Genomic DNA, 142,819 nt, shown 5'->3' on the forward strand with positions numbered 1-142,819 from the left:
TTACAGGCTGCAGTCATGTCTTTGTGATGCTCGTCACCACGGGTGACTGAAGACACTTCAGAAAAACAATTCAGTCTTTTGTAATCGGGTGACGAGACCACAACGTGGTTTGTAGACATCTAAATCTGCATGAGGAAATGCAGCACACCAGATAGATATATTTTCCTAATCTCAGCACTGATGGAAAATCACATTTATCAGACATTTTCCATAGAATATACTCATACGTCCTAAATTATTCAATCCATAAAAGGGAAAAAAGAAATTAGGGGAATAAACACCTACAGCAAAATAAATCAAAAGGTGCCACAACAACTATACCTGGGAGTGACGGAGGAAAAGGGGAGGAGAGGTGGTGGAGGTTCACTGTGGGGAGGTGCACTACAGAAACTGTTTGGGGGAATGGCATGTTCATCCATTGGACAAACTATGTGATGGAGTGAGTCAGAGGGATAAGTCAACATCCCTTTGCTCTCTCTTTCTCTCCTTGTCTGTCCTTCTCTGTAAATAACAACAACGGAAAAACAAACAAACATGCAGGGCATCAAATCAGCATGAAGGGACTTCAAAAAAGGTCTTAAAACATAAGTGTCACTTACTTGTCTGATCGCTGGGATGGCGGTTTACTCTGAAATGAGTAATAGTACATCTTCTAATATTTTCTTTTTCAAGATTTAACAATATTCATCATCGTATATAATATCAGGAAAAAGTGAGAAAACCCCAAGGTGACTGCCGTCAGTCCATACCCAGAGATGTTTTTTGTATATTAGCTTTACAAATGACTATACCAATCATTTGATTATCAAAATATTGTCTGGTTGAATAGATTCATTGACTAATTGGTTCAGCTCTGAAAAACAGAAATGCAGTGATGTAATGTAATTACAACTGCAAATGTTATCCATTAATCAATCAACAGAAAAGAAAAAAGGAGCAAACTATTTTGATAATCGATAAATCCTTACAGGACATTTTCATGGAAAAATGGCAGAAAATGCTGTTTTCAGCCACTCAGAAATCATGTTTTCTGATATTGAATTGATATTCTTAGGGGTTTGAACTGAAAAAACAAGACATTTAAAGACATCAACTCAGGCCTTGAGAAATTGGGATGGACATTTTCACTATTTTCTGACGTTAAACCAAACAATTAATCGATCTTCAAATTAACCGATAATGAAAGTAATCGGTAGTTGTAGCCCAAAACCTATTGTGGCAAAGATTAGGAAGACAAGAGAAAAACGAGACTAAGATTTAGATACACATTTCCACATTAGGGAGACCATTCACGAGGAACTTAATTTACTATAATATAATTATACATGTGGTTGAGAGAGGTATCTTCCATACAGTTAGCTTAATTACAATGTTGACATATCTTGCAAAAGGTTTTACACTTGGATACAAACAATATATAACTTTGTTATATGTAAATGTTTGTTTTAATCTCAGCATTTACGATTGAAACAGTGATGCAAAACCAAAGACGCCCTTTCTAGTCAACATCGTCACAATAATCAGCAGCTCTTTGTCGTTGGCTCTTATTACACATGTTAACCGTAGTGGCGTTTCGCTTACAGTCCGTTATCGAAACGTAGCTGACGTTAAATATAACGTTTTATTAGCGCATAGTCTTGCTCACTAAACTGACTTTAAAAACAGATAGTATCGCTAAAGATAATTAGACAGGAGTGCATCTCAGTGAATGTTTACAATCGAATGGAAGCGGCGGTTTGATTAAAACTGCGCGAGGTCTAAATGCTGGAATGGACACGATTTCATATTCAAACTTTTAACGGTATATGCGAGCGAACTTGTGATAACAAGAGCCAACGCTATTCTTCTGTAAACCAATGGCTATCGTTAAAAAATATCGTCAGGTAAACACATCTGAGCGAAGCTTAATTGTGACTCCGTGAACACTGCGTGGTTGGACTAACGCCGACAGGCACACAGTGTGTAACACAGTGTCTGCACCGGGGAATAGTCGGAGCCGGGAGCTGTCATCTCTCCTCACGTCCAAGTGCCGTCTATGCGGTAACTAGACAAACCCCGGTTTGGCAGTTTGGTTGCAAACGGTTATCACGGCTAAAGCATAGTGACCGGACTTACCAGAAACGTTTAGCTGCACCAGAGGCTGCTATTCCGACCTCAACGTAAACAGGACATGCCGCCCTACAGCGACTCACAAATGTGGCCGTTTTACGAATCCAACAACCAGACAGACGAATGGACCAATCACACTACGAGTTGTTTTCCGCCCGGAAAGTCTTGTTGAAATCTGACCAATCAGAGAAGACTTTGAGACGTCGTAGGTGGAGGTTGGCCAATTGGTGATCGAGGACAAAAGGCTAAATAAATTAAAACAATGATAGTCTTCTTTATGTCCTCGGGTGACCTACTATCTTTAAAGCCCTTGAAGACTCACATTGTTATTAATTTTAGGCGTTGGATTTAATTTGACAATTCTTTTTAAAAGTAAGGGCACCTTAGTCGCAATTAAAGGATGCTGAAGGGGCCTATTGGACACAAGCCCAGGGGTCCCAGAGCCTTTGAAGTGAGTGTGAGCGTTTGTTGTTGGAAAGTAAATGTTTTCTAAATTTAATACATTGCTACAAAGACACACACAACTATTACAACTAGACATAAAATGACTGCACGGTCACCAAACAACCAAACGACTACAAGGAGACACAAGACAGACAAAAAGAGACACAAACAACAACAAAGGGACACAAAACGACCAGAAAGAGACACAGGACCAAGTAGCACAACATGTACAAAACTAGCACAGAGATGCAAAACAACCACAAAGAAACACAAAAAGACTACATAGAGACACAAAAGCACTACAAAGTGACATGAAATATAAATAGAAAGAACAACTGCAATGAGAGACTGATTACTTTCAGTCTGGAGGTCTTGCGTATGTGAATAGACTTGTACATGTGTGTACAGGGGCAGATTGTCTCATCACCCATCTATGATTCAACTACAATTGGCTTGTATCTAGGTTCATTGTAACATTTTTTTAAACAAAATGGAATTGTATCATCTGATATAAAAATATATATACATAGTTTGATACAAATTACAATTATTTAAAGTAAAGAGGAATCTACCCATTGTTTTCTCGGTTTACCATTTGGTTTAAAACTAGAGCACGATGATTATCATCAACAGTCAAACAAAAAATATTCACACAAAAAGAGATTATTATTATTGACACAAAAATGGTCCACACATTGTGTATGCTCACAATATTGAAAGAATATAAATAACTTTATTGGCCTGCTATTTTGGAAGTCATTGGAGGTGACACTGATGTTGTTGTGACTATATGCAAACTAGATATATCATAACTACCAAAGGTATCTAACTGTGAATACTTGAAGCTGTGTTTAACATCTCTGTATTCTATTCACTGATAATATTAATTTATTTGCAGCATAATACAAGCTAGTTGAATACTATCTTTTCCTCTTTTTTTCTCTCATTCAAATGTTTTATTGAAGCAACATATCTTTTCCTCTTAACAGTAGTAAGTACACAAGTGAGAAATACTCCAAAATAATTAAAATAATGATTTACAATGTCAAGTGGAATGACCATTTAAACTTCACTAAATGATCAGAATTCAATTTGTTCTCAATGAGCCATGAAAATGAGCCAATGTGATTTGGTTCTAAGAAATAGAAAACAATAACAAAAAAATATCTAATAGCAACACGACATACATGAGTTATTTATTTAAAAACAATGTACAGAAAACAAAGCCACTGTTCAAATTATAGATTTGACACCAAAGCCACCAAACAATGAAAGCGTTGCATGACCATGATGGTTGTGATTCATTTACTGCTGGACATAAATCATGTGTACAGCTCAAAATCTAGTCTCTTGGAGTTGTAGAACTGAGATCCCTTCTGGTCGATCCTCTTGCAGTAAACAGCCGTGCTGAAATAGCCTTCGTCCACCCAACCCTGGAAAGCAGACAAGAAGAAGATTAAAACCCAACTGGCCAGATTTGAGGCAAAAGCTAGAACCAGCCTGCAGGCCAATGATCTAGTAAACATCATGGGATTTACTAATACAGGTGCATAAGTATGAAGGAGAAAAATAAAAATAATTGTGTGAATGCCAAAATGAAGTTGCTATTGCTGTTGGCACAAGTTATTAGAGGGATAGTTCTGATGTTTTGAAGTGGGAACGTAAGAGTTACTAATCCGTAGTCAGTGTCATTGCTGTCAAACAGCCATTTTCAAATGCAAAACTGAAGGCATCATCAATGCTCTCTTCAAAACAACCAGACTCCTTTGACAAAAACAGTCATTTTACCTGGCAGAAAACAGGAGCTGCTGGTCTACCGCTGCCTCAACCGGTTAGTTGGTTTATGTTGTTGTCTGACTTTACCCTAGCCCTTAAAAACACCAAGGTCACACAATAACACACTTAAAGTGATATTGATTGTGTCGTTGGTGCTTTGCTGCTCCTCTGTTGTTTCTCCAAACTCCATCTATTGTGAATAATGTAATGACTGTGGATAAGTACCTTATACAACCCCACTTCAATATATATTATATCCAGGCTTCCCTTTAGTTTGTGCATTTACTAGATCATACTTTAAAAACACACATACATTTCTAATATGACAATAAGCATAAAAATGCCATTCTAAGAATGTAATCCTTAATGAATGATTTCTGAAGTATAACCCACACTTTCCTATGGAAAAACTACTTTTTGAAGTTACTGTTTTTCTTTCTTTACTTGTCATGTATCCATACTAAATCCATACTAGATATTATTTCCAATAAACAAATTCTGTTTAGAGCAATCATTCCCGGTTGAAAAAATCCCCAAATCAATCATACTCAAAGAATTTACACGTCCTTATTTGCTTCACTTTCGAGTGAGCCATTTTGAACAATATTGTCACACAAGCACATTCTTGGTTTGGTGCATTTGTGGATGTCAAAATCAATCATCATAGCAATCATTCTACGGTGTGGACCAAATTAACTGCACTAAAACCAGCTTAAGTTGGTCTTGGGACATAAACCCAGACTTAACTCTATTAGTCCAGTTACACTAGTTTTTCCACTCCATCATGCTGCTCCCAGCAAGTTTGTTCTGAATATTTTTAACACTTGCTTACAAAACCAGAAAGAAGGTCAGAACAAAAGAGATGAGAAACACTTGAAGTTGATATTGCAATAATAGGAGCCATATTATTGCAATATACAGTGTATTCATGAATCCAAAAGAAAACCATAAATTACCCCTGGTACACACCTAAAAACTCAAGAACAGTAAGATAAATACCTGCATCTGCTGACTGGTAAAAGGGCCGAAAACCTCCGAATCATCCTTGTTTTCCCATTTGTACTCCCACATCACTTCATCACTCACTGAGAAGAAGACAAAACTGGGTTGAACAAAACAACATATTTTGCACTATTGAAGGAAAATGCTTATAAGCAACACTAACCAACCTTTTTCGTCTTCTTCCTCCTCCTCCTCCGCTTTGCCGGTCTGCGTCTCGTCAAATTTATCTGCGAACATATCAAGTTCATCTTCTTCCTCATCACCGCCCTGTATCTTCACAGCTGGCCGCTTGCTGTTCATGCTCTTCATCAAATAGGCCAGTTTTTCATACGTTTGCTGATAGATCTCAAACATCCCAGATCCAACCAATCTGTCAGCTAGTGATGTGAGCTTGTCGAGCTTCTCTGTATCCCTTTTGGTCTCCTCTGTGGGTTTACTCTCTTCCCTCAGCTTCCCCTTCTTCCGTCCTCCAAGGCCTCCTAACCGACGGAGCGCTGTGGCAACTGTCTCCCCAGGTAGCAACAGTTCGATCACAGCTTCAGTGAGCTGGTGCTGAGTGAAGGATGCCAGTGGGTCCTCTGCAGGCTCCATCTCCTCCTCTTCCTCTTCTCCTTCGTCGTTTCCTTTGTCTGCCTGCTTCTCTTCTCTCTGTTTCTCTTCCTCAGCCTCATCCTCATCCCCGGCTCTGCGTTTCCGTTTGGCTCCAAGACCTTTCTTCTTTTGTTTGAAAGGTTGTTCTTTTACTCTCACCTGGAATAAGTACATTATGTTATTGCACATGGCTTGAAACGTTTTCAGACATGACTCAAAAGTCACTCAAATACAATTACCCAATCAATGTTGTCAAGCCAGTTGTCTCTAATCTCTTCTTCCTTTTTGATGAAGTAGTTTCCCTCAGAGTCAAAGTATCCTTCCTGCATCTCCTCGTCCAGGTTGAAAGGTGTAATAGAAACTCCCTCGTCAAAGTCGATTGTCGCTCCCTCTTGGCCTGGAAACAAAGTTAATGTGGTCTCAGGTGACTGATAATCTATAGATTCATGCAAGTAGCAAAAGTGGACAAAACAAAATCTCCTGTGGTAAAGAATTCTGCACCTTTTTGTTAAGAGTTTGCTTCTTTAACACGCAATTCAAATTTGCATGATTGGGAAAAGATTTATACCTGTGAAGATCTTGTAAATACATACTCAAGAGTGTATGTGCATGTTTGTATATTAAATAAGTGTATATTTGAAGTAATATGTCATATTCAAGTAAGCAAGACCACCTCTCGGCCATCTATCACTTCATAGTTACAGTTCAGTTCAAGACATACCTTCCACGTCATCACTGGCCAGAATATCATATTTGTTGGTGCTTTTTGTCTCTTCCGCTTCATCCTCTTCATCGCTATCAAGGGAATGTTTGCCCTTAAACCTGGAGCCTGGTCCAGTCACAGCCTCGCAAGTCTGGTTCAAAGAAGAGAAAATATAAAATGATTTAACATTAAAAGTTATCAAGGCATCCCTTTTCTTGCTTTATTTATTTCCATGTTCTGACAACACTGTCACTGATTTAGGTTTATTGCAGGCGACCTGTCCATGCGCTTATTTAAAAAGACTCACAGTCTGACGGGTTAAAAAGTTTACTTCTGCATGTTTAAGTCGCCAGGGATAGGTGCCCCAAAATAGCCTGCAGAAAGGATAAAACAAGAGAATCCTGCACCCGTCTAAAGCATGCAGCAAGAACAGGCAAACATGATGACAAACTCCTCCTTATAGATCATTTCACTTTCATGGAAGTCAAGCAGAGCTTCAGAAGTCATTACGGCCTCACTGGACCAAAGGCAATCCAGTGGTGCTTGTTAATGTCTTATAAAAAAAAAAAATTTCACCTGTGACCATTTAGTTTCCAAATTGTATTTGCTGTGGTGGCATGCAACTAAGTACATACTGTAGTAAAGTACACATTTGAGGTACCATTGTAATCAACTTTATACTTCTATTCCACTACACGTCAAAGGTAAACATTGTACTTTTTACTCCACTACATTTGGCTGACAGCTTTAGTTACTTTTCATATTAAAGTTGCTAATCCCCTTCCTGTCCAGCAAAAACCATATAATTCCTGATATACTGATATTGAATGTTTGGGATAAATTTATGGATGTGTTCCTTTATGGGTTAAATTATTTAAAAAACCTCTTGGATCAGCTGGAAAAGGTATCATCACAAAGCTGAAACCAAAGCTGTTTTGTCGGAGCCCATGAAAAGTTCACTTTTTAGAGACATGATGCTACAAACATAAAATGATGATATTATAGGATATGATGCATTGGTGTGGATTCAACTACAACAGTATATAAAGTAGTGAAAATGAGCACAAGTTTAAACAGCTGCAGCTAATATAAATATAATAATAGCACACTGACAGGGACAATTCACTGCAAAGTAACTACTTTTTCTACCAATTCTTTAATTACATTTTTATGACAATAACTTAATTCCATGCTTTTACTGAAGTATGGTTTTGAATGCAGGACTTTTACTTGTGGTGGAGTATTTTTCCCAGTATGCTCTTAGTACTTTTACTCAAGTAAAGAGCCTAAATACATCCTCCACCAATGATTGTATGGATAGTTACATGTATGAAGCCCTAACCAGCTAACCAGTGATTTAATTAGATATCTCGTCTGTATTCAGTGATGTGAATGGTGGGACAGAGCTCAAGTTACCTTTTTGCTTGGGACCTCTTCATCCAGCTCCAACTCTCCTTCCCCGTCCTCAAATGTAACTTTCCTCTTCGGCATGGTGCTGCACAAGAGAATACAGGGACTCTGTTATTACTCACACGTAACTAACGTTAGCTTTGTAATGATAGCAAGAGGCTCGATAACACGTTCACTTGACGTCGTGAATATGAGCCGTTACCACAGAGCTCACGTTAGCTTTAGCCAACGGCGGCAGCGCGTGGAAAGCAAATAAGCCATTTATCACAGTCCAAATTAATTATAGCGCTGAAGTTACATTTAGTTAACTACTATAATACAACGTATATATAACGGTGTTGTGAAAACAATGGCAAACAAGGCAAACGCATTGATATTTAGCTGGAAAGTGTTGCAAGACCTGGTCAAAATAATTCAAACGACGTACGCTTTCGTTTCTTCTTCGTCTCCTTGTTTTCTTCTTCTACTATTTTTTAATGTCGGTGCTTGTTAGTAAACAACGATACTGCGCATTACCGCCACCACCTGGTGAGAAGTGTGGATTGGATGTGTACTTCATTGAACTGCATAGTAAGTAAACAAGACCACACTTTTATAATCACAAATACAAATCCTGTATTTAAAAGTTTACTTACGTAGTTGAAAATTATAGCCCAACGACAGCAGAGGCAAGTCTGAGGCTCTATTTTGAATTATGTCACTATATACAACAACTATGGAAGTTCTGCTTAATTACAGTTTTTGTCATTATAACTTATTAATAAATGCAATTCATGTATGTGAAGTATGTTCCTGTTTTTCAGTTCACTTAAGGGTGACACTGACAGCTGCTAACTCTGGGGGAAGAAGAATTGAGGTTACTTAGGTTAAGTAAAAAATCCCTCGCTCTACAAATACTCCATCACAAATACAAATACTGCATTTTGGATTTTACTGAACTTGGTAGTTATAGCTAAAGTTTTACAAGCAGATTGTACTCAAGGTATCAAAAGTAAAAGTACTCAGCAGGATAATCCCAAAACGGTCCTTTCTATTTTATGTTAATTATTATTACTGATGCATTTATGTTTGAGCACCACTTTAACAAGCTGCTTTACACTACTGAGTGGTACAATTGTAGTAAATCATATTTCATGGTTTGAAAAAAATATATATCATGTTTGATATTCAGTCTCTCTCTATTTGTGATTTGTCACAGTTTTGATTGGCTGTAGTGTAAAGTATAGTATGAAAATGTTATTGTCTCAAAATGAGAATGTAATGCTTAATGTCTTTGACTGAAATGTTGAACTGAAATAAATAAATAATCAAAGATAATGATAGTGTGCCGAAATTAAAAACTTAAACCCGTAAACACAGAAAAAGGAAACTCTTGGCATTCAGTCTTTGTATTTAACCTTTGACCTTTAGTTGATTTTGGCCCTTGATTCAGACTGGAGACGTGCTGCATAGTATATAAATCCCTCTAAATCTCTTCACCTTGGACCCGTTTAGATGTTGAATTCCTTGAGGTCCTTCAGGATAAAAAGGATAAGTGTGTGTCAAAAATAGAGACAACAGGCAGAAATGTAGCAGCACATTTTCCAGAGGTCATGTTTCCTCCCTTTTCAAAATAGTGAAAAATAAAGAGAGACAGATTCGGCCATGTCATTGCTTTAAAAGCAGAGACGTTTTTTGTTGTCATAAACAATTATTAATTATATCGGAAAGCAAGCTGCATATCTCCCCAAAGAATCACTTATCTACCAAGGGACTTTTGCTCGGCACACCACAAGGGATTAAAATAAAACTTGTTTTAAACTAACTCAAAATGCAGAAGTGAGAGAGCCGATGCAAACACACCAGACCTCCACTTCAGCATCCAGCATCTCACTTCCAGGTACTTGATGTTAGTGACTGCTCGGTCCGGCTGATCCGCTCGCTCAGGGTCGACTCAAGCGGAGAGGAGAGAGAGAATATTATATGTCAGGATTTTGTTACCAGGAAGTGGGTCGAGTTATTTATATTTCAACACTCGTCCTCTCGTACCCGAGGGAGAACCGGTGGTAGTAACCTGAAACCATTAATGTTCAAACATTGTCTGGTTCTGGATGCATCGAACTTGGAGAGAACAATTGGCTTTATGTTGAGGACCGGTGAGGACCAGGAAGAAGATATCTGTAAATGTGAATAATGTAAAGACAGCGACCCTGTGAGGGATTCAACATTGGCAGAGGTGAGTCTGAGTCTCTGTTTCTATGCTGTCACTGCTGTCTGAGTCACAACAACAACTAGAAGGAAGGAGGATCAGACTTGTTTTATTGGTATTGGCAGACATTATTACTAGTGTGGCCATTAAAACGTCATTGACAGTCATTATTGATGAATGCAACTTGTATTGTTTGACTGTAGTTCTATTAATTAAATGTATTTGGAGTAACAGTATGGTCCTGTTATTAGTTCACTTGGTAACACTGCTTTTAAACCTAAAGCCAGATTAAGAGTAATTTACTCAAAATAGTATCCTACTATTATTAGTAGTAGTATTGTTATTATGATTAATAATTATTATAATAGTACAAATCTACTCAACAGGAGAGTGAAAAAGTTGTGTTAGGTTGCTTGATGATTTCAACCAATGTTTAGCTGAAAAACATCCAGTCTAGCTTTCAGTATATGTAGTTTTAACCTTTTGTAATCTTTTACTCAAGTAAAAGTACCAATGCTTTAATGACAAAAGACTCCTTGAGAAGCAAGAGAGCCGCAGTATTACAAGCAAAATGTGCTTTGACTATCAAAAGTAAAAGTACTTGTTTTGCATGAAAGTGGCCTCTGTTAATTATTATTTGACATGTAACACTCATGTATCAATATGTAAGAAGTGCTTTACTGTTAGCCGATCGCGATGGGCTAATTATTACTCTTCATATACAGTTTCCTCAACCTCGAGGTCAGACTCACTCACTCTCTCACTAATGCACGCAACGATTGCATGAAGTAAAAAAGAAGATTGTGCATAAAGCCAACATATCCAGTAACACACAGTCCTGCAAAAGTAAAAATAGTAGAACAATAAACATGCTGTGCTGAAATACTTACTTATACTTATTATAGTGTATATGAATACCTTCATGGGCCGGCTGCTGCTTTCAAACCTGAAGTGTGAGGAGAATTAGAGGATAAAGTCAAAGATAAACGGCATTGAAATTAATAGAAAAGTGATAAGGGTTTGTCGTTACAGTAAAATTGTATTTCATGCAGTTTTTAGTATTTTGAATTCTGCACATAAAAGCACTTTCTCTTCTTCAGGTGTTGGGATGAAGCTCCATGAGAAGATTTTGACCCATTACCTTTCATGCACCTCTCCGGTAGATAAAGAGGGATATCTCTACAAAAAGGTTTGAATAAACAAAAGACAGACAACATGAAGTAACTGAATATTAAGAGCGGATTTGGTGGCTAATGCAATACTCCTGCTTCACTTTGACACACTCTCCTCATAGAAAGAGAGAAATGCCACCTACCAGCGGCGCTGGTTCGTCCTGAAGGCCAACCTGCTCTTCTACCAGGAGCGTCCAGCTGACCGACACCTGCTGGGTGTCATCGTGCTGGAGGGGTGTGCAGTCCGGCGCTCAGAGTCGGATGTACAGTTTGCCTTTTCCCTGGTGTTTGAAGGGCCGGGACTCAAAACCTACAGGTTTGCAGCAGGGGATGGTCAGACTCAAGAGAGCTGGGTGAAAGCTCTGCTCTCAGCCAGCCACTGTTACCTCTCCCTGCTGGTGAGAGACCTGGGGAGGCAGTATGAAGGTGTGTTCGGTTCATGGGGCCAATATATATTTCATGTTTTGTTTTAGCCTTGTTCATAACTTTTGTCTTAAACTGTTATTTTTCTGGTGGACAATTAGATGATAAGAGCATTGTAATCAGCTACAGCTAGCTGACAGTTAGCTTAGCTTAGCATAAATAATGGGATCACGGGGAAACAACTATCATGGCTCTATCCAACGGAGAGGAAATCTGCCCACCAGCACCATGAAACTGTTTTAAGTTGGTTATGTGCAGGACTGGTTATTGTCTCTAAGCGGTTGCAAGGTGACAAGCAGAGACTTCAGGAAGTTACAGCTCACAGCCAAGATCAAGTCAAGCATAATCCTCTCTAAAAGAACGCAAAATGTTTTTAAACTTTGTTTTTTCTAAAACAATCAAGGTAAGATACCTTTAGTGAGGCTGGTAGACACTTCCCCCCCTGTTGTGCTAAGCTAAGCTAACTGGCCACTGCACCCAAACAAGTGTGATTTTAATCTTCTCATCCAACTCTCTGCCTCTCTTTACCCAAAATGACAAACATTTCCTTTGCAAAAGGTGCTTAATATTAATTTCCTGTTTTCCATCTGCAGAAGCTAAACAGCAACAAGGCTCTGGTGAGTCCTGTCACAGCTCCTTCATCAAACAGTCCAGCTTCTTCTTCCCTGTGCAGGGGTCAACAGCTGAGGTCAGGCAGGGGAGGAGCTCCAGCGCCTGCACCGTTTCACATGCACCGTCAACGCCCACCAAAGTGGTGGCTAAAAAGTCTCCTAAACTGTGGCCCAAGAGAAACGCTCACGTCACGCCCCTCAATGGACCGGCACCTTTGTACGGCGAATGGCCGCTGGTGGGTTTTGATCCACTCGAGGACTTCAGCAAACTACATGACTACTATGGGCAGGAGGTGAAGAAAGCCAGAGAGGAATGGCTGAGGAGTCAACGAGCAGAAGAGGAACACATTGATGGAGATCTCATCGACCTGGGGTGAAAGAACATCTCCCTTCCATTTAAAAGGAAGTGAAACATTGTGTCAAAAAGGAACTGAACCTGAAGGGTTGTGGGTTTAACTGTATATTTAAGAACATAGAGTTTGAGGCCCAGACACCTGTACATGTGCTAAATGTTCCTCCATTTCATATGATGAGGTTAGATCAGTTCTATGTTGTCTGAGTCATACATTTCCATGGGATGCATCAAAGAACAAGCATCTGCACATAAAGTGTTTGAAGTGCAGCTGGTGTCTGCACATCTGCACCTTTTGGTTATAAAGCAGTTTTCACATGGTGCAATTAATATGTTTGTCCGTGGTATAGAGATACCATGAGCAAAGAGTGTTATATAATGTTCATTAACTGAAAACATAAATTACGTCAATCTAGAATAGATCCTAAGAGACAAAAATTACTTTCTAGTTCAGATCATATAAAAGAAAATGTTGCTGGAAGAATCACAAGGAATCATAACACAAGTTGTATAATTTGCATGTCAAGATGTCATCCATGAAAAAGGACTTTTATTGCTTCTGCTACTTGGAACTGGAACACCTGCTACTAATTGCATTGAAGATATTTCTGTACATTTCCCTGCTGAGCAGGTTAGTATTCACATTATGCCATTTAAAAGTTGTACCTATGGCAGAGAAAGGCTGTCTGATGCAGTATAAAAGAGTATTGTACATTTTTAAATGCATGAAAAAAAAAAAATAGTTGACTTAAATGTGTGTTATATGTGATATAAAATAACATACTGATACACAAAATACAAGAAGAAACAACTATTTCAAGTTTCAGTCCAGATTGTGAAGTTTGATAAACGATTAAAACTATTCTGGTGGAACTAAAAGGGAAGCATATGGAACGTAAGCATGAGATGTCATTCAGACAATGAGAACAGACAGCAGCAGTGTATTGCAAAGGTGAACACATAAGCTTACTGGAACGGCCAAAACAGAAGGATATCGAGTCCACAGGTATGCAGGAAATTGCAGGTAAAGGTAACACGGTACCGGCTGCAGGTCCAGCTGACAGGAAAACAAATAACAAAGGTTCAAATGCAATAAAACAAAGCAGCATTGACAATCTGGTAAAAAAAAAAAAAAGGTGCTGGTTTATGAGCTGCAGGGCTGATGAGGGAAAGTGGGATCAGGCGAGCAGGTGGGGGGGATGTCTGAAATGTTTAAAACATATTTCCAATATAAATTACAAGGAAGCATGAAAGCAGACAGACATGATTTGTCTCTTACTGTCATAGAGAAATGGGATCTCATGTTTGAATATTGATCGCAATTCATTTCTCTCAGTTGAATGGCTGCACAATTACTGAGCCTGAGAATCATCAGACGCCAGAGGCGTATGAGAGATGTCAGTGCAGGAGGGTGAGCAGCAGGGGGCGCTGCAGGCACAGCGTGCTGGAGGGAAACACCGGATTTAGGTAAGAATAGCACAGTGATTTATGAAGTAGAGACAAGCGTAATGCAGCTGGTGTTTTGGGAGAAATGAAGGGCCTTAAATTAAGTTATACAATGTTGTTTGACTTTAATTTAAATAGATTAAACAAAAATTATGTACATTTAAGAAGCTTAATAATCAGTATCCTCTAAGTTCAATGCCAGCAGACTGGGGGGAAAAAGCAAATCTGACATCTGACCTAAACATAAAATGGACTGCTTGGTGATTTATGAAGCACAATGGAGTCAAATAACAAAACAAGGCAACCCGAGGCCGGTAGTGCTCAGACACAGCAGAGAATAATATACAACTCTCTGACATCTGACATCTCATAAAGGTTCGCTGAGCTCGTCTTCCTCCATAGCATCAGCTGGGAGCTTCTCCACATTCTTGACCCTACAGACAGACATACCATCCACCTAGAAGGTGATGGACGGCTTCAGGGGAGCGTGGCGACACGCGTCGTTTTACAGCAACGACCGGACAAGTGTTTCCACATCTGGATGGAAAGTCAGTAAAAAGATTGAGATATCACAGCTTTTCCTCATGGTGATAACTGTGACTAATATTGTGGACTAAATCATATTGCAGCAATATATAGGAGTTTATAGAGAGCATATTGTTTCTCAGAAAAGGTTTTCATAGAACGAACTTACCGTTTCTCCTCAAATCTTGTCACTTAAAGAAAAGACGAAACATTGAGTATATGTTATTATATTAATAATTTATCATTATTATTAAATATAATGAATGATATCAAGTGTCAAATGTACAGAATTAAAATGGCTTCAAGAAATAAGTCATTCCCATCAATGTAAATATAATATATACATTCGGATCATATTGATGTATATAATATATCATCTATTTTTCTATCATCATTATCATTATTATCAACATTACAACACCTTATTTTTATCATTATCATTATTTTTCATATTACAATTGTACTCTACCTTGCACCTCATACCATACTAAACTGTACTACATCATTCTATTTTATGTCAATATGTTGTGTCATATCTTACTGCATCAAACACTATACTACATTTTCACTTCTATATTTATTGGTACTTGTTCTGTTTGTGCTGCTGTAACACCTGAATATTAATAATTATGAGATAAGATAATTATCTTATCTCATATCTTAACTTATCTTATCTTATGTTGAATTGCTGAACATAGTGCCTAATATTTCCCTTAATATTTCAGTTATTTCACCCCTGAAAATCACTGCTTTAGTTTTTATTTAGCTTTTTGACTGTTTTAATGTTTTCTTAACTGTTTTAAATCCTGTTTTCTTCAGCATTATGTTTTGATGCTTTTGATGGTTTTATGTGAAGCACTTTGAATCGCCTTGTTGTTGAAATGTGCAATACAAATAAACTTGCCTTGCCTTGCCTTGCTTCCACACACATTCACCTGAATTTTAATATGAAACGTTTAAGGGGAACATGTTTGTTTCATATCGAATGTAAAGCCCAAATCAAAAATATATATCAAGGAGTCGAGCATCTGTCTAAATCTGCAGCTCTTCCTTAAAAATGGAAAATCCGTATTTCATCCCTGCAAGGAGGTGATAAGCGAGTGAACCTGGGGTCAAAGGTCGCCAGCAACACAAGGGGAGGTCTGGATGTCCTGAATACCAAAGACAAACAAACGTCTGTCTGATCCAACTTGCTGCAGCAGTGGAAACCATGAAGACCAACGGGCGTCAGAGTGGAAACACAAACAGTCCCGACCGGAGGGCCGAGGCAGGGGACAGGAATAAAGTCCTCCTATGCAGAAGATTAGCAAAGTTGTTAATTAAATGAAAGCAGATTATCTCTGAGGTAAATTGGGATATAAAACCTGAAAAAACTAATGAAGGAAAGCGTTTGGTTCTCGGGGCCCGGCGCATTGGCAGACTGTCAAGTTTATTTAGCTATTTCGGTCGACCTCAGCTGTCCCTTTTATGCGCTTCTGGGAATGCTGCTGCCATCACCCGGACAAGTAATCCCCGTGTATTTAAGGGGGAGGAATGGCGGGGCAGCTCGAGGGGGGTCGGGAGGACAAACAGGTGGGAAAGTGTTCATGACCAAACACACCTTTGTAGTGATGAGAAAGCAGGACTGCAGCCAAAGGTTAATGGTGCGTTCACTTGACTGTGATTTAACGCTGACGACTAAACTACCCCGACTCAATAAAAACTAAACAAACACAATAAAACCACTTTGACATAAATTACAACTGATAAAGAAAACACTTTGCTTTGACACTTGAATGGCTTTTGTAATCTTTTTTTATCAACTTGTCATGTGTCCATAAAGGCCTTCTCAGCATTGTAGAGGCAAATATTGTAGTTTTTAGGATCTGACAGGTAAACTTTCATGTTGCTTTACCAAGTTAGCTTTTATATAGGAAGCATAAAATACAAATAAATGTATTATAATATAAAGTATATAAAATCACAAGCAAACTTTTTTGGCTTATGATGTTTTCATTATAATCATTTTTGATTTTACTTTAGATCTCCGTACTTCCCTCACTGCCTTTGTCTCTTATAGCACACGGTGAATTGTACTCTATATTTTATATGGAATATCTTATCAATTAGGGCTTTTTTATATTTTCATTCTGCTTTTATTGTTTTTTGTCTCCAGGACTTAAATGTATTTCTTGCTTCACAATCTAAGATAATGATGTTAATGACAAAAATATCAAACATTATGATTCTGAGTGATATTCTCAGTTAATTAACAGAAAGGTCCTTCTTAATTCATTCAGTTCAATCAAAACTTTAAATAGAAACAACTAATTACATACTTTTATAGTTTATTTATTCAATTTGACTTTTTCAAGAAGTGAACAAAATGTATAATTATGTTCTTTCTTTCTTTATAGTTAATTGTCATGATCTAGATAAATACATTCATTATGAGAAATAAGAGGTAAAAAGGTAAAACATAATAACTAAAGATGTGTCCTAGATAAAGTGAAGCCCAGTAAGCATTAAGCATCAGGAAGTTACAGTATGTCATTTATTCTTATACACAAAAACAACTGTGTGAGCATATCCAAAGATAGATGGTCTAATTTGCCCCATCAGTTATTTCAAATAACAACCTGTGCAGTTTTTCAAAGACAAACTCAAAATATTTGTTCTCCCATGTTGTTTGTTGTGTGAAGAGATATTTTAATGAGATGATACAACACATCATAATTAGTTGATACTCTGTGTTACTACAGAGCTCCCCCCGTCATATCAGTGATGGGAAAATCCCAGATTTGACATTGGCATCATTACAACTCGAAATAAGCGAGCCGAGCCGTGCACATACAGGGTCAGAGCTGCTGAGCGTATAGAAAGCTTGGATCGCAGTCCGTAATATAGCAATGGACATCACAAACCAAAAATAAAGTCGGCCAGAGGCGGCGGCGGCTCTCTGCATGCAGATGGAGGTGGACAGAAGGAGGGTGGAGGGACAGTGTCCACTGGTCCAAACAGCATCTATGTCCCGAATGTCCTTATTAGTCCACGTGGGACTGCAGACCAGCAGTATGGTCCCCCAGCTATCAGGTTTACTTGATTCCAAGACTCCTGGGTCTATTTCTGATCTCCTGTAAGGTGATACGCTCCCCCGCCATTCTGTCTCCTTGCCTTTAGCCATCAGTTCATCCTTGACCATCCTCTCTCTCTCCTCCCCCTTCTCTCTCCCCAGCTCACCCTCTCTCTTTTTTATCCCCATCCAAACTTGAGGCTGCGGCTAAAGTTAGACCGGCCTTCGCAGGGGTATATAAGCCCCCGGAGATGTACGTATTACGCGGCTTCACACTGTCTTCTCCTCCTTGATCAGCCAAACCACCACTCTCACCGTCTCAAGATGGTGAGTACCAAGTTTCTCACATCTCTGCACTCTTCTGGTGGAAATATCAAACCAACCCCATGGACTATAACTCTTATCTGCATTTCGTTTTGGTCGAAGCTTGAAATAATTTTAACTTTAAAAAAAGATGGGAGCCTTTGTCATCACTTGATCATTTTTGTCATATTTTTTGTGGACTTTTGGATAATTGCAGTTCTTGGTGATGCTGTTTTAAGGATGCTTGGGTTGTTACATTCTAGTATGCCAAACTCAAACATCTGGAGGATAAAAAAACAGACCACGTTTATCTCATATTCTCAACAGGAGGTTATGGCCTCTTGACATAAATCTGAGAGACCATGACATGATTGATTGGAAGAAAAATATCATTCTGCTTCACAATTTTTACATTTGCCTTTTCATTTTTATAGCGTTACCCTTTTTGGCTTCTAACAATTACTCAAATTAAAGGATGAAAATGAAAGCTGTTCAAAGGAGAAAGTCCCTATTTTTGGTGGACATGTGCACGTCTACATCGTTTAATCTTTAGAGGCCTCAAACCAAAAAGGTTTGGAACTCGGCTTCATTGCTGTGAGTTTTTCTTGAAGTTTTCCCTCATGTGTTTGTCCTCCAGGCACCAAAGAAGGCAAAGAGGAGGCAGGCAGCAGGAGAGGGTGGTTCCTCCAATGTGTTCTCCATGTTTGAGCAGAGCCAGATTCAGGAGTACAAAGAGGTGAGCTTTGTCCGGCCACACAGAGACACTCCATCGCGACAGCCAGCTCCTTATTCTGTATCCTGCATGAGCGTCGGATGAGATAATGGATAGACACAAAGATGGAAAGAGACAGAACCTAAGCCGTTGTAATTTCAGGGACATTTCTTGGACCAAAATTAGAGTTTAGTTATGCAGCTCTTGGATCCATTTCCACAGCAGTTGCTATTCTGCATGCAGCTCCTCTTCTCCCCTGACAATTCAATGAGCACAAGAATGTCATTAGGAGGAGCTCTGAAATATCTGTCACCATCTGAACGCTCCACATTTCATTCCCCTTTAAAATCCCGCCCCCCCTCCCGCCCCCCCCAACTCCCAGCTGTCACTCAAACATCTTCTTAAGGCTGAAACGAGCAGAACAACTGGACCTCTGGTGTGGTGCAGAACAGAGAATGTGTGTTTAATCTCTATTGAACGTTATTCGATGAGCAGAAAGAAAGTGTGAAGACCATGTGTTGTGGTTCACTAAGGTCAGGAAGATTAGGTTTTATAAGGAGCTGCCAAGAGATTGGATAAAGATGGTGTCTGCGTTTTTTAATGTGTTGTCAAGGGATATGTGCTGGCAATATGGAAACACGCCTCCTGCGATAAGTGATACGGCCGTCTTGAGTGCCACTTTGGGAATGTATGACACGATGATTGCGGTGATCTTAGCACGTGGTACAGATGGAAAGAGAGCAGGGATGTGTTTCGTATTCGTCAGAGCGAGGAGAAGTGTGTGTGTGTGAGAGAGAGAGAGAGAGAGAGAGAGAGAGAGAGAGCAAGAAATAGGATGGCAGGGGGAGAGATGACAAGTGAGTTCAGGTTCAAGAGGTTAAGTTTCAGAGTGGATCAGACAGCTGTTCCCTAATGATGCTTTCCCAAATTAACATGTAAGGAAAGACTCGGGGCTACCTTAAGCCATCACCCCACAAGGCCACTACAGTCAGAGGGTGCAGCCTTTTTCTTACACAATATCCTCTAACAACATACTCACCAGCTGAGGACAGGGGAGTCCCTAAAAGAGGACTCTCCCCCGTCAGCTTGAAGTAATCCCTTCGTGTAATAAACAGTCTGCTTCTCCTCTTCGAAGGCTTTCACAATCATTGACCAGAACAGAGACGGCATCATCAGCAAAGATGACTTGAGGGACGTGCTGGCCTCAATGGGTGAGCGGCGGCGGGGATGAATCTGCATGTGTGGCTACTCGTTCCACGGTCTCTTGTACTGATTCAAATGTCTTTTGGGATGCTGTTCAGGCCAGCTGAACACCAAGAATGAGGAGCTGGACGCCATGATCAAGGAGGCCAGCGGCCCCATCAACTTCACCGTCTTCCTCACCATGTTCGGAGAGAAGCTGAAGGGTGGGCGTCTCAAGTTTTACACATTATTTACATCATACTGTAAACAGAAAGTACATTTAGTGGACAGTGGACTCGTCTTAGGTACAATTTTGAGGTACCGGCACTTGAGTATTTCTATTTTCTGCGGCTAAACAACATTTCAGAGGGAAATATGTACTTTTTGCACCACTGTGTTTATTTACAACAATAGTTATTTATAAGATTTGATATACAGAACACATGATTCATTCTTATAGATAAAACTTCCCAACGGAGTCTGAAGAAAATAAGGTCCAATGTGACCAGCTGCACCATTAACTAGATCAATGATAATGAACCAATTATATAGAAATATGCACAATACTTAACATTTTAAATGCAGAAGCTCTGGACCAGGGGCCCCCTATTCAGTTTGGCCCCTGGTCCTGTGCCCAGTATACATCCGTCTCACGTTTGAAATGCTTCTTCCTCTTCTCAGTCGGTGTAAAGATGAACTAACCGCTCTCTCCTCATCAGGTGCTGACCCCGAGGACGTCATTCTGACCGCCTTCAAGGTCCTGGACCCCGAGGGTACCGGAAGCATCAAGAAGGAATTGTGAGCAATCTTTTCAAAAAATGATTTAAAAGTTCACCACACATGTCCAGTTCATTGTTTGACTCCCACAATCTGTCTTGTTCACTCACTCCAGCCTCGAGGAGCTCCTGACCACTCAGTGCGACAGGTTCTCCAAGGAGGAGGTAACATTATCTGCACCATATAGATCTGCAGAGGACCAGTGTCTTAAACAATATTCTTACAAATATCAGTCAGATGATGGCCATGCTGAATATCCATCCCTCATTCTCTCCCCTCAGATCAAGAACATGTGGTCCGCCTTCCCCCCAGATGTTGCCGGCAACGTAGACTACAAGAACATCTGCTACGTCATCACACACGGAGAAGAGAAGGAGGAGTAAAGACAACGCTAGAAGACAAGAAATACAGAAATCCCTTTGCTTTTCTGCCTTCCCCTTCCTCTTCTTTCCTCCTCTTCCTCCTCGCTCCCCTTCTGTGTGAACCCATGTGCTCAGCCGTTCGTGGTCAAACCAAAGACTTGTCCCACTGACACATGAGAGGGTTGATGCCCATGAGGTGTCCATGTTTGCTTATGGGTAATAGGGGTGATTTCCAATAAAAGGATCATGTAGCACCATTTCCATCCGCAAGCTTTTCTCAAAAACCTTTTCTTTCCTTGCAACCATCTTCTGTCTTCTCACCTCTATATCTCTGTCTGCCCGGTCGCGTTCGCCTCTGAGTTGTGTGAATGGACCCTCTGCTTCCCTCAGCATCTGAGGGGAGGACCGGTTTACTACTGGGAGGGGGGGGAGCACACGAGGACCTCATTCCAAATTTTGAAGATGTCCTCTCGGGTGTACAAGGGGAGAGGAGGGAGGGAAGTTGCAGGTCAGAAAGGTAAAAGTTGCCTCCTTAAAGCGACGACAACTTTTCTTCCTTGAAAAGTGGAAAAAGAAAAAAAAAAAAGATTGAAGGAGGGGAGGGAAAGGGCCGAAAGAAAACATTCAAGTCTTCGATTTCTTTCCCTCCGCTCCTTCCTGCAACCATTAAATCATCTTTTGTTTTCCATAAGCTGGACTATTCCTAGCCTTTCCTCTGTAAAAAATAAAAGGGACAAACTGTGAATAAAATCTCTTTCCTTTTGTACAACAGTGTCTCTGTTCAGTGGCTCTGTGGGAATAAAAATCAAAACCCCTCCTGAATATATAGTGACATCTAGTGGAGCTTCTTAACATCTGGTTGTACAAATATTTCAATCAATCAAAATACATCAAGGTTGAGTTCATCGCTATATGCAGACATTTCAAACACCAAGAAAGACAAAAACAACATGATGATTTAATATATTATGGTTTATTACTCATCACAAATGTCATTATCATCATCAATTAAATACATCAGTTGTAGATCTGAAGGAATGAATTCAATTAGTTATATGATTTTATTTCACTTTTGCCAGAGTGACAATGTAAACTTAAAAACACAAAAGATGCAACGGCATGGGGAGAAAAGAACAAAACAGCTGAAACGCTTCCTAAAACGTTTGCATTGGTGGGAAGAAGTCGTCCTCAATCAACTGCAATCGAGAACGACGGTTTCAGGACCGATGCAGAAATGCACAAAGGACCTGATCGAAATGGATTTCTGGATTCGTCCTCAATATTGCAGCGCTGATTCCACAAGCTAAAGCAAGATTATTAGTTTTGATCATCAAGGCATCTCGAGCCCTCTGAAATAAGATAAATTACATTAATCACCCAGACATGAGCTGCGAGGACGTATTGCTCATTAAATATTGTAGTCCACGGGAATGAAAGCGTGCTCAGAAAAAAAGCCTCCTGAAGCACAACATTCATTCTCTCATCACGGCCGGAGGGGAAGTCAGTGCTGCCGTCACCGCACGCCAGCAACGAGCCGTGGAGGAGGCGGGTTTGCATAGATGTGTTCAGGTGATCCTCACTAACGCTACACTAATCTGTGCCTGTGAATGCACCGGCGTCAAAAGAAAGGAGGGAGGGAGCGCGTGGTGTTTTGTTTGTCTAAATAACGGCCGCGTAAAGACCGCAAATAAGTGAAAAACAATGAGAATGCAGGACATATGTTGGCTACAATTACACGAAAGTCCCACTAATCCTTAACTACAAAAACAGTACAGTTAAAGAGCATAATTTTTTTTGCCATCAAATGTTTTATTTTTTACACTAACTACCTGGCACTATTCATCGTATACTGATGGGGTTCAGTGCAGTTTAATGTATGCATAAATATGTTACAGTACAGAACACTGAGTGTAAATAGTTAGGGAGTTAGTCCAGAATCATCTTGAATGTTACGACACAACCTGGTGAGACAGACACTCAAGATCTCCAATTAAAGAACTATTCAAAACTCATAAATCACTTCTTAGTATATTATACAGTACGATTAAGACCTTCAACTCCCAAAAATGCTGTCCGGATCCCTCGTCTCACCGTTTGTTCTGTCTTTCTACTCAAGTCTGTTTAATACTGCCCTTCAGTGAACCGGAGACTCGTGAACCTTTAGCTGACCTAACCAACAGTGACAGTAAACTTAAATAATAGCAAAAAGACATGCGTGGAGTTTGTCGTGTAGAAGCAGAGGACTTGGCGTGCAAAGAAAAAAAACTTAAGATGATCCCCCTGCGACTAGTGTGTGTAGCCGGCCATCGTTCCAGTCAACCAGGCGTCTCTTACTCACATAGAAAAATAGTTGGATGCAAAATAATAATAATAATAATAATTCATAATATACTATATTTGATTAAATTAACCACTTTGTACATAAATACACCAGAGCCCGAAGGTCAAAGATCAGAGGTTAATGCTACATTGGCACACCTGGCACCTCCAGTCAAGTGGCTTCCTATAGGTCCTCGAGGCAGACTCCACACTACTGAGACTCCTCTTCTACGTCCCGACACTAACGGAGTGGTCGACTTCAGTGGTACTTTGTGACCAAATCACAAGTGCAAAAAAAATCTTCCTTCATTCTCTTTTAGATACTTGAAATCACATTCTAATCGGTTAATGAACTCGAGTGCTTACCCATGCTGAAATTTGGCTAAATAAAAATACATACGTAGGGTTTTTTTTGTTCGTCAAAAGCAAAAAATAATATTCATTTTACAGATTTTGGTCTGCAGGACTCGTGCGCAGTCACTGCTGGGCGTTGCACGCAACCAGTTTATCAATTAGGTTGCACCAGCTTTTTTTTTTGTTGCAAAAAGCAACCTCCAGACACAAGAAATTGAAATAAAAACAAGAAAATTCTCCCTGTGTTTTCTTTTGTCAGAGACAAAAAAAAAACACACACACACACATCCACTTCATGGTGCCTGGTTGTATTCTTAATGTTCTCCCTCTTTACGTCCGTGTACGTCGCTCCATTTCCCCCTTTAGATTTATTCCACTGCAAGAAGAATTTGGGGAAAACCACTCAGGGATCTATATATATATATATATGAAAAAAAAAAAGCAGCCAGAGGGAGATTGAAAACAGGGAGGCCACACAGAGAACAGCAACACATCTCACTACACTACTAAGGCACACACTCACTCACAACATTTAACATGACAATAAATACATCCTCAACAACATTACGAGCATTTCTGCGTTCAGTGCCTGTGTTTGAGACGACTTCAAATGGTTTTCTTTTTGTCGCAGGCAACTAGATAACAAGTCCACAGAGGAGAAATGACGGGGCACGTGGAGCGCTAACGGGAGCCTATGTGCTGCAGGTAGACTTCATATTTACATACTCTATGGCACCAAAACTATTTCTGCAAACCTTCAGTTCATCAATGTTTTTTCGAACACTGCCATCCATCTGATTAAAATAATAAAAACAAAAATAATTTGAAAATAAAAAACTAATAGAGATAAAGGCTGTAATCTGTAAATTACAGCCCATGCTCCAGTTTGAAAAAAAGACAAATGTGTCCCATCTTACTAAAACTTGGGGAAAAAGAAAGCATGGAGCGAGGGGCCAAAAAGCTCCTCCGGGTGCTATTAAAACCATGATCCAGTTTTCTCCACCATAGTCATGGGACTACATTATGTTCTTGAAATGATGTGTTAGGAAGCCACCCCTTTTTATTTATATTAATCACTCTGTGTGTGTCGGGGTCTTTCGTTCCCCTGACCTCTTTTTTTGTTCAGCGTCCCTTCTCATTGTCCTGGAATGACGAGTGGAGGAACTAGGCTGAATCTGTTGCTGCTGCAGCTCCATTCTTGTCCTCGGCTTCTCCGCCCCCTTTGTCCTTTTTCTTCCCCCCTCTCTTCTTCTCTTTTTCTAGCCTCTCTTTATCCTTCCTGAGCCTCTCTTTTTCTGCCTTGTCCTTTTCTCTCTTTTCCTTAATTTTTTTCTTCTCGTCGTCCCTTTCCTTCTTCTTGTCTTCTCTGCTCTTCTTCTTCTTCTTCACCTCTTCCTCTCCGGTTGGGACGTTGGCCGCCGGCGCCGCTTCTTTTTTTGAATCTGCAATTGGCGGAAGAGGGGAGTTGTTCGCGGTCGGAGAGGGGATGGTGGGAGTGATTTGCTCAGAGACGATCTTCGGGGACGGGGCTGCTAGAGTGCTGGGCGGCGGTGACGGTGGCGCCGCGCTTTGTGTTGGGGCCGAAGCAGCAGGCGGGCTCTCCTGCGCTGAGGCGTCTTCTGAGGCCGGAGCCGGCCCACATGACGAACCAGATGCACCTCTGACTAAGGGGCTCCGAATGTGGGGTACCGGTGCCCTCTGAACGGCTCCTGGAGGAATAGGTGGTTTATTACTGGGGCCTCGATCCGGGCTCGATGACTGATGCGTCAGACCCTGCATCCCCGAGGGCCCCGAGAAGGAGCCCTTCTTGGTTTGGGAGTGGAAGGGAGCCTTGGACCTGCGGAAGCCAGGGAGTGAGAGGAGGCTGGATGAGGCCCTGAGGGGTCCCGGCGCCGGGACCGAGTTTCCCAGGAACGAGAAGCTGCCGCCGGAGCTGATGGAGGCGGCGCGGCGTTTGTGCTCGAAGATGGCCCTCGTACCGTGGAGGCGGCGGCCCGGCTGGTGCGTCAGCTCCCCTCTGGACTCCCTCCACTTCCTCACCTGGATGTTGCACTCCCTCTCTATGAGCGACTCCGTCACCGGGAGAATGATAATCTGGACGACACATCAGACGAGGACGAGACAGACAGAGGAAGTGATGATTACCAGACTGGGCACTACAGGACAAAGTGACTCAGAACTCGTGTCGCTGAGTAAAAACAGAAGCAGCTTTTGTTTACGAACATGAGACGAGAAGAGAAAGACACCCACCTCCTGTACCAATATTTCCTCTCTGATAGCGTCGGGTGAAATGTTCCTGAGACGCTCCATGGTTTCATACATGCCCTGTAGTTCCCGCAGTTTATCCACAGAGCCGAGCATCTGTTTCAGTAGCACCAGTCCCACACGAAACACTATCTTCACCCCTACAACCAGAGACTTACGTCAGGTTTCTGTCACGCTACGGAGCGGAAATGTTTCTACTTAAGCAAGCATAAATATTGACCGTTAGAATTCATCACTAGAGGTAAATGTGGGTAACCAGTTCAGTTATAAACAAGACAGCAGCTGGCTCATGTGGATATGAATGATACCTTCACAGAAGAACATGTCCCATACACGCAGAACACTGGCCCATGGCAAGGTGCGGGAGAAGATGCACATGAACCACTCAGTCATGTAGAGAATCGGGTCAATCTTGAACTTTTTGAGATGACGGTACGCCATTGGACACGTACGCCGCAACAGGGAGAAGAAGATCTCGCCATCCAGCTGGATCGCCTCCTGAAAAGACAGAAATGATGGTGTCAATAAAGCTGAGAAATCTGACAGGAAGCTCTGACAAAAGAGTTGGATCTTGCACTCACCAGTCCAGCGCTGTAGTAGCCGGGAAGATACTTCTCGCATATTTGGACGAGGCACCAAAAAGCTTGCTGCAAAACCAGAAACCAAATTACAACCGTTAAAGTTATAATTGGACCGATAACTGCGTCAACGCCCAATTTTCTTTCCTGCTCCTTCTTTTATAAATAGAACAATGTTCACATTAATAATTGACTAAATCTTCTCATCCTTCCTTCTTCTGGAGATATATAGTTATGTATGAACAAAAATAATTATATATATCCTTTCTAAATATAAAACAGTGAGAAACCTTCAGAAGATAAAGACACACTAACAACTGTCCAAGTGTCAGTAGAAAATAAAACACTCAGCTACTTCAGTACCACTACATCAGATCAAAACACCCTCACACACACATTTATATCAGGGTCTGAATGAAGTCAGGTTTCAAACTGTCAGATTAGGCATGTCCGTGTGGTCACCTTGCTGTAAACATGTCGACCGAGCAAAGCAACTGTAACTCGAGTCCCGTCTGTAGCACAGACGCTATTTGCAGGACACCCTGCCGATTGTTTCAGTCTGGTCAGTGAAGTTTCAGCAGCATCACCGCTCTGCTGTCTGCTACTATTTTTAATTTAGTGCTTTGTTACGTTTTCTTGCACGCCCACTCTCTCTCTCAATTAATGTGTCCAGCGAAAAAGGGATGAACAGGAAGAGAGATCCCGCTTCAAAACAAAAACATAACGTGATTTCTGATCAAGCCTCGCTACTTCAAAAACAAACTGCACCATGCTGATGTTATCTCGTCTTCCTGAGAGCCCGCTGGTCTGGAATCGAGTTGGAAATTGTCTCGTGTAAAATCATGCAGTGGGTTTTTGACTTACGATACAGTCTTGTGTGATGTGCGTTCGCCTTTTGGGATCAAGTAACACAAAAGTAAACTGTAAGGTCCGTTAATGGCAGCAGAAATTCAACACAACTTAAAATCGGCCTCGTGTATTTGTGACGCTTTGTGAAGTAACCGGACACTTCTGAAACCTTTCCACTTCCCCACTGAGTGAGAACCTGTCCCCTCGATGGCTCAGCCTCTCACCTCAGCCGGCATGTGCATGAGCAGCACTGCAGCCACCGGCGCCTGGGCCTGGCAGTAGCCCTCGTCAGGCCGGTAGATGGTGTAGGCCTTCAGGATCCGGTACAGATCCTGTTGCCTGCAGGAACAAACAATACACTAATTAGGGAGGACCACATCTGAGGCATCAGGCTCGACTTAAACAATGCTTTCCTAACTTTGTAAAAATTAAATGTAATGCATAATACATAGATATAAATTAAATGAATTGCTATTTTTTTTTTTGAGAATAGATTGTACAAAAGCAACTTGGTAAAACATCTTCAAAATTAACAGGAATTATGATTCAAGTGTAAACTTTTTTTTAATGCAGCAACCGTTTAGTCAAATCTTAAAAAAAAAATTCAAATTCCAGTATATAATGTATTTTGTATATAAATAAATTGAATAGATCAGCCCCATTGTCACCGATACCCGATCCAGTTACTTGGTGCAAACTAATATCCGGTGGATACTTGAGCAGGTGATGCACCTCTCGTTGACTCATGAGGGGACAATTATTTATTTTTTTAGGGAACAATGCAAATCAAACCAACAGACATCTGGCTGAAAAAAAAACAAAAGTACCTGAAAATAAAAATTGATTATCCTCTCTAAGAAAGTAAATGTCTTGTGATTTCATACTTTTCATTTATTTTCTCATTTTCAGTATCCTCTATTGGTATAATTTTCTGTAAGTCATTCTCGGATTTTAATTGTAATTATTCAACTATCTTTTATATATTTACTTAATTTACTTCCAATTATAACAATGTTCTCGGTTGTGTCTGCTAGTGCTGACATCATTTTTAAGATTGCAGTCAGTGTGCAGGCAATCATGTGTCAATCATGTGCGTTTAGTCAGACTTTAAATTAATTTTTTACCCGTGGCCACCACGAGCAGCAAACATCTCATGGAAAGGAAACTGTCTGTGGAGATCTTTCTCTATAATGTCCAACCATTTAGCTTCTCCCGGCTCTCTCTCCAGCTCCTGCAGTAAAGGAAAAAATAGACAAGTTTTCAAAACAATTCTCATTAACTCATACAATCAGTTTCTAAATGAGCCATCAAAGTGGATTAGACAGCAAAACCCTGTATGAAAACACATTTGAGTCAGACCACACAAACAATACAAAGCAGACTGCTGGGACCCGGACCCAGCAGAGGCCAGATCCCCCTCCCACGTGGACACAGAGGCCGGGCCGGCAGGATTACCGGTCTTGATAAGAGGCTTACAGCTCGCTAGATCTGCGTCTGCGCCTCTTTGGCACCCCCAAAGCTGAAATTACCCTGCTCAGCCACAACGCCTCATTACAATTGTCCTCACTTTGAGCCAGTGACTCAACCAAATTACTGTAGCTTCTTCAATGTCCTGAAATATTCTCAACCCAGCTACAATCAACTGTATACAAAATAGAGAGAGACAAGTTCAGGGATTAAGAGAGCAGAAGAATAGAAGATCAAACTAAATGTTCATATTTCCATGTAAGTACATTTGTGGAAAACTTGCCACAAAAGCACTTTCAGGACGATGAGAATTTAATGTTAGCTAATAGTGTGAAAATGTGGTAGTGTCAAGTGATAGTTAAGTCCTGAAGATCACCACAGCTGCAAGGAAGAAGAACGCTAACAGCACTTCCTTGGGGCCTCAGCAATACGCCACCAGTGTGAAGTCAATCAAAGTTCATTCATTTTAGTGAGATGCTGGAGGCCTGAATCCATGCATAATGAACTGAACCAGTGCATTTAATGGCAGCGTCTTTGACCTCATGTTTTTTGTTATACCATTCACCCTCTGGGTTAAATTGTAAAATGTTATTAAAAAGAAAACTTTAAAAAAAAGACAACATGGGAGCAGTGATACCTCAAATTTTCCAGGGTTGGCATCCAGGAGCTCTTGGCTGTTTGACAGCAGCTGCCAGGCTTTGGATCTGAGAGAAGATGGAATCCCCTTCCTGCAGCGCAACTTCACCTTTAACGCACAAAAAGACACGCAGGACATCAGCTCTGGCATTACGTCAAGTATAACCAAGTACACATCTGAAAGGCTGATGCGTACCTTCTGGAAGCGATGTTTGATCCATTTATCCCAGTTGTAGAACATGTCAAGCCATTTTACCTCCCTTTGTCTGGCGACTTCAACTCGAACTTCCTTTTCACTGTAATAGTGAGAAATACAAAATGACTCCATCCCTGAACTGGGAAGTACTCTTTTTCTTTTCACAGCTCTACATGTTGCACTCTGATGTGTTTCGACATTTGTAATTCTAATCTAGATGCATAAATGAAATACCTCACTCTCTTACGATGAATTGCTCAGATACAGAACAACATTAACCAGAATGCACTGCCACTAGTGACGGTTAATCAATATTATTTTAATTATTCAACAGAGGAAGAGCAATTAGCTTGTCAGAAAAGTAGAAGCAAATCTGACAGAAAAGAGAGGAAGAGAGCAGATGGGCGTTAGAGGTGATGCCACAGAGACACACAGTCAGTACATATTGAGTCACTAAAACGCTCTCAGCATAATCTGAGTCAGACCAAGGGTAGATAAAGGATGAACAGATATGTTTAGAGCAGCAGAGAAGAAGACAGAGAAGAGAGGACTATGACTGAATGAGATGTTTGGTTAAAGCAAAGTGACCGATTAAAGGAAGATAGGCAGGATTTACATTTATCTGCAATTTCCCCACTGCGGGACTAAAAGGATTATCTTACTTTATCTTAAACCAATTCTGTGGCCATAATCTAATAATATCTCATATTGCAAATAGTGTAATGTATACAGGGAACCTGAAAGCCATACTAAATAGACATCTCTAATTCCAGAATATCTCAGACCTATCTGTGAGACATAATGACTTCACACAGTGATCAATAGTTTGCACATTGGGCGGGGGAGTCATTAGGTAAAGTCATAATACTCACCCTGTTTCACTGAACTGATTCCCACCCAGGAAGCCATATTTATCAGTGCGTCTGACAGACATGCCATTGACCTCTGAGTCTGAGCCCACAGAGCTGCCGTCCTCTCCCAGCCCAGATAGAGACTCCAATGTCCCCGACATCAGGCTGGCTGACTCTAGGTAGCTGAGGGTGTCAGGGGCCGGCCGGGGTTTGGGGCTGGGCAGCGGGAAGACTGGCTCTTGGATCACTGGGACAGTCGGGCTGGGGTATTCGGCTCTTGTGGGGGTGCTGGGCAGTTCTATTTTCATTGCTTCAATGGAAGTGTCAGGCTTGGGGGAGACTGGAGGAGGCTGACTTTGAGGGTTTTGTGCTTGTTGAAGTGGCTGAGGTTTCTCCTCTTCGGCTGTTGCAGATGCTGCCGTTTCAGGGGATTCTGCAGGAGCAGGCGTGGGATTGGAAGCTGCAGCGATTCGGGGTTGGCTCACTGTAAATGGACCATCATCCATGACTGGATTTGGATTGTGTGTGACATGCACATTGGGGTATAGATTAGGACCAGGATTGAGATCAGGAGAGGGGGATGCCTGTTGCACCTCGCTCTGAGCTGATGGCTCACTTGACAGTGCTGGGGTTTCTTTTTCAATATTAAGGAGCTCTGCAGCTTGTGGGTCACAGATCATCGTTTCCTGCTTAATAACATTAGGTCCAGTCTCTGCAACTTTTCCTCCTGAGTCCTCTGTCTGTGGAGCAGCCTTGTGTACCAATAATGTGAGGGGGGTCTCAGCAGTGAGTTTGGGAGGACTCAAGGATGGATGGGGAGTAAAGGGTGAGCCCTCTGACTGTGCTGGAGGAGTGTTTCCAGACAAAGCTTTGTCATTGTAGAGGAAAGACTTGGGCGTGGGCGTCTCTCTGGATGACTCTGGAGCAGGGCTGTTGGTAGCAGGGTGCGCTGATGAGGATGGAGGGATGGATGGAACTGCATGAGGATCACCCAATGCAGGGGGTGATGGGGATAGGGTGAAGAGTTCGGCCATAATTCCACTCTGATCTCTTCTTTACAAATAGAAAGAAAATGATAGACGTAAGTTTTATTTTGCTAGAGAGCAGCAATCAGTTCAGTCAATACATAAAACCTACAGCTTGGATCATAAACAATGTATTTTATTGCAAATCAGCAACAAGTCATGACCCTGGGAACTTTTAACAGTTAGCGCTTGATGCAAAAGAGGACTAAAGTGTTTATGAAAATCTGACTTTGAGTACAGAGTTCCTCTTCTTAAAATTAAATCAGAGAATACAATCGGAGAAGCAGCTGTAGAAGTGGACCATACTTTGAAATCATGACATTTCTTGAGACTGCAGATATTAACACGTCTCATAACTATCCACTTTCAGACATAATTGGGTTTTACTTGCAACTTCAAATGTGATGTTTTTTATATATTATTTCTGCAAATAATTAGGTTTGCAGCAATAAATGTATCAAGTTACAATTCCTCCTTTGCTACACAGAAGCCGAAATCATACAGTCAAATTACTTTACAATAGTTTACATCAGCAACAGTATTTTAGATTAAACACGAAAGCATACAACTTAACGCTCAGCAGACATCACACGCGTCAATTTATAACATCCTGCTTTAACACTATTTCACTTTTTCAGCGGGTTCTTCGTGGTGACAGAAATACATTCTCGATGATGTGTTTCTTCTCCAGATATAACAGTGAACTGACATGTAACGTTATCAACAAAGCACCTCCCGGCAGAACACAGTGCTCCAGTGTTTTGCTGATGAAGCTGGTTAATGGCTCCAGACAGCTAACGTTACTGGTTTCACGCTGGCAGCTAATACCACCATCCACTTTGTTGTCATATCCTCTCGAGAGGCCTTTCTCGAAGCGACTCAACTTCCCGATTCAGCACATAGGAGCAATGTGGTTTACTAATAGCTAATAGTCAACACCCTCCCTCCCTCCCCGACTGCTGCCAGGCCCTGGGCGAACAGCGTCCACGGCCTTGTCCACCCCGCTGCCCCGGTCAACCACAGCTTCGGCTCGGCTGCTCAACTCACCCACAACCGGCGTGTCACTGTGATCCGTCCGCCTGGACGTCCAGGAGGGGGGGGGGGGGGGTCCTATCCGTACGCTCCCCCCGCCACTGCTCCGGTTCCGCAACCTCCTCCTCAGTGAAATTAAGTAACGAGATACAAACAAAAAAGGTGAAGACCACGACAGGAACCCGCTGAATGGGGACGAGGACCTGGAAGCGCAGACGAGCTTGAAATCGGCGAGTTTTGCTGGCTAAGTTACCAGCTAACCTAAGTTAGCTTAGTTAGCTTAATGTACCTATTAGCATTAGCGCCGATAGTGTTCTGTTAGCTAGCTAGCTGCCAGATTGTTTCGGTTGCCTCAGTTAGACATGTTGCTGAGACAATTCCTGACAAATGCAAGGGAGCTTCGAAAGAATAGTTTCCATTCTGAAACAAATTTGACTTTCTTTGTTTAATGTATCCAAGCACAGCGGTCGTGGTACGTCCAACACCAGCAGCCTGCATTTCCTACTGACAGCTACGTGCGTGTTCTCGCCAATGTCCTCGTGCACACGCACGCACCAGCACAGGAGCCACCCTTCCACAGCAGAAATATGCTATTGTATACAAACGATGCATTCAGCATTACACACAGTGGTAGAAGGTAACTAACTACGTTTACTCCAGGACTGTACTTAAGAACACTTTTGAGTTTATTTGTTTAAACTTTATTTTACTTGATTATTTACATTGTATGCCTACCCCACTACATTTCAGATGAAAATGTACTTAACAGTTTGGCATATCTGATAGCTTTATGTATATATATATATATATATATATATATATATATATATATATATATATATATATATATATATATATATATATATATAAACACCCTTGGCATGCCGTCTGTGGTGGCTACAGCTATCTTCAATGGAGTTGTCTGCTGGAGCAGCAGCATCTTGACAGCCGACAGGAAGAGACTAAATAAACTTATCAAGAAGGCCAGCAGTGTGCTAAAATGTCCACTGGATACGGTGGAAGTGGTGGGAGACAGGAGGATGATGGCTAAACTATCATCTCAGATGGACAACACCTCCCACCCCATGCAGGACACACTGGCAGCTCTGTGCAGCTCCTTCACACACCGGCTGCTTCACCCCGGGTGTGTGAAGGAGAGGCACCGCAGGTCCTTCCTTCCTGCTGCTGTCAGGCTGCACAACCAGCTCTGCTCCCAGTAGACCACAAAACACTTGTGCACTATAACTACACTGTGCAATACGTTATTCTGTCCGTTTATATAATATTTCAGTTACTGTGGATTCTTTACTGTTTTTTATTGCTTATTTATAATGCTTGTTTTTTTATCTTGTTTCTATGCCTTGTTTGCACTTTACCCTATGCTGCTATAATCTCATAAATGTCCCCAACGCAGGACTAATAAAAGGATCATCTTATCTTATACTTTTTTTAATAAGAAATGATTAACTAAGGAGTTACTTAAAATAAGAGAAAAACATACAATTTCCTAAATGGAAAAAGGATGGGGAGATAAATAAATGCAATCTAATGGAAAGGCATTACATGATCAGTGTCTTCTTTGTGTACACGGGTATGCTTTTATAGCACCAGTAGATGGCGCAATCCCATTTAATTTCAAGTAACCCTTAAAAAAAAAGGTTCTGAAAAAACATCTGGTAAACATACAAATGCTCAGGCATGCTTACCACCAAACATATTTACCAACGTTAGGCTGTAGGCCTATGTTAGCAGACAAATTAAAGATAATTTCAACGTCAAACTATTTTATTTTGGGAGACCATCATAGTTTCTGTGTGGGGATCGTGAGTAATTACTCTGCTTTCTTTTTCACACTAGCAGGCATGTGATTGTTGTGAGGATTACCATGGTAAAAACCACAAGAATGGGGGACACCAGTAATTGTACAAGGGAACTCCCTATACTTTGACAACCAGCTGAATGGTATTAGATTGTATGAGTAAGACAGAGTCTGACGACAAGTTTCCACAAGCCTATAGAAAGAAAACCGAGCCCTTTGTACTGTGCGTAAACAAAGTTCATGGTCTCCATGGAAATGGCAGAGCAGAGCACTCCCAGTAACCATATGCAATTGGTAAAGAAACTCTCGTTGAAATGAAACCAATGATTTCAGATCACGACTCAGGTCTCCAGACTGTTCAAACTGTTATTATGAATGAGATCAGTTATGGAAATATAAACAAAGCAACCTCTCCCTGTAATGTGAATCAAGTGCAAAATCATAAACAGCAAAGCCATGTGGATTATATTAAATATTTTTATTTTATTCAAAAATTAAACAAAATGAAAGAAACTAAACATGATACATTTCATCATCAATGCAATTATAAAACATTCTTTAAATTATGAAACATTGCCATCAATAATATATTACGGAAATACAGGTTGAACGTCTATATAAAGTCCAGTAAATGTGTGTAAAGTGTTACATTTGTCATAATTACTCATGCCGATGTTAAACAATATCTGATGTGAAAATGTTTAATATCTGAGTAAGCATATTCAGCAATAACAGAAAGCATAGTCCCTGGTCAGTGGTTGTAGCCAGTAAACAAAAATTAACAAAATCAAATACTGAATCATATGTTCTTTAGCCGAACAAATGCTTTAATTATGTTTTCTTCATGAGCATAAGCTGGTTGACTGAACGATGAAATTAAAAACAGTTTGCTTTTATTGCACGTTATTTATTAACGGCGTACTTCTGGAGTCCTGAACGTCTACATGGCAGCTTCTGAAGTGCGTTGTCGTCACATCAGGAGTCTTTGGGGTTATCCAGAGGAAGCGTGTCAATCCATTTCTGTGTGCGGGAGCGACACTGGTCCCAGTCGTACAGAGGGCGGTACTGGAAGAGGCGCTGGGCTTTATCGGAGCTGACGGTAAAGGAGGTAGAAGCCACGGCCAAAGTGTAACTGTTCAGTAACGGCGTGTAGTTGTAAAAGGGGCTCGTTATCCAGCGGACCAAGTCATTCATCATGGCCATGAACCAGAGCACCAGTGAGGGGATGCGCACCCTTCTGAAGTTAAATGTGGAGAGGAACAGCATGTTGAAATCCTCGTAGCTCTTGTAGGGCGAGTCGTCGTAGCAGAAGAAGGCTTCACCGCCGACTGTCTGTGGGCGATCCCTCAAGGCTCGGGCTGCAAGTACGTGCATCCAGGCCACGTTGCCTAGAAACGCAAACAAGTGGGTGAATACCAGAGTGCATGATGGAAGCAGTGTCAAAACACTCGAGTGACAAAAGAATAAAGTAGTCAGTTTGAAGGATGATTCCTCGTTCTCACCACTGGTTGTACACACTTTCACATTTCATTTTGAAATGTTAAAAACAAATCAAACTACTAGCGTTAGCGCAAATACTTCATTCTCAAAATGCAATATATATTCCTCCTCATTGTTTCCTTCTGCCAGGCCCTTTTACATCATATTCATGCCATGAACCAAAGTTGAATAATACAAAATAATCTCCACTTAAGCTAGTGAATAAAATCCAGTGGTGTAAAAGACAAAATCCCTGACGTCAAAGTTGTGTGCAAGTACAACACTTGAGTAAATACGCTGAGTTTACAGCTATGGCAACATTACAGTGACAACAACCTGACGTCAGCAGAGTACAGGCGACAAATTACAAAATATCTGCAGTGTCTGATGTACCAACAGGGAACTTACAACATAAATAGTTACGATGTAGCAACTGGAGCTCCTTCTTGCATTACAGTTCTGTAACATCAGCATCTGTTCAGGTACAATGCATGTTGACTGCTAGTCATGCTCACATGCACTGTTTATGATTACTAACTTAGTCATGATGTCATGATGTTATGACTGAATGACAAAATCTCATCTACACTCACACCAGCATGTTGAAGCTGGTTTAAAAATGTTATCAGCACACCTGGAAGGAGATTTATTTAACGTGTTCATACTGCTGTCAAGATTTGTGTGCCGAGACTATCACATGCTATTGTTATCACAATGGACGGATTGTTCAGTGGGCAAACTGAGCATGCACAGGCCCAACAGGTTAGGGGCCCCTGGTAGGTAAGTCACAGAGAGACCACAAAGAGACCTAATACTACAGGAGAGACACAAAACAACAAGGTTTGTTGTGGTTCTCAGGTTACTTTGTTTTTGTTCTCAGGAAACACTTTGATGTGTCTTTAAAGTTGTGATTTTGACTCACAAAACAGTAATCTTACCTGCGTAGACACGTCCATGTTCAGTGTCCTCTGGGACTCCCCCGACGATCAAGCCTCCCCTTTGTTCAGCCTGCTTGTAGAAATCTTTAATCAGCTGGTGCCCTTCACCATAGATCCCCGTCGGCCTCAGAGAGCATGTGTATAAACACTTTCCACCCTTCACCTGGAGAGGAGACAAAACCAAGATTCAGTGTTGGAAAATCAGACAGAAGACTCACAGAAGAAAAATAAACAAAGGGTAGATTTCTTTGGAATTTCATTGTAAAAGCAGGAGTTACACCACAGCAAAACCACAAGGGGATGATGCAGCATTTTGTCTCACTTAAAAAAAAAAAAATCATAACTACTAAATATTCATTCAGTTTCAGAATTTTAACCTTTTAAATGTCAGTATATTTTCATAATGTCACCGTTCTTTTCTTTTTTTATTAAAAGAAGAATGTCATTATTTTGTGAATAATGAAATGCAAGGGGATTTCTTCTCAGTCTGAGATATGTCAATGACACTGCAGCGCTCCAATACAGCAGCGATGCCCCTAGTCGAAAACAGTTGAAATAGCATGCATCTGCCCCACAGGCAAACATAAGATAATGGCATTCGAATGGAAAATAGTTAAAGTAACTTTGAAGCCATTGCTCAAAACTTGTCTTTGAGGACATTTTTGGCTTCTTAATTTTTTGACCATTGACACCATTAGAGGGTCACACACATTAAACTATGATGTAATATATATTATATAATCTATAAGATGATAGTACTCCGTAATAAACATGATTACACAATCTGGATGGCATTCTGCATCATTATGGTTTAATGATATTTATGTCAACACTGTGTGTCTTTAACATTTATTGGTAAAATGTGCTTTTAATAAATGCGGCTCAATAAAAACACCCCAAACCATAACACTGTTAAACTTAAAGTACCTTGGTGCCATTAGCTTCAAGCACGAGTTTCTCTGCCTTTGCCTTGCTCCGAGGATAGGCCATCGCGTGTTTCACTTTGTAAGGTGTGTCTTCATTGCCCCTGCAGAGAAAGAGTTAAACAGTCAGGGGAGACAGCAGAAGGCAAGAAGTGTTTTCTTAACCTTCCCAGAAGAATGGAATGTTTGTATCTGACGCCTCACAGACAGAGGAACAGAGCGAAGGACACAGAGCGGAACGAGTGGCAGAGCAACAAAAGACCAAGGTTCATTCTTTCACATTGATATAATTAATGTTATTCAGAAGTACACACACACACACACACACACAAACGCACAAAATGTGCACAGATACAAACACACACACACACACACACACACACACACACCATCTCGAGGAATGTCATGACCGACGCTCAAAGCAGGTGGATGCTGGACGGTTGCCACCAAAAATGTATTTGTTTCCTTTCTTCCGCATCTTTTACTCTCCATACTGTTGTACATTTTATTCCAATTACTAATGATCATGTATTTACCATACCGTTCTCATCTTTCAAAGAATTCCTTGGTGTTTTAACCTCTTTTTCCTCACTCCTTCCCTTCAGTAAATATACAGTGCCTGAAGACAGAATGATGCAATCCGTCAGCTCTGACTCACACAATCAGGGTTGTTTCAGAAAGCAGGTATAGTGAATACTCTGAGTTTGTTTATCCTAAAAAAGGTAAAGGGAAACTGGTCCAGCAAGAGAAGACGTGAACTCTGGCTCAGTTACCGTGGTTTTCTTCATTTCTCTATTACAGAGCCAGACATGCCGTTATCTCCTCTTTGCTTCAGTATTGGAGGTTTACTGTGTGTCAGACTCTTAATCCTGGTTGGATATTTATTAGTTTGTTAATTAGGATTATCTGAAGTTACTGCTTTGATGTCAATCCTTTCTTTCAACGGCGGTTTTTGCCTTCACATTCAAATATCACACAGCATCAAGCTCAGCTCAGAATAAAACCTCTGTGTCCTTCTGTCATAACACAAGTCTGTTCAGAAGCTTCACTAAAATGTGTATTTTACTTTATGTATACAAAGAATCTCTAATATTTCAGAGGTAGTAGGATGGTGGGGCAACTTTTTGTGTTTAATTGGCTGCATATAGCCTGAATGCGTTTTAATATTAGTTCAGTGACTGTTTCAAATTACTACATTTGTTTAAGTAGCTGAAATAAAGTCACAGAATGCTGTTAAGCCCTGATCCAAATACATGTTTCAAATTTAAATGAACTGCATTTTAACCTTTAAGTCACCTGAAACATTACGACTCGATCAGAATTTGTCTTTGATCAACATATTTTTTTAAATATTCAACTCAGTCAACTCAAGTCAGATTCCACTAGTTTATCATGAATTGAAGAAATAGACTTCCTCTGAGACAGGAACCTTTTCTTACATAATAGCATGAAAACTGCTCAAGCGTGTATAAAATTGAGGTTGCAGACATCTTACTGGCAGCGTTTAGTAACACATGTCTGACATACCAGATGGTCTAATCTAAAACGTTACAGAGGAACAGTGAGATAGTGAGCGAGGCTTTGAAAGCCTCTTGATTATACAACGAGGGAGCTGGACACTGTGTACTTTTGTCTCCACCTGATCATATCTATTCGCAACAGGCCTTCGGGTTTTCCACGATGGTGCATTCATTAGAAGAAGAAAAAATGAGAACGACTACAAGATAGTGACCACAGAAACTGCAAGAGTCAAAGTCTTTCCGAGTGTAATCATGTGTGCTCGGTGAGGAGAACACAACTGAGACAAGTAAAACCAGAATGACATTAGTTTGAGCTTCACCTGAGGAAGGTGTCTCCGTCGACGTTGGGACCGATCACCTCCATGCTGCTGGTGTAGACCAGGCACTGGATGCCACACTCCACACAGGCGTTGATCACGTTCTCCGTTCCTGAGCAAAGAGAAAACATTTCAGTCATCTAAGAGATGGAGGTGACCGAGGTTGGACAGAGCACTAAATAACAAAAGCCACAGGACTGACTTTGACACAGTTGGATGTTTTCAGCGCGCCTGCAAACATCGAAATATAAGATTTAAATCACCCAAAACAGGATGAAATTATAATTGGACCCATAAGGAGAAGGTCAACAGGAAATGAATGCAAAGGAGAGAGCTACACGTGTTCTGTTTAGCCGGTATAAGACGAAAACATGTTTTTCTCAAACCTGGACTCAATTATGGAAAAGTGGACCGGTGGTGGAAAGAAATACGGCCATTGCAAAGTGGAGGAAATACTGTGACGGTCTTTCCAGCTTTCCACAAAAATACTTTTGAAACTTTGAGTGACCTGAAGTTTAACATGGGACATAATAATAACTTTATTTGAAAAGCACTTGTCATGCAAGGATGCAGCCTATAAAGTGCTTCATAAAAAACAGGAGAATAAGGATTAATGACAATAGTGAGAGAAAAACAATCAGTGTCCAGCCATTAAACAGAACGCAGCCTCACAACAGGATAAAGTGATGAAATCATGGACAGACAAGGATATAATCTGAAACTTGATTGGTTGGTGAAGGCGGTATCTCTAGTTTGTGTATTGTCAAAACTCTGAATTAACTGTAATTTTAGATTTAAATAATTTAGGATGAAAAGAGGTTTTAGAGAGATGAGTAAAAAGAGAGTTGCAAATCTCCAAGCCATAATATATAATTCACTGAAAGTTACCTTTAGATAATACTAATGAGGCATTATCTAAATGGTAACCGTCTGTGAATTTAGGATCTACACACACAAATAGATAAAGTAGTACAATAATCACCTAAATGTGTATTCTGAAGGTTTTCTGTCCACTGATCAGAAACAAGAGTAACAAATAAGAGAAAGAGTCTACGCCGTGCTCGCAGCCCTTTGATCTTACCACTAAACACAATGTACAAATATACGTTCCACCATAAGCAGTCACCTGCTAAGTAGAAGTGAATACATACATTCAAGGTACTGCAACCATCTGTTTTGGGGGTTCTGTCTTTAAAGACCGGAGGCCAGACTCTGGTTTACAGCAGGGTTCAAATCTCCGGTATGTACTAAAGGTTAAGGCCAGAAATCACAGAGTCTTTAATGTCAACAGTAAAATAAATTCTGACTGGAAAGTCTAGATACTGTTCAATGTTCTGAACTCTTGTACTGAGTCAAGTATCCTGCACCTGCAATTCCTACTAATTCTGGGAGGAAGAGTGAGTTTATGTTTGTGAGGCTGAAGAAGAGGGAGTTAACATGAAACCAACCCAGGGGAAAATATGAAATTCTTGTAATATTTCTAAGCCTAAGGAATCTAGAGCGTACCACCCTCAGAATGAAACCACTTCCTCTGCTTTACACAGACGGACAACACTTGCATTCTGTAGAGGTTTGATGACATTAGCACAACATTAAAGCTTACTGAGGAAGTGCTAGCAGTTCAAAACATGAACAACTTCCAGACAGACAGACGTGAGTAATTTATACAGCTGTGTATTTTGGGAGAGACTATATACTTTCAACAAACAGATGACAAAAGTGTGCTTTATCCATCTGCTGAATCACCGCAGACTTTAAGGACAGACACAGACTTTAGCCTCGACCCACGAACATAATCCCCGACACTATGTAAACTGTTTTCATCATCGGCTCCATTAACGTGACCAGTCTGGATCGGTCGTAAACCTCCGGGTCAGAAAATTGAAGTCAATGCCGAGGTGCCATAAACCTGCATTCTCTCTAATGGCCATCAGGGGGCGACTACTCTGGTTGCAAAAAGAAGGTGGATTGTATAGAAGCCTATGAGAACATTACTCTACTTCTCCCTTGTAAACACTAGTTTACGGTCTCAATCATAATAAATTATGGTCCCATTTTGAATAAAATGGAGCATAAAGTAGGGTATGCTTATAGGGCAGGGCTACCTTGTGACAGACAGGTCTCTACCACTACCCTTTTTTTTTTAATGGGATTTAGTGACAATGAGAAAAATACATATAGATATTACATCAGCAGCCTTATCCTTTAATACATTACGATTAATTCCAATAGCCATAAACGAAACAATCTAAATGCAGTGACACCAATCTTGCTGCATTCAGCTCCCGAACAGCCCCCGATTCCACACAAGTGACACACTCATCTCGCAGGCATCTTCAAGATGCCACTCACAACAAGTTTAAGTCGTAGACCATTAATGGAAGCACTATTATAACCATGTTCCCCAAAAGAGGAAGCTAAAAGCTGCTCATGGATTATATAGGATTTATTTTCTGTATTTAAGAGAGTTGAATTCCTGTCGGGCTGAAAGAATCCCCTCAAAAATCTGTAAGGGCCTGAAGGGAACGGTAGTGTCTGGCGTCTACATTCCAGCCAGAAGGCTCCACCCACTCCTCATCAGGAGAGCATTGAGATCAGGTGTGGGGCGACACACCTGATCCTGATCTCATCAGGGAGGTGGACAAAAGGCAAGGAGGGGGGAATGGAGCAGGAGAGAGGCTTCGCCTCTTCATAACGGAGATTAAGCCGGTAAATCGGCTAGCGGCCCAGCTGATATAGTTTAGTAAAGCTCTGGACAGAGCTAACTTTTCAGTACTTTTGTGTTTGTTTAATTAAAAACCTGCAGAATTGACCTGTGATTGCTGCGCTGCCCTAACTTCTGTGTCCTCCATGCCGTCCTGTTATACAGCATTTATACAATCATGTGACACTTAAACTCCCATATAACTTGCACTAATAGGGTTAACCAGATAGGACCTGGATTGTTCAATGCACATAAATTAGATAACAGACTTGGTTAGAGTATCTGTCACTCCAGAAATGGGCAACACCAAGATCAATGTTTTCTCAGTATTCACCAACTTAATTATGTCAAACATGATTTTACACTTGGGGGAAGTCACGTCCTTGAAAATCCTTCAACACAGGAGAAGGCGTGGGTTTCCTCCGTTTTCTGGTTTCCGTTTTAAGAATGTAAAGAATTCATAAATCGGAATCACTCGTTTCACATTTCCTCCCTTTGTCGTCACTCCCTTGAAGTCTCACCTGTGACATTGACAGAGACGATGAGGGTTTCAGGGACCTTGTGCCAAACGTCCACCAAGCTGGCCGTGTGGATGACGACGTCGGCCCCGCGGGAGGCCTCCAACACGCTGCTGTAGTCCGCGATGTCCCCCTGGATGACCACGACCTTCGTCCGCTCTGAGGGAGGAACAGGAAGACATTACGTCAAAACCCGGGTGTGGCGCATCTGACCCTGGATCAGGGACGTTTTCCTAAGAGCTCGACAAAGTCTGGGAAGAATGAACTCACTTCATTTGTTGGAAAAACACAAAACTCATTTGAACATTGTCTTTTCACGATGTTGATCAACAAGCGTTTGTGTCACTTTAAACGCTCTCGATGGTGCACGAGTTGAAATTCCTCAGTATTTGAGGAGACATCTGGAATTTCCTCAAGTGCCTGAGGTGAAACGATCTCTGTGTTGCGTTTGTACCGCTGAGTCAATTGATGCTTTCAAAACCCACCGATTAAAATCTCCTTTTGATCTGTTCATCATGTAATAATCAATGTAACGTCATTCTCTTTATACTGATATGTTATCAGTAGTAGTTTTTTCCTCTATTGGCTTTGCCTTTATTGTGTATAAGATCTCTAGTATATAAACATAGATTGAAGTTAATAGTTCGGCCTTATTGTTGCCGATACCCGATCCAGCTAGCCGCATCAGTATCAGACCGAAACCGGTAGATTCTTACCACTGATAGTTCCCTCCCTGCTTCTTAAGTAACTATCACCTTGAATATCATCACGTTAAACTTGACCTCACTTCCCTGTGAAAGGTTCTTTTTGTGGCTAGTTTTTCCTGTTCCGATGCGAGGGCCCTGTCCCAGGGCCCCCGGACACCCTGTCCCAGGGCCCTCGCATCGGAACAGGAAAAACCACCTCCAAAAAACTACGTGTATAGATTATAAAGCCCAGCGAGGCAAATTGGTGATTTTGGGCTATACAACAATTGAACTCGAGATGTATTCTTTGAGGGAATTCATAATGTTTTTCATTCAGGCAGCAATGTACTGTAAAACTTGTGATTTGTGTTAATTAATATCTACTAAATAAATAATACTAACCTTCACCTAATAAAAAAGGCTATGTACAGTTTTAAATCACATTGAGTTGAATTCAAGAAATGTTCTTTATTGATTACATTTTACTTACTTAATTTTGTTTGAATAAAATCAGCTGAGTAGACTTTAAATATATTTTATCAGGAAAGTCAAAGATGCAGGAAATTGATGAATTTAACTCATTTGGAGGTCTTTGTTTTTAATCAACTCATAGTCTCCTTATCATCTATGAAGGTCACGTGTGGTTTACCTTGGCTTCCTGTCCTTGAAATACTGACAGATAACGAGTAAAGTCCTGTAGCTCTCTGAAGTCGACATGGACTTTTGAACACAGAGTCAGAGATAATGTTGTAACCTAGACACTCATTCTGGAGAGCGCATCTGTAATTTTACTAATAACAGTCTTTACATTACAGACTCTCTCACCGATACAAATCAGCTCAGATTTCAACCCAAAACACAATTATACATCTTGTTTCCTGCACCCTGCAATGAGTGTCACTGTTGGTCAAAGGTGGCGACAGTGACAGTAAACAGAAATAGGTCAGCAAGGAGAGGCGTCACAGACAAGTTATTTAACGTCATTACCCTGGAACAGGAAGTGCTCACAGTCAGGAGGGCAGCTCTGCAGTTTGACCCAGTGACCACACAGCACGCGAGGGAAATTATGTGACTGTGGTTTCCATGCAGAGACGCAGAATATGGATGTGAATGCCCCGAGAGGAGCCTCTCATGTTACTGAAAAGTGATGGAAACCGAACGCTCATGGACGGATAAGGAGACAATGGGCCCCTGGACCCTGGGACGTACAAGGGCCCCACCCCTCCTACATAAGAAGAGCCAGGTGGCACATTTTTAATGGCAATTTTGCTTCTTTTTGTTGTATTTTTTGTTGTTTGTGTCTCTTTGAGGCTCAGGGAACCCCTAACCTGTTTGGCCCCTGAGCCTGTGCCCTGTTGTCCCCCTTCAATAATCCGTTCATGACTTCAAGTCGAGGTTAATCAGTATCTCAGTGAATTGGATTAAAATAACCCTTGCAACCACTTTTGTTGTTTGTTAGTCACTGTACATACAAGTTATATTCCCTTCATATACACTGCATATACTTTGCATTTCCTTTATTGTTTAATTTCCTAAATTAATACACTCTGCTAATTTGCTATATATATATATATATATATATATATATATATATATATATATATATATATATATATATATATATACATATATATATATACATTATATTAATGTATATAGAGTATACATTGTATGTAACCTTGCTTGCTACTGTGACAAACACATTTCCCCCTGGGGATGATTACAGTGCACATCTATCTAGGATCTATATATATAAAACATGCAGATGAACACGAAAGAAAAACCATTTGAATCACAACACAAACATGCAATTGGAGAAAAGTTGCGTCACGCACATCGACTGCCAGGAACCAGGTTTTTTTTTTTTAAAAAGATGACAGAATCGTCTATGAATTTGAGACAATCTTCAGGCAGAAACAGTCTACGATACGCTGTGAACCAGCAGCTGCAGAGCCTGACATTAAATGGACTACAGTAGACTACAGTTTTACACTTTGAAACTATGAGCTCCAACGTGAAAGGACGTCTTACCTGTTCCGAGTGCATTTAAACTCAAGTCGACGTGCTTGTCAAACACCCGGACCTCCGCCAGGCTGTCCTCCTTCTCCAGTAAAACCCTCAGCAGATGCCGGCCGAGGAAGCCGCAACCTCCGGTGAGCAGATACACGGGACCCGACATGACAGCTGCAGTCTGCACTCTGAGCTGCAGGATGCAACCAGCAGCGCTTTATCCACAGAGAGGAGTTCCCTTTTTCTTTTTTCTTTTTCTTTTTGGGTCAACCTTTATTGACACGTAGTTTCACCGACACACGCGTCTGCTCATGACAACGCGTTACGTATGGGAAAAGATGATGTTTTGGGTTTCATGTAAACTAAAACTATTTATAGTACATTCCTACAGTGGTGGGAAGTAAATGTACTCAAGTAACTGTACAAGTATTTCCATTTTCATTCAAAGTGATTCGTACTTTTTACCGAATTACATTTATACGACAGCTTTAATAGTATACTATTATATTATTATATTATTTGGCTATAGGTACACCCAGTAGGTTGTGTATATATATGTGTGTATATATATATATATATGTATATATATATATATATATATAGTATTTAAAAGTAGCCCCATCTTTATCAGCTGATGAACACATTCATAATTATAGGAATATAATATATATATTATGCTTTTAACGGAGTATTAGAAATACACATATTTAATTTAAGAAATTACAAGTATTAGAAATACACATATTTAATTTAATATATTAGATCTGAGTACTTCTTCCACACCTAGCAACTTTAGGGACATTATAATACATAGAGTAAATAATAGAATAAGTTAGTTATGATACAACATTATAGTGATTATTGGATGGACTACTTAAGTCTTACTTTATAAAAGTAGTAAAATGGACTAATAATAGATTCTCATGGATTTCTCACTTTCCAATAAGCCACTAAGTGTGGAGTTATGCTTAATACATTTATAATTAATAAAGGCTGTTCATGATTAAGTTTTAGTTAGTTTAGTGGTCACACAACCCAAACGTTCTTACCTGTCACTGATCTAGTTCAAACTTGTGTTAGTTGAAAGTGCATGCGAAAATGGAGCAGCTGTAGAATGATTTATTAATACATCCACTGGGGTAAGGACATATAATAGTGAGTGTGCACATGAGGTTGGTATGCACTAAACTGCATTTGCAGTGTTTCAGCTGAGCCCACTCCAACGGACCAAACACACAAAGCACTTGAAGTCCCACTAAATTACCTTTTTGAGAAAAAAACATTCTGATTCATCTCCATATATGAGTTGCCTTTAGTCTGTCAAAGGCCATTACACCCCACCAGGTCACACATTAACCCAGGACGATCAAAGTACATTTGAACTTACTTTGTTTTCTTATTCAGCTCATCAGACTTTGAGTCGTTCCCTCTGGAGCAACAGAAGGACTGTAATAAACAATTTCACATACGCATGCAATTCTCCCTCAGATCTGGAAACAAACTTCATGTTTAAAATCTGTTAAAAATGTAACACTTTCTATGATGAGTCTTGTTCCGTATTATAATGCATTATAATCACGGTTATAGATCATGATAATGTGATTATTAGTCAACACACAAGAGGTTGTAAAATACATTTTCACTTCACTTGTAAGTAAAGATGTGAACACGTTTATTTCTTTTCATGAACAACTATATATATATATATATATATATATATATATATATATATATATATATATATATATATATATATATCTCTTATCCAAATGTAAATGTCTACTTACGAGTATAACATCATATTTATATCTAATGTTAGGTTTGTTAAAACCTCCTTTTACTCAGAATGTTAAGTTATTGGGTATTTTTGTTAATTTGTTCCGTTTAATGAAGAAAGAAAAGCCAATAAATGAAACATGGAACAAACAAGTGGCGTGCTTATTTCCAGGTCAGCTCAGTTCAGCTCAGTTCTGGTAAAACACCTTGAAAATACAAGTCACAGCTCATTTACAGAGAAGAAAGGGCAAATGATTATCAGCCAGATGGAGCAATCTTATTTTAAACTGTCACACCTGCGCTGCAAGCTTAGACAGATCGGCCTTTCTTTGCTTCATCTAGAGACTTGAGACATTTCGTCGGCCAAATTTCAGCAGTTCCTCAACATGTTTTCTCTAAACAGGAACTATCAAAGTTGCAGGTGCATAAGGAGCTGATTTCAACTCTTTCAAAGAGGAAATGCCAGCAACTTCCTGCATTTTAATCAGCAAGTAATGTACGTGTCTCCTATCTTGAGTGTAAAACACTTGACAGACAAAATCCTCTGACCTCAGAACAGTAGTAAGACACAGTTACAGAAAAACATGACGTTTTCATTTATTTAAAAAATATTTTAATGCACCATTAATAAAGGGTCCAACGCATTAATACAAGAGAAATATTGCAAATAATATTAAAATAATCATCAAATTAAAAGGAAAAAACAATAAAAAATAAATGAATGGAAGGTATGTACATGTTTCCTCCTCATCGAGAGAGGAAAAGGAACGACATATTTACAGCTTGAAGTCGGTGTGTTTCTACGAGAAACAAACACCTCTACAATATTTACATGTACTTCTTTGATTTTTTTTCCTTTCATCTTCTTATCCTGTAGTAAAGAGGGTTGCTTTGTACTGAAAGGCTTTCATTGCAACAAGAATTATCTTACACAGGCTCCTGTTTGGGAGGGAACAAAAGAAAAAAAAAGTCTTCTGGTTACAAGTTCAAAATTAAAGTTAAACTTTGGACGGCCATAGCCAGTTGAAAAACAGAGACACAACACAAGGGCCATTTACATCCTGCGGTCTGCAGCGCATCCATGACCACCTTCCACCAGCTACACTGCAAACAGGTCGTGAGCAGGACTTTTTGTTTGCATTCAGCGGATCCGTTTCTGAGGGTGAGGGATGTTTTGTTAGGGGGCGAATGACGCCACACTGTCAAATAAAATAATGCATTCTGAAAAGGCCCACAAAACAGAGTAAAAAAAAAAACGTTGCAAAACTAAACCTTTGAAAAGACCTGACCAACTCAAATAAATGTGCTTTTTAAAAACACGTGTCGCACACAGACTGACTAAGTTAAACACTGACCACACATTTTTTTTACTAGGATCTGCATGAGTTTGGTGGTAAAAGCTTTTAAAAGCTGAAGGAAGATGAAGCCAACTGTTGAAATAGGAAACGTCAACATTTGCTCCCGTGAAACGAAAACACAAACAGGCGGAGAGATCCTAACAAACACTTAACGGGTTCTCGGCACAAGACTTTTTGTTAACGCAGCTTTAACTGAGGGGGGGGACAAAAACCACACAGGCCAATTCTCTGTTGTGCTGATCCTGCAGACAAAAATTCAGGAACCATGTAAAAATAAAAACACACTTGTAGCTACAACCTAACTGACTTATTTTCACAGTGGGTTAAAAACAACAGTTCAAAAAGGACTTTGCTCTCATCCAGACGGGTCGAGGCAGATGAGTAACGCACAGCGGAGAAATTATAGTTTTACGGGGCGGTGGATACACTGAAGCTCATTTCACTGTAAGATACTTACAGCTAATGCAACTAAATAACAATACCGTTAACAACAGCAATAGTAATATTATATAACACTATGAAATGAAATTTGAAAAAAGCTCCAAAACTACCTTTACACTTCGAAATCTTGCATAACCAAAGACCAAATTGATTGAAGTTGTCATTTTAAAAGTGCGCCCTTGACAAGCGCTTTTAAAAACCCTGAATTCGTCAAATATTCCTGTGCGTCTGTGTGTGGATCTGGCTGGGTGGCTGGATGAGCGGGTGCAGGGTGGGATTTGACACCGGAAGAGTGAACGAGGCTGTACGCTTATGTGAGGTGACGTAGAAGTACAATACTGGCGTTCTGTTCTGGGGTCTTCCTTCAAACGGGCGTTGGCATGGGAATATAAAGACCTTTCATGCCCCGGCTGCACGGAGCCTCCTGGTTGGAACAGATCTCCCGATGGATACAATACTGCCACAGAAGAGCTAATGCTGAAGCAGAGGCCCCCCTCAATAAACCTCTCACACACCGGCTTGTGAAAAGGCCAAGTGAATGAAAAGTGTGCATGAAAAGTGCAAGAGTGTGTGTGTGTCTCTGTTTCCTGGGTATTGTGAGGACGGGGAGGTGGGGGAGGAATCAGAGGGTGGCTTTGTTTCGAGGTACGCTCTAAGGAGGGTGGACCGGGCGGACGTCCGGGTCCAGCTGACTCGTTGGCGAGTGAGGAAGAGAAGTGCGTCGGCTAGTTCAGTGTCCCGCGGCAGTTCTCTGTTCCACACAAGCAAGGAATCTTGTTGTCCTCCAGAGGGAATTTGTAGTCGTAGGTGATCTCTTCGTTGACGGCGATGGCCTGCTTCGAGTAGATCACAATCTTTTTCTGGGACTCGATGGTGATCACCTTGGCGTAGCAGCTCGGCTGGAGGAACAAAGCAACGAGAGACCGATGAGCTCCAGGAAAACATGACATTAATTATAATATGTCATATGGCATAGCCTGTAAGCGAGGGCTGGGTATCAAGATGACGGTCCTACCAGCCATCCTAAAACATGCCAAATTCTGGTGCTTGACTGCTTTACACACAGTGTGTGTTTTCAAACCGGAGAATATTCAGTTAAAACAAACTGGCGATGCCGTTTCACCCTCATTGTTCTCCTTTCAGTTGCTAGAAGTGATGCAATGCATCCCTGATGCGTTTTATGTGCAGACCTTTCAATGCTACATTGTACGTCAGCAACCAGCTTTAAATGTTATTTATTTTCTGTTAAAATAAGTGCTTTGGGATGGATTGTAATCCATGTCGAAGAGAAAAAGTGGTCCAAAAAAGTGACTGATAAATGTTTGGACAAGTCATGGACAGATATTAAAGTGTTTAATTTGAGAACAGAATTTAGTGGTCGGTCGTAGAATGAGTCTTTAATTGGGTTATTTTCTTTTGATAAACTAAAATAAACTGCAATAAACTAAAATATTTGATCCCTTTTGGCATTCACAATGACAGACCGTTTACATAATACCATTTGTTACTTATAGCAGAGAAATGAGCTGCAGTCGTTTATAGAAACACAGTTGGTCTAATTAGGCAATGAGCTTTTCATTCACACAAAAGCATCAAAGCAAAGTAGACTTTGTAACGGCTACTTGTTGGACAGGTGTTGACGGCGGATGTTCAGACTCACAGTGCAGCAGTGGTTGATGAATCGTGCCAGGTTGCCACACTTGGTGGCATCTATAATTGTGTCGTGGTCCACTCGGAACAAGTAGCTGCTCCCGATGCCCTGCTGCGCGTACCGCTTCTCCCGATTGTCGGCCACCATCTGAAAACACACAAACATGTGTTCACCGGTTCGATGTCAAACCAACAGCGAGAACTCTTAAAAGGTGCGTTTTGAATCAATAAAGCAGCAATAGTGGACACAACTGTTAATAAACGGTTGGACAATATACTGAGTGCATGGGATGTATAGTAAGTTGTGTGTGTGTGTGTGTGTGTGTGTGTGTGTGTGTGTGTGTTGAGGCAGTACCTGTCTGATGTTTTGACCCACGTACTCGATGACCATCTCGTCAGCAGCAATGGGCTCCATGGCGAACAGGCCCCACTCGTGGATCCTGCTGCGGCCGAAGCGAAGCTTCTTCTTGCGGTACTGCAGAAGGACAAAAAAGACTCACTGTAAGGTCTCGGTAAAAACAATGAACAACAAATAAAACAGATACAAATGTTTGGGGATTTCATGAAACTCTTGCTTTTTTTTTAATGCGTCAGAGAGTAGATTCTGACTTGTTCTAGAGAAAAATGGCCACCACCCTAAAATATGACCGCCGCCCTTGTTTAGGCTGTTGCTGGTGACGAGACCAGTTCCTGTCTGTGTGTTCGACACAGGGTGAGCTCTGTGACATGTGAAGGAGAAGCAGGCACCTGCGTTGAAGGATTAACGCCTTCCTAGCGAACGAGCTCATGACTGATGACATCCACGACTAAAAAGTGCACAGTCGGCAACTTCACTTTAAATACAGCGCCTCTGAAAAGGCACCTGGGTCCAGCTTTTGTTGGTTGATAAATAGCTCTAATGTTGTGATTAAACTACATGTGTCATATACACACATGTGTCATGTACCTCATATAATCACACTTCATTACACACGCAACAAAGTGTAATCGTAACGTGACTGAGGCACATGAGATCGTCTTCACCTTGAGCTGGTTGAGTTTAAGCAGGTCGGAGTCCATAACGGCCGTGGTGCCGATGGCGGTGAGGAGGCGGCGCTGCTCTGAACGTCTCTCCGATAGGACCCGGTTGGCTCCCTGCCGGGAAACAGACAGAATAGAGCTTTACAGAGGGGCCAATGACACAGTCTCACTTTGTAGCAGGGCCTTGAACCGAAATACTGAACCAGAGAAATACTTTGACCTTAATTCGCAACAGTGCAACCATGTTAGTGTGGGTGAGGTTTATTTGAAGGCAGATAAGTCTGTGAGGAAATGTTTTGAGGAAGTTTCTCTACTATAAGCGACACTAAATTTAGACCCAACCACTTCATCGCTGCTTACAGTCTAGTGTGACACAATAAACAACCAACAAATACAGATGTGACGTTTACGTTGTTATTTTATAGTTTTCCTTACCAATTCCGGAAAAATGCCAAAATCAATGAAATTATCCCAATAACAAGTACTGACCTGTTACAGCTCATGCTTTAATGTTAGTAATAATAATAAAAAAAGGTCCCTATGTACTTAATAACTCAATATTGCAGATGAAAGTCTAGAAACTCACAGAAGACTCACATTAATGTGCCGCTGTGGCATTTGTTTTTGTTGCTTTTGTGTGTATTGGAATAGCGGAGGCAGCTTTACGGATGAATGCCAAGTGTTTGAACAATAACCTGACTGCCGGAAGAGGAGGGTGGCATTCAAAGTAAAAAAAAAAAACAGTCAACCTGAACAGCTGTATTACATATTATCTGTACCCGAAAGAAGAAAACTGCAGTCGGTGCCTTGATAACATTTAACTCTTCCAGGAAGAATAAACCACATCACAGAGTACCGAGACAGCTGCTGTGCTGCTTTGATCAGGACATCACAAGCTGACTGCTGTCCAATTACTTAGCTTTTCTTACTTTGAGTCAGTTTTACTGTACAAAGGTTACATCAAAACAATACGCCACGGATAACAAAAAAAAACGGCGCGGTCCGAAACCTCTTTGAGCCAGAGCTCGAGGCCAGAATGGAAAACCCATTACTGTGGAATCCAAGCGTTGCATAGTAACGTAACACAACTATATGAGGGGTTTCCCTCGAAAACACCAAACTATCAGCAGCTGCTTGCAAATGACAAATAAGCAAACTATACTACTTTTACAAACAATAAGATGGTGTCATATGGAGGGTGTAACCCAATTAACTAGGATTTCTTGAGAAAACAGAAGAACCAAATGCTGAAAATAACAACAATTATGAAGGTGTGTTTGAGTGTGTGAGTGTGTGAGTGAGAGAGAGCGACAAGGCACTTAAAAAGGCACCTGGCATACATATGCGTACATGGCAATGGGTTTGAGGTTTCAGGGCGACTGAACGACATTCTTTACATTAAAAGTGTATATTGAGGTTTTTGAATGTCTGCTTCCATATTATAAACTCATTAACCCCCAACATTGTATTTTTGTTTTGTTATTGTAGTGGATTACTGCTATACTGCCCCGTGAAGACAGATGCTGGGCTCTATTTGATATGATGAAGACTACTTGACTACATTGTGCTTCGTGGTGATATTTGGAAAATACACATCACTGTTCCACAAATCAATAAACATCCCTCTCCTTTGGAAACGCACTTATTACCCCCAAACTTCCAGGTATTCTGAGCCAAACCGCTGTGGGCAGATTGCAGTTACTTGAATTCCTGATGGGTATCAAGCGTCATATAAACCACCAGTATAATAATAGTATCACATTAAGCAACTTCTAAACCTCCTGAAGTGTGTGTACGGAGCCAGCACTGAGAGGCACAACATCATTCCTTCCGCAGTGTGGTCATCTGGACCCACGCTTGGATTTTCCTCCCGTGAATTTCGACACAAGCAAACTCCTCTTTCTTTCGAAGCTACAGTCAAAAAATCGTATCGTATGTCCACCTATCAAGGTCAGGTATGCAGTGTAAAAATGGCTGCAACATGCAGTTATTACTGATGATCTGTGTCTCTGGGACACAGCTGCAACATCTTTAGTTTTTCCTCAGCAGTGACGAATAATGTACTCGGCGTGAGGAAAAGTTACAGAGCGCTAAAGTGAGGAGCGACGTCACTCAAACACGCCTTCCTTCTTGTTGTTTGTGTTATGTTTCCAACAGCGAGAATGACAAACGAGTGCAGAGAATGTGATGGACCAGGATGTTTACTTAGTGTCTGTTGGCATTGGCATCTGAATCATTCAGCTTTGGCAGTTTTTGTTAGATGCTGTTGCCAACAACAACAACCAAGACAGAGATTTCCTTCTTTGATGTTTTGCGAGTTCAGTGGAGCAAAAATGCCGTTTGAGCGCAATGCAACCTGGTACAAGTAGGCACAGCGAGCATGGACCCCACAGCAGGAAAGATCAGCTTTCTCAGTCCCATACTCAACATAGCAGCTGAAAAATTGTGCAAAACATAACTGACTTGGTGTGTAGGATTACTGTCCATCAGGAGCAATATCTAGGTTATTTTTTAGGAAAACAAAATTGCGTTATAACAGTTTGCAAGAGTGCGAGTATCGACACGAAGATGCTGTAAAGGCGGACTAGTGAGTAGATGACGAGGAAACCGGAAATGTGCTTTCTGGGTTTTGGGACTCATTCTGCAGCACTCTACACTCGGAAATGGGAGAACGCTTACCGAGCTGTCGACGTTCTCCACCTCCCGTATGACCTGCTCGGGCAGGTCCAGGTCCAGGTAGACGTCCTTCTCCTTGCGGCTGATGGCGTAGTAGCCCTCACTCCTGGCACAACCGGTCACATGCTCACGAAGCTGTCCTCCTGCGTTCTTCTTCTTCCGCCGAGGGTTTGGCAAATTGGTAAGTGCAGCTCAAAAGGTCAAGGACAATAGCAGGAAACCACACAGTGATATGAACACACACACACACACACACACACACACACACACACACACACACACACACACACACACACACACACACACACACACACACACACACAAAAAGCATTGATTGAAAACAGATAGCGGTTGTTTGGACATTGGGAACTGAGCGGTTCATTTCCAAAGGTAATTTGAAAAGGATATCAGTGTGGGTGACCCAGTGAGTATCATTGAGCCAGTCAGAGCTGTGGTTGTCCGTTAGCAGCTTCTCGTACGTCTTCCTCAGCAAAGTCAAGTCTTCGCCGTCCAGACCGGAGTTCCAGATGTCGTACAGGATGGTCATCTGCTCAAACTCGCTGCGGTTGTCGTACTTCTTGGCTGGTAGCTCGGGTGCGGCCGGGACGGGTTTCGGCCAGCGCTGGGATGACGTCACCCCCGCCTCCTGCAGAAAGAGGCGCTCACTCTTCCTCAAGTCATCAGCCAGCTCGTCCTCTGTGTCGGAGCTGGACAGCTCGCCTGACTCAAGCTCCTCCACGTCCACCTCTTCCTCAGAGTCCTGCACAGAGGAAGAGGAATGTTACTGCCAATGAACTGTGATTGAACACATTTATGGACAAGCACTGAGGCTGTGTTGACACATGCAGATACATTTTAATCATCCATTGTTGCCTCTTAGTTTCTAGTTTATTTCACGTCTTGTTCACATGAAAGCCAGGGTTACGGTGTCTATTCAGGTATCTGTGAAATGATTGGACGGGCTACCAGCCTGTCTGAGCACATTGCTCGTCACCAGCCTCCACAAGCTGCTCGTCTGACAGCTGTGAGTAATAATAGTAGTTTGTTGTTTACGTTCATAATGATCATTTTAGGGCGTGTGGCTTTAGAGGGCGACTTTCTTCAGCAGGTGAAACTTAATGATCAGTCCTAAACGTTGGTTTTGCAATTTTTTTACATAAAACACTGACGCTTCGTCAGCAGCTCTGTAAAGACTCAGTGTTATTGTTATCGAGAGGACAACAACTCTACCTGCTCCATTAAAAACTTCCTCTGGCCACAATCCAAAATGAATACAATAGCCGCAGAACAAAGTTTTTTTTGGTTTTGTTTTTACTTCCAATTATATTGTAGTTCTGCAACGTGTTGATTTTCTCATTGACTAGAAGCCCAACATCATAATTACATATAGCTGGGAGATGTTGGGCATGTATGAGACACTCTCCTGGGGGAAATTGTGACGACATTACCAAAAGATAACGTGCCATTATAACAAAGCTGAACCTGGACCGACAGATGATTCACATCTCTGACGTGTCACACGCATTGTGACAAATTGTTTACGGTTAAGACTCCACAAACATTTACAGGAACTAAACAGAAGTCTCACGCACCTCTAGTTTCCGCTTCCTTTGTTTCTTGCCCGGCTGCTCCTTTGCTTTTTGTGCGAGATGAACATCGAGGTTCTCTTTGTCTTTTCTTCTCCTCTTTTTGCTGTTGTCCTTTTCAAGTTCGAAACCTTTGCCGACCACCGTCTTTTTCTTGGACGATGGAGGTAGCGATGCAGCCTGGCCCGCATCCTCAGCCTCACAAAGCACCCCCATTGTAGACAAGTATTCTCCTGTATCTCCTCTGGCAGGTAGCGCCTCACCGATGACCTCCTCTGGCGCTTCAAGAACTCCAGAAATAGTGTTGAGGTCTGCTGGGAGTAAGACGGAAGAGTCCTGTTTGGAGGAAGTCCTTTTGGTACCAGATGGTACTGGGAGAACAGGGTGTTTGCAGTAGTTGTGCTCCATGCGTACAATGACACCCTCTGGGCTCATAACCAGGGCCAGTGACTCTGGAGAGAAGAGAGCATCCTCCATCTTCTGCTCCTCTGCCTCATCAGACGTCTCCGTCTCCTCCGAGTCCCCAGCGTCAGGGTCCATTTTCAGGGCTATGTCCGCCAACACAGACAGGTCGGCGGTTGAGGCGGAGGCCAGCTGCAGGAGGCACTTCACCCCCAGCTGCTCTCTGAGTCTCAACCTCTGCTCTCTTTCTTCCTCATCCTCGTCTTCCTCTCTGAGGGAGTGGCAGGACGACGCAGACAAGCTGGTCGTCCGAGGCCTGCCTCTGGACCGTTTGTTGACGGGAGGTGGAGGAGGGGCCTCCTCGAAGGCCATCCTGCACATAGAAGCGTGGTCCAACGGAAGGTTCTGCACGGTGCGGCACACCATGACAGGAGGGACGGGAGATTTGGGCGAGTCTTTGCTTGCGCTCCGTTTTCCAGGGGATTTGACCGGGGATATCTGAGGAGAAACAAGAAGTCCCCTTTTGGACTCATCCAAATCTGGGATTCGTCCAGATGGGGGCACGATGAGGGCATTGCCTTCCCCTGGCTTGGAGGCAAAGGGGAGCAGTTGGATGCCCTGAGCGGGACGAGCCGAGGGGGACGGGGAAGAAGCAACGGGGGAGTCTGGAGGCCTGCAAGGGGAGAGGAGGGGCGATTCCCCCGCCAGTTGAGAGGGAGAGGGAGATAACGGCGCCGTCGGCAGCTGCGTTCTGCTGTCGATCTCGCCTGTTGAGAATGAGACGGTCTTCCTGCGTTTCTTGAGCGGCGGAACCAGAACAACAGGGGACGAAGGGCGCGGGAACGGGGGCGATGGAGGACGCTTGCTAGGTGCTGCTGTTGTATCGGCCTTGTTGTCCTTGGCTTCATCTGAGAGAAAATAGGAAAGTTTTAAAACACCGAAACAAACTTAGCAAAGCAGCTTTTTAGATAAAGACAAGATCTTCCTTTAATGTTTAGTCTTTGTGGTTCATTTTTGCATTTAATAATGATGTTGATGAGGACTAACCGGTTTTGACCTCTGCCTTTGAAACAGCAGCTGCACTATTTTCCCTGAGAAAAACAGAAGAAGACATTGAAGTCAGCAATAATGATGACACAAAGAAAAGTTGACTTAGTTACTAATTTATGAGCAAAGACATTAGCCAACACCCCAACACGTCATACCTGGCATCTTTCTCGTTTGTGCTGTCCACGGTCGATTCATCCATGGTGTCTGGCCCTTCACTCCCAGCCCTCTCTCGTTCCTCTTCATCCTCATCTTCAGAGGAAGACGAAGACGAGGATGCTGAGGAGGAAGAGCCCTCAGAGGACGAAGAGAGGCTCTCATCATCACTATCAACACTAAGGGCATCATCTAAAAAAAAAGAGGAAAACATATTTGGTATCATTACTGCTTTACTCAGAGTAAACCTAATAAATACAGACGTAGTAATAAGATTATGGGTTGAGATTTACCATCAGACTCCTTTTCACTTTCATCCTCCTACAAATAAAAAAGGTCGTAGTTAAAATACTAACAGATCACAGTGAAATGCTGCCATCTAGCCATCAATATGAGCAAGAACACAATTCTGAGCAAACACAAAACAAATGAAATATCCAACTGTTTACATTAATGCGCACCAAAACCTTCATATTTATATGAATGTTACGATTTTAATAAATACATTTGATATAAATTGGTTTTCCAAAGGACTCATTTATGCACATAACTTGTGTGAGTTGCTCTTAACTTTATGTTGTATTTTGTTGTTTGCTCTCAAATTCAAAGTCTATAAAACAACAACACAAACGCACCTTTTCAGTCGAGGAGCCCTCTGATGTTTCCTCTCCTTCACTGCCGAGCTCCCATGGCTTACGATTTCTTGGCTTCTTTTTCCTCCTCTTGTTTTCCCTTTCAGCTCCATGTCTGTTGGCCTCTGGCATTCTGCCCTCAGCAGCTGGAAACAAGACACCAAGTTTAAGAGTTATACACAGCAGGCCTATAAATGCAACCGCTCTGTTAAAACCATCAACATCAGCAAACCTTCGTCATCCTCGTCTGGTGGGGTTGAAGGTCGCGGCCGTTTCATGTCTCCCTCTTCAAGCTCCTGAGGTTCTTTCCTCTTCACCTGGACAAGCGGAGACCAACACAATGTTTTAGAAATCAATGACACACAGCCAAGGATGGACTTTAACTTGTATGGTTCTGGTACTTTGTGACAGCTACAATAAGCTTTTCCATATTTTTGTACAAAAATCAGCATGTGTACGTTTATATTAGAGATGCACTATATGCAATCGCCTTGGCCCATTCCGATGTTTTAATGAATGTTCTTAATCGTTTTGAAATCTTGTTTTTTTGCCTTGTTGTTGAAATGTGCTATAGAAATAAACCTTACCTTCTAAGAACTATAAACTGACAGCATACACAACCTTTTCTTTCAAGAAAAACTGAAATTGTCTATGTTCATAATAAAACACTGACAATTAAATAACTAAGGACCGTATCTCCCTCAGACAAATGTGGATTGAACGCGGTCGATCGTTCGCTGATTAACTGTTCGTATGTAGTCTGAGATGCAGATGTCGGTCTTGTAATTTATCCAATCACAGTGTGAGCTGTTGAACATGGAGATACAGTCCAAGACCTGCGGCAGTGTGGTGCTTTTACCTTGAAGGAAGGCAGTCGTAGCGCTCCTCGAAGAGACAGTCCCTCCATTCCACCGCTCTTTGCCCAATCCACGAGAGCCGTGAGAGGCTCCCGAGGACGGCTGACCTTGTCCTCTTTTTTCTCATCGTCCCGTAAGGCAGACACCCCTCTGACCATGGTCTGGAAAGGCTGGAGGAGAAAAACATTTGTATTCATTCCTTTTTTCAGTATAACACAGTTTCCTGATCAATGTGGTAAGCAGCATTGTCTTGCTACTGAGAATGAGGAAGACAAATTCAAACTTATCAAATGGTTATGGTAATGGCAGCTTTGGAAAGCAACACATCCTCTTGCTCGTTGAAAGGCAGCGAGTTCCTGAAGGATTAGCTTTTTAATTGTGGCAACAATGCCTTTAAGGTAAAGTAAAAATATTGATGGAATGTTTTTATTCTGAACATAGAATCAGCTTTAAGCAAAGGACTTTAGTCAGAGTTTAATGAAACAACCGTTTAACTAGAATTAACGCCTTGCGGGTGTTTGCCTTCGCCAACCAGCCATGCTGCAATTTACATATCCTTCCAAAATGTAATCACTTCATCCTATTAAACATTTGCGTGAAATTGTCATAATAAACATAAATTCCTGCGTTATGGCCAAAAAACAAATTCTAGTCACATCATCCCAGTCTTAATGCACGTTTGTGCCAAATTTGAGGAGATTGCCTCCAGACGAGGGCTGAGACAAGAATGAACCGGACGGAGGGACAACCAGAATACATTGTGCCTCTGGCGACGTGTGTCGCCGACGTGAAGGGGGAAAAAATGTTGAAAGAATTGGCTGATGCAGTATTTCTTACAGTCACACAAAAAACAAAAGCTGCGAGTTTAAAAGCTTTACCCGCACCAGCCTTGTTGCGATTCGTCTCCCTTACCTTGGCCTTAGTCTCTTTCCTCTCCCACCACTCATCAAAAGTCGCAAAGGCAACGTTCTCCACCATTTTGCGGTTCAGGTCCCTTTGCATGATGTTCTTCATTTCCTGGATCAGAGTGCCCAGGACCATCTGAACCGTGGCTTCATGCGGATTCTCAGCCAACATTGGCATCTCCTCCCCTGGAGCCCTGTACTCGTCTCCCTCCCCAGGCAGCATGGTGTCGTAGCCAGGTGGGGGCATGTAAGCGGGGTAGTGTGGCTGTATGACATGTGGCGGCCAGCCAGTGTGAGGAGGCGGGATGCCATGGTGTGGTAGGGGTGGTATCTGAGTGCTGTGCGGGTCAGGGTAGGCGTAGGACATGTGGTGTGGCATGTAGCAGTGGTCCTGGTCGTAGGGCGCACCCGCCCCGCTCCCCTCTTGGTCCATGTAGGGGTGGTGTGTGTGGGGTGGGGGCATTGAGTGGAGATGGTAGGCGGAGTAGTCTGCGGTGGCTGCCTCGCCAGGACCTGGGCTGTCGTTGGCTGACGACAAGCGCAGCTGGTGGAGGCGACTTAGCATGTGGGTCTGCATTTGGAAAGACATGGGAGCTCCACCGCTGTACTGGGTCATCAGCTCCATGGACGTGGCATAGTCATACATGTGGTGGGGCATGGGAGGATACTCGGGGTGCAGCTCCATGTGGGGCAGAGGAGGGATCCCAGGGGGAGGCGGGGGCTGGAGGGAGTAGCCGGGAGGAGGAGGCAAATGAGGAGGGTAGGAAGGTATGGGAGGGTGCATGGAGGTGCCAAAGTGCTGTGCAGAGTCAGAGATGGGTGGGGACGAAGATGAGGGGTCCGTTGTTTGCGAAGGCATGGCAGCCTGGGATGAAGAGGGCGAGGAACCTGAGGTGAGCGATGGCTGGTGGGTGGTCACCGTCGTTATGGTTGTCTCCTCATCATCCTCGTCTGAGATCTCCATGTCTTCCCCTGAGGAGTGAGGGGAGGACTGAAAGAAGAGTTTATCGCGTTAAGTTGGCAAAGTGTTTCACCACCATTAACAGTGATGAGAGAGGCTGCAAAGACAACTCAAAAGGCCACAGACTCAGGAAATGTACTGTGAACATATGAATCCGGTAACCACAAAAACAAACAGTCAAATGTGTTTGTGCTCAGGAGGTTAACCATATTTTGTTTTTTCTGTGTAATGAAGTTATTTCTTCTATCCTTCAGGCTTTCTCTATAATCAGTGTTTGGTTTGTCTGTTCTGGGCTCCTGTAGAAACATGACGGTGCAACATGGAGTCTGAAGAGGACCTGCTCCCTATGTAGATATGAAGGGCTCATTCTAAAACTAGCAAAAACACAATGATTCTTAGTTTCAGGTGAAAACATAGTGATAACTAATAAATGATATTTCTGCTAATAGTTCCCCCCAAATGCTGCACCCTTGCCATTTAATATACATTAAACATGTTACCACTACAAGCTGCCCACCATATCTAATGTTACAACCCCCTTACAAAAAAAGAATAAGACGCCTTGATGCTACATCAACATCAGCATTGTTCAGCACCACTTTATAACCAATTGAGAACTATGAGCGTACACACGTCAGAACAAAATGCAACAGTCTGAGCCTTTCGGCTTCATTCCGTGCTGCTGATCTTACCTGACTCTGTCCATTGTACGGTGGTGTGTGCGCTCCTGTCCTGCTCTGTGCATCAGCAGATCCAGCTTGTGAAGATTGCTCCTGCAAAGCTCCAGTCCCAGCAACAACCTGGGACTGGGGTTCCTTTGGGGAAAGATTGTGGGACGAGTAGGAGGAAGAGGATGGTATGGTCGCTGTATGTACAGTGGGACTCTTCCTTCCATCTCCCCCCTTTCCCCGTTTCCTTCCTCTGTGGGCATCTCTGTCTCCTTTCCTTCTGTAGTCCTTCTCCCCATTGTCTCCCACCTGACTACCACTCGTGTGCTCCCCTGTCGTGTCACCTGACCCGCCTCTTCGCTCTCCTCCATCCCCACGTACGCCCCTCTGCTTCTCCTCCTTCCCATCTTCCTCGTCTTCCTCATCAGAGGCAAGGAAAGAGAACTTAGCCTTTTGTTCCTTTAGGAGCATCTCAATACGAGAGTCGAGGCTGCTGCTGTGGTAGACGAACGGTAAACTCTCATTTGTGGAATCGGGCTCTGGGGAAGACGAGTCTCGTTGAGGGGGCGGTGGGGAGCTGGAGGAGGAGGGAAGATGGTGGGGGAGGGAGGTAGAGGAAGGGGAGTTAGAGGAGGAAGCGATGGAAGGGAGGGGCGGGGAGGAAGGCGGGGGCGTCTTTGGCGGCACGGGTGGGGTGCTGGGACGACGCTTGGGCTTTGTCCACTGCTCTTCGCGGGCCGGACTATCCTGGTTGAAGTCCAGTGTTCCAAGAGTCTCAGCTACAGCCGCTGCGATGACTGAGGCTGGCGGTAGGGGGGGAGGCGGTGGGGGAGGTGGAGGCAGGGCACTGTGGTGACCGGCGTGGTAGTCTTTGTCAGCACCTACCGGAGGCAGAGAACCCCGCTCTGCGAGACTTGTGCCCCCTAGATGAGCGGAAGCGTCTAATCCCTGAGGGGGGGCTTGGGCCGGCTCTTTGGAGGAGGAAAATGCGGGGTAAGATGAGGGGGGAGGAGACATGCTGTTCGAGGACGAGCGGTAGGAGTTAGAATTGTATCTGGGGTCAGAGCTGTTGGAGTAGTCACTGTCTCTGTCCCTGTCTCTATCTCGGTCTCGATCTCTGTCTGGGTCGTGGCTGCTCCTCCTGCGGCTGCTGCCGTGGTGGTTGTGAGAATGGTGGTGGTTGCGGTGTCTCTGGTGGCCGTGGTCCCCCGATCGGGCGCCCAGGCTGTCTCGCCGGTACCCCCTCTCCTCCCTGCGATCTGAGTGGTGATGGGAGTGGTGGGAATGGTACTTTGTGGAAGAGTTTGTGTCTTGCTGGTGGTGGTACGATGACCTTCTGGAGCCAATCCCTGCCGCCCCGTAGCGCCCCCCTGAGTCTCTGTCGCGGTTGCGGTCCCTCTCTGACATTGGGGGCGGGTCATATTGGGCGGCAAGAGGGGGCGGAGGCATCGCGGAGTGGTGCGCCATGTGTGGCCCGGGCCCTCCAACATTGGGATAAGGGGGGTAGCAGGGCGGCTCGTTGGGACGGAAGGTTGTATTCGGGGGGTACATGGGGCGACCACGCTGATACACCGAAGGTTCCTGTGCATCCTCCGAGTAGCGAGACACTTTGTATCCTCCGACAGTAGAAGAGACTGCTGAGGACGAGGAAGAGGAAGGTAGCATGTCCTGGGGAGGGTAGCCGCTGCCCAAAGTGCCAGTGTTGTAGCCAGTATTCCTGCAAGACACAAATGAAGCATTTTAAAACGTGTGTACCTAATCATGGCTGATATTCACAAACTCTGTGACTGTCACTCTTCCAGCGATGCCAGTTGTGCTGACTGATCAAAAGCACACATTTAATCATCTAATATTACTTTAGAAATGTATGTTCACCCAGCAGTGATTCTGTATGTTGTACCAGTACGTTAAAATACTCATTATGAAATGGTGGCTAACATTAGTGAAAGCGATTCCTCTTGCTGTGAGAGTTGAGATAAACTCTATTCAAATACAACAAATGGATGATGAGCGGTGTACAAATTTGCAGATAAGGTATAAAGAACAATGACGAATAAATAAATGATTTGTGAAATTCTCATAAACTACGATTTGATATTGAACGGATAAATATGTTGAGTGTCTCCGCCTTGACTGAGGGAGGTATAGGACAATGACATCCCCAAAGCAGAGGTAAAATGTTTACGTAAACTGTCAAATAGTGACAACCGACCTGCCGCCAGTGAAGCCCGGGTCTTGTGAGAAAGCAGTCCCAGATCTGGAGCTGTAAGGAGTTCCACCACCTCCCTGAGAGGAAGCAGAGGAGCCTGGCGTGAAGGGGCCTGCAATGGCGGAGGGGGGCGTGTCCAGACGCTGATCACTGAAACCAGTATCCCCAGAGCAAGGGGTGGTGCCTCCAGATGTGAGGGCCTGGACCCCTGCAGCCAAAACCGCAATATCACTGGAGAGCCTCCGTCTGGTTTCTGTTGACTGTGCAGAAAAAGGAAACATACATTTGATCAAGTCATCAACCTTAGATTGTCATTAAGTAAGTGAAGTGACAATGTTACTGGATCAATACCGTGTCAGGCTGTGGTTGTGGCTGTGTTGGGGCCGGAGGCGGGAGCCTTTCTGTCAACGCCTTGCCTCCCAGGGGCACAGTCTGAGGAGTGTAGGACCCGTTTACTATCAGGTCATAATACTTCTGCCTCTGCTGGCCTGGATAGATAAACAAAAGCCACAGAAAAACAAACAAAGAGCAGTTAAATGAGCTCACCAGAGACATACATTGAATCCACTTTGGACATGGTCTTCATGGAAAAACTCCATTAGGTTTAACTAGCTCCACCAAGCAGCGAATGTATGTTTTGGGTTATTTAGCAGGACATCCCAAACGCTGCTCGACAGATTTGTACTAATGCTTGTGGAAAGTTTGGACAAAGAAGAAGTGATTGAGAATGTGCATTACCATGTAAATACATTACCATGTAAATACATATCAAGGTACACAGTAAAACATTCCTAACCTTGTCAATCATAAAAAATGACAAACTTAGAAGGTTGTGCAGCTTTGGGGAGATTTGCACCTTGTGGTTCAATGTGCACGACATAAATTGTTGTTCTTTTTTTCACTGGCTGCGTGTGTGTCAATGTGCGTGTGTGTCAATGTGTTTTGATGGACACACACGGTTTTAAACAAAAATCTCTGCATGACATGTTTATTATTCGTCACAATTATTTGTTATAAATTGTCTGAATCATCACAGTAATAACTAACAACCAGCCCATACTTTAAAGACGCCTCAGGCTTACCTTTTATATCGAGCTGAGCTTGAATGATGTTTCCCATGACAGAAGTGTTGTGCAGTTGCTTGACTGTGTCCTTGGCTCCTCTGGTGCTGGTAAACAACACCTTGGCCAGGCCCAAGTGCTTCCTGGTCTTGGGGTGAAACAAGATCTCCATCTCCTCCACCTCACCAAACTTGGCACACATTTCTGCCAAGAAGGGCTCCTTGATATTGTCATTTAGTCTGGCAAAGGTCACCTCCTTCAGTGGTATGGGACCCACATAGAACTCATCAAGCTGTGAAGAAAATAACACAAAATCAGGGGAAAGAACCTGCAAAAGCTGCAAGGATGTGAAAAATGAATATCAACCAGCTATTCTCACCTTCAACTTCGGCACTGGCAGGGACAGTTCTGCATACCTGGACCACAGTCTCCGAGGTCTAGGGTCCCGCAATTCACCCACGGGAGGAAATCCAGAGTCCTGGCAAAATTAAGATTAGATGTATTCCCGTGGCAAACTTTACAACGTCTACCTCACACCGAAAGACGGAGAGCAGAGACCCCAAGTTTGGGTTGCACCATCAACCTGTTTATCATTTCAGAACCCTCGCCGTTAACTTTGTGGCACATTTATATATCGAATTGCACCTTTCTGTTATATTCACAACACATACTGAATATAGACTGTTTACATTTCTGGCATTGTGTACTTTTGTTTTTTGTACCTTAATTGATGCTTTCTGTCGTTTATTTGCACTCAATATATTTAAACGCTTTACCCCTTTGTATTTACATTGCTGCACAAGGATTAATAGAGTTGTATTATATCTTGAATCACACAAGTTGCAATTCAAATATATGATGTAAGGCACACACCCATTACAGAGAATACAAACATGGCAATGAACTCACTGGCACACTGAAATGCACTCCATCGTATCTGTAGATCTTCTGTGCAACCCTCCGTGTGGCTGGGTCCTGGACGAGTTTGTAGCTTTCCCACTGCAGACTGACAGCTTTTTGTGAATCTGCCCCACCGTCTGGATCCATCCTACAGCTGAGTGTCAGAGGACAGCCATGAGTTCACACAATGCAGCAGCTACTGTATTTTTTTTTTTTGGGGGGGGGGGGCGGGTCACGTCAAGACCACCACCACCACAATGACGAGCTGATGAGAAATGCTGCAGTAATTACAGCTAAAGTATGTTAGTCCGTTGGCAGCGGGTTCACTGTCACAGAGCGCGCAGCTGCGTCACATCAGTTAGCACAACACCAACTTTTTCTGACCACTGTCTGCTTAATAGCGATATTCTAGCCGGAGCACATAAAGAAACAGACAACGCGGGTTAATAATCAGGACTAAGATGCTGCGCGCTGTCAAAACAATGACCCGCGTTACGTCACTGACCAGTTAGTTCAGTTAGCAACACGCTAGCTGCACCGACAAAATGCAAAGAAACTATGTTTTCCGACGTCGGAGCGGAGTTCGCGTTGAACACACAATACATCGGGTGACGAACTTTTCCCCGCGATCAACATAATCGGCAGCTCCCGCGTTAGATCACGTTCCCCAATGTTAAATGACTTGTGCCTTCTCGCTTTAGCAAGTTAACGCAGCCGTTGGCTAATGCTAACTAGCAAGAACACCAAGTTAGGAGGCAAACTCTGCTCGTGTTGCCCCTCATCCGCCCTCAACGGTAACATTTAATCTGTGGAAATCTAGTCATGCACCGGTTTTAGAGGCTCTACTGACTTGTTTTGAACTCCGGTCAGCCTAAATTCAGACCCCACCTCTTCGGAAGCTACTGCCCGCTCATCCGAAAGTAGCAGCCCGCCGCTACAGAGTAGGCAGCTACATCCAGGCCCGGGAGACGAACAAGAAAAACACTGAGACCCGAACAGAAAAGGGACGTCTCCGATTCGGCGCGAAAGCAAAACCGACGAGCTAAAACGATGCCGCTATCATTCCGGTACTTAGTCCAAACAACAAAACGCATTTCCGACCGGAGAAGCCATTGTTTTCGCTCTAAAATCCCTATATTGTGGAGAGAGCGGCCATCGCGTAACCAACCTGAAAGCCTCGCCTGTTCTCCATCAGTGTATGCGAATGCAGCCTACGATTCCTGACCAGCACTTTCGGCAACCGCGATTAGTAGATACAAAAAAATAAATAAAAACAAAGTCACAACATGGAGGTACAGTATGCAAATTATTAACATCATAAATATGTTGTATTAATAAACTTCTTTATTTTATGAATGGACTTTTTTTTACAGTTAGAAAAATATATTTGAATATGCGCATACCAACCCAAGTCCAGGGAAGTGACCAACGCGCCCCCTATCGGTCGACTAGTGGCATTAGTGACAACTCAGCAAACGCAAACTAATTTGAGTAGTGGTACACAGTTCTAAGCATTATCAACACAATCTACTTTAAGTATCAACATTAAAATTACTCATTAAGCAGCTAAATTTCTCCCAGTGTTTTATTACATATGTAATTATTAGTGATGCATTGAGGTGTAAGTAGCATTTAAAAGGTTATAGCTAGTTAAGGGTTGGCAGGGTACATTCACTGAAGTAGCATACTGTACCTAAGTATTCATTTGTGGTACTTGTACCTTACTTGAGTCTTTTCTTGTCATGCCTTTCTACTTCTATTCAGAGGGGAATGTGCTTTTTACTTCACTGCACTTATCTGACAGCTTTAGTTTGACAAATTAAGATGATTACAGTAATACAGGGCAGTTTGGTAGGGCTAATTTGAACTATTTTAGTTTGGCAATTTAATCTCAAAGATTCCTCATTTTATATGCTGATCACAGGTTTTGTATTTCAAATATTCTAAATATATTGAACTGCAGCTGTCAAATAATTAAAATAATAATAATAATACATTCATTTTATATAGCGCTTTTCAAAATGCTCAAAGACGCTTTACATGGGACAGAGACAAACAGAACAAAAAAAATACAACTATTGTATAATTTTACTTTAGTGCAGGTTCTGAATAAATGTACAGTTACATTCCGGCGTTGCATACTGAAGATTGTTGGTTGATTACTGTCTGTTGGAGTCAGCAACTGGCCCAAAATAATCTTTTTTTTAATATCCTTTAGAGATAGTGTTACAATGTTTGCCATGTGTGAAGTGGCCAATATTGTACACCATAATAATAAACAATATATATGGTGTAGATTCATTGAGTTAGCAAATTTGAATGAAACTGATCAAGACATTTTAGAAAATAGGTAAAGAAAAATGAAATTCTAAAATGTCACATTTGACTAGAACAACTGGTTTCCACAAAAGAGCACCATCAAATTGTGCTCAGACATAACATTGCAGTATATTCTGCAGCCAATGTACAGTAAGCCTGATCCCTTGTTACATTATCTCCCAAAAATCATGAACAAGTCAGATAAAACTTGAGTGAACGCAGAAACGAGGACAGAATTTAGCAAGTCATGCCATTTAAACTTAATCCCATTCAGCACCCTGCGTATTTAAGTTTTATTAAGAGTGTTACATCTGGCTAAACGCAGTCATTGTATCCATTTTAGTTCATCAACCACGCTGATGTAACCAAATCTAGTTGGGTTTGCTGACGCAAACTCAAAGTTAAATTTAGCATGAAGCCTCACCCATTCTGGTCCCCGTTACAGACCTTCACTCTATTAACAGAAGTTCTGTGAATCAGTTTCTATGGAACGAGTTTCATCAATGGCCTTGTAAATCATATCCAACACAGAAAAACAGAGACAGTTTTCCAACAGACTCCAGTGCATTTTATTATGTTTGCTCAGATAATCATTAGAAACAGCCTGCAAGCAACCAGCCTCAGATATAAATTAAAATTGGATACTATCTTTCAAGATTATATTAATGCGAATACATTTCCAATGAAACCACGGTGATGCATTTTAAAAATGTGTCTTAAAAACCACCAAATAGTGTGTTCTTTCTCAGCAGATGAAGCTTAAATAGCTCACCGAGATACACAGCTTTCAAACAGAGCGCCAAATAATTTGGAGAGAATAGATGGACAGAAAAACAATAAAAAAATGTGGTGATATGGTGGAAAAAGGTCCCTCCCACTTGACAGTTCACTCTCTCGTCATTTGGGTTTGGCCACACCAAATGGAGCAGGCGGGGACAGAAACAGCAGAGATTGACACACCGGGAGGCACAGGATGTCTGTTTGCGAGCGACTGTGAGCCAGAGCTTGGACTGCGGCGAGCTGAGCACCTCCTTCATGTGTGCTTGTACCCTCTGTGGTGGTCGCTCACATGGCTTTCACTTTGATCTGCTTCATCTTCATCTGCTTCTTCTCGATCTTCTTCTGATCACGTCGCTGGGCCGCCTCCTGAAAAAAGAAAGACATTTTTGAAAGGTTATTTGTGTGCTTCCATTTAATAGAATTGATTGATTTCAATTAAATTGCTTTCAAGCTGAAAGTTAGATGAGAAGATTGATTGTCACGTATGTACAGTACATGTGTAGCTCCAGCTGGTTTAGCTTAGCTTAAAGACTTGAAATAGTGGAAAACCACTAACTATCAAAAATTCCCCTACCAGAACCTCTAAAGCTCAATTAACAAGCGCTTTATATTTGTTTAATCTGAACAAAAAAAAGGTCATAGCTTTGGTTTCTATATAGATTCTCTTTAAAACAAGCACTTTAATTTATATTTTAAAACTGTTCTTACAAGTGGATTTTGTTACTTTTGACTGAGCCAGTCTAACTGTTTACCCCCAGGTTACAGTCTAAATGCTAAGCTACATATATTGTCACAAAGATGCGTTTTATTTACATTACAAAGATCTTAGCTGATGCTTTTATTAAAAGCGACTTGCAGTATTCAACAAAAAGTGCAAGAATCATAAAAGTACATTAACTTCAGCAAATTAACATAAAAGGTTGCATTTAGAAACACAGAAAGCTGTCATCAATCAGCTCGTTTAACTCTCAGCAAGAAAGAGAATAAGAAGATTTCCCAAAAGGTCAAACTGTTCCTGAAACAGTAGTTTTGTTCGGGGCATTTCTGACCTCCAGACGACGTTGTCTCTCAGGGTCCTCCTCACTCATGATCCTCTCCTTCTCGGCTCTCTTCTTCTCCTCCCGGCGCGTCTGTGCTGCCTCCTGCCGCTGAGCGTGAGTCTGCTTCAGGAAGTTCTCCTCCACACGGGCCCGGTTTCTGTCCGCTTTCATTTTGCCCTGTGTATGTCGGGAGGATAAAAGGTACATCAAATAAGTGCGTGGTCATTTGGCTGCAATATGAGGAACCCAAAGCGCTAGAATCCTGCTGACCTCTCGGTTGAGACGGAGTTTCTTGACTTTATCGATGCTGTAGATCACCATGTTCATTAGGGGGAGCAGAGAGTCCATGTCTTTGGGAGAAGTGTTGCCCATGCCAGGCACTACCCACACAAAAAAACAAAAAAAGTACATTAAACATCAACATTAAATGATGGGGCTATGAGCGACAGTGAAGACAGTGAAGATAGGAGAGACTAAATGCTCACCATTAAATGTAAACAACAGCGTCTTCTTGGTCTCAGGCAGCTTTAAGGGCTGACCATCCCTGAAAATAACCACATGGGAACTTTAAGTATCACAAAGAAAATATCTAAAAGCTAAATAACTTCAATGTCAGACACTCAAAAGAGAAAAAGATTACATAAATACTTACTCTTGCATAACTTTTGGACCAGAAAATTGGTCCGAGAAATGGATGGACTCGATCTTTTCAGCATGATTGGTGATATAATGCACCATCTTAAAAAGACCCAAAACAGATGCAGACACCCTGTTATAATAACCCTGTTGAACTCTGAAACCTAACATTGTGTGTGAGAAGGGCGTAGAGAGACATTACCTTGTTGTCCATCACCCCGTCTGTGACTTCGCCCATCTCACTTAGAATAGAGAGAGAGTCAGGGAGCCCAAACTTGGCTCCGGACTTAGGCTTGTCACCGCAGAACTCACTCTGTGGAGAAAGACCATTGTTTTTAAATGGGTAACATTGTGAACACGAACTACAAATAAACCAGTTGTATGTAGTAACAATAGTACTGTATAATAAGCACAGCTTTATAGTCGCATTTTTTAATTTGCAGAAGTTGTGGAGTATATTTACCAAGTCCTGCATCTCCTTCTGGAGCTTGGCCATCGCCTTCTTGGTGCCAACAGCAAACACAAAAGTGTCCATGTCGTCTTCATTTAGAGTCACTTTTATTTGCTACAAACAGAGAGACGCTGTTAGTGAGCCAATGACTATGAGGCTACTTGTAGAAGCAGTCCCGTGCATCTAGATTTTGTGTTTCACTTTACAGGCGTGTATTGAGTCGCTATCTGACAGACACATACCACTTGATCACAGACAGGCCTCATCATCCTGGCCAGAACGTTGAGCAGGTCCTGCCTCTTCAGAAACTGGATTTGACCACAAGAAAAGGGCATTACATGATGGTATATTTAACACAAATCTGTCATATACATAAAATCCACTTCTCATACCTTGAGTTGGATCAGCATGCCTTCACAGCACACACGTCCAGAGCACCACAGGTTGTAGATGTGCTCATTTTCCTGATTCAGCTTCCCAGTGCTCACCGCGTCTTTATTGGTGCCGTCATCACCTGCACATAGCAATTAACACAAGCTCTGCTTTGTAACGACTGTCCCCATGTCATCCGTTGCTTTCACACACTGCGGTGTTGTATACTGAAGACAACTTACCCACTAGTGAAAAGTTGCTCTCTAGAAGCTCCCTGTGTGAGTTGAACCAGGTCTGAGCTAGGCGACTGTTCTTGTTCTTGCCAATGAGGTAGTTCATGATGTAGGCCAACAGGCCAGTGACCATCAAGATTTCCATGTAGTAACTCTCCCAGCTGTTCTGCAGATGTGCAGGAACCTGCAGAGAAACAAGCGTTGATCGTTTTGAATCTTATCATCAGAACTGCACTAAGACCCCAAGACGCAGTGAGGTCAGCTGTAAAGCTCACAGTGGGAGCCGTGAGCATCTTCACCGCTTTCCAAGACGACCTACTGCCGGCGGTTGCAGTGCCTCACAGAAGATCCCCTCACAAAACGTACCTGGCAGGTATGAAGTTTTGCCAAAAGTTAAAGGATCAAATGGACATACCAGATTTAGTCAATGCTCTTTTTAATATGCATTATTGATTAAATATTTGTCTATCGCACAGACGGGCATAAAGAGTGAACAATAGCATTAATTTATGAAAAAAATAATGGAGATACAAGATTTTCGTCCAACAAGAACTTTAGTAGCTTAAGTGAAACAAAGAATATTTAGAAAAAGTAATATTGAGATTAAAAAGAGCAATGCTTTCAAAATTAAATTAATTTAGCACTAACCGGTCTAGCACTGATCAGTATCAATGTACTTGAATGAAAGAATGGTGATTTAGTCTTAAGGCCAGTTAAGTTTCCTTGACAAAAGTTTATGTAAATTGCACAATAAGTATGACAACATATGCTTTGCAGGCAGAAGGAACCATGTGCACTTTCAGAGCCTCAGCAGATGACAATAAGATAAAGACAGCGTGTGAAACTGGTCTCTGAGAAGATTTTAGCAATAAGCCCAGCTTACTGTGTGGATTATGAGAGGGTCCTTCATGGAGTGGCCCGTCTTCTCCATGTCTCCAATCCCCTCAAACTCCTCCTGGTCATATTTACTGTACATGTCTTGATCCTAAAGGAAACATTGAGTTCAATTAGCTACAGCATAAATTAATAAAATACCATAAATAGTACATTATTATTTATTTTGAAAAATATGCTCAAACTGTGTGCTGTAATCAGTAATACAAAGCAATGCACCTGAGTCTCGGAGTCCTCAAAGCCATCCAGGCCATCCTCCAGCTCCACGGTGGCTTCATCTTCATCTTCATCCTCTTCCGGCTGCGAGGCCGGTGAGGCACGAGGCGGAGGAGCAGTTTCTGCCTCAGCTGCTGGATCTTCGTTCATGTCCTCAAACTCAGCGAAGTCATTGTCATCAAAGTCTGCAAGGTCCTCGCCATCATCAAAGTCATCGTTGTAGCGTCCCCTGGAGACGGGAAAGGCTAGGAAGAGCAACAGTGCTGGAATCAAGAAGAGATGCGGACTACGCATGGTGGGACCTGCACCAAAGTGGAAAAGCAGAGAGAAAGAGTTGATGCAACAGGCAGGAAAACATGACAATAAGAGTGTTGGAAGAAGAGACAGGGAAGGTGAAATGGAAATGTTTAACATGCATGTCTGATACAAATACTAAACAATAGGCAAGACAATCTCAGTTCAGAAATCGGTCACCTACTCCATTCTGAAAGCTGCTTGTGTGTAAATGAGGCTACTTGGAAACATTGCATGCCATAAATGAAGTGAGCAGATAGTGTCAACCTGCCAGGCCAGAGATATTTAACACAATAGCCCAAACTGAGGCCTCTGGCAATAAGTTACCACCGTGACAAGAGTCCAGGGTTAAACCTGAGAAACCAAGCCAACCTCTGCTCGCACAACGAGCATGCATGCTCCCTTCGGACCGAGACTGACGAGAAAACGACGACCAAGAAAGAGTTGATTTAGTCCCCGATTAACGTTAAGTCACTTAGCCGTAGCGATGAGTATGAAGCTATAATACATCGTTGTGTCAAGATTAAATATTATTCATGACACACTGAGGCACAACGTCAAGGCACAGCCAGGTCAGACGTGAGGAGTTGGGGGTTGAATCCGTCGCCAGCCAGCGAACTTTAGCCAGAAACCCATCGTCAGCTTTGCTAACAGGCTAAAGTAAAGTGATGTGTGTGACTTTTTTTGGAGACGTTTAAGTCAATATGAACGTTGTGACCTAATCCAGCGTTAGTGACACATAAAATGATGACACAAACCGTAAATCAAACCCGCCCCATCCCCCAAGCTCTCACTCACTCTATCATTAGCGGTTAGCAAATCTGGCATTAGCATGCTAACGGGGGGGGGGCTAACTAGCATGACAGCTTGTTGCTAGCGACCAACTGAACGTAAAGCAGTCTTGTTCTCTTTAACGCAACTCGAGAAATTGTTCTCACTTTAACAAAACCAGTGAACAAAACCACCGAAAAAAACGTACCTGGAGAATTACTGAGACAATAAACGCAGAGCTGGCTCGAGTAGCTAGAACTGTCCTTGTAGTTGTTTCCCGTCACGCCTGAAGCTGGAGAGTACTCGACATAGGACCAACCTTTCAAAGCAAAAGTATCGCGGTAGCATATATCAATTACCCCCTTCAACACCATGGAAATCACGTGACAGCCTCGCATGTGTAGTATTCTGATTTTATTTTGAAATATTCCTACCGGAAGTTGTCATAAGCTGTTGAACGCTCGCGTTTTTATTACTTCAGCGCCCTACACAACTGTGTTTGTTTCAGAAGTGGTACCCGTTTGTATTACAGTTTATAGTACTACTTCATATATATATATATATATATATACTACTTCATATATATATATATATATATATATATATATATATATATATATATATATATATATATATATATATATATAGAGAGAGAGAGAGAGTGAAGTAGCCTACAAAACATGTTCTTACGCTCTGGATTCTCCTTCTGTATGAATTCATGACCCAGTAATGAACATCACTAACTTTTACATGGATCGTGGTTTTATCTGGACCTGGTCCTGCCCGACACCTACTGATATTATTATTATTATTATTATTATTATTATTATTATTATTATTATTATTAATAGTAGTAGTACTAGTAGTAGTAGTTGCATTGAATGTGTTATAACTCTGTTATGTTGTTTGTGTACACATGACCTCTATTGTACTTCTGTTCATCCGGGGAGAGGGATCCTCCCAAGTTTTTTGGGGGTGAGTTTTTCCTGAATCCATGAGGTCCCGGGACAGAGGATGTCGTATGTTTACAGATTTGAAAGCCTTCTGAGGCAAATTTGTGATTTTGGACCAAAAAAATTGTATTGAATTGAATTGGATTCATGCACTATAACATCCAACACCTTACATAACAGGATAGATTATATTTTTTACAGTTAAAATGAATATCGTTATTTACACGTGCAAACTATTATTCTGCTGTATGACAATGAATGTATACATGCATATACAGTACATATCCACCCATGCTATATTTATTTATGTTCACTATTTATATTTCTATATATATGTATTTCTATTATTGTGAATAGTTTACAGTTTATATTAATAAAAACCTTTTCAAGTTTATCATTAAAGTGTTAAAGTGAGTTTAACTAACTTACCCATTATATCATTGTTACACGTTTACTCAATTTGTTGTCGCTTTATTAAGATCATTAAAAACCGGATTCTGTATTAATTAGCGTAACTACGCACTTCTACACAGTTAACGTTTTTTGTTGTTGCAGACGCTGGATGCGGATCCCTTTTCCTCGGAACTCAATAAACGCCAAGACATTTCCGCCAAACGGAACCATTAGTGTGTGACACACGGCGGTGGAAGCATGTGGAACGTGTTGCGTTGGCTTCGTCGTTAAAACGTCGTTCGGTAAAACTGTAGCTAGTTGTCCACATTTAACGGTCATAATGAACGTAATTTTTATTGAAAGCTAAAAGATAGTGAAGTAACAGTCAACGTTGTGATTGTTGACTAGCTTTACCTGCTCTACAGTTCGCTGAATAATGGGGAAATCGAAGGTAAGTGAGGCCTGTGCGAGCAAGTTAGCCTCAAGTGAAGCGTTAGCCTGACGTGAGCGTAACAGACTCTATTAACGGTAGTCGTTTTTTTTAATGACTTTGTAAACTATGTATAATTATAAACTCAGTTACTGCAGGGAACGGGTGTTGGACGTGTGCCTGTCAGAGTGGGTTTATCCTGCATGTTAGCTTGTATTTTAGCCTACTGTTAAATCAACTTCGTTAAATCAGCCTTTATCGTAATTAAAATCAAAACCACACAAGAATCAGTCGCATGTCAATTTCCTTTTTATTTTCATGATAACCAATATATTGATATTTTGCTTTTAGACTAAGAACCAGAAGAAGTCCCGAGCCACAGCTAACCATGTGGCAGAGGAGACCTACTCCGCTGTGCCCCACTCCTTCGTGTTTAATCGGGGTCAGATTGGGAAGAACGTGGGCCAGCTCATCGTGGACGTGCGAAGAGTCATGGAGCCGTTCACTGCCGAATCTTTGAAGGTTTGTCCAACTTTTAACACCTCAGCACAGACGCGACTGTTCACACTGCTGCACGAGGCCATGTGCTTTCGGTCGCTCATTCCGTCGCTTTAAATGACATCACAAGTGTAGATGTGAGACTTATTTGAACATTTGAGTGAAAGTGTGTAGGTTTTCCTGAGATATTTTAAATTGTAAGCTTAATTGTCACATTCACTGTTTTGACCCGTTTGTGCTTTTTTGTAACTAGGTTAGGAAGAAGAATGTCCTGAAGGACTTTGTCGCTATCGCAGGACCACTAGGAGTGACACACTTCATGATGTTCAGCAAGACTCCTAGCTCCGTCAGCATGGTAAGATCACTTCACACGATGGGAAAACAGCTCTTGGGTACTAAAGGACTTTACAGGTTTGCCGTGTAAAGTCTGTACCACCATTCAACAACCCATTTATTGTGCTTTCAGAGACTTGCCAGACTTCCCAAAGGTCCCACACTTCATTTCCGATTGCTCAAGGTAAATATATGAACGCATGGTTAAAACGCAAGTATATAGATGGGCTCAGATGATGATGACATTTTAATACTTGACTGTTGGTGATGTTTTCAAAGTAAACGCACTGATGTGCCCAAGCTGTCAGTCATTTTTCAACTCTTAATTTCTTTCTCACTCCTTTTAAAGACTTTTTAACTTTTTTTATTTTCAGTATACTCTTGTCAAAGATGTGGTTTCATCTCTGAAGAAGCACCGGATGCATGATCAGCAGTTCACACAACATCCGCTACTCATCCTCAATAACTTTGGATCTGATGGCATGCATGTCAAACTCATGGCCACCATGTTTCAGAACATGTTTCCTTCCATTAATGTGCACAAGGTATGTTCTTCTTGCAAACCTATTGCATCGTTGTCACGTTGGTTGACTTGAGATTTAAAGCCTTGTTGACATGATGAGAGTATAGTCTTCTGAGATTCCCTTTGAAGATGCCTTAAAAGTAAACGCTTTCTGATTTCTGAGTCTTAAGTCTTTCAGCGTGATAAACTTTTTACCCTGAATTCTAGCAACAAAAAAACGGATGCTGTTGTTTTCCAGATAAGCCTCAATAACATCAGGAGGTGTGTGCTGCTGAATTACAACCCAGAGACCCAGGAAATTGAATTCCGTCACTAGTAAGTAATATTGTCATATACATTCAGGAAGTCATTGTTTTCTCAGTCCTGTTGAAAGCAAAAATATTGACTTTGTGGACAAAGCACTGAAGAGATTGGCTCCGATGATGACAGATTTCGACTTGACTGTTCAGTGATGTATGTTCAAAGTAAACGCACTGATGGGCCTCCACACAATTACCACATGACTTGTATTTTATTGAGTAAACGTCCCACTGACGCATGATCGTGTTGCCAACCTGCAGCAGCATGAAGGTCGTCCCTGTGGGCATGAGCCGTGGAGTCAAGAAGCTGATGCAGGAGAGGTTCCCAAACATGAGCAAGTTTGAGGACATCAGTGAGCTGATGATGAAGTAAGGTTCTCGTGGTGGTACAATTGTTTTAGTCTTGCGGTCAAAAGGCGCGTAGTTTGATGATCTGCAACTATTTTTTTGCTCCGTCGTCTCTCAGGGGGGCGAACCTCTCAGAAAGTGAAGCAGAGCAAGACGGGGAGCACAACATAACCGAACTACCACAGGTCTACTCCGGCCGAGGCAACATGGCGTCCCAGCAGAGTGCCGTCCGTTTGACCGAGGTGAGAGGGCTGAGGGAGTGAAGCCGTTAAACAATGTGAAAATGCTCGGATGGCATCTGAATTGTTACCCTGTGTTGTCCTCAGATTGGTCCTCGCATGACTCTGCAACTGTCGAAGATTGAGGAAGGCATGGGAGAGGGGAACATTCTTTATCATACCACGAGTAAGTTCACTCCTGTCCTTTCTTTTATCTTGTTTAGTACGTTCTTATGTACATGATGACAAAAATCATTATGAATTCTATGACTGTCTATTCAAAACTAAACTAATTCATCGAAAGACGACCTGATAAAAATGTGTCTTCTAATTAGAAGTTGTTTTCCACTTTGTTTAAAAGTCTCCAAGACGGAGGAGGAAATCCAGGAGATCCTGAACAGGAAGGAGGCCCAGCTGAAAGAGAAGGCCGGTCGCCGGAAAAATCAGGAACTGAATGTTGCTCAGAAGAAGGAAAAACGAGATGCAAACAAGTAATATGGCCGTGTACATAATGTGACCTTTCTGCTGTAGCCATTTTTTAAATTGTTTCAGTGTAACACTTAATGTTTTCCCTCCTAACAGGAAAAGGAGCCTGGCTGGCATAAAGAAGAAACAGGCGGAGGCTGAAGAGGACAGTGAGGTGGAGGATCCCGGACTGCCGGACAATCAGGTTGCTGATGTTGAATCTGATGATGAGGTGGAGTACTACAGACAGGCTGTAGGACAGGAGCCAGATGAAGGTGAATATAACATGCTTTTGATCATTAGCTCTTCAGGGTTGTTTTGAATGTATTTATTGACCAAAACTATGTTTTCTGTGCAGACATGTTCCCCACTAAAAAGAGGAGGTATGGCTCCGAGAGGACTCAGGGACCTGCCAAGAAGAGGAAGATGTCACCGGGTAAACCATTTAGAAAAGACGGAGACACAAGATCACCAAAGAGAAGCGGTCCAGGAGGATACGGAGACACAAGATCACCCAAGGGAAGTGGTCCAGGAGGATACAGAGACAAAAGATCACCCAAGGGAAACGGTCCAGGAGGACACAGAGACACAAGATCACCCAAGAGAAACGGTCCAGGAGGATACAGAGACAAAACAGGAAAGGGATGGAAGAAATCTGGAGACGGGGATAAACCATTTGAAAGGAAAATGAATCCTGGCGGAAAGGCTTTCGGAGCAAAGAGGCCTGGCGACAGGGATAACAAATTTGGCGGGAAGAAGAATTTTGAAGGGAACAAAACATTTGGTGGAAATAAAAATAAGGACAAATCCTTCAAATCTAAAGGCACGAAAGGCAAGCCGGCCTTCAAGAAGCATGGCTCTAAACAGAGGAAGGGAAAAGGCTGAACTCCTCTTCTCTCGGGACTTGAATGACTTTGAATGTGTTTCTATGCTCGGCCTCCAGGTGGCAGCAAACACCCAGTGAGGGATGTTTGTTTGTGACAATTTGTAATTTCTTGCTGAAAATCTGCAGAAGGAGAGAGGAGAACAAAAGTTATATATTTTCCACACTGTATAATAATTGTACTTGTTCAATAAATGATCTTACCAACTTATAGTTGATTTTAGTCTTGTCAGAGTTATTAGTTCAGGGCACTGAAGGCTGTTTATCACAATTGGTCTCCCATATTCACTGCCATCATAGTTTTACTTTGAGTTGCGTAATTGCAGAGGGCAAGAGGAAGTGGTTTTCTGACTTCTACAAGCCCTCCACCTCCCACTTGCATGTCTCAGCTTGGTTGAAGCTCTTCATGCTTCTTTTACCGTTATCACACAGGAAATCAACTCTCAGTCATAAGTCACAGCGCGGTGCTCTGCAAAGCTGCCTCGTGGTAAGTAGAGGTTAGCGTTTACATTTCTGAATTATATTTTTTTTATACGGGTTAAATTGATTGTTTGCATTTAAAATGTATAATTTTCTAACATTTAGTGTAATACAGTATGTGTTACCTCAAAAGAAAGCATCCTAACTTCCTGGACGGATTACTGAACGATCGGACTGGATACGAGGTTTCTGAGTAAAGTTGTGCAACTACCACAAATTACCACAGATTTGGGGCGGAAAATAACCCCAAAAGGGAAATAATTCAACCCCAAAGAGACTTAGAATATCTACGATTACGACGAAAGAGACAAATCTACGAAGCGGATGTCTCTTTGAATCTGCGGGGTCTTTTACATATCTGTGCCCATTGTCTCAAAATAGGTATCTGCCTAACTTCGCAAACATGAACTGCACTTAACATAAGACTTTTATATAAATATATTAATCAACATACTTAAATTTACAGGTTTTGAACTGTAAAACTGGGAGTAACACAAATGTCTGCTGAAATCGAGATGCAGCATAATTTCTCGTGTGAGCAGTTCCAGAAGGACCTGCTGCCCTCCGTGTACGGCGTGGAGTTCCTCGTGGCCCTGACCGGAAACCTGTTCGCCCTGTGGCTGCTGGTGGTCCGCGAGAGACGCAACTGGCACACCGGGGTCGTCCTGGCCTGCAACCTGGCCGTCAGTGACCTCCTGTACGTCCTCACCCTGCCTCTGCTCATCGTCTACTACGCGTGGGACAAGCACTGGGTGTTTGGCGACGCCGTGTGCAGAATCGAGAGGTTCCTCTTCACCTGCAACCTGTATGTGAGCATCTTCTTCATCATGGCGATCAGCGTGAACCGCTGCGTGGCCCTGCGGTTCCCCTTCTTCACCCGATCCCACGTCGAGCCCAGCCACGCCAAGGCCGCCAGTGTCCTCATCTGGATCCTCGTGGGAGTCATCTCCTGCCCCGTGCTGCACTTCGCCTCCGTTTGCCCCAATGCGCACAACAACAACGACAACACTCTGTGTGTGTCCTTCTGTCACCAGAAGCCCGGTGATGAAGGCCCTCACTTCGCTTACAGGACCTTCCTGGCTGTGTTTGGCTGTCTGGTTCCCTTCCTGGTTACTTTCTCTTGTTACTGTGTGGTGATTTCGGTGGTGTGGAAGAACGCCAACATCACCACACTGGAGAAGCGTAAGGTCGCCCTGCTGGTCTCATCGGTGCTTGTGCTTTATGCCATTTCCTTTGTGCCCTACCACGTCTTCCAGCTCTATCACATGCACAGGAAGATGCGTGGTCGCCACACCTCTGACTGTTGGGTGTATGACTCGTACCAGGTGTCCAAGGGACTGGCCACTCTGAACATGTGCATCCATCCCATCCTGTACATGGCTCTGTTCGACAGTATGCGAGTGGCTTGTTGTGGGAAGAGCCCAGAGGACGAGGACCACAGGGGGGTGAGGAGGAAGTAGAGAGCTTCACAGCTTTTCTGAGAAGTTCATCTTGTTTTCATGCTGTAGTCCTCTGTAATAAATATGTATTTATTGCTTTAATGTGCTTCGTTTTAATTCTGCTTCAGTTTGTCTAGACTACAATTCTGCACAATTGATTTGCATTTTTGCATTTTGCTTCATTACAGAATAATTGTCTTTGAGAAAGTGTTTTAATGAAGCAATGTTCTCAACCCAGTTCATGTGTTTATGAATTCTAGGTTTTCTTTCCATTTTTCTTTGAAAGTTGAATAATGAACATTCATACTCAACAAAACAAAATGGCAGAAAAGCAACAAAAAAATGCGCAGCTGTCACAGCCTGGCTCGAAAATAGTGACAAAAACCTGAATACTTACCAAATAAAGCAATAAAGCAAAGAGAAAGTAAGTCAATATAATTAAAACAAATTGATGGCACTGTGGGTGTGCCTGTGTGAATTTGAGTGTTTTGCAGTAAAAACAAAGAAAAGAAACCAAAAGTTTTAAAAAACAGTTGTAGGCTGAGAAGTGATCTGCCAATAACGACTTCTGCTACTTCTAGCTCTGCTACTTCTAGCTCTTGCATGTGTGAACCAAACAGAGGGTCCATCACAGCTGCAGAAATGTTATTCTGGTAGACACAAATAACTGTTTGTGGTCTTATGTATGGACACAACCACCACCTCTGTCACTTTTCCCCTCTGTCCTATATCAAGCATTGTCCTCATATGATATCATATATTATAATATAATATAAAGCGAGATTCATACATGACTACATATTGGTTTCACACTCCCACCAGTAGAAGTTAGTTTGAAACCAACGGTTAAGAAACGAGGCTCTTATTGTGAAGCTAAAACGTGGTGCTTTTATTGCGAAGTTTAAATCCCGGAAGTGCGTGTTGGGGGCTACACTCGGCTCTCGGTGCTCCGCTCTTTACGGCCCGGAAGCTAAGCTAGCTGAGAAAATGCCGTCGATGGAATACGACGAGTGAGTGGTTTTATGTACAGAACAAAATATTCAACATATAATGGAGATATCTTATCGATCTAATATGTACTTTTAATATCTCTCCTCCAGCTCCAAGCCCAGCTGGGCCGACCAAGTCGAAGAGGAAGTAGATGAAGGTAAAGTAGTAACGTCCGCTAGCTAAAGCTACATCTCTGGTGTCCGCTGGAGGAGGCCGGAGAGGCGGCTTCCTCCGGCACGTGGTGGTCGGGCGTATTACTCGAGATAAAATACATGCGTACCAGTGATGTGTTGGTTATCTAATGTTTAAAAGGTTTGATTTATACGTTTGATAGAATTACGTAAATGCCACATTTATTGAAGAAACCTGTAGCTAGCTAACCGACATATGTGACGTAGGCGGCGTCATTCACCGGGAACGTTATAGTGCTAAACGTTAGCAAGCTATCTGTGTTACTGGCACTAGAAATGTGTGTGTGTATATATATATATGTGTGTATATATATATATATATATATATATATATATGTGTATATATATATATATATATATATATGTGTATATATATATATATATATATATATATATATATGTGTGTATATATATATATGTGTGTATATATATATATGTGTGTGTATATATATATATGTGTGTATATATATATATGTGTGTATATATATATATGTGTGTGTGTGTGTGTGTAGCTGTCTGTGTTACTGGCTTTAGAAATGTGTATATATGTAGCTGTCTGTGTTACTGGCTTTAGAAATGTGTATATATGTGTACACACACACACACACGTATATATATATGTGTGTATATGTATGTCCTTGGTTAATTAATGATATATGATCAAGAGATGACACCTGATGTCTGTTTATTTTATATCTGACAAACACACTCTAAAGTCTTTAGCAAGAGAGCAAGTAAAACTGTTTGTTTTTAATTTCTCTGACTCTAAGTTGACTTATTATTTATTTTGTCAGGCACACTACCACCCCTCAAGGAAATCATCAAAGGAAATATAAAAACTATCACGGAATATAAAATAGATGAGGATGGAAAGAAGACCAAGGTAAGCTACGTTTGACTAAGATGTGTTAAGCTATTGTTTTGCATGTGTGCAGCTTTGAACGGGTTTAGAAGAGATCTTGTTCTTAGTGGATGTAGTTTGGTGAAGAGGCGTTTCTTTGTTCTTCTATCAAACCTCAGAACTGGGCAAGTAAAGCTCACTAGACGTATAGTTTTTTCCTTTTTTGATGGAAGAAACGTTAACCCTTTTTACATTTAGCTTGTAACACAAACACCAATAGAGGTCGTCATACGTTGGTCTGCATATCATAGGTTCTCTGTCATTCATTTTCATTGATGACAGTAACAACAGAAAAAAATCCTTGAAGTTGACGACGGCACCACAGTAGTTTGTAAATTTCAAATATTTGGGCATTTTTGCCTTCGTGAAATGAAAATGAAATGCGTATTTTCTGCCCGTTTGTCCTCTAGATCATACGGACCTTCAAGATTGAAACAAGGAAAGCCTCAAAAGCTGTTGCCAGGAGAAAGGTTCGCTTTGAAACTGAATTGAGTTTTATTCACTTTGAAATTAAGACTTTGGGTAAAGTCGAGCATCATGGATTATATTTTTCTCACATTTCAGAACTGGAAGAAATTTGGCAACTCTGAGTTTGATGCAGCTGGTCCTAATGTTGCCACCACCACAGTCAGTGACGACGTCTTCATGACTTTCATCTCCAGCAAGGAGGTGAGCATCCATTTGGGCCGTTTAAATGGTTATTTCTGCATAATACATGCAGAAACGGTCCATACTTGACTGTTTAGCTTGTGACTAAACGCCTCATCTGACCTCTTGCAGGACTTGAACGCCACAGACCAGGATGAAGATCCCATGAACAAACTGAAAGGACAGAAGATTGTGTCTTGCCGTATTTGCAAAGGCGACCATTGGACCACCCGTTGTCCGTACAAGGACACCCTGGGACCGATGCAGAAGGAGCTGGCTGAACAGCTTGGGCTTACCACCGGAGACACTGTCAAGCCCGCTGGCTCAGGTACCATCAGCTCACCATGCACATGGTCAAGATTTAGATTTGTTAGACTCGATGGGCTTAAGTTCTGACAAATATGGCTTGTTCTGCTTCTCTTTGATCAGCAGAGGCAGAGCCTGCACAGCCTGCAGCGAGCAAGACTGGGAAGTATGTTCCCCCGAGCTTGAGGGATGGAAGCACGCGGAGAGGGGAGTCCATGCAGCCCAACCGGAGAGGTGGCTGTAAGTTGATCCTCCTTTTCATCCTACGCACCCATTCTTCAATTGATTCATTATCCAGTAGCAAGAGCATTGCTCAGAATAACCAGCACGTGTGCACATTTGACAGCGGATGACAACGCCACTATTCGTGTGACCAATCTGTCGGAGGACACCCGCGAGACCGACTTGCAGGAGCTCTTCAGACCATTTGGCTCCATCTCCAGGATTTATCTGGCCAAGGACAAGAATACTGGACAGTCAAAGGTCAGTGTTCATCTGAAGAATAGAAAAACCTGCACATGTATATATTTTTTTAAAGGCATAAATACAACTCCATGGAGGAGGAAAGGGGAAATGTTAAAGCAGGCGTTCTTTCACGAGTTTATAGATTGTAGACATCATTTGTAATTTGTACACAAGTGCAACACGGTGAAGATGGTATGTTGACTGGTTTATTGGTATCTAGTAAACAAAAGTATCATGTAGATTTGTGTTTAAAAACTAGCTGGACCTGCCAACAACTGACGGATCAGAAACACAGCATGGAACAGTTGTTAAACTACTTTATGTCCCGCAGGGTTTCGCCTTTATCAGTTTCCACCGTCGGGAGGATGCATCCAGAGCCATCGCAGGAGTTTCAGGATTCGGATATGATCATCTTATTCTCAATGTTGAATGGGCTAAGTAAGTTATTGTCAGTTAATTGTTGAAGTCTATTTTCATTCTTGTTCTTGCTGCCAACCATATTTATTTTATTTCTCTGCAGGCCGTCAAACAACTGAGGAATCCATCAGAATCCATTCGATGATGATGCCAGATTTTATTGTTGTGGTAAAACGTGGCTGTTACCTAAATAAAAAGAATCACATGGTCACAATCTCCTTATCATTTTCATTCTAGTTTGTGTAGCTTTAAAATTAAAGGGCATATTTTATTCTGACTTAACCGTCACTTCTTAAAACGGTTTTGAAGCTTCACTCATTGGCTTGAAACTAGAAACCTGGTCAGATCCCAGTTCTGAGATCGGTGTACGCGGAGCGCTTCATACCGATGCATTGAATGCTTATGTCTAAAAGCCACATTTGAACATCTGTGCTGGTTTTCATGGGTGGAAAGAGCAATTTATGAATAAAGTTAATGGGATACTATAACTATTGGTACATTTTTATGGATAGAGATTCAGAAACTGGATTAACAAATAAAGATGTAACAGATACAGAAATACCGATACTGACAGACTGCAAAATTGCCAGTCATTTAAATAAAAGGCCCAGTTGAGATTTCATAAGGCTGCTACCATGTTCTTATATGCTATGATTTTCACTCGGCTGAAGAGTTTAACACAAAGGCCAACCGGTTTTCTGAAACGGATAACAAACCCTGCCCATAAACAAGTTGGGGTGGTCTAATCGTTTAAAGCTCAAGAACCAAATGATAGATGTATACTTTAATCATCCCAAGGGGAAATGTGTTTGTCACATAATGAAAATACTCTATGCAACAAATTTGAGTATAGGAAATTAAACTAGTGTAAAAGTATATGCAGTGTATATAAGTATAGAAGCTCTAACCGTAACCTATTTAAGACTTAGAGCTACTAGGTGGGCGAATGAGAGAACATGTTCGGACACGTGTTCTTGCCACAAACAAATCCAATGTCCAGGGCACTGTCTCTTTGATCCATTTATTCTCTGCTGACACCATAGCACACATCTGCCATGTCCAATACACTTGAATTAAGTTATGGCTTACATGATGCAGCACAACACTTAATCTTGGCTGAAAACGCACGAGAAGCTGACTCGACTGGTCAAAAACTATTGTGCTTCCTGTTCATTAGCAGGCACTCGCCTATATGCCCTTTGAGCTGAATGTGCCCCCATGTGTTCAAATAAAGGAACTACATGTCCCCATTCACTGTTTCCCTCAAACAAAACCCCATTTTGGCTCCAACAATATGTACAGTGACTTGATGTTGAATCAATAGACAGGATCTGTCCAGAGGTGATTTGCTGTAAGTCTAATGGCAGTGGACAGGAATGGTCTCCTGTACCGGTCCTTGTGACAGCAGCGCTGGATGAGTCAATTGGAGAAAAAGTGCTCAGCTGTCCCTGCAGTAGTCTGTGGAGAGGGTGGTGCATTAGCTAATGGACAATGCAGCATAAAAGCAATACTTTAAGATTGCTGTGGTAACGCGGCCTGAGGTTCAAGAGTGAAACAATCGAAACAAACATCTCAGAATCCAATTAAAAATCTAAACATCTGCACTTTTTGCTACCATCTATAGTATATCACTTCTGCTTTTCACTGTCCTTTTAGAATCTTAGAGTGTTGCATTTTAGGAAGCAAGTGTGTAAATAAACTCAAACTAAATATCCCTAGTTTGTTATACATCACACCAGATAAACTGCAACGTTTCCCAAATCGATTTAGGTAGTCTGGATTAGATTCTAGGTGTGAACATAGCTAAAAACAAATATTTAACCTTTAATACCGGCTTTATTAACGTCACTTCCTTAACGGCTTAAAGTAAATTTTAATACAAAGTTCAAATGAATTTCATAAGAGCTTTATTTGAAATATTACACATATAAAAACTACATACAATTTATTCCACATGATGATTAAAAGCAGTTAAAACAAAAAACATTGAATGGCACGGCACAGAATTCAGTCCATGGTGGTCACACTGACCCCATTAAAAACCAGCTTGTTAAAAGAAACGTTGCCAACATTTGTGGAACCGATTCTTGCTGGAAGAGAAGCAGGAACTAGTCGGAGAGCTCCATCTTCTCTTGTTTAACGGTCTCTGTGAAGGAGAGAGAAATGCTTTAGGAAATCTGCATATTCATGTCACACGTCAATCAGGAACATAGAGCCGAGTCAGATGAGTCACCTGACGCTTGTTCCTCCTTAATTCTCTCCATGACGCACTTCTTCAGCTCCAGGCCGATGGCTCTGGAGAGAGGGGGGGGCACGGCATTTCCAACCTGCAGAAACGGGAAGAACCAATTACACAATCTGACAGTTTCAAAGGTCAGAATCAGAACCATGTCTGGAGGTTTGCTGAAAACGACAAAGAGAAACAGGCAAAGTACGGCAAGAGTAAAATAAAACTATTACAATATATTAAAGAAATTACACAAAATATGAATATCTATTCAATGTTCAAATGGATTCAGCATTTTTTTTTTAATGGAATGGCCATGTGAAGAGTCTTTCACATTAGTCTTCAGATTAAATGTTTTGAAAATATTTTTATTTAACAGTTGGTTATCCCTTAAACAGAGATCCTCCCAAAACACAGCAACTAGTTCGCACGGTGGATTTCTGGACCAAAAAAAGAAAAGCTTTCCGTCGGGATCTTTACCTGTCTGTGTTTGTCCAAGATGTTTCCAAAGAAGCGGTACGTGTCGGGGAATCCCTGAGAGCGCGCACACTCCCTCACGCTGACCACTCTGTGCTGCTCAGGATGCAGAACACGACCCTGAAGTAAAAATGCTCAGATGTAGATTCAAAAAGGCCCAAAATCGGTTACAGGTATCAATTCAAGCTGTCATATTAACATGTTTTCCTTAAAAAAAAAATATATATATAAGTCTGATGAGGAACGCTGCCTTACAACCTCCTAGAAAAAGTATGATAGTACTCAGATGGTAAGATGAGGGCGAATCCATGTCCACGTCATGAAAAGTCGTCGTCTGACGCACTTTAAATAAATGTTTAATCGTCAAGCAAAAATGCAACACACATTTGCCTGCATTTACATATTATACACAGTTACAAAATCAATTTCTGAAAGTTATCTTCTCTACACAAAAGGTATCAGGAAAATGTTATAAAAACATCTGGAGATGATACGTTGGAAAATCCCCACCTCCGAGTTGTCTGAAACGCAGCATCCAAGGACATTTGTGCCAGTTCAGCAATATTTTGGCTGAAATGAGTTTTTCCTCAAACTCATTCATGAACAAGTTGCTGTACCTGCTTGCCCATGGGTTCAGGGTTGGTAACAGTAGTGCTGAAGAAGCCGTCCCACTCCAGCCTGCCGTAGAGTCCGGCCCAGTGATTGTGGCGGTTCCCAGTGTGCGGCAGACACCAGGGGATCAGGGTGTTAAACTGTCGGTCTGCAGGGTCGCACGGACTCCCTAAAATGGCGGCAACATAATCAGAGATGCCTCAAAAACAAAAAAAGTAAGCTCTGGCATTGTTCCAAGTAGAAAACTAGACATACGTACCGGCTGAACAAGCGCAGATTCCTCGGAGAGCACCGGTGCTGCTGCGGCCGTTCTTCTTATCGGCGTGCGAGAAGCGCACTTTCTTGGTCATGGTGCCGTCCTTCAGCCGAACCTCGAGGTTGGGCAGATCCCTCCAGTCGGAGCCTGGAGCCAAGGGGATGTGACGCATGCGCCCTTCAACCAGAGCACTCATGTCCTGAGGACACACAAGGGCTTGGGTTAGAAACTTAAAGGGATCCCAATCCAACATTACCAGAACACATTTACTTCATGTTAATAACTAAATAGAGTTCTGCAGGAGCGAGTCCTAAGACACAGAAACGAGTCGGCACAGTTACACTTCCATCCCCCGTCAAAGTCAATGTTGTTATTGTTTTTAGTCAGATGCCTGAAATAAGATCTGTGGTTAACAAACTGAAGGGATTTTAAAGTTTCTTTAGCTTTTACAAGACGACAGGATTTGTCAGGGACATTAAACGTCGTCATGCCGACTTGTCCTCCTTTACGGCCTTGTTGGTTTATACGCGAACATTAGACTTCTTACTTCTGGTCTAGTCAAAAATCCTAAACGTGTTTATAGTATCATAAACTTATTTGCCACAGTTTTTTTCTGCAATAATAATAATAATAATACAAAATAAATACAATCTTTTGCTGAAGGAACCAGTGCAAGGTCAACTTCTGGGCTGGGCCAAAATAAACCCCACCACATATCAAAGTGCGAGACGGCTCACCTTGCAGATGTGATCCCTGAGGATTGGCTGGTACTGGGTTCCTCTGATCTGCCTCTGGAACCAAGACTGAGGTTCTCCGTTGTAGGAGATCTCCAGCCCAGCGGCTCCATTACGGATCTCTGGCAGGTCAGACATTGTGTCTCTGACAGTGATGGTTCTGTAGATTCCTCCGTTACCTCTGTTGAAGACAGACAGTTTAGTATACAGTCACGTAAAATACTTGGTTATGATCCAGTTGAGCTGAAAAAGCCTGTGATCTAGGATTATAGGCCCTTAAGGTACTAGATGTTCACATTACCGTGTGACATTACTGACGTATTTCCTTTCGTCCACCACCACGTTCAGAGAACAAGCTCTGGGAGCGAACACATGCAGCGGCTCAGGATAACGAGGCAGCTTCTCTCCAGGAGCAGCAGCCAGGATGATGGCCCTGCGGCGGGTCTGGGCAACACCGTACTGACCGGCCTGAAGAGGGCGGCATCGAGCACGTTAGTGGACCAGTAAAGCAGACAAATATTGGCATATTTGACTATTTTTTCCCTCAATCTGGGAGGGGAAAAGTGAAGTTTAAACTTTGTTATGAGCAAAGCGGTCGTTCCCATCCTGGGGTCCAAGGAAGTTGTTAAAATAACATTTGCACATGTTTAACTAAATACCATAACAATTTACACACAAAAAACACATTTAAAAAAGAGATTTTCTTTGTTCCCACTACAGGCTACATTTGGTTAAAAGACAGTATTTGTGCACAGAGAGCTAATGATCAGGCTCCACCATGATCATTTGCATCGTGCCATTTATAGAAGTAGATTCCAGGACAGCTTTGTTAAACGGCATTAGATCAAAATACAATTCAAGTCTACAGGACACAACTTAAATGTGAAAACTAATAGCGATTAATTGCAGCATGGCTCCCTCTCGTGGAATGTCAGGTCAATTTCTGTGGTTCAATGTCAAGAGACTTGATGGAAATTCCTGCAGTCTCGTTTTTGTGATAGTTGTATAGCTAAATATATAAAGAAAAAGATAAATAAAATTGCCGGTTTTAAAATAGTTTTTTCTTAAAGGATGTTTTTATTTACTTAATATATTTCACTGCTTATTTTTGTTTTAAGTCACGATAAAAACCTGTAGTCTGACCCACCTGAAGGACGCCAAAGGTACACTGGTAGCCCATGCGCACAAGACAGCGTAGAGTCAGCTTCAGGACCATCGAGCTTTTGAATGAGACGAAGTTCCTCACATTCTCCAGCAGGAAGAACTTGGGTCTGTAGTAGTCACAATAACTGCAAGAGGGGAAAACATTTTAAATGTGAACTCATGATGACGCAGGTTCTCTGCAGTAGGGGTCAAACGTTTACAATAAATCTCAGAGGGTCAAGATGACAGACACCAACCTGAGATAAGAGACCACGAGTGAGTTCTTGAATTTGGAGTAGGTGCGAGAGTTGAAGCGGTTCATCCCACTGAACCCTTGGCAGGGCGGTCCTCCACACAGCATCTCCACGTCACCCTTCTGAGGCAGCTTCTGGCCGAGAGAGTTCGTCTTCTCCCCAGACATGACCAACTTGAGCAGGACGTTGCAGTCCTCCGTGAACACTGTGGTGCCAGGGTTGTTGAGCCTGAAGGCCTGTGCTGCAGGCTCCCACATCTCTATGGCCCACAGAGTCTCTGTCATACCTAAAGGAAACCAACAGTCACGTTTTCAGCATCAGATTGGAAAAATTAAAACGGCAGCTGCCAAAAAACAAAAACATGCGAAACATATTTCACGAGGGACACGGAACAAGCATTTACCAGCCTGGTGGAAGCCTTCAGAGAGTCCACCGCAGCCAGAAAACACATCCAGGGTGCGATATTTGGGCACTTTAAGAGCCTCTTGTTCATTCTGAGAGTCCTGTGCTTCCTGTGCAGCGGCAGCCTTTCCTTTGCCTTTACCTTGTAGAGAACAATGAGATCATTGGTTAGGATTTCAGTGAGCATAAAACCAATTTCAAAGTAAGAAAATGTGTGTAGTTTTACCTTTTCCTTTGCCCTTTCCTTTGCGGACAACAGAGCGAGCATGATTTGGAGGATCTTCAAAGCTCTTTGATTTTGCATTATAGGCCTGCGATAGAGGAATATGTACAAGAACACACTGCATTAAAATACATGTACAAATATGAGCATTATATTACCTTACTTTCAACAATCTTTCCAATTTAGCGCATATAATTTTTTAATACTGTTTTCATATTCGACATTTAGCAAAGACGTAATGCATATTTTTGATTAAGTCTGATGTAAAAGGGTATATGCAACTCATCTGCACAGCAATTATGTTTTCCCTTTTGTCATTTATCAAATCTGAAATAATGCAGATAAATTAAAAACTGTACCTCCAGGAAATAGAAGCGGTCAGATCCACCACTGGAATAGTCCAGGACTGATTCATTCAGGTCTTCTGCATATTCTACTTGGCAGCGGCCGAGCAACTCGGTCATGCTGACGGTCACCTCTTCATCGCTCCAGTACAGCTGATTGATGTCCGTGTGGTAACTGGCTTTGACGCCTTTGTGAGTGTTCTCGGGCCTAGGAGAGGAGACAAAAGCCGGTTCAGTCTAATTCTGAACAATAATTAGTTACAGACCAAACTCCCAGTTGTGATGTATTTTACCTGTAGAACTTGTAGAGTCGCAGTTTGACTTCTGAGCTGTCGGCTTTCCCGTTGCTACGCTTCTGACAGAAGATCTCCTTGATGCGCCCGATGCGGAAGGGCTCTGGAGCGTCCTGGTTTGACCCCTTGATGTAGTCTGAGGACTTCCTGTAATATTCTGGATACAAGTCCTCATCCACATCCTCTTTCCTATGAGAGCGCTTCACTGGACTCGCCGGCTTCACACTGATGGCCAGAAAAGGAGGCAGTGAGTCTCGTTTAGATTTTCCTCATTGTATTCGTTAAGAGTTAAACATTTTGAGTCCCTTCACTCACGCGAAATCAAACGCGTCAGGATGCAGATAGACACTGTCTCCCACTTTAAACTGCGTCCCTTTGAAGCAGGCCAGAGCATACAGAGCCTTGGAGTCATGGTCTTTGTCCGTTAGTGGTTCAAATGCACGAGCCCTTTCCCGTTCTTCTTTCTCTTTTGTCCTAACGCAGCTGCAACAGAACCTGAGAGCAAAAGGGAACATATCCACAAGGTAAAGGGAGAACACCCAAGCTACAATCACAGGTACTGCACAGATACACGTGTGGATGGTGCTTACGTGAACTTGCAGTCTTCTGATGACGTGGTCTTGGGAGGAGTTTCAAAGCGGGCGTAGTCCGTGTCGTACCAGAACTGATAGAAGAAACTCTTCCCGTCATCCTCAATCACCTTGATTTCCAAATCCATGCCACCCTGAAATACAAACGCAACCATGAGATCAAGAAAACGGTTTCACAAAATGCAAATAAACCCGCAGACAAGTTAACTTACCGCCATAAACCAGTCGTCAGACGGGGCCTTGTACATGACGTTAACTTTGCCCTGCACATAATTGAGCAGCATGTCTTCACACTCATCCACCATGACGAGCTCCAGCGGGTCAGAAGAGTCTCCCAGCACCGTTTGAGTCCCACGATGGAACCAGTGGGCATGAAACATCTTCCCATTGTTGTCCTCCCACAGAGATGAGATTCTGAGAATGAATACGTCATTAGATTTATACAAGACAGGTACAACTTGTTTCATAGTAGTAAATAAAAAATAAGTCCTACCTTGACAGATACAGAGGCATTGTTGGATCCTCTGATGAAACTGAGACGCAGTCGCCCAACTCCAACACCTCGTCATTCACACAGACCTTCTTGTAGTACTGCTTCTTCCCCTCAGTCTGAAGGAGACCAATTAATTTATACACTGCTGGATCCTCATACACGACAGAAAAAAAACCTTTAACAACCAAGTAGGGAGGCGACAAACACCTGAACAGGCTCTCCGATCCAAGACAGTTTGCACTGGGTCTGCTTCTTCCTCTTAGCATGAATAACCTTCTTCGCCTTCTCCACTGGAACATCCTCTACAACAATCTCATCATCTTCAGCCTCCTTTACTGCGAGGTTTGGGCATCTAAACAAATAGATGCATGTCAGCAAAACAGTAATTAAGGAATAAAGGGTAACAGGTCCATGTCAAAGTACAAGAAGGAATCATTCCTTAACATTTAAAAAAAAAGAAAGAAAATTGTACATTTCAATTTTGTTGTTGATTAAACAGCAAGCAAAAAAAGTGAGAAACTAGTCAAAGAAAGTTTGTAAACATATCGAGAAGGCAGCAGCTTTATGTCATTTATAGAATAAACTGATCAGAAGACACGCTTACCGTCTCTGCTTACAAGCCTGTTTGCTTTTGCCACCTCCCCCAAATTTGATCATGTCCTTGCAAGCGGGACACTTGCCACAATCAGCAGCTTGGCAAACCTGAAGACCAAACAAAAAGTTTGTATTTCAACTGTTCTGTATTATAAAGGACACAAATGTTCCGATATCAATATTATCAGAGCATCTGATACAGTCTGAAAAGCTTGATCTGGTATCAGAGAGTACAAGTGCTGATCTGACACTGATGTCATTCATCAGCCGATTCACAATAAACAGTCGTTTGAAGGAAATGTTTTCACAGCAATATGATATCATATCAGAAACTGAAATTGTCGTTTTAACAATGCGGCTTCACTTTCATAATCACTTACCTCACAGACGCCACAGCGCTGTCTTTTGGCCGCAGCACTGTCTTTATCATTCTGCTCTATCTCGTCAGAGAAGAAGGTATCAAAGATCTTGTACACCAGCGTGGTCGTGGTCGCTTTCGTCGGCCCCTTGTCCTTCTCGATCTTTGTTGGGTGACGAATGGACTGTCTTCTGGCAGCTCTCCTGTCAACAGAAGAAAACTTGTGTTCAGAGGAATCTGGTCTATTTGTCTCGACAAACACCTGATGGTATGTGGAGGGATGGCATCATGAAGCCCCTGGTTGTCCAATCACCACAGCATCAGGCCATGCAACATCAGAAACAAGCAAACAAAACCAAACGGGCACAGTAAAGATGTTCAACGCAGAGTTCCCCTTAGACTCAACTGGCCAATAAAGTTTTGATAAAACACTAACAGTGTTCCGACTGATGGTTTATAGTGTTTTGATCTCATCTGGCAAAAGGACATTATATAAATAAACTTTGCCGTCTGAGGATTCTTCTTGTAAATGTCACAAAGATGAAACTTGAGCTGCTTTTCTCACTAAATTCACTGATATGAACTATAGTTTACTGAAAGCCCAGGTACAACTCAACTTTGTTTTATATTAATACAAGTAAAAAATATCAAACTCAAAAGTTAAGGGCCGTTTTCATATGTACAGGCCACATGTACAGACAGTTTGCTTGACTGCAATATGGAGCAGGAAAGCATTTGGCATATTTGAGCAAAACTGAATTTTATGTTTATTGGAGTCAGTTTATTTGATTTACAGGCACTTGGCTAATGGCCAGAATTAAAATATGCTAGATGAATTTAAATAAACCACAATGTAAAACCCCAAAAATAAAACAGATTCTAGCGTGAACTCTGGTATAATGCTCTTTTGGTCCATTTAGCTTCTTTCACACCAACACACCACCATACAAGCTGAGGATGCATTCACAAGGCCGACCTACCAGTACAGCAGCATGCTGCGTTAGGAAATGTCAAAGGAATGTTAGACATTAGGGATAACAAGGAGCAGAAATACAAGCAACAAAAAAAGTGGATAACTTCCTGAAGCATTTGTGTTGCAACGGTGCTTCTGCCAGAAAAACTTGACTGAAGCCTCATTTTCAGCTTCACCAAGTTAAATGTTGTTTTCACTTTGACCATAAGTAGCTCTGGAAAGCTTCCTTGGTACAATAGAAAAAACAAATCAGAATCATCTTTCAGCATTACCTCTTTCCGAGAGTGACTCCTGCCAGCTTGATGAGGTCTCTCATGCAGGGAGTAACAATGATGGGCTGCTCATCAGGGTCGCCGGCCTCATCGTAGCTCTCCACCTGCTCCACCACAAACTGGGCGTGGCGCAGCAGCGTGTCCTCCGTGAAGCAGTTGAAGTTCAGCCCTGCAGGAGGGACGGTTGTCTGAGGGCCAGAGAAACAGAAGTTGATTGGACAGGCTTATTACAGACCTGCGACAGCCACCTGGTTAACCGAATACATAAACTTGGCAGGAAACCCGTTAACCACAAATCTTCACCTCAATCTTGTTGAGAAGGTCCTCATAAGAAGCATCGGGATTCTTCTGGAGGAATTCCACCACGATCTTGCTCATGTAGATCTTCTCTTGCATCACAGCAAAAATGGGAGCGTACTCGTCACTGGAGTGCATCAGGATGTAATCAGCAAAAGCTGGATAATGAAGAGATAACTGTTAGAACATCATAAAGACAAAACCATGAGAATTTGGAGAAGGAAACTTTTCCACCTGTAGTGAAACCAATTAAAGCCTTTTCGCCACCATCAAAACCAGTGATCCACCAAGCATTGATGGGTCCAAGCTTCTTGGCAGGAACACCACCTGGGAAAAAGAAAAAAAAGAAAAAATCCCACATGTTAACATCTGCTTAAATTGTAAAAAAAATAAAATAAGACTATTTATAAGAAAACTTTTCCATTCTTGAAATGTGGGATTTCTTACCATCCAAGCACGGGTTGTCATCATAAATGGGTTTGACAACACAGCTGAAGTAGAGCTCCACGTTCTTCTCAATCAGTCCAGCGTCAAATGGACAAAGATGGCCACGCTTGTCATACACGCTGCAAGACATACGAGATAACACCACAACCAAGTCAGGTGTTTTAACGCAACAAGCTTGTAGCCGTAGGAGTCCAGCAAGCCGAGTGTCACTTAAAACGCTCAAGTCTGAGAATAATAACTTACCTGAAGTTTGTAATCTTATGCTGTGGCAGATCGTCATAGCTCTCAAATCCATCCTCATTGGAGTCAAACAGGGAGAGACGCTCGTCTGTTAACATCTCTGGTTCATCCAGCTGAAGAGAGCAGAACTGTTTTAGTTTCAAAGTCCTCTGCTCAATTCACATTATTTGTGTATCAATAGAGATTGTTTTGGTGAGCGTGGCCGAGTTTTCAAGATGTCAACCTACTCTCGAATACCATTGGATTATATGGCACTTGACTTCTGTTCAAAAGGACAACAGAAAACTAATAGAGTTTTTTTTTTTTTTTAATGCCATAAATATATTGCAGAAAAGGCACATCTAAGGCTGATATCTCAAACTAAATCAACTGAAAAAAAGCACTACATGCAAGAGGAAAATATGCATTTTATTATTTTGGGGTGCCCCTAAAAGCTACGAAATTTCAAAAACAAAACTTCAATGTTAAAACTAAATGCAACATATACACACAATTAACACTATAAATGGTTTCATGTGACAAACTACATGCAAAAGACAAGTGAGGACTTGAATAATAAAATAATCACCGCAGTATCAGGATCTCCTTGAAAGAACTTGAGATCAGAGTCATCCAAGTATTGTCTGCAGTCTGTACATTTTGGGGGTGGTGTCTGGGAAAAAAAATGAATAAAAAGATAGTATAAGCATAGTAGGCAAACATCAATGCAAGTACTACACATTTGGTCTAAGACAGTTTTAGGTAGAAAGTTTTCTTTGAGTTAGATATCCAGGTTCTGCTGTAATATATTATTATATTATCGATTACACCCACACAGGTGTTTTCAGTTAATCTGGTTGATTAGACAGCTTCTCTTCACCTTCAACCTACACAGGACAGCCAGATTAAGTGGAAACACCCATGTGGGTGTTCAGAGGCTTTGAGGACCTGCAGACACCTCATTTACAGCTACGACACTGAGATCAATAACACAAGTCATTACCTTTGCAGCAGAAACCGGTTTAGTAATCTCACTCTCTGATTTTTCTGGCACAGCCCTGCATAAAGAAAACGATTAGTAGGTTCACTTGTGTAAACGCCATCACTAATGTTAAGGGAGAAAATTACTTACTTGTCATCGGATTCCACTTTAAGGCGCTTCTCCTGCTGAGACTACAACAGATTAAAAAAATATATGTTTTTTTTAAAAGGGTTGTCAGTGTTATTATATCCCAGACATTTACAAATTACAGCCCTTAATGTTTAAACATCACTGGTACAAAAAAAATGCTTCACCTCCTCAACATCATCTTCGTCCTTCTCTTTCTTCACTTCATTTTCTCCATTAGCAGCTTCTCCATTTAAGTCATCAGATTTTCGCTTCTGACTGCAAGACAGATTTTCTTTTAAAAAAAACAATAAAGACTTGTACATGTAAAATGTGTGCATTTTTTTTGTTTTTGCTGAATGAGTATAAATTACAAGATAAAATGTACGCACACTTTAGAGAACATTGACATGATGGATGGCTGTTTTCCAGCATTTCTTGTAACCCTGGTACTGGCTGGAGACTCTGCAATGAAGAAAAGATTAAATTAATCCTAAACCCTTGTTTTAAATTACTTAATTTGTGCTTTGTTTCCATCTGGAAATGCAGTTTCATGCCAAACTCAAACTTACTTTTAGTGTCAGAATTTGTTTTGCTCTTGCGTCCACCTTTCCCTTTGGAAGCCGTTGGCGACTTGACCGCCTCCTCTTCCTCCTGTACGTCCATGGTTGCATCTTCACTTACTTTATCTTTGTGAGAACCATTTGTGAGAACATTTGTCTTTCCATTCTGCTCCACGTCGTCACCATGAGAGCCATTTTCGAGACAAAGCTCTTTTCCCAGCAAGGTCTTTACTTTAGAGATGTAGACCTCCTGAGGAAAGTACATGACATGCGTCACAGCAGAAATAACCAGAGGTGACATTTCAGGATTAGTTATGATTAAAATCTCTTTAAGGTGTCACCAACCATTGAGATCTCTGAACTTTTCATTTTTTCCTCCAGGCTGGTCAGCTGGTCCTGAGCATCTACATGCAAATAGCTCTGCACCAACTTGAGCTTCTCCTTCACATGATCCTGGAAAGGCATTTTAGGGAAAAAGATCTGGTTAGAAAAGCTCCATTTTAAAAAGACAGTTTCATAGGCAGTGAAGTTAAAAATACTACCATATAATACATGTTGTGATTTAAGTGTGACTAATACTATAGTCCTAAAATGCATTGCGTAACATAATCAAAGCAATGCATTGTTACCAATAGCCTTAGCGCTGCATATTTTGATTATATTTCAAAAGCTTTAACATCCGACAGCATATGCTTTACAAAAACACTCAACTTCAGGTTGACGCCATCAAGCGCTTAACTGAACGGACACTGGAGAGTGATAGAGTTTGAGATATTACATCTATATCAATTTATTGACATGCAGGGCATCCATGGTGCATCCATTTGATTTGCATCTTGATGGCATCATGTGAACAGTTAATTTCTTTAAGCACATCTAGACACTCATTCAAATTAATACATTATAATTAAGAGACAATATTGCAGAATTGAGTGAAAAGAAAATCAGGGGCAGTGCTTGTTGACGAGACACTGGACCTACAATCACGTCCAATGAGCTTTAGAAACCCAAACTTAACTGTCAATATCAAGAGCAGTTAGTGAGCAGCAGAGGAACGTGAACCCTTAAATACGTCCAAGAGGAACAAACAGACACAGAACCCACCTCGTCTGAAGAGCCATCCTCATCCAGCACCTGCAGCCTGTGAACGTCAAAACAAACGCCACGTTAAATTACCACGCGCACGTTTCCCCAACACGTCTGTAGCGATAACTCTAGTGTTGACAGCGAGAAGCAGAATAAAAAAAAAGGTAACAAAACTTCCTGAGTGGCGCCAAATCTCCCACGCTGCTCCATCCATTGACAGGCTAAGATGCTAAGCGGCTAACGATAACGGGGCTCGAGCGGTACCTTAATGCAGCATCAAACCCGACTGTCAAGTGACAACAAGCTAACGCTAGCCGTGGCTGCTAATAAAAGCTAAAAGGGTAAAAAGGGGGACAGCGATGCTCATGACAGCCAGGACAGGACCAGAGTAGCTGGTGACACGGGGTTTCATTTACGTTGTTGTGCCTTTGTGACCAAGACGTCAAAGAACACGACATCAGGACAATATTAGCATTCAGGTTAGAGACGTTAACGTACCTTTTCCTGACATCCTCTGGCAGAGACGGGGAAGTCTTGGACGGCATAGCGAACAGCGAGCTCAACGAGTGAGATTAAAACGATAAAATTGCGTTAAAATCAGCTAAAACTGGCCGCTGGCTCCCAGAGTGTTTGCCCGTCGTCGCTTGCAACGATACTATAAGCAATTCGGGCGCGCGGGCCGTCTTTTCGCGCGGAAACCCGGGTGTTGTGGACTGTACCACTTCAGTGGTGTGGGGGTAAAACACTTTCAATATACTGTGTAATATTTCCCTCCTGATTACATCGTCTGAATGTGAAACCCATTTTCGTATTATAAATATCTTATCAAAACACAAAGTATGATGGGCATGTGATTGTATTTGGGAAAAATATAATTTTCTTTAAATTGACAACTAACTCGATTTACCCCTACTGTTTTCTAGATGCTTTGGACGACTGACCAGGCGGAAGCAATCTGAATGCGGTTTACTAATGAGCTATAATGTCAATAACTGTCTGCATTTGAGATAAGTATGTTTAGGTAGCTTATCTGTACTTTTGAATGAACCATAATAATAGATGCCATTGTGCTTGCAGTGAACAATCTAGTAGTTGTGTTAGTGCATGGTAACAGCTCCAGATGACTCGAGACTGCTGTAATATAAGGTTATGTTTATGGTTCCGATCTAGAATGGGGCTCTATTTGTCTCTCTCTTTTCCAAGTACATACAGATGTACATTTGAGCGATTTCTAAGATTTTTTTTGGTGGACCTATAGTTACATACTTTTTAGGAGAAAATGTCATTCAAATTTGACGATACGCCCATTCAACCACAAGGCGGCACTATATCATTGATAATCCGCAAATATAGGTTGTCAATCAAATCATGATTAAGATTCCTCTCCGTCATATTTTATACATACAAATCAAACCTGACCACAATTACCGCCAGTTCCAATTAGATAAATTCAATCTATAGACCTATAGACTATTAATCAAGCAGTGATCAATTTTAGTTTCCAGGTAACTTGTGTATTATATTTACATAATCTAATAGAGATGATAAATACGTGTGTTGTGTTTTCTCCATGTCTATTTTTTGTGTTCTTTTTGCAGGGACAAACCCACATTGTGTGTGCTGACTTGAAATGTTTTTTGTATATACAACTTCACCTACAGGTTTCTGAGTCTGATGTCATATCCTGCAGGGCGCTGGAAAGACTTGGCAGACATCCCAGCAGCGCAGCCTCCTGGGGCTGATTCAGCCAATGTTCCCACCCAGGAATCCTGGATGTCTGACAGGAAACAAGCCCAACTCTCCCAAGGCCACTATAAGTCAGTCTCTCCCCTCTCCCCTCACCCCGAAAACCTCTCCCGGGGCCTTTCTTTATGCTTCTCTCAGACAAACTATCTTACAAATAGACATTCTTCTTCACCACACCCCATTTCTAGCCTCCCTGATTTCTGCCCAGCTTCCCACCATAGCCCTGTTTTGCATTAGCCTTTAAGCAATTGAACAATTTGATTAGGTAAGAGAGCCATGATTAATGGCCAAGCAGCATTTACATGTACACTTCCAGGCTTTCATGTTGAAGCTAGTGTTTTTCTGACCATGTCAGAGCATGTTTGGATTAAAGCTCCATTTGGAATACTTCTCAGATGCAGGCACAATAGAGAGGCGTCTCAGGACCTGCAGAGAAGTCACAGCTACAATTAAGTTGCTTGCAGATCAGACTTAAACTCAAACGCACAAAACGATTTCTTTCAGTATTTCATTTATTTTATAAAAAAGGGAATGCAATTAACAAAACGTTTATGTACCTACATTAGTGTTTCAGATTGTACCGATTTAACACAGGCAGCGTGCTATTGGACACAAAAGGCTATTGCACACAAGACATTTCATACAACACAAATCATACATACTGTACAAAAATACATACATACTTACATACATACATAGTTATTCATGTATTTATTAGAAAACATCACAGAGTCAAGCAACACAATGAAGGGACAGGTACATAGTTTAAAATACCTCTCCATTGGAAAAAAAAAACTGGGAAAGCAAACATCACTGAAGCTGCCAAAGTGCTTTTCACCATTTCTACTTGGTCATCTAAAATGTAAATGTCAATATCAAAACCACTGAGGGAGAGAAGAGTTTCAAATGTGTGTCCACAGGAAAACGGTTAGTGTAACCCTGAACAACAGGATCCGGACAATGAAAAACAGGACTTCCTGTGGCTGGAGGAAGTGACATGTTGTAGGAAGTCAGAGATGAGGATGAAGGTGACCTCCCAGGTGGGCAGATCCCCCCTCCCTCTGTGCACTTGGAACCGGATCTTCTCGTATTTTGTTGGGGAGGAGAGGGGTCTTTGGAAAGATGAGACGTGTTTACATCTTTAGCTGCACAAGGCATATGGCCAGCAAATTAAACCAGGATGTTCACAACATAGTTTTTTTGTTCATGGTGCTATTTAAGACTTCACAGTGAGAGTGACCTACCCTGTTCATCCCACTCTCTGCTCGTCAATGACTTGGTAATTCAAAAAGGGTGATCAATAATACTGTCAACAATGGAGCGCCTGCCCCAAACACTTCATACATACATTCAGCCTAATTTCCCCAAGAGGAAGGCACAAACAGAAACAACACATTGTTGCTATGTTGCTACAACACTGTCAGGACCTCGGCCCCATTAGTCAAAGCTGCTGGACAGCTGACATTGAATGAAACGCATCAGTGCCAACTCACTTCAGGAAATGTGCTTTCTGATTAGGCCTTCCTCGACGGAAACTGTTAAGATACAAAAGACAACAGTAAAAGCAAGAGGGACAGATTTATGAGACCAGATGAGGGAAGGGTAGTTAGTGATGGGAGCTGGAGTATATCATACATACATTAGCACTTACAAATAAGTTAATTTCATGCATTAAATGTAAGCAGATTATGTCATTTCTTTGTAGTTAATCAAATGGTTTAAGCAAGGTTATATGGGGAATATATAGCCCTGGTTTTAGTTGAGGGAGCACTCGTGGTAACTTGGCTTCAGTGGAGTTTGGCAGTGAAGCTGATCACCGTCTCCAGCTCCACCGTCTGGATCTGTGAGCCTGATGTTTACACATATCAGTACAGGAGAGTAATGTGGTTCCACCTTACAAAGGACAACAATCTTTGAAGTAATCTACAGGTGTAACTTTGCAAGCTTTACATAGCTGCAGTTCCTGAAAGGACCAAAACAACTCACCATAACTACGATATTATGCACGTTACATTTCTAATTTTGGCTCTTAATAGGGGTTTATATGTTTAGAACGAAAAACAAGACGACAGGTATACATATATATAGATATAGATATATATATCTATATCTATATATATATAGATATAGATATATCTATATATATATATACACACACACACACGACGATGGTTTGCAACTCCATATTAATAAATGAGAGTACCCATGGAAAAAGCTATTTTCACATTTCTGACAGTTCCCTTCTGCTGAATTGGTTCCCTCTTGAAACTTTGCAATCGATTGAATGCTGATTGTGAATTCACACAATTTTGATTGTAATAAGAAAAAGGCCGCGTTGTCGCCCTGCCAGGCATCTCAGTCCAGAGTGTCTTTTTTAACATCTCTCCATCACAGCACGGCCTTTCTTCTTTATCTCTCACACACACACACACACACACAAACACACTCTCACACACACACACACACACACACACAAACACTCTGATGTGTTTGCACCGTATCAGACACAGGTGGTACAGTCCTGCATGATTGGTGTGGTCTGGTGTTCATGTTTGATGGTGCAGTGTTCCAGAGAGCTGGAGCTCTTTAGAGGGACCAGACAACGGTCGGATGGCCGCCCGCTGTGCAGCACCCCCCAGCAGCACAACACACGCAGAAACTCCTTCCTCATGTCCTTGCTGCGCAGCGTGTAGATCACGGGGTTAAGCGCCGAGTTCAGAGTGGCGAAGCCAAAAAAGATTTCTGCGTTGGAGAGGATAGGGCAGAACTGTATCGTGCACAATGAATCCAGGAGGAGGATGGTGAAAGCGGGCAGCCAGCACATGATGAAGACCCCCAGCACTATTGTGACCGTTTTCAAAAGGGCATAGGCCGGCGAGTTGGCCGCCTCCTGGTGGCTGGAGCGTACAATCAAATAGATCCTCACATAGAGGATGACAATAGAGAGTAGTATGAGGCTGTAAATGGTAAAAACGAAAAGGATGTATTTCTTAGAATAGAGCGGCAATACGGCTGAGCATTCAGGCAGGTTGTTGATGCAGTTCCAGCCGATGATGGGAAGTCCTCCGAGCAGGATGGAGGTGACCCAACAGGCTCCTATCAGGAGGAACATGCGGCACGTTTTGGTGGAGCCGTACACCTTGACCTTGGTGATGGCAATATAGCGCTCCGTAGCTATCGCCAGCAAGCTGAAGACTGAAGCGGCCAGAGCGATGAACGCCGTGCCCTCCCGGATGAACCACTGCACGGGCATCAGGTCAAAGGTCCTCGACCCCGACAGGAAAATGTTGGCTATGTAAGCCGAGCCTGCCAGCAGGTCAGAGAACGCCAAGTTGCCGATGAAGAAAAACATGGCGGAGTGGAACTTCTTGTTGCGGCAGACGGCGATGAGGACCAGCAGGTTCTCCAGGATGATGATGGTGCAGAGGATCACGATGACGATGTTGAGGCCGGTGAAATGTTTCTTGTTCTCGCCGCGTTTAAGCAGCTCCTGGGTGGTCATGTTCTTAGCGAAGGCATAGTAGGAGTTGATCAGGCTCTTGTTGTAGTATTGGGAGTACTTGCTGTTCATGGTGACAGGGTGGCAGAGCACAGCAGCTTTACGGTGAAGATTCATCCACACAGTGGAGTCGTACAGAGCGCCAGGAAGGGAGACGGCCCGGCCTGGGAGGGAGACGGCCGGTCTCACAGTCACGTCTGAGGAGCTCTATGTGGGTCACCTGCAGACACACGGAAAGGAAGAGAAGGCCCGGGTTACCGACAGGGGAAATTCACTTGCACTCATGAAATAAAGTGTGACAAAGCAAGCGTATATTTTTAGCAGAGCGATGGACCTCGCCAAAGTCCAAACCACGTAACCAGGCAACAACCTGTTCCTCGGTCTGCACAGTGGAAACTAAACACTTCAAGTCAAGAGAACCAGCCATAGACAAGAGCTCCTAAAATGATCCCCACATTAAATCAAACGTCCCCGAGGTGATCGAACAGGTAAACAGATTCAAAATGAAGAGCTGGCATTCACATTTAAAGTAAAAGTCAGAGAACGCAGTAAATCCCAAACCGAACACCCACGCAGGAAACAGTTGCAGCTTGTTGCGGTCTAAAAGGAATGGAAAGTAATAACCCGGTGGTGAAGTGAGTTGTTTGTTGGAAAAGAAATGACTTTGTGGGGAAACTTAGATTCACTCTGAGGATATCAATCATGAAAAGATCTTCCCTTTTGTTGGTGAACGGTGCAGACTGAGATCAACTTCAGGTAGAAGAATAAATACTCTGTGAGTGCGGGGGCTCAGACAAAAGGGACATTCCACGAACCCTGTCCGAGCACTCGGCTGTCAACACATGGCATTGTTGTGGGGAGCGAACCTTTCCACTCCACTGAGCTACCTCTTGAAATTTCAGCATAGCTTTTGGACCCGCCAGACCTCCTCATCTCACCCCGACCCCTCCGACCAGTTCACACAAGAGAACAGCAAATCAAACAGAAGCCAGAGAGGAAAAGGTGGAATCCTTGACTCCTTAAAGTAATATTTTATGCAGAAATGGCAGAAAATGCCGTTTTCAGCCTCTCAGATATGAGGTTTTATGTTATATTAAGCAGAAAATATTTGGTGTTTGGACTGAAAAAAAAAAAGACATTTAAAGATATCACCGGAGACTTTGAGAAACTGGGATGGACATTTCTGAATGTTTTCTGTAGGGCTGCACAATTTATCATATTTTATCATCATCAAGACTTCAACTTTTGTGCTAAACACATCATTAAAGACTCAGGGATGTATTGAGTTGGTTGAAAGATCTATTAGTACAAAATTGTACTTTAAAATGTAACTATCATTCAATGTATTCCTTTAAAGAAGATTTTCCTTCCATTTTTATTTATTTTTTTGATTCAAAAAGCAAGTTGCTGTATTTTAGCAGAAGACTGAAGGCAGCAGAAAGGCTCTGAGGACACGCTGACATTGGTTTGCCATGTTTTCCTTAATTTGTGATTTCTGACATTTTAAAGATGAATTGATTAAGCTAGAAAATAATTGGCAGATAAATCGATAATGAAAACAATCGTTAGCAGCCTTCATTTTCAATACTCAATACAGTAAATATTTTCCACATTGTGTGTTATTACAAACTTATTTTTGTCCATTTGTTATTATAATATAGTCTAGCTAAGTAGTGTGAAACCAATGCAGAAAGCCTTATGGCCTGATCTGAGTGTTTATAATGATGCAGCGAAACAAATTGACCAAAATCTTGTGAACCACAAATGACTCAGAGAGCTCTCTCCAGGAGAAACCCACAACAAAACAAAACAAAAGAAAGTTGGAGGCTCTGGAAATCTAATTAGAGGTGGAGCTGGTGTCTTCAACCTGTCAAAAGCAACAGGATCCCTCTGCAGGCCAGCTCCAGAGGAAATCCAACACCGTTCATCCTCTGCAGTTCGCTCTCAACTGGAAACCTTTAGTGGAAACTGGGGCTTGAACCTCGTCTCTGTTCGGCTGGGCTTCGACTCAAAACCCAGAGAGACTGAAAGATGGCGAGGGAACGAGACAAAGCCGGACGGAGAGCATGCATGTGGAACGGCATCTGGACACAAAGGCTGGAATCTGAGACATCACCGTGACGTCCACAAACTCATCCATGTGACGAGTTGTGCCGCGCGGGACTTTACTCTGCTCGTGCACACACACACGCACACACACACACACACACACACACACACACACACACACACACACACACACACACACACAACTGTGACAGACATGGAGTAGTTCAGCACAGCATTCCCCCAGGTTCGAAACACAGCCAGCAATAACCAGCACACTGTTTCCTCAAGCAGGAACAAAGAACAATAGTCCCCTTCAGTGTGGATAGCGTTGCCCTTCAGCCTTAATAATGGGACGGCGCACTTCCATTTGGCTGCTGCAGCTGTATCATAGCAGAAATGTATTTAGAGTCGAGCACTCCCTTATCAGAACTGCTGTATCAGGGCAGCCTCCCTCCCACCTCCCCATCCTTTTCAGCGCCATTAATAGACACTATCAGGCGGCTAGAGGCGGAGCACGTGTGCCAGCTGCACCGGCGTAATTACATCAGGTTACATTATTGCAGCGCATAATGATTTTATTCGTGGAAAAGTCTGCCAGCTCCATATCTCCACAGTCTCCAGTTTGCTGAGAGCAAAAGGCCCCGGCGCTTTTCTCCATCATTCTCTCGGCGCTCGTGTGGGTTGAGCAGACTGGAGGTCGTCCCGTCAACTCCAGTCTTGTCATCACAGGGATTTCACTGTGTGCGTTTGTGTGTGTGTGGTTGTGTGTGTGTTTGTGTGTGTTTGGAACCTGCCGGGCTGGTTTGCCGACAGCACCGTTTTGCCTCAGCCTCGCTCCGCCCCTCTACCTGCCGCCCGTGTGCCATTCAGGTGTTTCCATGGGGATTGGTCGACCGAAGTGCAGACTTCCTGCAACCCCTCCCTCCCGACCCGCCCGTTAACAAAGTTGCGCCCTGTGTTCGACACAGACATCCCTGTCACACTTCCACAGTAGACACAACAGTGTCACTCCATGTGGCTCCTTACTTCCCTCACAACAATGTGACGCTACAAACCCCCAAAAACTACAAACTTTAGTACGGAATAGTTCAAAATGAAACAATAATTATACTAGTAAGGTGTTTAGGTATGCAGTGTAGTATTCTATACGCTGATATTTTAGTAAAATGTAAAAAGTATATTCAAATATTCAAATCTTAATTAAAGTTAGTACAATTATGTTACTGCTCTACAGTTCAAATACTTCAATTGTGCATCAGGTGTTGTGTAGTATTACCTGCATACACTTCCAATCAATTCAACGGAATACACATTTGCAATTAAAGCACTTATGCTTGAAAGATATATTTAACTTAAATATAATTTGTCTATATTTAGGTTTCATCATTTTTAAGAGTAGACCTGAGTAAACTATTAATGCTACTGCTATAGTATTTAAAAGTGATACTTTAGGACAGCATATCCATGTACTTCATACATTATAACTTAAAATGATGTCAATAGTATGTAGATGTTGTGCATCTCAAATATTTTTAAATAGTTTTTTCAGAGATGATGGAACATTGTGGTTTCATGAACAACTGTGAGGTGAAGGTGTCGAGAGGCTGCCAGTGAGAGACGAATAGTAGAATATCCTGTCTGGATTTCACAGCGAAGCTCAGAAAATGTCAGACAAGATGAGAAAAGAGACAACTGTGGCGCCTCAGAGACCAAGAACGCTGAAAAAGAGGCAGACACCTTAGACAGGATATCCTATCAGAAAGATGTGTAAAACTCATCATCACCAACGCTGCTCAGTTCTAGTACTAGTTCTAGGTTCTAGAGAAATGATGCAGAGATGCACCTGTGTGCTGCACGTTCACATGAACTGGTTTTCACTGCGACGCTTGGTTTTCACGACCACATACCGTTGCAAACGTGCTTTAAAAATCCACCAAGGAGCAGAGATCGTCCACAAGATGGTTCAGAATGGCGCTGCTGAAAGCCGACTCTTGTTTTCTCCTAATCCTCCACCAGAGACAGAGTCCACCTCTCCATCATGGGACTGACAGCTAAACAAAAGCCTCAGGTGGTTTCCCCCCAGAAACACCTGATAAGCCCCAATTAGCACAGCGTCTGCTCACTAAAAACCAAGGCCACGCCGCCCCATTACATCACCTGCTACCTGTCACACTCTTGCTCTACTTTCTCTGGGAGAAAGACCATAAAACAAAAACAGAGCTCCTAACCCTCCACACGGCCATGCTTGTGTGTGTGTGTGTGTGCAAATACACACACACACACCTCCCACGCACATTTTGGTTGAGATAAGAACGGCTAACATCTGTGGTTTATCTTTGTTTGCATTGAAATGTGTTTAATCATTGTTTACCTACAGGAATCACCCGAGCAGTTTGGGGTCTGTTACATTCGGTAACTTCATCTTCCTCCATCTGTCCTTCACACTCTCTGCTCACAAGCCGCTGTAGTGACAACACAGCACCAATCCAGCCTGTTTTTTCTTTTCCCTCACAGCACTGAATATTCTCGAAAAAAAGAAGCCAGCAGCATGAGACTATAAAAAGATCTTCCTTGTTTGGATTCAAATATGACAATGTTAATCATGTACATTTTCCATTTTAGGGAGGTTTAGTGACTTCCTGCACCCTCTTCGAGACCCCAGGCTTTTCTTCTGGAGTAGAATTAATCTCAGCCACGAGGTAATCCGTCATGGAGACCCAGAACGCGTCTGCTGCTGATTTGTTCTTTCCTGCTCAGTTTCACAGCCGTTATTGGAGGTATCGGTGTGTATAATGTATCTCTGGGTGGGCCTTTCTATAACTGGACACTTTTCTTCTCCTCTCTGCTGCATGTGTCCAGCATCTTATAAATAATGTCAGGGTTCGCCAGATGGTTGTGGAGAATAAAATGAAAAACATATTTTAGACGAGAGGATGGTTTTTACATGACGTCGCCTGTACCAGTGATATCATTTGCCTCAGAATACATTTTATGGAGAGAGAGAGAGAGAGAGAGAGAGAGAGAGAGAGAGAGAGAGAGAGAGAGAGAGAGAGAGAGAGAGAGAGAGAGAAAAAGGTCAGTGAACGCATCAAAACTCTGCAGAGCCTGTAGCCCACTGGACAACAACTTGGTGCTCGCTGTTTAAACTAAACTAAACTAGGCGCTTGTGAACACCAATCTGGTTATTATGGGGGGTCGCATCTAGAAAAAGTTGAAAACTGACGTACAGACTAAAGGATAGTGGGACGCCCAGCACTCAGAGTTTGAAATATACATATTTCAGGGTGGCACAGGAGTGATGGAGGTTGTGAGCTCAACATCAAAAATCTTGTTTTAAGGTAAAAAACCTCTGAGTCTTTAAACTCAAACAGGACATTGGTGACTTTCTGAGTATTTTGAATGAAACACAAAAGGTGAGAATGTGATGAATAGAGTCGGGGTCCAGCAGGAGAGCTGTGGCCTCACGCAGGAAAATTGCAAAAGCACAACAATGCGGTCACATGCAGACGTTTCCCCGCCAAGTGTTGACATGCCACACGGAAGAAAACACAACTATTAACCGCCACAAAATGTCAAGACTACCACTACTTCTCAGGAAATGACTAAACTGAAAGTTGCACAACCACAGTCCTCTCTACACTTTTCTGTTTCTTACAGCAATGGCATGTCTTTATACCACCAGCTTCTTTACTTTTTTTAAATGCTCTCCGATGAATACAAAATGAATTTAAAAAGAAAGAGAAAACCCAGCGATGGACTGTGTCCGCTGGCAGGCGGCTGCAGCATCTCTCTGCCGCTCTGTCCATCGCTGAGCCCCGAGTGTGAAATCTTTTCACATCAGCACAGCAAAACTATTGATTTTCCACAGTCAATTTCCAGGAAGAAAAAAAAGAAGCGTTAATGTTTCCAGTATCATCGTTATCTGGCACGGAGAGCATTCAATGTTGCAAGCTGTGACATGACTGGTCCTTCAAATGACAGCGGTCACAGCTCACACACAGGTCAAAATAAACCCAGAACGGTTCTCACAGCCATGACGGCCTGATCTTATCTGAAGCGGTTACAGTTATCCCCGTTATACACCACGCTGCCGACAAGCGCGCTGATAACGCAGATGCCCAAAACAGTCATGTGAAGATGCACAGCTGGGAACATACTGTACCTCTCATCAGCTACTGTCACAACAGTAAGTCACCCAAAGTAGAAATGTATTCACTTCAAGACCTCAGGAGAAATTCCACTGCAAGTGGTTTTTCTTTAGCAATCCACAGTCAATATTTAGTCTCAGAGTGATGAGCATGCACTCACATGTATTGTTTCTTATGTTTTTAGTATAGAAATTGTCAGATTTTTACGGGTATTTCCTAAACGTCAGAAATCAGTGTGGTAAAACCCTGCGAGATAGAGAGTCTGACACATTCTGGCAGTGATTTCACACACCGTGGAAGGAGGAGTGAAATACGGGGAAATACGTCGTCATGATCGGACTAGTGGTTTATGAAATCACAAGACAAACGAGAAATTAAGGGGAAGTAAAAACTAAAAAGAAGAGCGCCACATTGTCGCGCTGTAACTTGCACGGTCTAGAGGAAGAACAGACTGAGAGATATGAGATCGGGGCCTGCAGTATCTCACAGTTTAACGGGGAGAGGAACTCAACTGAGGGAACAACACATGTAACACAAGCTGTGCCAGGCCAGGCCTTGTTACATCCTTATTTAGGACTAAAAATAAAAATAGAGAAGCATTACAAGCCTGCATCAGAGAATATCTGCATCATGACATTAGGTAAGGGCAAAAAACTAAACGGTTCCTTTTTTAGTGAAATGAAAAAGGTTGCCTCTTGTTTTTTTTTCCCTCTGTTTAATTTCAGCTCCAAAAGCAAACCATCCTCTCTCTTTGTCCGTTATTATGCTGACACCGTTCATTAAAACTGCGTATAAGCTGCTAGATATTAAGGGAGTGGGTGTCCTCAATACGTGGGGTTTCATCGTTTAATTAGGGATTACCCTTTCGCTCGTCAAACAGTTTGACAGTTTGGGCACAGCCTCTTCTGAGGGGTCCAGTCGCTCAGCACAGTTGAGTCGGTTGTTTTTCGTCTTTCAAAGTGACTTGTTTTCTTGTTCCAGTTCATCTCTTGAAACGTTGCTTTATTTATGGCAGCTGTTCATGTGGCTCTTAGAGTGGCAGTGAGAGGAGCCAGAGACAAAGAGCTGCGTAAAAAAAAAAAAAAAAAAAAGGGCATCATACAGCCTGAGGAGCCATAACCCGCATGACCGGCAGAAACCCCCCACCAACCCCCATGTCTGGTCCATTGGGGGGGTTGGGGAGCTCCAAGGGTGGCGCCTGAAAGGCAATTACTGTAATACCTTCACCCTCGGACCATTCCTGTCAACTTAAGTCACTGTCTTACAAATTATTCACGTTTTCATATCTTCTATTTTGCATATCCCCCTTCCGTGCTACTCCCTGATCTGCAGAGCAGCATCGTCCTCATGATACTCTGCTCGTATATTTTAAACTTCACCACAGAGATCAAAAGACTCGGCCACAAAGAGGTGATTAAATGCACATCAAGAAGGATTTATTTAGCACACATCTGGGGCAGACATGTTCTTATAGTTCCCTATTAAAGACTTCATTACAGCACAAACGGTGCAATCAGCACTCGGCTCAGGAATCTCTATAGAGTTTCTTAGAACGGTGTCCAAAATCCTCTTGTCAGTGCAAAAAATGTGTGTGATGTTCCATGGAGCTTTACTGATAATACCACTTAATAAAACAGCATCATTATCACTAAACCGTGATAACAAATGTATGGTTTTCTCCAGCATGCATGTGCATAGTGTAATAAAAGTAATAGACTATTCTCAGAATTCAAGCTGCAAATGGAATAGCAGTACACCACACCACACATGAAAATGCTGTCAGGTTTGTACATGCATGCATGAAGGTTAGTGTTAACCACATGGCTTCCTTCAAACAGACAAGTGTACTCTGGCTGTTGTGAGGAAGCAAAAAGTCAGATGAAGTCTGAAACCCCAGGTCTGAATGCTGAGGCAAGCTTGATTCAAGTTTCAGCCGCTCGGCCCCTCTCACACCTCCCCATACTTGTCTTTACAATGAGCTCTCCCTTAATGAATGGCTTTGAACCCTCCTTTAGGTCTCTTTTGTCCGGGCTCCCTGCTCCTATTCTACTCCGTTGCTACACCTTGAACTCCACCCCATCTCAAGTTCTGCTGCTTCGTTGGGAAACTGCACGGTTGCCGTGAGAGAGTTCGTGGTCATTTGTTGCATTGTGTGCCAACAAACAGGGGACATGACAATGTATATTCATGCCATGAATGCATGTGTGGAGGGTTTGCTGTGAATTCGATCCCCATGTTTGTTCCACTGATGTTTCAGGGAGCATCATCACAGACAGTCATGGTCCAAATCAGTGGAGGAGGGAGGGGGGGAAGGCGCTGGCGGCAAAGCAAAGCACTGCACAATGGGAAATGATTCCATCTACACAAGCTGACAACCGGGGGCACACAGCCGCCCTGATTGCTCGATAAGATGATGAATTGATGGAGGCCCTCCATCTCTCCTCGTGGTCCAGCAAAGGAAAACAACTCCAGACTCCTCTGGCAAACACACATCCATTAAACACACTGGTTGCCTGGAGAGGGAACATTGTTGTGTCCACACAGTCCACAGTTGTTCTTCCATATTTTATACAATTTAAGAATTTCTTGCTTCAAAAGAGAAAATGTATTTCTTGAAGAATTAACATAAATCTGCATCTCTGGCATGAGGACTATGCATTTTAAACTGTAAAAGCATTTTTGCATGGCCAATACAACCTGCTTTTAAAGAATGTGCATGGAAAGAGACCCGAGGGTATTCAACCTTCCCGAGTTTTGGAGGGATACTGTGTCTGTTTTATTTCTTGGCAACGGTACCCGAGAAAAACATTTTTGAGAGAAAAGGCCCCGCCGTAAATTACTTGGCTTTTTAACGCAGCTTTGGTTTGTGCCGAGGGACATTTTTCAAAACTAACAAACGGGTCAGAAAGTGTTTCTGTGGCGTAGCTCTTCAGAGGGTACGAGACAACAGCTACTTGGCTTTGACCTCGATAACACTCATCTTAAAATGGACATGTTTGAGCGGTTGTCACTGATTTTGAGTAAACGGATTCCTCTTCCACTCAATCTGTCTCTCGCAATGGAGCAGTCTGACCTTTGTCGTGACCCGGCTTGTGTTTGGCTGGAGCTTAATTCCATCGTGTCTTTCAGCCTGGAAAGACTGAAGCTGAGGCCTTCACAGGATAAACAACCTTAATAGCTCTTTCTAACTAAACAGTTGGCTATTTGGCCTTATTTTTAAAGCCTGCCAGTGATTAGAGAAATCTGACAGAGCTCATTGGGAAGCAATCAAGCTAACTTTCAGTTCCAGGCTAAATTAACCGGCTGCATGGGGCAATTCAAAATCCAAGGGAACTGTCCCTAGCTTACTTCTGGATCTGGGGCGGTGGGGTGCCGAAGTAATCCTGCTGAGTTCTCCAGCTGCACAAACAAAGCTGACTGGATAATAAAGGCTTCCAAGAGAGAAGAAGAAGAAGGAAGAGGAGTACTCAAAAACCACAGCATCTGCATGCGTACCGGCTCCTAGATGGCTCTAGAGTGAGCGCTGAGAATGACCAGAAATCCGGAAACCACAATATGACCACACTGATTAAGCCTGCCGTGATGGATCAGACAGCACCAGGTTGTTCCCGTCCACTTCATAAATCACGCTGCACGAACCTAAGGAGAAACTGCAAAGTGCTGCCGACCCCGTCCAAAAGCCGCAGCACGAACCAGAAACCTTGTCTTAAATCTACTTGTCATTGTCTGTGAGAAATGCATAAGGCTCCTGACTGTGGAGCGCTAAAAAATGCCTGTCAACGCTAAAAAATAAACCATTTGCAGCATCGCTACCAACTGGCAGCCGATTGGAACAAGGGGGCCGGTCCGAGCTTGAAATAATGACAGAAGAAGAAGAACAGCCCAGAAAGCGTCAGGAGATCCTGGCATGCTGCTACAGGCATCAGCGCCCGGTCATGGGGGGTCTCGTAGTTTGCCCAAGTCTTCAAGTGGAAATGGAATGTAACAGGAGACTTTAAAGCTGATGGATTCTGTCGTTTGGGTAAAACGCCTAATAGTCTCCAGCAAATATCAGCTTATGTAAATGTTTAGAAGATAATCAGAGCAGCACTGACAGCAGCTGAGGGGAGTTGTTTTGAAAAGGAGTGAAAGATAGTGCATGTGTATTTCTCTACCTGCAGGCAAACAGTCTTCAGTTGACCTTTAGTGACACAACTAAATCTCATTTGTGTTTGCAACGCTGAGCAAAAAGCAGAGGACGCCATATTTACTCCTCTGATCGGAGACACTCCCAGCTCTTGGCCGTGAAAGCTGCTACATGCTGTCAGCTGTGTGTTGTGACTTGCGCTTCGGCAGCTTGCGAACAGAAGGCTTTTATTTTGCTCCAGCTGCCACACCCAAGGAAAGTGTTTTTCAGCTCAAGGGGGAGTACCAGCAAGAACTCTGCAGAACGCTGCTACTATTATTAGAGAAAAGCCCAAATGTATGGACACATGCATTGTCTCCTGTGATCGGCCACGGCTCCTGTTCTTCTTTAAAAGTTACGTATTGACCTGACAGGTTTCATTTAACCAGGTGAAAGCCAGGGCGCCTCTGGCAGGCCGCTCCTCTGATCTCACAGTGCCGTCGCCCCTCCTACCTGGCTGAATAAAGTGCTGAGTAGAGGCAACAAAAGAGAAGCGGGTCTCCCAAAGGAAAACCCTTCTTGATGCTTCCTCTGAGCAGACCGCTCTCAAGCCTGAGCTGAAACCCGAGCATCCTTCAGGAGGTCGACACCACCCACCCGCCACCCGCCCCCCACCTTCAACCCCCCCTTCCTCCCTAGTGACCTGTTTCGTTCAAGTCCCGCAAATCCAGTTCCCACAGCTGAATTACCAGTCATTTATTTATTCGACCATGCACTTTTACCTCTATTTATTTATTCAACCCCATCTATTTGTCCTCATTTCTCATGCAGACCCTGGAAGTCCCCGCTGAGAGGGGTTCGATTACAGCGTCTGCCTCGTAGAGGAAAGCAGGGCCACTGAGCGCAGTGAGCTGGGTCAGCAGCACACACACCCTCATGATGTCATGGGCGGCTGGACGGAGCAAGTCTGCCTGCGCTAAAGATGTTAAAGTCCCTCTATAAAGACTAATAGCATGTCTGTGAATGGCGACGTGTGCCGGGAGCTGTGGCCCCCTGGGGTTCCTGCTGCTCAGGCCAAGGACAGTAAAGAGTGTGAGGAAGCCTGGCAAGCGATCAGGTCCGGCGGGGTGGCGGGTTTTCTTCTGGTGCAATGAGCCATGTGGTCACATTGGCCGAAAGGCAGACGGGCCGGCCGGCTGGCTGCACCGTGCCCCGTCTTCAGCCTCTTCAGTGCATGCTGGGAGAAGCATCTGAGTCCAAAGGTGGCCGTGCACCCCCAAAACAAACCAAAACCTGCTCTCTCACAACACCAGCATCAATGAGGCTGCTGACAGGGCCTTCAACACTTGACGGGTCCTCACCTCATGCTGCAGAGCATGCTTCCTCTTCCAGCCCTACTCCTGATGTTATCACGGTGAGATTTGTTTGCTAGTCTTGACTCAACAGGCTTTGCAGTATCTGCGTGCGTTTGAGACTTTAGTTTCTCGCCCCGCAACCACGGCTGGGGCTTGACTGAGAGCCACCACAGATTTCAGACCGACCGCTTAAGAGCACAGCAGCGTGCAGACTGAACCAGAGCATCTACCGGATAGAGGATGATGGATGGTGGCTTTTATCTGGGCAATAAACATTAGTTCCTCCTCCTTATCACCTTATCTCGTTGTGATTTGAGGACTCTCCCACAACAGGATGCCTCATGGCTTGACTGCTGACACCTATATATCCCTCTCTGCAGGGTTTACTCTTCCAGACACAAGAAGCAACCTGCTGTTTGGTCAGTCCGGCCTTATAGTGGTGATAAGGGAATGTCACACATGGCTGACAAAAGACTGAAATGTTCCAATATAAACGTGTCTGTAATGCACAATATTGTTCCCACGGCGTATTTAAGATTGCTCTACTAATATTTGCTCTCTCTAAATCTTTGACAACAAGGTGTTTCAGTGTGTTTTGTGCTGCCTGCCTTCTTCAGCCCCATGAGATTAACTCCGGTACATGGGGATAATGGGGCTTTTGTCTTATTAATACATCCTTTCAATACAATGCCTTCTTTAGAGTGACGGATGAACAAGCCCCAACAACATCGGAGGGGTCATGGGGGGTAGGGGATAGGGAGGAGGAGGGAGAGGAGGGAGGACAGCAGGCTGCGCAAAGGCTCCAAGGAAATGTTTGTGTGGAAGCCCCTGCGAGGACGCGCCCGGGGTGCGTGCAGCTCATCCCAGCCCTCCAACAACAGCTCCACAGACATGTGATGCAGCAAACTGTATTGAGCCTCCACCCCCCGGATCACCCACAGATGTAAACCTGCGTGTTAATATTTAACACCACACACTGTTATTCATTAAAACACACACTCCTGCAGGCTGCAGCAGGGTTTCGTTTCTGAGCACAAGTTGCTTAATGTTGGCCATTCTGCTGTCATCGGTGCCCCTGAGTCAATGACACATTTCGAGACCTTGAACGTCAACAGAGAGTTTCAGTTCGTCATTAACGCACGCGAGTGTTCGGGGGTGTTTATGGAGAAACCCGCGCGCTGCTGGATGAGTGAAATGGACTAATTTCACGTAAACGTGCGTTAGGCAACATCCGATCCTTTTGTTAGGCTGCTGCAGCACATGCAGACTGTCAGAGCAACTCTGTTCAACTCACCCCATGAGAGATGTAGTAGAGAGCAGCGAAAAGACGCTCCGACAAATATATTTGTCTCCAAACGTCCTCACATGTGGTCTCCACTTTCCCGCAAACGCTGCGTCAAAGTTGGGCGCCTTTCCCTGTGCTCCGGGGTCGAGAGGCAGCGGTGACAATCAAAACTTTGGTGGAGGACTAGACGGCGTGTCTCGTCTAGTCTCTGGTAAATCCATACCGCTCTGTGCGCCGCCGCGGAAACCGTTTCAGGATCAGCCGAAAGAGCGATGATTGGGGAAAAAAGGAAGAAAAAAAAATAAGAAAACCGAGGAGCGATGAGCGCCAAAGAAGACTTTTTATTTGGAGACAGCACTTTCTCTTTTGTCGCTCTAATCCAGCAGTCCGTCTGATTGTCCTCCTGGCTGCTCTCTGGGAACAACAGCTCCACGGGGCTGTGAGCCGAGCGTCAGGGAGGCGCGCGCACAATACGCGCTCACAGACACACACACATACACACACACACCCCCACGCGAAAGACTGAGCGTATGGAAACGTCACATGCCCATAAAGAGTCGCGAGTCTCAGTGTAAAAATATAACGATGAATCTGGTTTGTGTGGACAGCAATTAATATGGAAACTACAAAAAAAAAACTATTTCTGGACCTTTTCTCCAGCACACAAATGAAGTCCAGATGTTCCACCTCTTCACTTCCTTTCTCCTAGCAGATCCCAGCGTGAACCAGAGTTACTTTACAACTCATCCTGGCCCGGTTTCCCCTGAGAGCAGTGGCCATGCATATCTAAAGCCCTGCAGCATGACAATACATTCTCCAGTGTTATGATAAATACATAAGCATTTAACCTGCTTCTGTGACTCTATTTAGTTTGTTGTTGGTGAGTCAGCACCCTGATTTTCACATGTTTCCCTCAGGTCTGAGTTTAGGTGTAACGAGGAGGGTGAGGTGAAGGTAAGTCAGGGCGTGTTAGTCATCAGGGCTGTGCCTAGACGTCCCAGTGAAAGAACCTCCAAGAGGAGGGAATACTGTCTCCACAGTCATTGTGCTGAAAGCCAAAGTCGGCCATGATGTCATGTGTCTAGAGTGATAAGAGGAGGGAGCTTCATGCTTGTCATGGTTTTATGAGGAGCTTCTGTGCAGACATTTCAGCACCATTAAGTCTGGTTTACACCAACAAGGCTTAATTTGATCTAAGATGAGTACTAGTCCGAGTTTAGTAAAAGTAGTTTTAAATTAGTAAATTCAGATTTTTATTTTTTTTATTTTTTTTATTTTTTTTTACAAGTTTGAACAAAATAGTTTAATCAATATAGAGAGGCTTGCTTACCCAAATTAAAATAAACCCATTTGCATGCCTTTGAGGCCTAAGTAGAGTATAAGATATCTGTTTGAATAACGTGACTCATTGATGGCGCAGCAGGAACGGTCTAATTTCTCTATCTATGGTAAAATAATCCAAGCTAAAACAACGAACAGCAGAAAAATCTTTCACAGAAGGGGAAAACAATTGGTCCAATCTTTCTACTCCAGAAGAGTTTCCTGGCTGAAGATGTATCTCAAGAGTAATTCAGCGGTAGCATTATAAAACCCAACTGGGTTGACTCGGCCCCTTGACTTTCTTCAGGGAACTTTATTAATTGGACCAAACCATCTGAAAAAACGTCCATTTTGAAAGTTAAACCACCTTAGGTGTAAGTTTGAAGTTAAAGCTGCGAAATTCAATATTGTTTCGAAAGATGTAGTGAAGTAATGTCTAGCTGAGAGTAAAGTCCCTCTTGCTGTGTTTGTGTTGTTATCCGAGCTTCACTGTTGTTTGTTGACAGAGCTGCCGGCCGCGCGTGCTTTTAGTTCATGTTTGTGCACGTGAGCGTGTCGCCGAAGGTCTGGACGCGGAAGTGAATACCACCCTCCGGTTCCCACTCAGGTAAACACTGTTGGCACTGTTGCCCTTGTTAGCACTGTTAGCACTGTTAGCTTCGAGCTGCCAGCTCAGCCGTTGCCATGTTGAGAGCTGTTTAGAGGCAATGGAAATGCTCCCAATCTCAAATAAAGCACTTTTAATTCTCAAACACATAATATACATTAAAAGTGTTGGTGCCATACATTTACATTTAATCAAGGTTTAGAGTAAAAACTAAACTTCTAAAGAGGGTTAAATCTAATCACTCTTAATTTTAAGTGGGGTTTCAAAGCTGGGTGCAACATGATTGAACATTAAACTATGATTTTATCAGGTTTAAAAAGTAATCCTTGTTAGTATAACTCAGCCTGAGGGTTTTTCAGAAATTCACTGCTTGAAGGAAAAGATGCAAATGAAAAATTAAGACTTTGGTTGAGATGAAAGCGTCTTTGGGTACTTAGAAAAGCACTATTTATAAGATTGAAGTATTATTATTATTTTTAGAAATCCCTGATGAGTCAGAGCTTAAATTTAAGATATGTTCCCTCAGTTCAAAGACCAGGAAGCAGGTGGTACTTCTTCAGACTCACGCAATGCAGCCCAACCTGGTGGAATGACATCAGGGAAAGCACCTCACAGCTCACCACAAACATTCTACAGACAGGGCTGAAAGCAACATGCCCACTAGAGAAAAACGTCAGCAAATGAGTCTTGGTCTGGTCCCCAGTTTCAACCAGTTTGACTCATGTCAGGTCTGCTGATGGTTTACTAGGGGAGAAAGGATCAAGATTGTGCAATCCACTCTCACCACACTCATCCCTGCCGCCCCCGCTGCAGCTGGTATGTGGAAAGTAGTCACTGTAAAGAGAGAAGAAGAGGAACTTTGCAAAACTTCTGTTGGCCATGGAGACAATTTAACGGTTTACGGGTTGCTGTTCGCTGTCTGTATTCTCAGATGAAGTGGCAGGTTGAATGAGCATGTGTGGGTGTTGTAGAAAAGCTTTATGGACTCTGACTGTCGGCGGGTTTATGATGGGACACTTTTAAAAGCTGCCCCACTGCTGTGTCTCTCAGTAAGCTTTTAGGGGAGGGGTCAAGAGCCCTGACCTCACTTCCTGTTGGGGCTCCTCACAAGCATTCCATTGTCTGTGAGAATGTGCACGGGCTCGGGGGACTCTGCACATCTGGCAGCTGTTATTAGCAACCTCCTGTACACCCCCCCTCCCCTCACAGCCCCTGAGGAAGATTACTTCATGTGCTTGTGGATGTGCTCCCCAAAATGCACCTCAAAATAAACTCTCTGGGAGAATGTTGTTTCATGAGTCACTGCTGTGTTTGTCACATCAGGCAGAAAGTTTGGTTTTATTACACATTTAGTGATCCTCCCCCCTGCTGATTTGCTTTATTACAGAGAGTTATTATCACACATTATATCTCATTTGTTTGTTCTGCACAAACATGTGCTAACACCAAGCTATTACCTAGTTATTACTTTGATAGTTACCTGGTATTACTGAATTATTAACTCTGTATTATCACACAATTAAAATCACTATTATTATATCACTGAGCCTTAATGTCAAGTGCAACCTAAACAATATATATAACATGTTAGTTAACAAGTTTTAGAGGTTCTGGTTGGACGGAGACAGGCTGTTTCTAGTCTTTGTGCTACGCTACGCTAATCAACTGCTTAATTTATACAAAGAGCGGCATATCCTCTCATCTAAAAGGTCTAACCTTTCCTTGATGTTATCATCGCTTTACAATAGACACTGTAAAACATCCTCTTTGACAAGGAGCATTCAGAGACGGTGTGGTCACGTAACCCAGGTTTGAACTTACCAGAAGTTGAACAGGTTTTAAGTCAGAGACGTAGATGATGCCGCAATAGAAAGTAGATCAAACCAACAAAGAGAAGACTTTGCATCGCTTAGTACTCATCTCTGTAGACCTTTTTTCAAAGAACTCAGCATGACCCAAAAAAGGCCACGCTGTGTTAGAAGAGAGGCTATATATTCTGCGCTCCTACTTTTAGATGCAGGATTACACTGGGGATGTCATTAAGAGTAAACTGTTCTCAGGCTCTGTGTTGTGTGTGATGGGGGACTTTCCATGCCTTGTTTATCTTATTTCTATAGCACATAAAGCCAATATGCAATGTATGAAATAAGGACAGCCACAATGGGCCCCAACACGCCTCTGTGTGCCCCTCCTTTTTCCCATGTAATGAGTAATTTATTAAGAATCCAAATCAATCCAGATAAACACGTCTGACAATAACAAATTGTTGTGATTTCAAACAGAAACTACACATAGAAAGCGAGTGGTTAGGGAACGATCGCTTCCTCTTCAAAAAGAAAAAAGCCTCTGACATCAAGTCTCTATGGAAACCTTCCTCTTTTCTGCACAGATGCTCTTACCAAAGTTGGATCTATATTTTTAGTGCCGCGAACGTCCCGCAGGTCATGTGCATCAAAGCCCGAGTCTGTAAGGAGTGTTGTGATTTTTTTACAACATGACTTTTACGTGAAAGGGGAAGGAAATGTGCACAGTTTGCATAGTGACAGACGGTTGGCGTCTCTAGTTTGTGCAACGTGACCGGATGTATTCTGGTGACAGATTTTCTTCACACCTCGATTAAACAGACTCACGCCATTTTTACACCAGGTGTAGACGGCTTTACTGGCTATATTTATGGTCAGATGTTAAAATGAAAGATTACATCTCCGGTCATATTGTGCACCTATTTTACAATATATATGAAACAAATAAATAATAATCCATGTCCTCATATTTAAAAAAAAGTATAATCTTTTCTTCCTTTATTGTAAAACTAAACAATGATATGTGCTTACTAAGTATCAGCTGATTTCAACCTCATGACATCCATCCATGAATCTGCAACTTTTAGTGAAGATATGTGGTTCTCTGCAGCTCCGTATCGCACTACATGCTTTGTCTGTCAACTTTTAAGAGCCCTAAATGTCCAATCAATTGTTTAGGATTTTATTTAAATCCCTCTTGTAACTGTAAACTGCTCAAATCACTGGGGAATACATCACACAACAGAACAATTGTGCTTTTAAAGGGACAGTGTGTAGGATTTAGTGATAGCTAGCCGTGCAACCAACTGAACATTGCTCCTCTCACTCTTTCCTTTTCAAAACAGCGGTAACGTGAGTTGCCGAGTTAACAACTGTGGTAATGCTGTCGTGTTTTTCAAGACCTTCTAATGCAGCAGGAGATCTACAGTGGCCTTCAGGTAACGTAAAAATGCTAAAGACTGTCTTGAGTCAGAGTTTGGTTTGTCCGTTCTGGGCTACTGTAGAAACATGGCGGTGCAACATGGTGGAGTCTGAAGAGGACCCGCTTATATGAAGGACTCATTTCAAACTAATGAAAACACAGTGGTTCTTTGTTTTAGGTGATTAAACACTATTGAAAACATAGTTATGCCATCAGATCCACCTAAATCCTACACACTGTACCTTTCAAGTAGCATCTAAGTTATGATCATAAGCATATCAATAACAGAGAAGCAGTTTTTGGCAGCAACAAAAACATTGTTTCCCAGTTTCTCTTCTGTTCACTACTGTCTCCCACGTCCACATTTGTGTCTCTGTGTGTGTGTGAGTCTTCTGTCCTGCCGTCAACTCTGGGCTCAGTCTACCTGCACACCTGCCACCAATCAGCTCGTCACCTCCCTGCTCTGCACACACCTGTCAGCAATCTACTCATCAACTCCATAGTGTATCAGCTCTGGCTTTCCTCCCTGGGCTGGCCTGATTGTTGTCTCAGTTAGCCTGCCGCCGCTCACCAGTCGGTTTGCCACCATCTGCCCTCAGCAGCGTCAAGGTCATGGCAGGTTGAGAAATAGTCACAAAATGCAATCTATTGGTTTCTTGTGCATGGACATGACTTGTCTGTCTGTGTGGGTCACTTAACATGTGTGGTGGACACAGACAATAAAAGCACGTGATGTGGTATTTAATAACTGTGTTTGACACTGTGTTGTGGTTTTATGGTTGAGGTTTTGTTGCCTAAACCTAGCATTCGATTTGTTGCTCAAACCTAACTGTCCGTAGTTATTTTAAGCCCAACCAAGATGGCTTTTCAAAACCTAACTGAGGGTTTTGTTGCCTAATCCTAACTTTCAGTTTTTAACGTAACATCGCCTCTAAAAGAAAAAAGTCATTCAGAGCGACACAAAAAGAATACAGACAATAAAAGAAACTCAAAATAAAATGTAGAACTAAGACATAAAATAGTTCAGAAGGATAAACATTACACATTTATTCCGTCTAAATACAGTTATTGCTAAATTATCTGTAAGGTAAATAATGTAGTAAATGCATATGTGTAATAATTAAATATATCTATATCACATCAGGTGTCAAACAGTAAGTAAAAGGGGTTCATAAACAGGACCTGCACGCGTTGTTCGACTCATTACGAGTATAATCTGGGGTTCTGTGCATACTGTTAATTGACTCAGATAGCGCTTGTGGTAATAAAGGTTTGGGTTCCCCTCTTGACAGCGAACAGTACAAGTGCCGCCTGGAGTCAGAGAGGCTTATCTCTCCCTGCACTCCAAACAGTGGGCTTAAGTGCTGGCTGTGCCACATGTCTCTGCTGTTCACAGGTTTAGAAGAAATCCGTCCAGCCTGCATTCACTCCCCCGAGACTTGCAGTGTTATCTTACTTCTTATCTCTGGAGCATCTCGCAGCTTCTTTTTTTTGTTTCCTACACAAAAGAAACTCAACTTCTTTTTACAATTTGATCTGCCTACTGTTCAGGGATAAAGTCTGAATCCCTGTCCACATTTAGGTCACATTATCGACTCACACACGCACGCACACACACACACACAAAGGAAATAAAGCCCTCATCATGTGAGAGTCATATATTTGTGATTTCACTTTAATTGTTTGTGTTTCATCCTCGGTGTCTGCAAAACCAAACATATATGTGAGAATTTTCTTGACCATTTGCCTTGTGCTTTTACAATTTTTCATCGCTCCACCCCACTCTACTGTGGCATCTCACAGGAGTATAGAGTTACCTTATTTTTACAGTCAGGCCCTGAAAAGACTGTTCCCATGCTCCACTTCTGCACCGGTCTGTGTACTGGTTACCATGCTTGAGTATTAGTGTTGGGTGTTGCGTTCACTGTCCTCCGCGGAGACGGGTGAGCGTGGCTAGTAAAGTGAGGGGGCCCACATGGTCATGACATTTGTGGCTTCCTGCAGATTAGTGCAGTGTTTATAGAGCCTTGCTGAAGTATCCTTAGCAAAACCCATTCAAATCCACACATCCATTATTATATTTTTATAGTCTTTCTCAGTCGGGAGCTGTGTTTTTATGTTGCGGTGCAACTCCTGTCAGTTCTGTGGTCCTTTGGTGGTTGGAGAGGTGTTTTTTTCCGAGGCCGAGCCACAGATAGGATCTCTGTCATTTAATCTTCAGAGGCATTAAAAAGGGCACAGCTAAAAAGCAGTTGTTTTGACCTGAAACCATATGGCAGCCATCAGAGGCTCCTCTTGCATTGGCAAAAGAAACCCAACCCTAACATCTCTTACTAATTCATTGACCAGAAAGTAAGTTCAAAAGGTTAGTCGTAGGTTTGCATGTGCACGTGTGTCTGTGTATCTGTGTGTGTGTGTGTGTGTGTGTGTGTGTGTGTGTGTGTGTGTGTGTGTGTGTGTGTGTGTGTGATAGTAGTACAAGGCAAGACTGCAAGAACCAAAATGTAACTTATTAGCAAGGATCTGTTATGTTTTCTCAGTTTACTTTAAGGCAGAAGTGGCCATGAGACGTGTTTGCCCTTCTGTCACATCTGCAATAGCTATCTAACATCTGCTCTCATTCTTTGACCTCAATGCTGCTGAGTTTCAGAGTGCAACGGTTAAGAGAGAGAACTAGTGCAAAAAAAAACCTGCCCTTCTCTTTCCTGCTCAGGCAAATGTTTCTGACGATTTTACAGAGAAAAGAGTCTACAGAGCAGTGTGCTGAAGGAGTTAAAATAAAGGAAATAGAAAAGGGATGGATGAGTGTAAGTAGACGGGGGAAGGAAGTGAAGTAAAGTTGGTCAATAGAGGGTAAAATAAGCTTTCAGTAACCAGGTCAAGCGTGCACCTATTGGAATCTTGCCCGGAGAAGCTCGCATGTTGTTCGGCTGAGATGGGGAGGTTGATCTTTGTGTATTTTTGCTTGAGGCAGAACGTCTATTTGTTTGTAAAACTGTGTCTACAAAAGAGTGTTTGTGCTAACACATGCGTTAAAAGGTGCACATTTCTCTCCTCCAGCAGAACTTATCTCCTGTTTCCCAGAGGGAAGTTGGCACTTGACTGCTGGGGGTCAAAGCTGGGGGTCATCAGATAAGAAGGATCAGGGTTAGGCCATTGCTTTAATCCAGCCTCTCTCATGACCCGCACTCCTCCATATGCCCTCAGTAAAAGTTGACTGTTCACAGAACCAAGTTATGTCGTCAAAGTGGTAAAGTGTATAGTAAAAATAAGAAGACAAAGAGTGTGAAGAGCGATGGCAGGAGGGCAGCAGGGGTCTAAATCTCACACTATCCTGATACAGCCTGAAGCACTTCAGTCTGTTAAAGCTGATCACACACACACTCACACACACTGAGCGTGACCCAGACCTGGCCTGGATGAGGCCCAGACGGTCACATGGACATGGATTGTGATGTATGTCATTTTATCTGTTGCCAGAATGACAAAAAACAATTGACCCTTTGCTAAGTTCTGCCCTTGAAAGCAGACCGGCCAATCACAGCGAAGCATCATCGCCCAGCTTTGACAGGGTCGGACTTCATGGACTCAGTTTCAGACTTTCTTTTACTTTTCAGGCTGGTTTTGTGGATTTGGAGCTAGTTATGGTTTAACGTTGTGTAATAGTGATACTCGTACAACAATTACGAGTGCTTAGCTTAGTTTTTATTTGCCGGTGCAACGTGGGCCCTCCAGAAATGGACATAATCATTTTTGTCATTTGGTCGTGGAGCTCTGAGGTTTTGAAACTTGGCACGCTATTTGTGACTGTCACAAATAGTTCACTGATAACCGCACTATTAACATGTCGAGGGATTTTACAAAGGAGGCCAATTCTTTTTTTGAAATGCTTCAGAAATATTGTAATAAATATTTTTCAGCCAAATTTAATTGCTTCGATGACATTCAAACTTTCTTTATAATGATTTTAATACTTGACTTCTTTCTTTACAGGGCTTGTATAAAGGCAATACAGAATATGAAATATAAGTTTACAGTTGATTGGCATTGTGGAGATTGATTCATGCCGTTTTGTCTTCTTGCTTCATCACAGTACATTTTGTTTGGTGTTTCAGTGAATAATAACTTTGCACCCCATCTGTGGAGGCAAAGCTTGAGCACTTTTACGCTTTACTAGCTTCTGAAGGTTCACTGTATGTTTTGTAATGATTGTAACAGTGAATAAAGATCTGTTGTTCCTTAATTTCATTGTCTTCTGTCTCGATCGCCAGGTGACGTGTTGGTTCACATTCACACTGCGGTCTTTATCTTTTTACTTTCATAGATATTTCCTTCAAACACATTGTGTCAGCTTCTCTCTGAAATGAGATAATATGTTATTGTGTCACTCTAAGTCACCTTTAAACCGCAGACAAACCTGCCCAGGTTTATTGACTGCACACTGTTGCCTCCCATGTGGTCAAGCTCCACACACGCTTTGATCAGCACGCCACACACATTCTTCCCATCATCATCATCTCACTTCCCTCCCCGGTGTTTATTATTGGCTGCAGCTGGAACACCTCCAGTCGCTCAGACCTCGCTCCACCGAGGTCGTGCTGACAAAATCCCGCTACACAAAGCAGAAGCAGCCCACCTCTGTTTGACTCTAACTCAAGTTAGAAGAAATGTTTCTGGACAGCTTCATAACAAATGTGTCAGGATGTCCCTGAGTTGGTCTTTGTCTCTTTGGCTGAATGATCATTTTCGACACATTGCATGCTCCATTTCTTCGACATTTTATGAGTACAGTGAGACAGTGAGAAGGATCCAGTGTGAACCACCTCTCTTTTTTTAGGAAATTAATTTATAAACATGCACAAAAACAATTAGTATGTATCAAATGACTGAATTTCTAACGCGAACAAAAGAAAGAAACCGCTCGACGCGGTCATTGAACCGTTCAGTATAACAGGTTCTGCACACAAACACAAGTACAGTAGTACAATTACAAACAGGTAATGTTGACAGAGAAGAGCTTCTGTCACTTTATCTGAGTCATCTCACATCTCTTCTTGAGCTTTTTTTTTAACTATAGGAAATCCTATGTTACAGACCTGCACTTTCAAATTAAAAGTCCTGCATACAGTCACTGTTTGAACGTTGCTATAAAGCTCCAAATATATATTTAAAATCACAAATGCAATCCAAATTAATGCATGTCTTTTTTTTTTACTTGTCCTGTTTATATGTTTATATGAACTTTCCTGTTTATATGTCACAGTGCTGATTTAAAAAGTCTACGTTCTCAATGCTTTCTGCGAGAGGGTTCAGGCCATGGGGTGGAGAAGGAAAATTACATTCTGGCAATATTGATACAGCTGTACTCTAATTGCATGATGACCTCACTGGCCACATCCAATCAAGTTCAAAATGACTTATCACCCACAGCCAAATCTGTTATAACCGCAAAAGGAAAGTTATGGGAAACAATGGAGAAGGAATCAAATTGCAAGTGAGTGCGTTCATGTGCATTAAAAGCCGGAGCAGCACAATTTAAACAACACTTTAGAAGATAATTAACTGCAGCTCCAGATTCCACATACTTGCTCGAGCGCTGGCAACTGATCCCACATGCAATACCCCATCACTAAATAATCATCACGCTCGCTAATGACACCCAGCCGTCACTTTTTCCCTGATGAAGTCCACGATGAGCCATGATGACTAAAGCGCACCGGCCTCCATTCCATTTGTCACTGAATACATTTCAAGGAGCCCCAACGTCAGTGGATCCGTCAGCCCTGGATACACACGTGTGTGTGTGGTGTTTTCACACAACGATGATTGTTAGCTCATGCTGCCACTTGCCAGCTGGGCTGGTTGAGCTTGTCAATGTGTGAGTCATGCCATTAGAGTCAAAGTCTGCCTGGTTGAGCAGCGATGCTTCTCTGCATCATTATCTCATCAGACTGCAGGTTTGATAGGGCGAGCATCCGCTGTAAAGAACACATAAAGAGTGATTCCTTCAGGCAGGTTGGTGGTGGATGATGGGAAATACAAAGTCAGAGCATGTATACGTGCATGTGTTGTGGCCGAGTGTCAAGTGTTCAACCCTAAAATTCAGCATTTGGCAACATTGCAGCCCGCAGAGAATGCGCCATAAAACTGACGAATATCACTGCTGGATAACAAAAAGGAAATGTGGCTTTAATCAACGGCTCACACGAATTCTAGAATAACTGGCAGTAATGTCACTAACCTAAAACACATTGAAATAGACACATTTGCTCATGGTGTTACTAATCCAGACCCAAGTTTATTCTCCGATACTGTAGCCACACACAGAATCACTCTCCGTCATATTTTTGGAATAGTAACTCAGACCATTTTGTAAATCGAGGCTTTCAGTTCTTTATAACCCTTTTAAAATACTCAAATGTGTTTTCATTTATAGTAATTTTTCACTGACTCTGCTCCAGTAACTTCACATTGCTCCCAGTGGAAAATAGCAGGAGGGCTCTTTGCACCAACTGCTGGACTTTCATTACTGTTTAGAAAACGGCCTTCAGTTTGTCTTTCAACTTTATACTTGAGCTGAACATTAGTCACCTCATGATTTGCACCACTGAACTCAACCAGTTCCAATAACACAGTTAAATTGTAGCTCTCCAAACTTGGAGAAACAGTCAAACTTGCAGTCCTTTAACCTCTCGGGACCTCTGGCTTTAAGTCAAATCTACAGAAGGAAAAGACTGACTGTTCATTAGCTCTCCGGCTGGGCTCCTTCTCTGAGGTGAATTGATTTAACGGCCTCGGTGAAATATTGCTTTTATCCTGGCCTCGGACCACTCTTGCCCCCTAACCCCTTCCTCTGCCGACCCCCCTCAGAACAGCCCCAAATTCCAGGAAAAGATGCAGCGAAGTTCTGGCTTCCATAAATCACGGCTCCACTCCCCAGCGCTCCCTGCAGAGCACTGAGGGAGAAACATCATCCCCTTCCCTTTTCCCCGACCCCCTTCAGCTCCAAACCTCCTGTGAGTGTTTTAATGCTGCGTGGAGTACGGATGAGAACTTCCTCACCATTTAACCACAACCTCAACGGGTCTCTGTTTCACTTTTGACTCACTCACTGTGCGCTCAGATCTTTACGACCTCGTCTGTCGCACCGCGTTGGCGTCAAAGTCATGCTGCTTCAATCAGTCTCCCTGCTTTATTTACCTGTTAGTGTTTCTGCATGTGGTCACACTGTCGTTAGGCTCTTTATTGCCCGCAATCCACAACGGTGCCACTGAAGTCTGCCTGACTTCTATCTCTGAACTGTGTTTTTATAGCGAGCACACAACAAAAAGCCCTTGCAGGAAGGGGGGGGGGGGGGGGTTGCTGGAGGCAAGTTTGTGTTGCAGAAATCACACAAATAACTGTCAAGAACAGAAAATGTGTATTTGGAAAATGTTCCATGACACCACACACACACTCTTATGGAAAATAATGTGTTGCACAAGCATTGTTTTACACTAGCAGTGGAAAAGCTTTTTATTGATTGGCCCCTGTGCTTATTATGCCTAATCGTAGCGTGTGACTGCAGCGCTGTAGCCCAACCCATGTGGGTGATGGGCCTGTCTCTGCATGCCCATCAGACGCAGGAGAGCTGATTAATACGCAAGGTTAGGTTCTTGTGTACATGACATATATGCATCACATGGCTCGCTTTTCGAGACAGTGGGATTTGACAGGAAGTCTCTTCGCAGCTCTCACGAATAGCACGTAAACAGTGAACAATTGTAAACAGCTTAGAAGAGCCATTTGGACTTTGTTCCAGAAGGGTGGGTGGGAAGGAGGGGAAGCAGAAAGGGGACGGGGACGGGAGGGGCGAGGGAGTAAATCGGAGCAGCCGATACTCCCTCTATGGCGGTCCGGTTGGGAGGAGCAACATCAGGCTGTTCTCCTTTGGGACGTTTTGCCTGTACAAACAAACCGACCCCGGGCCTCTGGTCTAATGGGAACCAGACCTGCTCAAGTACCAAATCCCCTTCCCGTTCCCTTCTTCTCCCCTCCTCTCTGTACGACCAACGCTCCACTGACACACACTCCAGCTGAAGGACGCACTTCAATTATCCCAAACAGACCTGAAAATATTCCCCAGTTTTCCCACACAGCAACGGATCATGACGTTCCTGCATCAGCGCTGACCTTCTTGACCCCGAGCAGCCAGACTCCAGTGACCGGCACTTATCTGCACGGCCACACGTTCTCTCACTTTCACATACTTTCTCTATCACTCCTCCTCTCTCCCACTCTCTCATTTACACACAAAGCTTTCCATTGACTAGTGTAGATACTGGGTCGTTCCATCAAACCGGTGCCTTGTCCGTCCCCAGGACATTACATGCACAAATATGTATGAAACATATCTGTAGAATGCATTTAATATCAAGCAAAGTGTCCCGTACTTTGTCCTCAAAAGCAATTTGAAGATACACCATGGAGAACCTACTTAGTTAAAAACTAACAATTACATTTTAGCCTATTACCAAAACCCTACTCTTCTTCATGAAATATAATTATTGGAATCCTTCAGAATTCCAATGGGGTCAGGTTTTCACTCTGACCCTCAAACATTTGCGGCATTACCCAAGTCAAAGGATCAACAGGAAGTAGCATCATTTGAGTCGGCTGAAGGCCATTACCAAAAGCAAGTTCTCTCACTCCACTTTCTGTTCTGTTTTGATCTTATCGTAAGTATGACTGAGAATGTCACTCTTAAGTCATGTTCTTGCTCGCTTTGGGTGCTTTCAGTGCATGTTAACGTGTATGAGCGGCCCCTTCGGCTACTTCATAACCGCCGCTCTGAACTGCTCACCGAAGTGCTGAAGTGTAGCATCAGCCACTAGTTAAAGTAAACACTGTTAGCTCTGTTAGCACCGCTAGCTTCTAGCCGTTGGCTCAGGTGATGCCATGTTGAGAGCCGTTGAGAGACAATCAGAATGTATGAATGAATCCTGTATCTCGTCCCTGAAAGATAGTTTTGGTAAACCTAAGTGTTCTTATGCTATTAGCATTGATGTCATGTGACAACATTGCATGTGTTTGCTAAAGCTATGCTAACAACTCAGTCCTGCTATTCAAATTAACCATCTTCCATTTAGAAACTTTGTAAAAAATGTTTTGGGATTGACCGTTACACATGTTGAGTTAAATGTGTGTGTGTGTTATTAAATACAGTGCTGACAAAAGATATGTTTAAATTGGAAAAGTTACAACATGCAAATGGCAACGATTTCTATTCCAGTCCAATCCATATCTCTGTGATTAAACACGTTTTGACCCAGTTTCACATGACAGTAAGTTACGTTTTCCTCCCAGCATGATTCACTCTGCAGCGGATGATAAAGGTTCCTTAATCTGTGCTTCAGGACTGGAGGCACCATGGTGAGCCGCTCATCCCTGGCTACAAAGTCTGAATGTTCTCATTGTGAGGGTTCAGAGTTTATCAGTGAATGTCCTCCCAGTCTCTCTATCTGAATGTTCTGTTTCACGAAAGTATGAATATGGGCTCAGAGTCAAACGGAGGGAAGAAAAAAGCCTCTTAAAACACATAGAGCCTCCACATTGACTGCACGTCTGCTGCAGAGAGGGCTGCCTGTGATACGGCCTGGTCACAGTGGGCCTCACATGACATGTGGTTCTCTTTAAGTTGCATCACTTTATCAACTCTGAGATAAAAAATAACACAAGTTAACGCTTCCTCTGTTGCTCTGCCTTTTCTACCATACAACCCTGGTGTGTGGAGGCGCGTTAATCACATTTTCAAGGCCGTAAAAGATCATTATCTGTGTTTGCTGGACTCTGTGATGGTGTCACTGAAGCCAAGTGGGTGGAAGTACGGCAGATTTATTGAGGAGAATAGAGCGTGTCTGAACCAACTCACACTGGATATGACTGTTCAGCTCAATCTCCCTCCCACACATCTGGGCACAAACCCGTCAATGTCCCTGTTGAAAAAGAATCTGTGATCATTTTACATTAACCCCCCAACACACACACACACACACACACACACACACACACACACACACACACACACACACACACACACACACACACACACACACACTCACACACTCACATTTGCACATCCATACATTTGATTTCCGGCTGGTCTTGTGTGCTCCACTGGGGTTCCCTGTGTCTCTCTTTGCTATGAGCTTTATTGTGTCTTTGTGCGTTGCATGATGGGAGCGGCCAAACCCAGACGCAACCCTCTGGAATTGAAGTGTTTATCTGCAAAGTCAGCTCAAACTGAGACCCGCCGGTAACAAACGTGTTGCAACTCACTCGCTTCTGGCTCCTTGGAAAAGCGTAGGAGTGGGAGGCGTGTTTGGGATGTGAAAGAAGTGTGTTTACAACTTGGAGTGCTTGGTCATAATACTAGATATGCAGACTAATATGCATAAATATGTATATAATCTGCTTGTGCTATCGCTTTTTGTATTTGTGTGTCTGCATGATATAGCTCCAGGATACATATAATTGGTGTTGAATTGATCCGCTGCAAACTTGCACTCACACGCCACAGCACTGATGGATGAAACGGATCAATACTGTGAGACAAAAATACCCTCAGAACAAAACATCCAGCAGTTTGACAGACACGATACCAAGAACTTTGAGTTTTTATTTCTTCACACGTTGCTGTAATGTAGCGAAAAATATGACTTATCACAGAACCACAATGAACTCGCCTCGATGAGTCCAGGTGGGTGTGTCCAGCCAGGAGGTGAATCAGCGTTGGTTTACTTCCCAGTGATGTAATTTATTGAGGCAACCAAACTTTGGCACGAAGGGACTGACAGTCAAGGTCACTGACCCACAGGGAAAAGGCCGCCAATCAGTGTGTGTGCCCCTGATGTTTCAAATTAATGATTATTCCCTGACGTATGGGAGGGGGGACGGGACAGAGCAGTCTTTGTCTATTAATGGTCATTTTTACACACAAAAGCTCCTTCTTCCTCTCCGCTCCGCTCCTTTCTTTTCCGATCTCTTCCTCCCCATTGTTCCACTGCCACGTTGCAGCTGCAGACACCTGGATCCCGCTATAGATTGTTCCGTTTCCAGAGCAGCTCAAGCCAGAGTCTGATAGTGAGAAACCAGCGAGAGCGTGGACTCCACACCCTCGGCGCTCTCCCCTCTACTGAATGAAAAACGCAGAGATGTGTGGGATTACTCTCACAGGAGGAACTTGAACCCCCTGACTTCCTGCTCGCTGATGAGGTCACTGGTCTCGGTGGGAGTGTCTGTGATATGCCTGCTCAGTAACAGCCGACTGACGGCAGGGCAGAGGGAAGGGGGAGGCGGGGGACGAAGGTAGGAATGGGACATGGAGCGGGGATGGAGGGGTAGATGACAGGTTGATGTGGGGGTGGGAGGAGGAGGAGGAGGAGGAGGAGGAGGAGGAGGAGGAGGAGGAGGAGGAGGAGGAGAGAGGCCGTCCATGCCGGTCTCTTGTGAGCCTGAGGTGCTTGGCGGAGCACAGCATGTGTTCATGTTATGGAGGGGACTCTCTCTTTTAAAAAAGAAAATGACAAAGGGTGTTGAAAAGCTAGAAAAATCTTCCAAAATAGCTGAGAATATTCCCGTCTGGCCAAACTCTCTGTTTTTCATTAACCACATGTGCGTCAATTGGTAGCTGAAATAACTCAACTTGACACTTTGACACACAATAGACCAGCCTCCTGCTTGAGAGTCCTGTGTTTCCTGCCACCTTTGATACTATGTCATCGTCGTATTTTCTCTGATCATCTCATAATGACGCGGATGGCTTGACATTGTAGTTGCTTGAAAGCACGTTGCGTCTCACACAGACACTAAAGGCATCAGACGCGGTGGGAAAGGTGTCGGTATCAGATGACCTGTGAAGGAGATTCCGACATGACCCGACTGAAGAATTCGATGTACAGTTATTTTCAAGACGAGATAGGACACAGCCACAAGTTCAGTAATTGCTTCTGTCAAAAAAGATAAGAAGTCTCTTATCTTTGAAACTGAAGATGGGACAAGCAGTCAGTATATTTCACTGCGATGAGGCCCCTGGACTCCATGTGCCAGAATGCTCTGCTTCGCCCTGAGGCTGGCCTCGTTCATGACCAACAAAATGAGGCCATCAATAAGCCAGATGATTGTCTGTTGAGCTTTAACAACTGCCATGCTATCACAACAAAGTATTACACAAAAGGGAAGATACACTGTACAGTATACGGCAGAAAGAACATCTAACTTGCGGCTGCTCCCTGTCAGCTGGTCCGCCGCTCGCTGGCTCCCTGCTGATGTCAGAGCACTCTTGATTAAAGAGTCGGTCCCAGTGAAGGTCGGGTTACGATGAGGTCCACGAGCGGCTGCGAGGCTGACGAGGGGGAGCACCTGGTGCGCGGCGCCTGAGGCTGCGGCCCTATAGGTGAGAGGTTTAGGGGAAGGAAGGGAGGAGCAGGATGGCGATCGCACATACAAAGCCATCTTGTTTTAAGGCCGGGGCTCAGATGGAGCCGCTCTGTTGCCAAGGGTCCAGAGCTCTACATCCTGCCGCCAAGTGAAAGACCCAGTCTTCAAACAAGCTGCATGAACAAAGAGCCTCACAGGCAGCCATACACCAACCATCCAATACACATGCCGGCCGAGTTTTTATTTCTTTACACGTTGCCGTAATGTAGCGAAATATATGACTTATCACTTAACCACAATGAACTCGCCTCGATGAGTCCAGGTGGGTGTGTCCAGCCAGGAGGTGAATCAGCGTTGGTTTACTTCCCAGTGATGTAATTTGTTGAGGCAACCAAACTTTGGCACGTAGGGACTGACAGTCAAGGTCACTGACCCACAGGGAAAAGGCCGCCAATCAGTGTGTGTGTCCCTGATGTTTCAAATTAATGATTATTCCCTGACGTATGGGAGGGGGGACGGGACAGAGCAGTCTTTGTCTATTAATGGTCATTTTTACACACAAAAGCTCCTTCTTCCTCTCCGCTCCGCTCCTTTCTTTTCCGATCTCTTCCTCCCCATTGTTCCACTGCCACGTTGCAGCTGCAGACGCCTGGACCCCGCTATAGATTGTTCCGTTTCCAGAGCAGCTCAAGCCAGAGTCTGATAGTGAGAAACCAGCGAGAGCGTGGACTCCACAACCTCGGCGCTCTCCCCTCTACTGAATGAAAAACGCAGAGATGTGTGGGATTACTCTCACAGGAGGAACTTGAACCCCCTGACTTCCTGCTCGCTGATGAGGTCACTGGTCTCGGTGGGAGTGTCTGTGATATGCCTGCTCAGTAACAGCCGACTGACGGCAGGGCAGAGGGAAGGGGGAGACGGGGGACGAAGGTAGGAATGGGACATGGAGCGGGGATGGAGGGGTAGATGAGGAGGAGGAGGAGAGAGGCCGTCCATGCCGGTCTCTTGTGAGCCTGAGGTGCTTGGCGGAGCACAGCATGTGTTCATGTTATGGAGGGGACTCTCTCTTTTAAAAAAGAAAATGACAAAGGGTGTTGAAAAGCTAGAAAAATCTTCCAAAATAGCTGAGAATATTCCCGTCTGGCCAAACTCTCTGTTTTTCATTAACCACATGTGCGTCAATTGGTAGCTGAAATAACTCAACTTGACACTTTGACACACAATAGACCAGCCTCCTGCTTGAGAGTCCTGTGTTTCCTGCCACCTTTGATACTATGTCATCGTCGTATTTTCTCTGATCATCTCATAATGACGCGGATGGCTTGACATTGTAGTTGCTTGAAAGCACGTTGCGTCTCACACAGACACTAAAGGCATCAGACGCGGTGGGAAAGGTGTCGGTATCAGATGACCTGTGAAGGAGATTCCGACATGACCCGACTGAAGAATTCGATGTACAGTTATTTTCAAGACGAGATAGGACACAGCCACGAGTTCAGTAATTGCTTCTGTCAAAGAAAGATAAGAAGTCTCTTATCTTTGAAACTGAAGATGGGACAAGCAGTCAGTATATTTCACTGCGATGAGGCCCCTGGACTCCATGTGCCAGAATGCTCTGCTTCGCCCTGAGGCTGGGCTCGTTCATGACCAACAAAATGAGGCCATGAATAAGCCAGATGATTGTCTGTTGAGCTTTAACAACTGCCATGCTATCACAACAAAGTATTACACAAAAGGGAGGATACACTGTACAGTATACGGCAGAAAGAACATCTAACTTGCGGCTGCTCCCTGTCAGCTGGTCCGCCGCTCGCTGGCTCCCTGCTGATGTCAGAGCACTCTTGATTAAAGAGTCGGTCCCAGTGAAGGTCGGGTTACGATGAGGTCCACGAGCGGCTGCGAGGCTGACGAGGGGGAGCACCTGGTGCGCGGCGCCTGAGGCTGCGGCCCTATAGGTGAGAGGTTTAGGGGAAGGAAGGGAGGAGCAGGATGGCGATCGCACATACAAAGCCATCTTGTTTTAAGGCCGGGGCTCAGATGGAGCCGCTCTGTTGCCAAGGGTCCAGAGCTCTACATCCTGCCGCCAAGTGAAAGACCCAGTCTTCAAACAAGCTGCATGAACAAAGAGCCTCACAGGCAGCCATACACCAACCATCCAATACACATGCCGGCCGAGTTTTTATTTCTTTACACGTTGCCGTAATGTAGCGAAATATATGACTTATCACTTAACCACAATGAACTCGCCTCGATGAGTCCAGGTGGGTGTGTCCAGCCAGGAGGTGAATCAGCGTTGGTTTACTTCCCAGTGATGTAATTTGTTGAGGCAACCAAACTTTGGCACGTAGGGACTGACAGTCAAGGTCACTGACCCACAGGGAAAAGGCCGCCAATCAGTGTGTGTGTCCCTGATGTTTCAAATTAATGATTATTCCCTGACGTATGGGAGGAGGGACGGGACAGAGCAGTCTTTGTCTATTAATGGTCATTTTTACACACAAAAGCTCCTTCTTCCTCTCCGCTCCGCTCCTTTCTTTTCCGATCTCTTCCTCCCCATTGTTCCACTGCCACGTTGCAGCTGCAGACACCTGGACCCCGCTATAGATTGTTCCGTTTCCAGAGCAGCTCAAGCCAGAGTCTGATAGTGAGAAACCAGCGAGAGCGTGGACTCCACACCCTCGGCGCTCTCCCCTCTACTGAATGAAAAACGCAGAGATGTGTGGGATTACTCTCACAGGAGGAACTTGAACCCCCTGACTTCCTGCTCGCTGATGAGGTCACTGGTCTCGGTGGGAGTGTCTGTGATATGCCTGCTCAGTAACAGCCGACTGACGGCAGGGCAGAGGGAAGGGGGAGGCGGGGGACGAAGGTAGGAATGGGACATGGAGCGGGGATGGAGGGGTAGATGACAGGTTGATGTGGGGGTGGGAGGAGGAGGAGGAGGAGGAGGAGGAGAGAGGCCGTCCATGCCGGTCTCTTGTGAGCCTGAGGTGCTTGGCGGAGCACAGCATGTGTTCATGTTATGGAGGGGACTCTCTCTTTTAAAAAAGAAAATGACAAAGGGTGTTGAAAAGCTAGAAAAATCTTCCAAAATAGCTGAGAATATTCCCGTCTGGCCAAACTCTCTGTTTTTCATTAACCACATGTGCGTCAATTGGTAGCTGAAATAACTCAACTTGACACTTTGACACACAATAGACCAGCCTCCTGCTTGAGAGTCCTGTGTTTCCTCCCACCTTTGATACTATGACATCGTCGTATTTTCTCTGATCATCTCATAATGACGCGGATGGCTTGACATTGTAGTTGCTTGAAAGCACGTTGCGTCTCACACAGACACTAAAGGCATCAGACGCTGTGGGAAAGGTGTCGGTATCAGATGACCTGTGAAGGAGATTCCGACATGACCCGACTGAAGAATTCGATGTACAGTTATTTTCAAGACGAGATAGGACACAGCCACGAGTTCAGTAATTGCTTCTGTCAAAAAAGATAAGAAGTCTCTTATCTTTGAAACTGAAGATGGGACAAGCAGTCAGTATATTTCACTGCGATGAGGCCCCTGGACTCCATGTGCCAGAATGCTCTGCTTCGCCCTGAGGCTGGCCTCGTTCATGACCAACAAAATGAGGCCATCAATAAGCCAGATGATTGTCTGTTGAGCTTTAACAACTGCCATGCTATCACAACAAAGTATTACACAAAAGGGAGGATACACTGTACAGTAGACGGCAGAAAGAACATCTAACTTGCGGCTGCTCCCTGTCAGCTGGTCCGCCGCTCGCTGGCTCCCTGCTGATGTCAGAGCACTCTTGATTAAAGAGTCGGTCCCAGTGAAGGTCGGGTTACGATGAGGTCCACGAGCGGCTGCGAGGCTGACGAGGGGGAGCACCTGGTGCGCGGCGCCTGAGGCTGCGGCCCTATAGGTGAGAGGTTTAGGGGAAGGAAGGGAGGAGCAGGATGGCGATCGCACATACAAAGCCATCTTGTTTTAAGGCCGGGGCTCAGATGGAGCCGCTCTGTTGCCAAGGGTCCAGAGCTCTACATCCTGCCGCCAAGTGAAAGACCCAGTCTTCAAACAAGCTGCATGAACAAAGAGCCTCACAGGCAGCCATACACCAACCATCCAATACACATGCCGGCCGAGTTTTTATTTCTTTACACGTTGCCGTAATGTAGCGAAATATATGACTTATCACTTAACCACAATGAACTCGCCTCGATGAGTCCAGGTGGGTGTGTCCAGCCAGGAGGTGAATCAGCGTTGGTTTACTTCCCAGTGATGTAATTTGTTGAGGCAACCAAACTTTGGCACGTAGGGACTGACAGTCAAGGTCACTGACCCACAGGGAAAAGGCCGCCAATCAGTGTGTGTGCCCCTGATGTTTCAAATTAATGATTATTCCCTGACGTATGGGAGGGGGGACGGGACAGAGCAGTCTTTGTCTATTAATGGTCATTTTTACACACAAAAGCTCCTTCTTCCTCTCCGCTCCGCTCCTTTCTTTTCCGATCTCTTCCTCCCTATTGTTCCACTGCCACGTTGCAGCTGCAGACACCTGGACCCCGCTATAGATTGTTCCGTTTCCAGAGCAGCTCAAGCCAGAGTCTGATAGTGAGAAACCAGCGAGAGCGTGGACTCCACACCCTCGGCGCTCTCCCCTCTACTGAATGAAAAACGCAGAGATGTGTGGGATTACTCTCACAGGAGGAACTTGAACCCCCTGACTTCCTGCTCGCTGATGAGGTCACTGGTCTCGGTGGGAGTGTCTGTGATATGCCTGCTCAGTAACAGCCGACTGACGGCAGGGCAGAGGGAAGGGGGAGACGGGGGACGAAGGTAGGAATGGGACATGGAGCGGGGATGGAGGGGTAGATGAGGAGGAGGAGGAGAGAGGCCGTCCATGCCGGTCTCTTGTGAGCCTGAGGTGCTTGGCGGAGCACAGCATGTGTTCATGTTATGGAGGGGACTCTCTCTTTTAAAAAAGAAAATGACAAAGGGTGTTGAAAAGCTAGAAAAATCTTCCAAAATAGCTGAGAATATTCCCGTCTGGCCAAACTCTCTGTTTTTCATTAACCACATGTGCGTCAATTGGTAGCTGAAATAACTCAACTTGACACTTTGACACACAATAGACCAGCCTCCTGCTTGAGAGTCCTGTGTTTCCTCCCACCTTTGATACTATGTCATCGTCGTATTTTCTCTGATCATCTCATAATGACGCGGATGGCTTGACATTGTAGTTGCTTGAAAGCACGTTGCGTCTCACACAGACACTAAAGGCATCAGACGCTGTGGGAAAGGTGTCGGTATCAGATGACCTGTGAAGGAGATTCCGACATGACCCGACTGAAGAATTCGATGTACAGTTATTTTCAAGACGAGATAGTACACAGCCACGAGTTCAGTAATTGCTTCTGTCAAAGAAAGATAAGAAGTCTCTTATCTTTGAAACTGAAGATGGGACAAGCAGTCAGTATATTTCACTGCGATGAGGCCCCTGGACTCCATGTGCCAGAATGCTCTGCTTCGCCCTGAGGCTGGCCTCGTTCATGACCAACAAAATGAGGCCATCAATAAGCCAGATGATTGTCTGTTGAGCTTTAACAACTGCCATGCTATCACAACAAAGTATTACACAAAAGGGAGGATACACTGTACAGTAGACGGCAGAAAGAACATCTAACTTGCGGCTGCTCCCTGTCAGCTGGTCCGCCGCTCGCTGGCTCCCTGCTGATGTCAGAGCACTCTTGATTAAAGAGTCGGTCCCAGTGAAGGTCGGGTTACGATGAGGTCCACGAGCGGCTGCGAGGCTGACGAGGGGGAGCACCTGGTGCGCGGCGCCTGAGGCTGCGGCCCTATAGGTGAGAGGTTTAGGGGAAGGAAGGGAGGAGCAGGATGGCGATCGCACATACAAAGCCATCTTGTTTTAAGGCCGGGGCTCAGATGGAGCCGCTCTGTTGCCAAGGGTCCAGAGCTCTACATCCTGCCGCCAAGTGAAAGACCCAGTCTTCAAACAAGCTGCATGAACAAAGAGCCTCACAGGCAGCCATACACCAACCATCCAATACACATGCCGGCTGTATTTCACTATCTCCCTTCATCTCTGTTGTGACTTCCCGATGCTACCCTCATTCAACTCCAAGTATTTCTCAATAGGTCACGTTTTTTTTTAACTCTAACTCTCACAAAACAATGCAATTAAGTCGTTCTCTTTAAAACACACACTCACTCCCCCGTCATCGTCTCCCATGTGCTTCACCCTCAGGCCTTTTAATGCCTCCCAGATGTTGACATGCTGTTCTCTCCCGCTCTACCGAACCTTGGAAGTCAGTGCCCCTCTCCCTTGGTGTTAACGGTGCCCAGGAGGCCTCTGAAAGGAGAGGGGGAGGGGGCTCAAGACCTCTCAAGCTCCGACAAAAGGACCTTCATCCTTTCCCTTTCACGGGGTAATCGCTTATCTCTCTCCTCTTTGCGCTGATCAGCGGGGTTTCAAATGGAAAGCTGCATGAGGAACATGGGTGTGGTTTGAAAGACATCCTGATAATGTTTGAGAAAAGAAGGTGTGCTCACAAACCGGATAACAAAGCGCTCTGCAGCTGTTCTCCATCCAGATGGGCAGTGGTGGTAAATACTATTAGGTTTCATTTGTCTGTGTCCACCGAGTTGGGCCTTCGGGTGTCACGTGTCAGCTGCTCCTCATCAACTTATTACAATCCTTTCAGTGTTTCTTGTTTACTCCATCTCCATTTTAGCTTCTACCGTAACAGAAACCAAAATCAATGACTTCTCTCAAGAGCTGGTCTTGTGTTACCTTCTTCCCTCCTCGTGACCCTCACCAAGTGATCTGGTGTCACAGTCTGTGATTTATGTTCCACATGTTCCAGTCTGAGTCTATTAATCTGTGAAAGGCCAATCATAAGGGCCCTATCTGTTTCTCAGGATGGACTCTCAAATGCCCTGGGACATGTCCCTCAGTGTTGCTAATGTCCTCTTTAAAGCCGGAGATGGAGTTCCTCCAGACATGCTCATTTGCCATTTGTGCTGCTTGGATGATGAAATGTCACCGTAACATTTTGACCATTTTGATCCTTTGAGGCCACATGGACGAGCCCCGAAGCCAAAGGAGAGAGAGAGAGAGCCGGGGCGAGTAGGAGAAAGCCTCCGGCCGGGGAGCTTTGTGAGAAAGTGTCCATCTGCAGCTCATGTTGGAGTCGGCCCAAAACAAACAAGTTAAAATTATACCGCAGAAAGACAGCCGATCTCTGTGTTTAAAGTTCTTATAAACAGAGGATTAACGTGTTACCATTTCAAAGGGCTGAGAAATTGTCAGTTTTATGGTTTATCCCACCACAATACAACCAATAATTGCGGCAGCAGCTTGAAGTTCGCACATTGAAGTTTGAGAGGAAATGTTCTTAAATTCTAGCAGGTGTCAAGAAATAAGTCATGTGTATGAAACATAACTTTCTATGAGGCTGTCTGTAATGCACTATACATATATAACTTATAATGCTATGACCTGCTTATGTCACTGTGTAATCACATATTTAAGAGCACTCATAAACATTCGTAATGATTTATAATAATATAAAAAATATATTATAAAGCATTTTATAATTACTTATATGGTCATGATTTTTTTTGGCAATTGCCATATAGAGTTGTATAATTCTAATAGTTGTGATACATTATTATGTTTTTATAATACATCATAATCACAATATAATGCATCATAATGGGATAATAAATTACTCTAAGTGTTCTAAATTGTTCATTTTAAATAAAGTGGAGAAAGCAACATTATAAAAGTAATTTTTACTTTAATTAAATGTAACTTATAATCACAATATAATACATTGTAAAGTGATTATAACGTATTACAACTATGATAATTACAATAAACTTTGATCCTTGCAAAAAACAGTCATGAGGTGTTATAATACATGACTTTTTAGGTAATTACCAAATGTTTCATAA

General features: G+C 42.9%; 12 protein-coding genes across 13 annotated transcripts; 5 read left to right on the top strand and 7 right to left on the bottom strand.

Annotated features, from left to right (window-relative positions):
* Positions 1-3,724: 3,724 nt before the first annotated feature.
* cd2bp2 (CD2 (cytoplasmic tail) binding protein 2) lies at positions 3,725-8,473 on the bottom strand. The gene is made up of 7 exons (XM_079232724.1): positions 8,463-8,473; positions 8,042-8,120; positions 6,644-6,776; positions 6,162-6,319; positions 5,499-6,081; positions 5,329-5,414; positions 3,725-3,986 (listed from the first exon to the last, which is right to left on the bottom strand). The coding sequence occupies exons 2-7, from the start codon at positions 8,114-8,116 to the stop codon at positions 3,876-3,878; spliced, it is 1,146 nt and encodes a 381-aa protein (XP_079088850.1). The 5' UTR covers positions 8,117-8,120; positions 8,463-8,473; the 3' UTR covers positions 3,725-3,875.
* A 2,855-nt stretch (positions 8,474-11,328) lies between these two features.
* pheta2 (PH domain containing endocytic trafficking adaptor 2) lies at positions 11,329-12,806 on the top strand (the record flags this gene model as incomplete). The annotated part of the gene is made up of 3 exons (XM_079232743.1): positions 11,329-11,412; positions 11,518-11,821; positions 12,412-12,806. Exons 1-3 carry the CDS (start codon positions 11,332-11,334, stop codon positions 12,804-12,806), a joined length of 780 nt encoding a protein of 259 aa, XP_079088869.1. The 5' UTR covers positions 11,329-11,331.
* A 5,192-nt stretch (positions 12,807-17,998) lies between these two features.
* Positions 17,999-21,790, top strand: mylpfa (myosin light chain, phosphorylatable, fast skeletal muscle a). Its single transcript, XM_079233151.1, has 7 exons — positions 17,999-18,131; positions 18,745-18,843; positions 19,955-20,030; positions 20,121-20,225; positions 20,721-20,799; positions 20,894-20,942; positions 21,060-21,790. Exons 1-7 carry the CDS (start codon positions 18,129-18,131, stop codon positions 21,159-21,161), a joined length of 513 nt encoding a protein of 170 aa, XP_079089277.1. The 5' UTR covers positions 17,999-18,128; the 3' UTR covers positions 21,162-21,790.
* Positions 21,791-24,724: 2,934 nt separating this feature from the next.
* tbc1d10b (TBC1 domain family, member 10b) lies at positions 24,725-31,689 on the bottom strand (the record flags this gene model as incomplete). Its single annotated transcript, XM_079232577.1, has 9 exons — positions 24,725-25,907; positions 26,064-26,218; positions 26,387-26,576; positions 26,660-26,725; positions 27,730-27,844; positions 28,630-28,736; positions 29,610-29,717; positions 29,805-29,904; positions 30,677-31,689. 9 exons carry the CDS (start codon positions 31,687-31,689, stop codon positions 24,978-24,980), a joined length of 2,784 nt encoding a protein of 927 aa, XP_079088703.1. The 3' UTR covers positions 24,725-24,977.
* Positions 31,690-35,058: 3,369 nt separating this feature from the next.
* hsd3b7 (hydroxy-delta-5-steroid dehydrogenase, 3 beta- and steroid delta-isomerase) lies at positions 35,059-45,795 on the bottom strand (the record flags this gene model as incomplete). The annotated part of the gene is made up of 6 exons (XM_079232556.1): positions 35,059-35,919; positions 36,949-37,111; positions 37,876-37,975; positions 39,712-39,820; positions 42,934-43,089; positions 45,648-45,795. 6 exons carry the CDS (start codon positions 45,793-45,795, stop codon positions 35,507-35,509), a joined length of 1,089 nt encoding a protein of 362 aa, XP_079088682.1. The 3' UTR covers positions 35,059-35,506.
* A 4,010-nt stretch (positions 45,796-49,805) lies between these two features.
* setd1a (SET domain containing 1A, histone lysine methyltransferase) lies at positions 49,806-66,078 on the bottom strand (the record flags this gene model as incomplete). The annotated part of the gene is made up of 20 exons (XM_079233697.1): positions 49,806-50,100; positions 50,862-50,999; positions 51,207-51,326; positions 51,875-51,985; positions 54,551-54,738; positions 54,956-55,307; positions 56,140-57,443; positions 57,583-57,626; positions 57,741-57,930; positions 58,032-58,059; positions 58,374-58,516; positions 58,603-58,687; positions 59,230-59,397; positions 60,140-61,123; positions 61,786-63,478; positions 63,974-64,230; positions 64,322-64,458; positions 65,053-65,323; positions 65,411-65,509; positions 65,941-66,078. 20 exons carry the CDS (start codon positions 66,076-66,078, stop codon positions 49,927-49,929), a joined length of 6,624 nt encoding a protein of 2,207 aa, XP_079089823.1. The 3' UTR covers positions 49,806-49,926.
* A 2,723-nt stretch (positions 66,079-68,801) lies between these two features.
* ccdc47 (coiled-coil domain containing 47) lies at positions 68,802-74,251 on the bottom strand. Its single transcript, XM_079232714.1, has 13 exons — positions 74,146-74,251; positions 72,876-73,174; positions 72,646-72,747; positions 71,772-71,946; positions 71,550-71,671; positions 71,400-71,465; positions 71,170-71,271; positions 70,909-71,019; positions 70,723-70,808; positions 70,556-70,614; positions 70,341-70,450; positions 70,080-70,247; positions 68,802-69,396 (listed from the first exon to the last, which is right to left on the bottom strand). The coding sequence occupies exons 2-13, from the start codon at positions 73,164-73,166 to the stop codon at positions 69,316-69,318; spliced, it is 1,473 nt and encodes a 490-aa protein (XP_079088840.1). The 5' UTR covers positions 73,167-73,174; positions 74,146-74,251; the 3' UTR covers positions 68,802-69,315.
* Positions 74,252-75,558: 1,307 nt separating this feature from the next.
* Positions 75,559-79,491, top strand: ppan (peter pan homolog). The gene is made up of 12 exons (XM_079232708.1): positions 75,559-75,734; positions 76,065-76,235; positions 76,465-76,566; positions 76,678-76,728; positions 76,919-77,089; positions 77,306-77,382; positions 77,628-77,735; positions 77,833-77,956; positions 78,041-78,119; positions 78,294-78,423; positions 78,515-78,672; positions 78,756-79,491. The coding sequence occupies exons 1-12, from the start codon at positions 75,720-75,722 to the stop codon at positions 79,280-79,282; spliced, it is 1,713 nt and encodes a 570-aa protein (XP_079088834.1). The 5' UTR covers positions 75,559-75,719; the 3' UTR covers positions 79,283-79,491.
* A 784-nt stretch (positions 79,492-80,275) lies between these two features.
* Positions 80,276-81,220, top strand: p2ry11 (purinergic receptor P2Y11; the record flags this gene model as incomplete). Its single annotated transcript, XM_079232880.1, has 1 exon — positions 80,276-81,220. The coding sequence occupies one exon, from the start codon at positions 80,276-80,278 to the stop codon at positions 81,218-81,220; it is 945 nt and encodes a 314-aa protein (XP_079089006.1).
* A 901-nt stretch (positions 81,221-82,121) lies between these two features.
* On the top strand, positions 82,122-85,394 carry eif3g (eukaryotic translation initiation factor 3, subunit G). 2 transcript variants are annotated; one of them, XM_079233487.1, is made up of 10 exons: positions 82,122-82,209; positions 82,300-82,346; positions 83,175-83,263; positions 83,692-83,751; positions 83,846-83,950; positions 84,062-84,257; positions 84,362-84,475; positions 84,582-84,718; positions 85,032-85,138; positions 85,221-85,394. In XM_079233487.1, exons 1-10 carry the CDS (start codon positions 82,187-82,189, stop codon positions 85,234-85,236), a joined length of 894 nt encoding a protein of 297 aa, XP_079089613.1. In that variant the 5' UTR covers positions 82,122-82,186; the 3' UTR covers positions 85,237-85,394. The 2 variants fall into 2 exon arrangements, with proteins under 2 accessions (XP_079089613.1, XP_079089612.1); XM_079233486.1 differs by having other exon boundaries at positions 84,359-84,475; positions 85,221-85,390.
* A 1,633-nt stretch (positions 85,395-87,027) lies between these two features.
* Positions 87,028-99,627, bottom strand: dnmt1 (DNA (cytosine-5-)-methyltransferase 1; the record flags this gene model as incomplete). Its single annotated transcript, XM_079233814.1, has 34 exons — positions 87,028-87,263; positions 87,351-87,444; positions 87,825-87,941; positions 88,439-88,602; positions 88,693-88,888; positions 89,427-89,604; positions 89,725-89,891; positions 90,571-90,712; positions 90,824-91,106; positions 91,224-91,364; positions 91,449-91,533; positions 91,805-91,997; positions 92,083-92,307; positions 92,398-92,577; positions 92,673-92,806; positions 92,885-93,086; positions 93,166-93,281; positions 93,373-93,517; positions 93,770-93,867; positions 94,140-94,320; positions 95,363-95,550; positions 95,666-95,817; positions 95,894-95,986; positions 96,107-96,225; positions 96,350-96,459; positions 96,915-96,998; positions 97,329-97,383; positions 97,458-97,489; positions 97,622-97,712; positions 97,826-97,898; positions 98,006-98,246; positions 98,342-98,449; positions 99,101-99,137; positions 99,581-99,627. 34 exons carry the CDS (start codon positions 99,625-99,627, stop codon positions 87,226-87,228), a joined length of 4,509 nt encoding a protein of 1,502 aa, XP_079089940.1. The 3' UTR covers positions 87,028-87,225.
* Positions 99,628-103,328: 3,701 nt separating this feature from the next.
* Positions 103,329-104,444, bottom strand: s1pr2 (sphingosine-1-phosphate receptor 2; the record flags this gene model as incomplete). The annotated part of the gene is made up of 1 exon (XM_079233860.1): positions 103,329-104,444. One exon carries the CDS (start codon positions 104,442-104,444, stop codon positions 103,329-103,331), a length of 1,116 nt encoding a protein of 371 aa, XP_079089986.1.
* Between the last annotated feature and the right edge of the window lie 38,375 nt (positions 104,445-142,819).

Source organism: Taurulus bubalis (genome assembly GCF_910589615.1).
Source record: "Taurulus bubalis genome assembly, chromosome: 17".
NCBI classification, from domain to species: domain Eukaryota; kingdom Metazoa; phylum Chordata; class Actinopteri; order Perciformes; family Cottidae; genus Taurulus; species Taurulus bubalis.

Bases quoted from the DNA above. Each gene is read 5' to 3' on its own strand.
- cd2bp2 (XM_079232724.1), bottom strand. From the start codon at position 8,116: ATGCCGAAGAGGAAAGTTACATTTGAGGACGGGGAAGGAGAGTTGGAG. The intron at 5,415-5,498 runs GTTGGTTAGTGT...TCTTCTTCTCAG, and splicing joins GGAGGAAGAAGACGAAAAAG to TGAGTGATGAAGTGATGTGG. The intron at 3,987-5,328 runs GTATTTATCTTA...TCTGCTTTCCAG, and splicing joins TTACCAGTCAGCAGATGCAG to GGTTGGGTGGACGAAGGCTA.
- mylpfa (XM_079233151.1), top strand. The intron at 18,844-19,954 runs GTGAGCTTTGTC...TCCTCTTCGAAG, and splicing joins AGATTCAGGAGTACAAAGAG to GCTTTCACAATCATTGACCA. The intron at 20,226-20,720 runs GTGGGCGTCTCA...TCTCCTCATCAG, and splicing joins GTTCGGAGAGAAGCTGAAGG to GTGCTGACCCCGAGGACGTC.
- ccdc47 (XM_079232714.1), bottom strand. From the start codon at position 73,166: ATGCGTAGTCCGCATCTCTTCTTGATTCCAGCACTGTTGCTCTTCCTA. The intron at 70,615-70,722 runs GTAAGTATTTAT...GGTTATTTTCAG, and splicing joins GGTCCAAAAGTTATGCAAGA to GGATGGTCAGCCCTTAAAGC. The intron at 70,248-70,340 runs GTCAGCAGGATT...CGACATACACAG, and splicing joins AACTCCGTCTCAACCGAGAG to GGCAAAATGAAAGCGGACAG.
- ppan (XM_079232708.1), top strand. The intron at 76,236-76,464 runs GTTTGTCCAACT...TTTTGTAACTAG, and splicing joins TCACTGCCGAATCTTTGAAG to GTTAGGAAGAAGAATGTCCT. The intron at 76,567-76,677 runs GTAAGATCACTT...TTGTGCTTTCAG, and splicing joins CTCCTAGCTCCGTCAGCATG to AGACTTGCCAGACTTCCCAA.
- eif3g (XM_079233486.1), top strand. From the start codon at position 82,187: ATGCCGTCGATGGAATACGACGA. The intron at 84,476-84,581 runs GTAAGTTGATCC...CACATTTGACAG, and splicing joins GCCCAACCGGAGAGGTGGCT to CGGATGACAACGCCACTATT. The intron at 84,719-85,031 runs GTCAGTGTTCAT...TATGTCCCGCAG, and splicing joins AGAATACTGGACAGTCAAAG to GGTTTCGCCTTTATCAGTTT.